Consider the following 132,141-nt stretch of genomic DNA (forward strand, 5'->3'; position numbering starts at 1 on the left):
AGATTCATTTATTGGATCGAATTTAAATGGACTCGCTCAGAGTCATATTTAGATGCAATTGCTAAAGGTCGAATTTAGATGGACTCCGAAAGTCCATTTAAATTCGTCCCTCGAATGTAGATCGACTCGGGAAGTCCATATAAATTCGTTCTTTTGTGAAAATGCTTGATCACGAACGAGGACAGCGAGGGCTTCCCGGACTTGCAGTGCATGATCCGGGAGACGGGCAAAGTGGAGAGCATGCAATTCAACAGGATTCTCTGCGACGTGCCGTGCAGTGGCGACGCCACGCTGCGCAAGAATCCGGACATCTGGACAAAGTGGAATCCCGCGCACGACACGAATCTCAATGGTGTGCAGTTCAGGATAGCCAAGAGAGGCGCTGAGCTGCTGACGATCGGCGGGCGTCTGGTGTACTCCCCGTGCTCCTTCAATCCCGTGGAGAACGAGGCGGTGATTTTGCGTCTGTTGAAGGAGTCCGAGGGCGCGCTGGACTTGATTGACGCCTCCAGTCTCGTGCCGGGACTGAAGTTCTCGCTTGGGATGCAGAAGTGGGAGCTGGCGGCGAAGGACATGAGTTTCTACGCGGATTTCCAGGCAGTTCCCGAGCAGTATCACATAATCTTGCGCCCGCAGATGTTCCCGCCGGAGGATTCTTTGTGGCGGTGCTGGTGAAGACCAGAGCCATGCCGTGGGCGCTGGAGGAGGAGAAGAGAGGCTCTCCGGCGGCGCCGCAGCGCAAGAAGCGCCGCCTGGGCGGCTACAAAGAGGAGCCCTTTGTCTTCTTCCACGGCGACGAGGACATCTTCTCCTCCATCAAGTCCTTCTACACGCTGCGCGAGGACTTCCAGCCCACGTGTCTGCTATGCCACGCGCTATCACACGGGCAAGAAGAAGAATATCTACTTCAGCTCCGAGTCCATTCGTGACATTGTGTAGCTGAGTGGCGATCGCGTGAAGATCATCAACACGGGCGTGAAGGTGTTCGTGCGCTGCGACAACAAGAACATGTCGTGCGCCTTCAGGCTCGCCCAGGAGGGTCTGCCCAGTGTGAATGAGTTCGTGGGCAGCGACCGGAGGGTGCGGCTGGAGAGGAGTGATCTCGTGACGCTACTGCACAACACGGACCCCACGAAGCCGCCCAAGGTGGAGGAATTGACGGCGGCGAGCCAGGAGAGAATCGCCGGCGTGACGCCGGGCAGTTGCGTGCTGGAGTATCGCGAGCCGAAGCTACAGATCACTTCGACGTGTCCGTGAGGCAATTCACGGCGGCCGACGCCTTCCCGGCCTGTGAAAAGAGAGACTCGTGATTCACTTCCTGCGCACTGCGTCTCTGCGGACGAACACTCACCGTGAGTTGCGCACGCCCGGCTTTGTGTCTGATTTTGCCCTCGTGCGACTTCCTGCAGCCTGTCAGCTTGTGCTGCAGCACCTCCTCAATCGCCCCCTGCGCCGGCAATCCGCTCCGCCGCCTTGTCGTGGCGCCGGTAGAAGTTTGGCAGTTTGTCGGCTTCCCGGAAAGTCGTATGCGATGAGATCCATAATTTCAGGATAATGCTGCTCTTCTCGGCGAATAGATCCTTTGCTGAGGAATGTTGTACTCGTAGAAGTAGCTCTAAAAGAGAAATCACAGGCACATGAGACTCCACACAGTCAAGATGCCCCATTTGGGATTAGATTCATTTATTGGATCGAATTTAAATGGACTCGCTCAGAGTCATATTTAGATGCAATTGCTAAAGGTCGAATTTAGATGGACTCCGAAAGTCCATTTAAATTCGTCCCTCGAATGTAGATCGACTCGGGAAGTCCATCTAAATTCGTCCTTTTGTGAAATATGCTGATCACGAACGAGGAGGCAAAGCGAGAGGGCTTCCCGGACTGTGCAGTGCTGATCGGAGACGGGCAAAGTGGCAGAGAGCAGCAATTCAACAGGATTCTCTGCGACGGTGGCCGGCTGGTGCAGTGGCGACGCCACGCATGCGCAAGAAATCGAGCATCTGCGACAAAGATGAATTCCCGGCGCCACGACACGAATACTCAATGGTGATTTGTGCCAGTCAGGATAGCCTAAGAGAGGCGACTGAGCTGCTGAGATCAGGCGCGGCGTCTGGTTAATCCACGTGCTCCTTCAAATCTCCGTGGAGAACGAGGTCGGTGATCTTTTTGGGCTGTTGTGAAGGAGTCCGAGGGCGCGCTGGACTTGATTGACGCCTCCAGTCTCGTGCCGGGACTGAAGTTCTCGCTTGGGATGCAGAAGAGGGAGCTGGCGGCGAAGGACATGAGTTTCTACGCGGATTTCCAGGCAGTTCCCGAGCAGTATCACATAATCTTGCGCCCGCAGATGTTCCAGCGCCGGAGGATCTCTTTGGGCGGTGATGGTGGAAGACAGAGCCATGCCGGTGGGCGCTGGAGGAGGAGATAGAGAGTCTCTACGGCGCCGGCGGCGGCCCGCAGCGCGCAAGGAAGGCGGCCGCTCCTGGGCGGCTACAACGAGAGGAGGCACCTGTTGTCTGTTTCTACCCCCCCCCTCCCCCCACGGCACGACGAGGGGGACATCTTTCTCCCCAATCAAGTCCTTCTACACACGCCTGCGCGAGGACTTCCAGGCGCACGGGTCTGCGATGCCAGCGCTATCACACGGGCAAGAAGACAGAATATCTACTTCAGCTCCGAGTCCATTCTGAACTACATCGTTAGGCTGAGCGGCGGAGTTCGCGTGAAGATCATCAACACGGGCGTGAAGGTGTTCGTGCGCTGCGACAACAAGAACATGTCGTGCGCCTTCAGGCTCGCCCAGGAGGGTCTGCCCAGTGTGAATGAGTTCGTGGGCAGCGACCGGAGGGTGTGGCTGGAGAGGAGTGATCTCGTGACGCTACTGCACAACACGGACCCCACGAAGCCGCCCAAGGTGGAGGAATTGACGGCGGCGAGCCAGGAGAGAATCGCCGGCGTGACGCCGGGCAGTTGCGTGCTGGAGTATCGCGAGCCGAAGCTACAGATCACTTCGACGTGTCCGTGAGGCAATTCACGGCGGCCGACGCCTTCCCGGCCTGTGAAAAGAGAGACTCGTGATTCACTTCCTGCGCACTGCGTCTCTGCGGACGAACACTCACCGTGAGTTGCTGCACGCCCGGCTTTGTGTCTGATTTTGCCCTCGTGCGGACTTCCTGCAGCCTGTTGCAGCTTGTGTGCCAGCACCTCCTTCAATCGGCCCCCTGCGCCGGCGCAACCGCTCCGCCGCCTTGTCTTGGCGCCGGTAGAAGTTTGGCAGGTTGTCGGCTTCCCGGAAAGTCGATGACGATGAGATCCATAATTTCAGGATAATGCTGCTCTTCTCGGCGAATAGATCCTTTGCTGAGGAATGTTGTACTCGTAGAAGTAGCTCTAACAGAGAAATCACAGGCACATGAGACTCCACACAGTCAAGATGCCCCATTTGGGATTAGATTGATTTATTGGATCGAATTTAAATGGACTCGCTCAGAGTCATATTTAGATGCAATTGCTCAAGGTCGAATTTAGATGGACTCCGAAAGTCCATCTAAATTCGTCCCTCGAATGTAGATCGACTCGGGAAGTCCATATAAATTCGTTCTTTTGTGAAAATGCTTGATCACGAACGAGGACAGCGAGGGCTTCCCGGACTTGCAGTGCATGATCCGGGAGACGGGCAAAGTGGAGAGCATGCAATTCAACAGGATTCTCTGCAACGTGCCGTGCAGTGGCGACGCCATCCCGCCTGCCAAGAATTCCGGACATACTGGAGCAAAGTGGAATCCGCGCACCCGACAAGAGATCCTCAATGGTGTGCAGTTCAGTATAGCCAAGAGAGGCGCTATGAGCCGCTGACGATACGGCGGGCGTCTGGGTGTACTCACGGGCTCCTTCAAATCCCGTGGAGAACGAGGGGGTGATTTTGCGTCTGTTGAAGGCTTGTCCGAGGGCGCGCGACTTGATTGACGCTCCAGTCTCGTGCCGGGGACTGAGTTCTCGCTTGGGATGCAGTAGTGGGAGCTGGCGGCCGGAAGGACATGAGTAGTTTACTACGCGGATTTCCAGCAGTTTCCGAAGCAGTATCACATAATGTCTTTGCGCCCGCAGATGGTCCCGCCGGAGGATTCTTTTGTGGGTGATGGGTGAGCAAGACCAGAGCCATGCCGTGGGCGCTGGAGGAGGAGAAGAGAGGCTCTCCGGCGGCGCCGCAGCGCAAGAAGCGCCGCCTGGGCGGCTACAACGAGGAGCCCTTTGTCTTCTTCCACGGCGACGAGGACATCTTCTCCTCCATCAAGTCCTTCTACACGCTGCGCGAGGACTTCCAGCCCACGTGTCTGCTATGCCACGCGCTATCACACGGGCAAGAAGAAGAATATCTACTTCAGCTCCGAGACCATTCGTGACATCGTGTAGCTGAGCGGCGATCGCGTGAAGATCATCAACACGGGCGTGAAGGTGTTCGTGCGCTGCGACAACAAGAACCTGTCGTGCGCCTTCAGGCTCGCCCAGGAGGGTCTGCCCAGTGTGAATGAGTTCGTGGGCAGCGACCGGAGGGTGCGGCTGGAGAGGAGTGATCTCGTTGACCACGCTACGCACAAAACGGACCCACGCGACAGCCGCCCAAGGGTGGGAGGAATGACGGCGGCGAGCAGGAGAGAATCGCCGGCGTGGACGCCGGGGAGTTGCGTGCTGTGAGTATCGCAGAGGCCGAAGCTAAGATCACTTCGCGTGTCCGTGAGGGCCAATTCACGGCGGCCGGACGCCTTCCCGGCCTGTGAAAAGAGAGACTCGTGATTCACTTCCTGCGCACTGCGTCTCTGCGGACGAACACTCACCGTGAGTTGCTGCACGCCCGGCTTTGTGTCTGATTTTGCCCTCGTGCGACTTCCTGCAGCCTGTCAGCTTGTGCTGCAGCACCTCCTCAATCGCCCCCTGCGCCGGCAATCCGCTCCGCCGCCTTGTCGTGGCGCCGGTAGAAGTTTGGCAGTTTGTCGGCTTCCCGGAAAGTCGTATGCGATGAGATCCATAATTTCAGGATAATGCTGCTCTTCTCGGCGAATAGATCCTTTGCTGAGGAATGTTGTACTCGTAGAAGTAGCTCTAAAAGAGAAATCACAGGCACATGAGACTCCACACAGTCAAGATGCCCCATTTGGGATTAGATTCATTTATTGGATCGAATTTAAATGGACTCGCTCAGAGTCATATTTAGATGCATTGCTCAAGGTCGAATTTAGATGGACTCCGAAAGTCCATTTAAATTCGTCCCTCGAATGTAGATCGACTCGGGAAGTCCATATAAATTCGTTCTTTTGTGAAAATGCTTGATCACGAACGAGGACAGCGAGGGCTTCCCGGACTTGCAGTGCATGATCCGGGAGACGGGCAAAGTGGAGAGCATGCAATTCAACAGGATTCTCTGCGACGTGCCGTGCAGTGGCGACGCCACGCTGCGAAAGAATCCGGACATCTGGACAAAGTGGAATCCCGCGCACGACACGAATCTCCATGGTGTGCAGTTCAGGATAGCCAAGAGAGGCGCTGAGCTGCTGACGATCGGCGGGCGTCTGGTGTACTCCACGTGCTCCTTCAATCCCGTGGAGAACGAGGCGGTGATTGTGCGTCTGTTGAAGGAGTCCGAGGGCGCGCTGGACTTGATTGACGCCTCCAGTCTCGTGCCGGGACTGAAGTTCTCGCTTGGGATGCAGAAGTGGGAGCTGGCGGCGAAGGACATGAGTTTCTACGCGGATTTCCAGGCAGTTCCCGAGCAGTATCACATAATCTTGCGCCCGCAGATGTTCCCGCCGGAGGATTCTTTGTGGCGGTGCTGGTGAAGACCAGAGCCATGCCGTGGGCGCTGGAGGAGGAGAAGAGAGGCTCTCCGGCGGCGCCGCAGCGCAAGAAGCGCCGCCTGGGCGGCTACAAAGAGGAGCCCTTTGTCTTCTTCCACGGCGACGAGGACATCTTCTCCTCCATCAAGTCCTTCTACACGCTGCGCGAGGACTTCCAGCCCACGTGTCTGCTATGCCACGCGCTATCACACGGGCAAGAAGAAGAATATCTACTTCAGCTCCGAGTCCATTCGTGACATCGTGTAGCTGAGCGGCGATCGCGTGAAGATCATCAACACGGGCGTGAAGGTGTTCGTGCGCTGCGACAACAAGAACATGTCGTGCGCCTTCAGGCTCGCCCAGGAGGGTCTGCCCAGTGTGAATGAGTTCGTGGGCAGCGACCGGAGGGTGCGGCTGGAGAGGAGTGATCTCGTGACGCTACTGCACAACACGGACCCCACGAAGCCGCCCAAGGTGGAGGAATTGACGGCGGCGAGCCAGGAGAGAATCGCCGGCGTGACGCCGGGCAGTTGCGTGCTGGAGTATCGCGAGCCGAATCTACAGATCACTTCGACGTGTCCGTGAGGCAATTCACGGCGGCCGACGCCTTCCCGGCCTGTGAAAAGAGAGACTTCTGATTCACTTCCTGGCGCACTCGTAACTACTGCGGAAACGAAACACTAACCAAGTGAGTTAAGACTTGCACGCCCGGGCAGAAAAGTATGATGAATGTTGCCCCTCGTGCGACTATCCTGACAAGACTGTCAGAACTTGTGCTGCAAAAGCAACCTCCATCAATCGCCCACTGCGACGGCCAAAGCCAAGCTCCGCCGCCTTGTCGTGGCGCGGTAGAAGTTGGCAAGTTTGGATCGCTTCCCGGAAAAAGATCAAGTATGCCCCCCACGATAGAGAGATCCATAAATTTTTCAGGATAATGCTGCTCTTCTCGGCGAATAGATCCTTTGCTGAGGAATGTTGTACTCGTAGAAGTAGCTCTAAAAGAGAAATCACAGGCACATGAGACTCCACACAGTCAAGATGCCCCATTTGGGATTAGATTCATTTATTGACGGAGAATTCTCGGAAAATCGGTACACTATTGATTTTTCCATCAATCCCACAATCGCAAAACCTTCTCACCTCATTGTACTCCTTGTTAGTGCACATTTTGGAGTGATATTTGAGGTATTTGGCGCTATTTTTTGCAAGGAAATGCGAACAAAATAACACTGAAAGTCCAATGCTTGTGACGTTTGCAGGACGACAATGTCGATAAGTCGGTAATGTAGGAATTGTCACTCGCACTACGGACGCGTTACAAACCGATTGCTTACACACTACTTACAAATCTCTTTCTTTGGCCTACTCGTAAGCGTATAAACTAATTCGACAAAATTAATTTAGAGTTAAGAGTTAATTTTAACAGTCTTGTAATCAGTAGCGTTTTACAGTACACACAAGGAAATATTCAATAAATTTATGCGGGTCTACCTTGTGCTTTGTGTCGCTCTTAGGCCAATACCTAAAAAAAATCGCGGGCCACCTTCGGCGACCCGGTGAAGTCCTCCTCGCCTTGCTTTGCTCTGAGACCAGGACCCAAAAAAATCGCGGGCCGCCTTCGGCGGCCCGGTGAAGTCCTCCTCGCTTTGCCTTGCTCTGACACGAAGACCTAAAAAAAATCGCGGGCCGCCTTCGGCGGCCCGGTGGAGTCCTCCTCGCCTTGCCTTGCTCTGAGACCAACACCCAAAAAATCGCGGGCCGCCTTCGGCGGCCCGGTGAAGTCCTCCTCGCCTTGCGTTGCTCTGAGATCAAGACCCAAAAAAATCGCGGGCCGCCTTCGGCGGCCCGGTGAAGTCCTCCTCGCCTTGCGTTACTCTGAGACCAAAACCTAAAAAAATCGCGGGCCGCCTTCGGCGGCCCGGTGAAGTCCTCCTCGCTCTGCGTTGCTCTGAGCCCAAGACCTGAAAAAATCGCGGGCCGCCTTCGGCGGCCCGGTGGAGTCCTCCTCGCCTTGCCTCTGCTCTGAGGGACAAACACCCAAAAAAAATCGCGGGCCGCCTTCGGCGGCCCGGTGAAGTCCTCCTCGCTCTGCGTTACTCTGAGACCAAAATCTAAAAAAATCGCCCCCCGCCTTCGGCGGCCCGGTGGATTCCTCCTCGCCTTGCCTTGCTCTGAGATCAAGACCCAAAAAAATCGCGGGCCGCCTTCGGCGGCCCGGTGAAGTTCTCCTCGCCTTGCGTTACTCTGAGACCAAAACCTAAAAAAATCGCGGGCCGCCTTCGGCGGCCCGGTGAAGTCCTCCTCGCTCTGCGTTGCTCTGAGCCCAAGACCTGAAAAAATCGCGGGCCGCCTTCGGCGGCCCGGTGGAGTCCTCCTCGCCTTGCCTTGCTCTGAGACCAACACCCAAAAAATCGCGGGCCGCCTTCGGCGGCCCGGTGAAGTCCTCCTCGCCTTGCGTTACTCTGAGACCAAAACCTAAAAAAATCGCGGGCCGCCGAAGGCGGCCCGGTGAAGTCCTCCTCGCTCTGCGTTGCTCTGAGATCAAGACCCAAAAAAAATCGCGGGCCGCCTTCGGCGGCCCGGTGAAGTCCTCCTCGCTCTGCGTTACTCTGAGACCAAAATCTAAAAAAATCGCCCCCCGCCTTCGGCGGCCCGGTGGATTCCTCCTCGCCTTGCCTTGCTCTGAGATCAAGACCCAAAAAAATCGCGGGCCGCCTTCGGCGGCCCGGTGAAGTTCTCCTCGCCTTGCGTTACTCTGAGACCAAAACCTAAAAAAATCGCGGGCCGCCTTCGGCGGCCCGGTGAAGTCCTCCTCGCTCTGCGTTGCTCTGAGCCCAAGACCTAAAAAAATCAAGGGCCGCCAAAGGCGGCCCGTTTCCTCTGTGCCTTGTGTCGCTCTCAGACCAATACCTCAAAAAAATCGGGAAGTACTTTTCCCCGTGTCGCTGTGAGACATGGCACTTGCCTCATACTACTACCGACAATCATTCCAAATAGACATTTTTTTATTTTAGGAAAAGATTACAGAGAGAAATATTATAAGAAAATTATCAATAAATACTCCTTACACTTCTTACGACTATATGGACTTGCATGGGACGTGAAGAAATCAACAGATCAGATATTGATACGTACTTTTAACATGATTTTCACAATTTTCACAATCTTACCGCATAACAGAAATTCAACTATGGAAAAAAGGAGGATGAATTTCAATTTGATCATCTCTACAAAATTTATTTTGTACTCGTGGACTTGTGGAAAAAATACAGTACAAAAATCTGCCCAGAAAGACGTGGTTTAAGCCTGAGAAATGCCGAGAAATCTTCACAACAAAAACAGATTAAATCCTACTCGACAGAAGCATTTGAGTCCACATTGCGTGCCCACTCGAGGATCCCCCTTAGTGGGTCTTGCTGTAGGTGTCCTTGTGCTGGTAGCCCGTCACGTAGCCGGACGCGTCTGACGTGTCCTTCCGCCCGGCGATGCCCTTCCCCTTACCGCTCTCGTCGAAGCGCTCGCGATGAGAACCCGTGTACTTCGACGTGTCAGTGAGGCGATTCACGGTGGCAGACGCCTTCCCGGCCTGTGAAAAGAGAGACTCGTGAGTCACCTCCTGTGCACTGCGTCCCTGCGGACGCTCACCGTAAGTTGCTGCACGCCCGGCTGGCCGCAATTGCTCATCTTGCTCTTGATCTCCTCAAGATTAGCGCCCTTCGTTTTGGCCAGGTCCTCGAGGAACTTGTTGTAGTCCTCGAAGCTCACTTTCAGGCTCTTTAGCTTCTTGAAGTGAATGGCAGTGTCCGTGGTGGTGATCTTCTTGTCTATCACTTTTGCCTGCTTCATCCACTTGTCGCTCTGCGACAGTGTCACATGCTTCCCGTCACTCTTTGTGTCGCCGAACTTTGAGAAGGCCTTGAAAGCCTCCCGGAAGCTCGCCTTGCCGGTGCTTCCGTTCTTCACATTCTCCTCCAGCGCCATCGCGGCCATCTCCACCGTTGGCACCGGTGAGGCTTCCTTCGCGTTCTCTTCCTTGGACATGGTCACGCCTCTGGAAGCAGAGGAATGATTTTGTATCAATTCACAGGACAATCAATTTTGTCTCCGATCAGATCAGATTAGAATGGGCGACGTTACTCTTGCGATCACGCTAACATTTTCCCAAAAACAAAACAGACACAACATGATTCCCTAACGGTTTTAGTCAAAATGATTTGATCTGTAAAATCCTCAAAGCTCTGAAAGATTTTTATAAGAGAGTTATCCCACTACGTTTCCTTGTGATTAACTGAGCATATTGATTTTACAAGTCATATTTGCATTTAATTGTGTGGTTCGGAAGAACTTATTAAGACTTCAGTGCGTACAGTGGGATAAACGCTTAAGACTATCAAAGTCTCTTTTGGCTAAGTAATGTCCTAAAATATTTATATTAATAGAACAGTCCTGTAAAGTGTTTTCTATCGGTTTTATATAGAAATTTGGAACTTTTCTAAAAAAAAATCACTCAAAAGAAAATTTTTGCACTGTTTTTCCTCACAAAACCACTCTTGATGATGGTGAATCCGAATTACAGAACTTGCTGAACTTGCCTATAAATCGCAACGTGAGTGAACATATTTGGACGAAGCTGAGAAGATACTGAGAAAATGCGTGTGATTTCACACAAAGAGCCACCAAAGATCAACAGTGGAGGCAAATATATCGCCACAGATCAATTATCACGGCACTCTCACATGCATTATATCGAGCCCATGAAGCATCACAGGGAATTTTGGACAGTTTTGAGGTCAAGATCACAGGAAAACTGGCACAGCTTGGCGGCTTTTTCCGAGATTCTCCAGATGTTGTGCATGCGGAGCGTCTATTTTGCCCCCAGTCACGGCAAAAACTGCGCCAAGACGGGCTTGGCGATTAGATAGAGAGTGAATTTTGAGAGCTTCATGCCTGACCTTGACTATGGTCGCGATTCGATGTACAAAACTCCGGGTGTTTCGTCGGCAATCGCGAGAAATTAGCTAGAGAAAAATTTACATGAGTAACTCGGAAATCAGTGATGTCATAGTTTTTTCTCTGCGTCTCTGTATTCGTGGAAATGCCAAGCAAGTTCTGGGTCTTTATCAATTATTGAGTAAAATTATTTATTACATTGCGATTGTGTTTCTTTGGGCGGCAATTAGGAATTTTTGTGACTCTCTAATCTCTGCTAATCTTAATGATCGCTTGAGGAGTTGATTATAAATGTCTTGATAAAGATTTAGAAAATCTCACAAGAAGGATTTCAAGCGTATCAATTTAGAACATCGCAGGAGCATTTGTTTCATGTCAACACAACACTTTGGTGCTACTTATTCCATTCCACCTCCAAATCAATATTCAATTACCCTTAACTTCCTCTATCTTGTTCCTCAATAAAAACCTTCGTCACGTTCATTGAGAACTATTGTTGGCTCTGTATCAAAAATAGGACTTCAATGTTTGTTTTTCCGTTTGTCAGTTCTGAATTTTACACGACAGACAAACACTTGTTGATGCGCTTGAGAATCATGCATTTTCCGTTTTTCACTCCCTTTTCAATCATAATTCTTCACCGCATTTCTCCATTTATCCAATTACACAGGAACAAAATTATTCAAATCATTTGTCTCTTTAATCGCGTGTGAACAGGAAAAAAATCGTGTGAAGAATACAAAATTACTCTTTTCCATGTGATTCTCTGTCATTTTGACACACATTTTCTCATGTTCTATAAATAGCCATTTACTCCCTCTTCAGCTGAGGAATAAATGCGAAAACTACTTCTTCACATGATTTTTCACTGATGAAAAATACTGCTGGCAATTCAATTAAGTCACGGGGAAATGTGTATTGATTGCCATGCAAGAAATATAGGACAATTTCCACCCTCGTTGCGTGCAAGAAACGTCTGCAACTTTGTTTTGTTGTTCCTTCTAGTGCAGGATTGAGGTCAATTCTCGGTGTATTTCTTATCAGCTTATCAGTGTCTTTTCCGTTGGATAGACGGACTAATGCGCGTGAGTCTCTGTTGACCTTTCCGCCAGAGCAATTGAATTTCTGGGCGTGGACAATGGATCGCGCTCGCTTTCCCTCTGTCATGTCCGTCAATTTGCAGCGAACCCTTCGTCCTTTACCGCTCAATATTTGAGAGAAAGGCGGAAAATCGACCGGAAAAGTGGAAGTATGTTAACCAGCGAATCAATAAATTGAGGTGGGATAGGTTGAAAGGGGCAGATAAGTGGCCAGAAATTGAACACTGAACTGATTGATTCTTCAAACTTATTGAACACTAGAAAGCACTTTGTGGTCATCGTGGCCAAATTTGAAGCTCAAGCCTCGCTGTGTTTCAGACACGGCTCATTGAAATAAGTTTACATTTGGCGAAAAAGGCAATAAAAAAGCTTAAATAGTTTATTTTTAATTCGCAATCAACCAAAAATTACCCTCCATAGTGCTTTTCAACTGGCCAGAGTGACAGAAACCTACAGATGCCAGAGACATATGTCTGTTGAAAGAATATCAATAGCAATATGAAGAAAGTCATATTTACCAATGTGCCCCAGGAAAACCTAATTTAAGGGGCAAAATGCGCTCTATGGATGTGGAAATAGCGGCTAAAAACTCAATTAAGACGAGAAAACTCATGTGAATTCGCAAAAAATCACTCGTCTATCGAAAGTTTATCGATAAAACCGGTATGAAGTGGCAAACTGACCAGCTTGTTCGAAGGAAATATTGCTCTAGAGCTTTTCAGTGTTGAAGATTGAAAATTTTTCTAATTTTTTACATCCATTTCAGCGAAATACAATTGCAATATTTCTCTTGGCACTCAAATTCTGTCACTTATCCGCCCTTCGGGAGTGTTCTTCACTCACAATTAGCGAATAAACAGTGATTTGAGTATCTTCTGACGGCGTCAATGATGCCAATGAAATATTTAGAGAACATTAGCGCATGCAGAGTTTATCTCACGTTCACAATTATATAATTCTCTCCACTCCGAAGGGGGGCGAAAAATCATCTAAATTGCGATTCATCAACAAACACTGCATTGTCCATTGTGTGCGGGAAGAAGGAAGACGAGGAAATGTGTGTCACCACTTCTGCGTAAATAATGGATTTTCCAGGAAAGTCACCGTGCTGGAAATTGGCAAATGAGGTCACGAATCAATTGGACGCTTAGGGTCAATTTATCAACTTTTCACGCACTTAAAATCATTATTTTTAGCCATGATGTCAGTAATAATTTTCACACGCATCTCGCTCGGTGGACTTTTGCGTGGATTCTCAGGGAAAGTGCATGGAGTCTTCATTTCATCTTTGGCGAGAGGGAAAGCGCATGAATTTATCGATCCATTGAGTCTCTGTATCTTCTCAATGGGATTTCATGGGAGTCCCTGGAGAAATTCCTGCCCAAAATACAACACTATTTGTGCGCTTCGAATTCTCCAGGTAATTTTCAAAATCACCACATAAACACACACCTCAGAAAATCCCGTCAGCAGACTCGACAAGATGCTTTTCTTTAAACACCAAAAAAACACCACTAATGCCAGAGAGAGAATTGGCGGAGACGCAAAAGAGCCAATCCGGAGGATGTTGATGATTAGACTGAGGCGCCGTTGGGAGATTTCTCTCTGTTTTGCCCACCAAAAGTTCGCTCGGAAAGCTCTCGCAATCTCTCGTCGCGCTCTCGGTTTTTCAGCAATGGGAAAAGCTCCCAATGATTTTCCCTCGCAAATTGAATGAGTCATCAGCCGAATGAGTCATTGATCCTGCAGGAAAACCTTCTTTGTTCAAAAGACTGTTGGTTTTTTTGTATATTAATCAGTCTAATTTTATATTATCCTTTATGTTATATGAAAATACATTAATAATTGATTACAATTTACTTACTATTCTCTTACTCTCCCACTTCCCCCTCCCCCCACCCCCAAAATTCTAGCTCGTCTAATTAGATTTCATACCCTCTCAACCCCAGAAATTTTCATCAATTTACTTTTAAAATCCCTACTAAATTAGCTACATTTTCGCGCTCTCTTCATTCTCTCTCTCTCTCTCTCTCTCTCTCTATAATCTTCGCATGCTTAAATATATTATTATTAATGTTGCAACATTTAAAAATGGCATTTTTCTCACTTCTCCTCCACATATTTTGTTACTATTAATCGTTTAAATGTCTCATTTATTAAAATTACTACATCTCTCTATACGTTTTTCGCGCGCTTTGCCACTAAGAATTATATGAAAAGAAATTAAAACTTGTGAGTACTGACCAATTACACAATAAAAAAATGAACAATTAAGAAATGTCTTTGACTTTCTTTCCTCTCCCAATCTTTGTTAAAATCAATTAAATTATATATTTGTGTACTTTTCGTCCCCTCTTTCTTAAATCTCTTTTTACCTAAACGAATCAGTCAATTTATTTTCTTCATTTGTATTCCCCAATTTATACAATTACATTGAATTATACCATTAAAAAACTCAAGAGTTCGGATAATTTTTTTCTTGCATTACATCCCAATTTTACTCTCTAAAATAATATACAAATAAAAAAATGTGTCAATAAAAATAATGATGTAACAAATTTTCAACAAAGTTCCTTCTTTTTGCATAATAAATTTTATACACACAATAATAGGAGGAGATAAAATAAAGTATTTAGAATGAGCTTTTTTTCATCTCTTGGGAAAACTGAGAGGCGGCAATAACAAAAATTTACACTAAAAACTATTTCTTAAAAAGAAAATTTCTCGCACAAAATCTCTTTGTGAAATTCATTCTTCTTTTATTATTATTTCATATTTCTATGCTGAGATTTTTTTCGTCCAATTTCTTCATACTTTCTTTACGTAGTTTTTTTGTTTTCTCTCTAAATTATAAGTAATAAATGCAGTGAAGCGATTTGAAAATTAAGAAATTTGTAATAAAGGGACAATATTAAACTTACTTGCATGGCTTTTTTCCAAGAAATAAATTACAAGGACACCTGGTAAATTGTTAAACGTTTTTTAATCATCTGTTAATCATCTTTCCACCTTTTTTTTGCAATTCCGTTAAGCGATAAACTAAATGATTTATGCCTACTTAACGAAGGGTGTTGACTTTCTTGACTATATATTTCGTTAATATAACTATTTCTCAACCATTTTCTTTCTCTTTCTTTCTATCTCTGTATTTTTTTCCATTAGAAAGCATTTATATATGTTATAGTTTTTTTCCTCTTCAACGTTGGAAATTTTGAAAAAAATGTCTAAAGAACGCGTTTTTCTTTTATAATTATTTCACGCGAAAGTGTTATTTCTCCATTTTAGTAAATAGTTTTTCTGCGCCTATATATTGAGTCCTGAAAAATTTCCACTTCATCTCTTGTCCTTATGAGCATTTTAGACAGGCACCTTCAACATCAAAGTCCAGTACCATCAACTTGGTTTCCTCCGTGCCATTGCGCGAGCCCACGGCACAGATTAACTTCGTATCATTAGCCCTGTTGGGTGGAAAAGAAGACACACCAATTTCAGTCATATTGCACCACATTTTAAGACAAAACCACTAACCTTATTCTCCACACAACACCTCCCGATCCACCCGAATCGAGAGCCACTAAATTCCTAATGAATTCACCAGTCTTAACATCCCACAGCTTCACAGTCCCGTCATCGGAGCTCGTGATAACAAAGCGAGAATTAAATTGCAGGCAAGTAACAGCTGATTGATGCTTATTTGGTCCTGAAACACACATACACACACATATAGATGAAAAGAGTCAGATTGTGATATTCATTGTGTGATCATCTCTCATTTTCAAATTCTACCTGAAAGTGTTTGTAGGCATTGTCCCGTGAGAATATCCCACACTTTGACTGTCGAATCGGCATTCCCGGACACCAAAATGTTCTGCCTCAGCTCCATTCCTGACGTGAGACTCTGATGTCCCATGAGAGTGTGCTTGCAGCTGCCGGTTTCCGCGTCCCACACGCGAATTGACGTATCCAATGACCCAGACACCACATGAATGCCGTCAAACTGCAATGAAGAACGAAGAACACATCAAAGCCACTGCTATCAATCTACACACCACTTGTTGATGCGCCTCACCTGAAGTGAGTACACCCGATTTGTATGGCCCTGAAGCGTGTGGAGACATTCAGCTTTCTCTGGATTCCACACCTTCACCATATAATCGTACGCCCCCGAAACCACCAGCTTGCCGTCATACTGCACACAGCGCACCGCCGCCAAGTGGCCCACAAGGATGTGCAGACAGATGCCACGGGTCACATCCCACACTCGCAACGTGGCATCGCGAGAACCACTCACGACTCTGCAGAGAAGAGAGAGAGAGAATGGAATGAGGAGATAATATGCCTTAAATCTGTACACCATTTCTGACTATGTGATTTCCTCCCTTGGCATTAGATCAATTCAAATCCTTGACAAACTTACTTGTTGCCATGCAAATGCATGCAGCGCACTGTCGACGTGTGTCCGTAGAGCGTGTGGATGCACTGTCCAGTGTCTGCGTTCCACACTTTGAGAGTCCTATCAGTACTGCCGGAAATTATGATGTTCGCCGACATCTGAGACGACCACACACCACCAGTATGACCGACGAGTGTTCGAAGGCACTGCAAGAACAAATCCCAATTAGTCGAGTGAATCATCGCGCGGAACATCATCAATAACAATTCCTTACCTTTCCCGTAATGGCAGACCAAACTTTGAGGGTGTTGTCATCAGACCCAGAAACAATTCTGTTACCGCAGAATTGCAGACACGTAATAACATGATCATCGTGTCCCTTGAGCACCTTTGGCTCTCTCACCGGACGCGAGCGCCAATTCATCTCGATGATGCTCTGCCGAATGTACGCCGCCTTCCACGGTGACGAAATGGGTGGCATATTTCCAGCTCGGCCCCTCTTCGGCCTATCCGTGGCACTCTCAATGATGATACTCGCCCTCTTGCACTTCTCCTTCCATAACAAATTATCATCGCAGAGAAAGCGCCAATTTCGACACGTCTGTGCCGCCCTCAGCAGATCCTTCGGCTCCAGATACGACAATACTTGCAGAGCCAACTCTTTGGGCAGCAGCGAAATGAAGTCACGCTGGAACTGTGGCTCAATCACCTTCATCATGTGACGCACCTGCGTCGGCTCGCACAGATCAATGAGACGATCCAGAGCCAGCAGACGCTCAGGCTGCGTCCAACGCTGAAACTGCATCAACCAATCGCCCAACTCTGGTGGCGGATTATCTTTGGTTGGGATGATCGATCGCGGTGTTCTCTTCTCGCTGGTGCTGGGACTCGTGATCGTGGGTGATGCTGATGGTGACAGCAGACCCACTGTCGCCTTTGCTCTGCCCTCGAGCGTGATACGCTTCCTTCCCGAGCCACTCTCCATAAAACTCCCGTCCAAATAGACAATCTCACTAATCTTCCGCTTCCTACTCACGCGCGGCGTCTCAGCGCCACTCGTTTCGTGCACGTAGTCGTACGTGTAGCCAGACAGATCAACATCACGCGACGGCAAGAGTTCGTCCTCGCTGCTGGCAACCTGCATTTGGAGAGGAAACAGTCATTTGAAAAGGATTCGGTTGGATAACAAAAACACAGCCTACTCACATTCTCCTCATCTGTGTACTCTCTGCAGGTGCAAACTTCCTCCACATCCGATCCCTCATCGCAATCCCCCCACGCGTCGTCTTCACCGAAGTCATGTTCAGACTCTGGTGGAATTGTTATGGGCGCTTCAGGCTCTAGAAGAGCGGCCTCCAGTGGCTTCAAGCGCCCCGAACGCCTTGATGTGGACGCCTCAGACGCATCGCCGAGCAGACTGGAGTAGTGCGCCTTGCCGGAGTGACCCTGACCGTCATCCACATCCAGATAGGCACCCGCCGCCGGCAACTCCAAGTCCCCGTCGCCGGCATATTGACAGGTGGGTGATGTCTGTGACGAGGTGGTCTGCGTGGCAGCTGAAGAGGTTCCAGCGGAGCCTGACGGACCCGGAGCCGTGCTTGTGGACGCACAGGCTTTGCTACAGCCCGCCGTCGACGGCCCACCCGCTACCTCATCCCCTCCTGCCGCCGCCGCCGCAGCCATTGGTGTGATGTATGGTGCTATGATTGAGGATCGATCCGAGGAGAGACTATCGTTGGAATTGTGATTGACAATGGCATCAAATTGCACCTCCTTGGGTGACTCACGATCCTCCACATTGGCATAGAAATTCGTCCGTCGACACGTCGTCTTTCTCTGACTATTTACAATTGACTGAGCACCCTCCTGATCCATCACCCCGTTACCCTCATTCGCCACGAGGCAACTGGACAAATTCACCTTCACCTTCGACGTTCTCACGACGCTCCGACTGCTCGTTGGCGTCGTGGAGGTACAACTCTCACCGATCGCCTGCAAAACGAGAGAGAGAGAGAGAATAAAGACACATTTTGTAGTACAGAACTTTGCTCAGGAATTTCCCGGTGGCCAGCAAAAAATAAGCCTCCCGGGAAGTGATGCGATCTTTCACTTCTCACTCTCGCAAACAGACACACACAAACACATATGCAATCGCTTATAATCTCCGATGGCCTTCTGTCGTGCGCGATCTGGAAAGAAATTCACCGGACATGCACAAGCGCAACAGTGAGAGAGAGAACCGGTATTCTCTTGGAGAGCGACAAATGCCAATTAATTTATTGGTGATCTTGTCTCAACTAGAAGATCACTCTGTCTCCGATAAATCTACAATACGTGAGTCTGATCTTGTATGCAAAACACAGCGCGATTGCAGTCTTCCTTCTCCTCCCCAAGTCGCGCCGCCGCACAGCCGCAAAAAGGCCTTCAGAAGAAAAACTCTAGAAACTCAATTTTTAGTACACCCAAAACCTCACTCACCTTCTTTCCCTCCTCACCGGCACTGCTGGCGTAATGATTGGAAATATTCAGCTTCAACTTATCTTCAGTCGTGGCCACAGCGTCATTGCGTATGATCACACCACCAATCAGTTGTTGCTCACGCTCAAAGTCCCTCCGCTCAATTGCATCCATCGATTGCACATCATTCTCATCGTAGATCGCATCCGCGGCGTGATCTTCAGGAGCGAAGAGAGCCGCCGGCGGGACCGACGATGCAGGAGCAGATGTCAGCTCCTCCGGCTGGCCATTGCCCTCCTCTTGCTGACCATTCGAATCCTCTTCTTCGTCAGCAGCTGCACTCGCGTGCCGCACTTTTGGCCCATTTGCCTTGCTACACGACGCTCCACCACTCGTCTCTCCATCGCACTTCCGCGCTCTCTTGCAAGACACTTTTTTCACGCACATTCCATCCACCTCATCCGCAACCTCTGTCGCCTCTCCCTCCGCCTCGTCCGCCTCCTCCGCCTCATCGCACGCCATCATTCGCGGCGAATCCCCGACACTCTTTCGTCTCACCTCGGACGATGCACCTGGAATGAGAAGACACGGCCCGAAATTTTTATTAACGTGAAATCACCATCTTTTCGCCTTTGCACGCGATCTTCCCCGAGAAATCTTCTCTCCCAGTCGTCTGTGTGCCTCCAATCAATGAATATTCATCTCCTCATTGATCGCATCTGCTCTGCAACATCGATCACACTTTTTGGCAAGCGATATTTTTAATATGAAAGGCTTATTTTGCCGGAATTTTTGGCAATTAAATTTCAATCATTCTCTTCTTGAGGATGTTATCAATAATTAATATTGGCTCTTTTCATCTGCAATTTTTAATATAAAACCATGAAACACTCCCAGCTTACTCTATTATAAACTGCAAAACTCATCGATTGAGCAATATTGTAAGTATTCAATTAAAACGATTTGAGATAAAATGGCTCTTTTCATTAATATGACAGAACTCTAATGCAAAGTCTGAGTTTTTGGAGATGAATAAACTCTTTGGAAACACTTTCAAACTTATACTCCATAATACAAAATTCGATTTCACGTCCCTAAAAAATTCAGCAAAAGATTTCATCGAATTCCCCTTTTGGCAGCTGAAGCCCTAAATAGCAACACAATTCCACACACTCACCTTTCTGTCGGTGTTTCTGCTTTGTGGACTCGGATGGTGGCTGTGCCGGATCACTTTTTTCACCATCATCATCATCATCATCGTCATCATTGTGGTGAACAACAGGTGTTTCGAAAATCATCTCCACTTTCTCATTATTTGACTCTCCCTCCGCCTCGCATTCCATCGCCGGCGGCTCCTCAACGCGGGGCGCATCGGGGAGTGTTGGGGACATGGCCGAGTAGCTGGGTGACGAGGACACCGCCCCATTGAGATCCGACGTGGAGTTGTTGAGACTGACGAGGGGCGTATTGTCGTACGGCAGGGAGTTAATCTCATCACCATCACCACTGATTATCAGCTCATCGCCAGAATCATTTGCCACATCCTGTGACACCTCTGAGAATTTCGAATTATTTATACTGGCAACCACTACGCATTCCTCCGCCATTATCTAAACACTATCAATTCTCGTGTGTGTGCCTGCAAATAGAGAGAGAAAAAATCATGGCAATTACTCAAAAATGTCATTGCGCGACTCTTTTTTTTTCTTCCACACACCCAGACATAGTCTTCAACCTAAGTGACCTCGTATTTAGATAATTTTTTGCAGCCAAAATGATGATCTGTGTATGAATAAATTTCATTGCATGGGATTTTCACTTCTAAAAGTGCGGTGAGAACATTTCCCTCGTCTCTTTTCACCCAGGTAAGCAACATTCAACCAACAACGGCGGCCCATGAGGAAGAGGCGCAATCTTTTGACAATGGCAAGAGAGAAAGGGGGCCCAAGAAAGGGTGCCTCATCCATTTGTTATGTACGTATCTCTCACTCGACTCCTTTTGCCATCAACGCGGCAATGGAAGATAGAAATGATGCGCGTTTATCTTCCCTCTGAAAATTCAGCATAAACCAATGGATGGAAGGAATTCTTTCACCTTCCCATGATCTTTGGGATTTTTCTCAAGGTGTTCGCGTCATGTTCATGGGAATTTTTGCACAGAAAATTACTCTCTCGCTCTTTACTCACATCTCAAAACAAGAAGATGAAGAGTGTGTGCAGTTGTCTTGTTCAAGAGAGATGAGGCGAAAAAGGGTTGGATGATGATGATAAAGTGGGTAAAAATTGTTCGTTCGATGTGCATTTTCCACTAATTTATCTTATCTTTGACACGTACAATTGCGTCTAGAAGGAATGTGCAAAAGTACACACAAACACATCACACATTAGAAATTGGGTGCATTTCAAGCAGAAAAACACTCTTTTTCACACTTCTTCCTCACATTATGCAAAAATTCCTACAAAAACCATGAATTAAGAAATGTGTCAATGATGCTGAAATAAATCCATTTCCCCTCTCCTTTTCAGCACAAAATTGAGGAAGTACAAACAACCATTGATATGGTTTCTCTCCTGAGAAAGTTGATCTGCGCCCCTCGAGTTTTGCATGCTAAAAGAAATATTTGCACCTTTTCTCACATGAACCTCGCAAACCGTCCAAGAGGCCAAGAGAACAATGCATCTGGAATCACATTCACACTGAGGCCATTCATTTGACAATAATTCCCTATAGGGAAAGACGGGACCACTGCAGTGTCTTCATTCAAACACACACACACACACACACACATTACGCAGTCAAAATAGCCCAACATTTCCCTACACCTTCAAATTCTCCTCACCACCGACCCTTTTGTACACAACAAGCATTGCGTCTGGAAAAGTCTTTTGAAAGGCAAAAAAGATGTTGGAGAAAAAAACTGAGTTAACAATAAAATCGAAATCGAATGAGTGAAGCAGGTATAAAAATTCCAACAGGTAGACAATTAATAATTACACGGTGAGAAAAAAAAATAAAGCGCTGAGAGAAAATGACGTTGAGAATCAAGGAGAGCGCGCTATCAAAAATTACAGGCCATCACCAAGCGCCAATTTGACCACTTGTGATCCCTCAAATTTCTCATCCCTCTGAGATATTAAAATTCCTAGCATAGCAAATGTGCCTCACAACAAAACACTGCATTTTTTCGACCCACACACACTCCAATTAATTAAAATACAATTCTTGGGGGATTTCTCTAAAGAATTTTTCTCACACAAAAAATCTTCCTCCACAATGCTGATCAAATTGTGGGAATTTTTCGATCGTCTACAAAAAAGAATCTCTTCCCAGAGACAAGCAATAATTCTCAAAATGACTGAAAATTGCAGACAAGCTGAAGAACAGACAAATAAAAAAAACAGGGCAAAATTACACCCGCAAAATTATTTCTCTTTTACACATCCAAAGTCTGTATTCACCTTTTGCGATCTTCACGAAATTCCCCTTAAATGATCGTATCGATCGTGAGGATTTTTTTCTCTTACTATTCTCTCAAGAGATTCAGTTTGGAATATCTAGAGAAATATTTAAGCCATTCACACAATTGTGGTGGAATTTTTTTCTTTGATAAATCCTACATCTTAGGAACACACAAATATCCCTTCACAAATCCCTGCATAGTTAAAGAATTGAACATTATGTGCAATAAAGCAAAAAAAAACTTTGCAAATAATCAGAGGAATATTTCTTGGTTATATCTTGAAAAGTATAGTGAATTCTTATCAAAGTCACAGAGTTTATTGAAATGTGAATCTCTTTTTGAGAGAGCATATCACGATGAAATGCAAAATTAGTTATTTCCAGGGTTGTCTGGAATTTTAAATCTTTCTCTTCTTCTTAGTAAGAAAAACTCACATTCTCGGGACAAATTCCAACCATGAAAATCCGCACTTAATGATCTTTGAAATCTTGCTGAGCTGCGAGTGGAAGACAATTTCACACTGAAAGGGAAGATACAGAGAGAAAATAGTGGCAGGAGAGACGCAGTTTCTCCTCTGGAAATTTATGGAATACAGACAACACATACACAATAGACAGACCCTAGTGAAACTACGAGTATCCTGCCAGAGATCAATTGATCTTCCATTTGTTGGTGTGCGCACTTTATTGATGCCACATTGTTCCAGCACAGCCACCCTGTTGCATCTCCTTCTTTCTCTCCCTCCGGGGACAAATGCAGGGAGACGACGTGAGTGGAGAAGAAACCACGGGGAGGACACATATTTAAAGGTAAGAGATACCTGGGAAGAAGACATGATTGAGTGAGAAAATACATTCTTGAGACCGCGCCGTAACCAAAAACTGAAAAAGAATTTTTTCCGTATCTTTCATGGGAATTTTCTGATTTCTCTCTCTCGCTTTTCGTTTTGTCCTCTTCTTCACTCGCATTCGATGGTCTGTTAATTCAACTCCATGTATAGCGCGACACGACGATCATCATTTTATTATACACCCAAGTCTCTCCTCTTCTTAGCTCGACAATAATAATAATAATAATATCCAAGCCTCTCTTCTACATCTTCTTCTTTTTTAACGTATTTAAACATACCCAAAGAAGCTCTATGTGAAGGCAGAAAGAGAAGAAAAAAAAAAAACTTGTCAATACTCCACACTCTGTTGAGGGTGTGAGACTGAGAGATCACATTTTTTTTAGCTGGTGGGAAACAAGCGAAAGAGAGTAAGAATGTTAGAGACACGCCACGAAGGATGGCACAAGGAAAAACGTCCAGCAAGACCCAAAGCGATATAATACAAAAGACCGAAGAAGAGACCCCAAATCGAAAAGCCAAGCAAACATACCAGCTCCCAAAGATCGCGAGAGCGAGAGAAAGACAAGAGGAGATCATGATGGTGAAAAAGCAGGCACATTTTATGTGATGTTCATAAACAAGCGCGCGCAAAGAAGAGGCAAGAGAGTGAGAGAGAATGGTGGGAATTTTTCCCACAGCCAGTAAGAAGATTCTCACACAGTGTGTGACACAGAAATCTTTCGATTCAACATCAAAATATTGTACGATCTTTGACCACACAGACAACTCACGATTCCCTCTTCATTTACAAACAACACAACACAACGCAACAAATTCGCCCCCTCGCAAGGCGTCGCTTTTCATATTTTTCGGGCGTGAAGAGATCACAACACTTGAAAATATATACATAGAATAGCCATCATATGATCGATGATTACAAGCCGTGAACAAATTAAATGAATACACTCTGGAATAGTTAATGCCTTAAGACAATTTGTCTTAATGAAGACATTTCCTCCTGTAACCGCTGCGGAAGCCACTTTAAATGTCGTTTTCTCTCCACATATTTTCTATGCGCGCAAACCCATTTGGCGGCGGGACGTTAAATATGTATATTCTCTCACGTGTGTGTTTGATGGGAGAAGAATTTTGTAAACTTCACCATTTGACCTTGCTTGAGAAATGGTACACTTTTCTTTCAACCACCAAACAAGAGATAGAACAAGAAAATCACCTAATTTCATATACAATTTCCTAAGTGGACACCTTATAAAAATACCTTAAAGCCGCACCTCAAAATAGACAGATTTTACACACAGTGAATTAAATGCACCACTGGCGTCATTATAATTTCAAATCAATATCTTCCACCTCAATCTCTTTCCTTCTCATGCTTTAGCCATTCCGACATGGCGTGTGAATTGAGAACTAGAATACAGATTAGCGCAGCTTCCTCGCATATTCGATCAATCTCCAAACGCCTATCATCTCACCATCGTCGCGCGATCGTACGAAAGGTTTTTCATATTATATTCACTTGTGTGTTGAGTAAGAAAACCTCCTCTTCCTGTTTCAACCATCGACGATCCTTTTTTATATAGTTTATGTATATTCCACACACTATCGACAATTCCCTCACTTTTGGGCCTCGCTTTCAATTAAAATAAGCACCTGTTTCTTCCCTGTTCTTTTTCCACCGTTTCTCTCTCCGCTTTTTTCTTTCTTTTCAACACACACGGCATTCCCACCATCCACGCGGAGAGGAGAGAAGTCGTTATATTGAAATATAAAATGTATAATGTGGGTATAAAAATTGTGAGATGCAGTATGGTGGACGGCAAAGAAAAACCACATGGAAATACAGTAGCGAAAATTTGTTTAGGAAATTTGCGAAAAGAATCAGAACTTTATGAGAAATGCGTAAAAGGAATGCGAAAATCAAATTAAGACACTTCATATTTGGCTCTTAATCCACATTATAACCATAATACTGACTGGGATAACTACATTAAATAATGAGTTTAAAATGTCTGGAAGATATTTTATTCACATCATTTTAATGCACAGTAGGAAAGGGGTTCTAATTGCGTTTACATATTTTCTAGCATTCAAACATTCTCTAATGCCCAGAAAACACAACATTGTAGCGATTATAGCACACAAAAAATACTCTGAAAAACCGAAAAACCCAAGAAGAAACTTTACCCAAAATTTCTGAGATACCCTAAACTAATTTTCGCTACTGTATTCGTAACGAAACATGGTTGAATTTCATACATATAAAACCGCGCGCACTGAAAGAAGCCGCATTTATAGCAATTTCAACAATCCTATTTCAATTTTCCATATATTCTTTTTTCCTCTTCTCTCGCTCTCTCTCTCTTTTTCCTCATCATCTTAGGCCACTTTTCACGCGTGCAACACTATTTTTGCACTTGCATTTGCATTCTTTTTTTCTCTCTTCTCCATTCCTCTACACTTTTGTCCATACATTACATATATATGTATGTTTCAACCTCAACCAGCAGCCCAGCAATCTGCGAGTATTTCCATATAGCCAATCTCAATGTTGCTATGCTGTGTGTCTCATTAAATTTCTGTAACAGTGGGATTTTTCGTGACGTCTCTCGAAGGCGAAGCTCTGAGATCCAACTTGGCGCAAATATTCAGTGTAAAATGATTGTTAACAGCCTTGAAAGTTGATGATGGCCAAAACGAAACAGCGTACAGGCAAATTGTGCATAATCAACGTGTTTGTTGTTTGGTGGCAGCAGCTTTTTTATTAACAACACAGCAGCCCAACAGAGAGAAAAGACATTGGGAAATTCTTTCAACGCCCCTCAAAAAGAAAGAGACACATTCCTTAATTTCACCTCCAAGCCAAAAATTTCTTCCCATCTTCTTCTTTTTATATCCGCGAGAGTCTCTTTTTTCCCACCATTAACCTTTCTTAACCATAACTCATAATCATTTCCAACCATTGCATTCTCAAACCGTGAAAATTGATCATTTTTTCCTGTGTTGCTGCGCTGCGCCTCGCATTGGCCAAATGAAAGTCTCTCTCGCACACACGATAAACTTCATTTAGCAATGAACAATCGTTGCTCATCATTTTTTCTTCTTCTTCTTCATTTGTACAATCAAATAAGACTTTCAAATTAAAAAAGTGAAGCTTCTTAATATCGATTTTAAATTCTGACGAGGAAATTCCTCAAATCTCATTAAATTACGTCCCTATGTCAGCACATTCTGAAATCCTCTCATCTTAAGGTATATTTTTATCTTCTGCCAATCATATTCCCACCCAACAAGGGGGAGAAAATCACACAGAATAGTGTAGAGTAAAACATTTGGCACTTACGCCCTTCTCAAGTCTCTTTGATTAATACAGCTTTAACTCTTTTTAAAATTAAAAGAAATACTGAATAAATCCTGAAGGGACATTAAGGCAAAATTGAACTCATTCCACAGACAACTTCGGCTGCAAATTCTGATAATTTCCCATCAATCTATCATCGTTGTACACTTTGCATTCCTATCAACAGACACACACACACACACCGATTATAATATTTATGCAACGACTCAGAAAATCACCCATAATTTCGTCAAAACTGCGGCATATTTTATGCAAATGCTCAAAACGAAATGACATTTATTGAAGAAGCGACTACATAAAAATCTCGTTATTTGTGCCAACTGCTTTTTTTGACTTCAATCTTCCGCTGCAAAAATTTATCTGTAGCAGTTGTCTTGGGCGAAACAAATAAATCAACCCCCCATTTAAACAAAAAAAAAAACATTCATACAAACTTTCTCTGCGCCAAAAAAAGAGAGTAATATTGCTCTAGTTTCTTTTTTATCGTGCTGTATGTCCTCTCCCATGGGAGAACGTTTATTCCAGGAGTGGACAAAATAATACCAATTATTGCTGTCTCTTTAACTATTCATCAGATAATTCCCCATAATATTACACGTGGAAGTGGATAAATCAATAATTCATTCACTGAAACGGAAATTATTTTCTTGCATTTTTTAAAGCCAAACAGGAAAAGTCTGTAGACAGAAAAGATATATATATATATATATATGTATATATCGAGGAATATACATTTGGAGGAGTCCCAAATCAACGCTGATTTATCAGACAATTGGCCAACAAAAGAGAAAAGAAGAAAAAAAACTCTCCCTGCTCTTGAATTAAAAATCGATTTTGCTGGATTTGCAATTCAGCACAAGGCGACACAGACAAGATGAAAAGTGCTCTCCTTCGATGCCTTTTCTCATGATATGCCATTGGAATTCAAGGATCACATCAATAAAGTTATTTTCATAAGGGACACTTTTCACCTGGAGAATTGCTTAAAGAATATTGGAAGATAATATAATATTTCTTTATTGCCCACCAGACAGCCTCTCGGCGACCTCTTCGTTTCGACAAAACTCCCAAACCTTTATTGCAGCTCCGCCAAGGTCTACAACAACACAGTCTCCCTTATAAAAGAATAAAATCCCAAAAATTAGGGAGTTTAGGCGGCTTTTTGGGTGCGGATTCGCTGTCTTTCTCTCCCTCCTTGTCTCTTCTTCTGTTTGTCATGAAACATTTTTAGTGATGAAAATTTCCACACGAGCAGACAACAAACGCAAGAAGAACAGCCATGAGCAGGATTCCAATGAATTAATCGATCTCTCTAATCATTTCCCGCAGCATCTCATCGCTTTTTTCCAACTCTTCCTCCTCACTTCTTGGACTCTCTTGTGGCTCCTCGAGTCACACAGAGAAACACACACACACACACACACTTTTCCAACCACCAGTGAAACGCGCATGAAGAGGACAGATGGAGTGAAAAGTAAGAAGTCACCAGACAACATCCCAATTGAAATAAGCCCCCGAAGAGATGTATGGAACACAGACGATGGTGAGAGTGTCTGTCGTTCTTTCTTGCCTCCACTGCTTCTCCATCGTCATCATCAACGGCACGGCCTTTATCCCAATTGATTGTAACATCTCTCGAAGCTCTACCAAAAACACGTTGACTTTGTCCACCACTTCTTCGGCTAGAGATGGACAACAAACAGGAGGAAAGACTCTATCTTTCAGAGAAAAAAACTCCACACAATTAACTTTTCTAATAACCCTTTCTTTAATTGCGAATGCAAAGAATTCAGAGACATTTTCTAGTTGTAAAATTGTCGAAAGCGTACGAAATTACCATTTTTATCAACATCTGTCGTATTAAGAAAGTTAAATTTATGCACTTTAAGGTTATAATTGCTAGTAAAATGAGTGAATAAATGCTTAAAAATATTTTTAATATCCTTTGGGGGGCGAAAAATATGCACAAACAAGAAAATACATCGCAATAAGCCTAATAGGTCAGTATTATCCTTTATTCCAATTAATTTGACAAGTCACATACTAAAGTATCCTTTTGGTGGTTGAATTTCCCATTAAAATTTAATAAAACTCTCAAATTTTCTCCAGGAAAAGTAATGAAAGTGTACAGAAGAGCTTCATTTATGAATTAATAACCTTCCTAATAAACACTTTAGGTCAGACAAATAGGAAGAATCTCTCAAATTGAGTGACAAACAACAAAGATATCTCACCAAAATTCCTTCCAATCACTGGAAATTCTCACTATCACAGTCTCAAAGAAACTCTTTCTCACTTCAACTTGTCCTGAGCGCCAGAAAGGATCCCCCGAAAGGGCGCAGGGCTCAATAGGGATGGAATACTGACACAATGGCGAGAAGTGTTCCCAGGCAGAGCAAAAGCCACCTCTCAGGGCGGCTCCACGCACTGTTCTGCCGACTGTGGCTGCTGAAGATGGTCCAACGAATAAGGCGTGGAGGAGATGAGAGGAAAAAGAACAGCGAGACGGCTGAGAAACAGGATGTAAGGGAGAGAAGAGAAGACTTGAGAGAGCAATTGAGGACAGAAAAAATGGGCCGCAAAGGCAGGTAATCGTCGGGGTTGGGAAAAATTACTTCCGGTAGGAGGAAAAGGCGATTTTCCAGGGCTTTTCTTGAGGCTCTGCTCTGATGGTTGGGCAACTCCCGGACTCGTGGCACAGCGTGGGAAAATGCCCCCGAGTGGGCACAAAGAGCACTTTGAGTGCACGAGTGGCGGGCATTGGTTTCAGGGCGTGTCCTTAGCCACCTCGTGGTGTGGATGTGGGCGATCTGTGAGCCCCGGAAGTCCCAGAAAAGTGCGTGAGATGCAGATGGGGTGAGAAAAAGTCACACTAATTGCGCACAACTTGTCACTGATATTCTCACTTACCTCCCTCGCCCGTGCACTTTCCACCCAATGTCCTGCAATTACGGCACTACACACGAACTTTTCCACACATTTTCAACTATTTACAGACCACAGATAGGGCACAGAAAGTCACTTTTTCAACCTCCGCAAGCACTTCACGCGACCATGGCAGCCATTTTTCACCTTTTGAGAGCTTCTGGCAACCAGTGCCGCCAACCGTCAACACTGAGCAACTCTCGCCATCGCGGCCAACTTCAGTTTATTTTCTGAGCTCAATTCGCGGCGGAGAGAAAAAAATGCAAGGCTTTTCTCAGGTGATAAAACTTAAGATTAAGCACTTGATTGGAGGTGTCGGAAGCAGATGTTTCAGCAAGATGACTGCGCAAATGAATCAAAAGGTGGCGGTTTGTCAGATGCGAGCGACAAACGACAAGGACAGTAATCTGGGACAAGTGAAGAATCTGGTGGAGAAGGCAAAAAATCAGGGAGCAACGGTGAGGATGGTTTCCTTAAAATTTCTATTGGTATTCTCTACCCTTGCGGGTCTTTTCAGTTTGTCTTCCTTCCGGAATGCTGTGACTTCGTGGGAGAGAATCGTCAGGAGACCTTAAGATTATCAGAAACCCTTTTCGGAAATCTCGTGGAAGCGTATAAAAGTCTGGCCAGGAGTCAGAATGTTTGGCTCTCTCTGGGAGGATTGCATGAAATCTCCCCAGACGCCCCAAATCCACCCACGAAGATCCACAATTGTCACGTTATCATAGATAATTGCGGTCAATTAGTCGCTTCGTATAGGAAATTGCACATGTTTGATGTCGATACGTCAGAATTTCGCTTCCGGGAGTCAGAAGTCGTGGCTCAGGGACCAGGAATTGTCATGCCGATAGACACCCCGATAGGTTTGCTCGGCCTGCAAATTGTATGTCATGAGAATCCTTGAATATTCTAGACAGAAAGTGATTTTTTGTGGTACTTCGCAGTGCTATGATGTGAGATTTCCGGAAGTAAGTGGGATTCTTCGCTCCCAGGGTGCTCAGATACTGACTTACCCGTCAGCTTTCGCCTATGCCACGGGATTAGCTCATTGGGAGACGTTGCTGAAGAGCAGAGCCATAGAGAATCAGTGCTATGTGATTGCAGCTGCCCAGATGGGCTTCCACAACAAAAAGCGGAGGAGTTATGGGCATGCAATGGTGAGGAAGACTTCTCTAGTACTCAGACGTATGTCATAATGGATATATTTCTTGCAGATTGTTGATCCCTGGGGCCAAGTTTTGGTCGATTGTGAGGAGAAGGAACTGGAAGTGGCTGTGATTGATGTGGATTTGGACAAAGTGGCCTCCGTGAGGCGAAATATGCCATGTGAAGAGCACAGGAAGATGTGTGAAAACATCTACTCAAGGCTTCCGCTAAGAATTCACCCTGAGATTGCGAGAGATTTCGATTTTGGCGGATTTGCCATCCCTAAAGCGACTGTTTTCTATGAATCTGCACACAGTTTCGCCTTCACTAACATCCGATGTGTCGTTCCGGGACGTGAGTACTCATGAATCATATGAATTGGGTGATGATTTACAATGTTTGACTGATAAGACTACTTAAATGTTGTCCAGATTGCTTGATAGCGACGAAGAGGCCCGCCAAGAGACTCTCAGATCTCACACCGGAAGAAATTGGGGACTTCTTCAATGCTGCTGTGGTTGTGCAGAAGGTGCTGGAGTCTTTCTACAGCGTCTCCGCGTCCAATGTGACAGTCCAGGATGGCAAGGAAGCTGGTCAGACTGTCGCTCACGTGCACTGTCACATTTTGCCGCGTCGCGAGGGTGATTTTTCCTACACAGACAAGATCTACTCGGAGTTGAGGCGCCACGACAGCGCCCCCGTGGACACCAACAGACGTCCTCTCGAGGAAATGGTGGCGGAGGCTGAAAAGTACCGACAACTCCTCAAAGGCACGAGATAGAGAATTACCAAGTGCCAATAATTGGCTCTTTATTCCACGGTTTTTAGTGCTTATACAACAAAAAATATCGATAAACAAAGATGTTAAAAATTTTGGGTTTTATCCGGATTAATATATGTTGCATATTTTATAACATTTTTTTCCAATTCCACGAGTACTTTTCTCTCAATCACTTAAATTCTAAGCTATATTGCAGTCTTATTAACTGTCTCTTGTTTTACCGTGCCAGTTCTTTTCCAAAAGAATAAATTGAACTTAACTTTATACAAATATATTATATTAATTCCTTATTGCCAAAAAGTCTCATGAGAAATTTCACCCTTTTTTCATTTTTACTTTCAATGCCAAACAAAACAATTTACTTTTTAGCTATTAACAAATACTATAAATTCCATAAAATTCACAATTTCTCTCTTCCGCCTTTGGGTTAAATGTTATTCATTTATTTTTCATATCAATAGAGTAACAATTTCTTTGTATCAAAAACACTGGCGTGTGATTATTTTTTTTTGTCACATGAGTTACCATTTATTTAAAGGGAAGGAAAGAGGCAATGTTTTGTGGAAAATGTCTCAATAGAAAAGGACTCGATTAAGTTATCGTTATCGTTTATATTGGTTTGTATTTCTTATGTTGAAGAGGGAATATTTTAGAGTTAAAAGCAGAATAATACCGCCACTATAGTTGATTATTCATGAGATACATCCTTCTGCCCATCGAGGAAAACCGCATAAGAACACTTTTCTTCCTTAGAAATATCCCTTTTTTTATAATAGACTATCTAATCAGAGTATCAAGAAAAATGCCTGTGGAAAACATTTTTGGCATTGGAAAATCTCCCTCCGCATCGGTTGAATCTAAACTGGGAGCGTTCACAAAAAAGGACTTTAAGAGGTAACACAGTGATAAAAAATACATAAATTACAATATTACAAAATATATACTGACTATTTTTTAGCTAAAATGGCCATCCTTCCAGCGGACAATTTAGAGTAGACAGAGAACAAAATAAGAATATGTACTGTACAAAAGACAAGATAATAATGTGGCTAAAATGTTCTGAACATTTCAGACTTTTGGGGAGAAGGAAAAAAGGAAACTTAAAGTGCGAGGATATCGAGAATGATTTGTTAGAAAATTAACAAATATACTTCGAAGCCTTCCTCTCTCTCTCTCTCTCTCTCTCTCTGTCTCTTAACTATTAAGATTGTCGTCCACCGATTGGCAGCACAGCGACGTCACGAGGGAGTCAAAGTCGCCCAGCGACGTCTCAAACTGCTCCAGTTGCTTCGTCAAGTCATCCACTTCAATGTCTTCGTCCAGCGGAGAGTCTGAGAAGCCCTGTAACGGAGGTGCATTGAAGCAATCCCTGTAGAACTTCGCCAGATCACTGATGGGCGTATTTGTGGTGGCAAAGGGGAAATGCTGCAATAAAAAAACATCAAGAGATCGTTAAAAATAGGGCAAGATATATATGAACAAAGACTTCTATTAGCATCCAAAGGTCTCTCTCTTCCAATCTATCACACACCATGATTAGATAACAATTAGACCTCAACTCACCAACTCTTTCAGCAGGTTCTCATCCTCCGCCGGCACAACTCTCGACGTTGACCATCGTGATGACGGCCTCCTCGTCAACTCCTGTGCGCTGGGCGACGATCCATTGACATCCTTGCTCTCATCACCACCCTCCAAATTCCTCGTGGCGTTGTTGTTGTTATTGCAGGCACTCTCCTCAGCCACTGCTGGCCTCACGGCGGTCTGGCAGCTCTTCTCCTCACTCTCCGCCGCCTCCTCCTTGGTCTTTCGCAGCAACCAACTGAATGGTGGCGTCTCGGGCAGAATGTAGTCCTCCTCCGTGTACTGCTTCGTTCTACTGGGATCGACAAATGCTCCAATCCGCATCGGCTTGTCCAAGTCCACCACTTTTTTCTCGCATCTGCACAGAGATAAAGCAACGGAAAATAAATATATTGTATCCGGATTAATCATGTGAAATAATTATACGCCACAATGAGAAAACAGTTCACTAAATTGCCCGAGGAATGCGATCAACGCAAGAAATGCAGATGCAGAAAACCACAATGTGTTACGCAATTTTGGTGAAATTACCAAAAAAAAAAACATTATGTATTCACCACAAAATCGTTGCTCTCTTTGCTCTGATTGCATCGTCAAAGTGTAATTTAACCGAAAAACCGCGAAAATCTACGCTTTTAATGTATGAAATATGATAAAGAGAAGGAAAAGTGGCAAAAAGCATCGGTTCTGCTAGATTTACATAGAAATTTGCCAAACTATTCACAGAATTTGTTGCATTTTTCCAGAGTTTATTCCACTAAATTGAAATGGATAATTTAGTCCTTAGACTGTCGTTTTAACCTATTTTTGAATCTAAAATTTTATTAAAATGGAGAAATTGCACGCATTTTTTAATCAATAAGTGTCGAAAACTTCAATAACTAAGATCAGAGATCTTCTAAATCGACTTATTAGTATCTATTATCGTTTTATCACTCAAATTCGTCACAATACTTAATAAAAATTGCGCACATCATTTTGTACTTCTCTTCACTTTTAAATTACACGACAGTGTCTTTTTCTATCGACCACAGAACTTGAATAATGTGAAATCCCGCAGTCTCTAATTCTCATTTTACGTGACTTCCCAAGATTCTCTCGATGGTGTGAAAGAAGAGAGAATTTTCATTAGAAAGAACTCGTCTTGAGATTTACATTAATTTCCAATTAATATGTCGGTCTAAAATACTGTAAAAGACGAAACTCAGCATGTTTAGAGACAATAAATACGAGTTTGAGTGGACATACAGTGGCTAACAATATGCTGTTCATCACATCTTTCATCTAATTGAACTCTATATATACACTTTGCCTCGCGTCTGTATCTTTTTTCTATTTATTCTCCCCACTTTTGCAAACTACGCATTTTATAGAGAATTTCTCGTGCTGATAATCCCCAACCTATCACTGACTGACACACCACAACTATATTCCGTTTGGCCAACGATCTCACGTCCGAGCGTCGTTCATAAACACTCTTGAAGATCTCAATTCACAATATCAATTAGCCATTCTGTCAGCGCCCTCTTCAGAGGCGCCACTGCAAATTTTTTTTCCCACACTCCTTTGCATACAAATACAGAAAACAATTTTTCATTTCTCACTCCATTTCCCCGCCTAATCTCTACTTAACAATTAACCACGGCGCTTTTTCTCCCCTTCGCGAAAAAAAACCACACATAAATTGGCGCCATTTACTTGCCACCCAGTCATTATATTATATAAGAACCATATTTCTAACTTGACCACAAGTAAAATTGGTTGAGCGTGCTTTTTTCTACCGACACCTCTCTATCTGTTGAACACCTTTTGCTTTTCCTGGTATGGATTTATCTAAACAGAGAACCAAAAATAGCATTTGGCGACGCACACAAAATAGAGAAAATAAAGATTACACACCACAGCGTGTCTCTGAGGAATTTGACGAACAAACCGCCATGGCGTGATTAGATAGCAAAAATCCGGAATATACTTGCACACCACCCACAATATTTCTCTCACTCACTTTGCGGCGCTTTAGCGCAATTTTATTTGCCAGTCACCGGCTTTCAAGGGGCTAAAAACTCTTCAGTTTCCGCGCACAATGTTGTTATCAACGAGAATATGATTGCGAAAGCGCCCACTTGAAACGTCTTAATTTTGCTATTATTACCCAGCCGGTTTCGGCGGCAACTTTCCCTCCTGCACATTTCACAAAATCACTCCCAAGAGTGACTTTTTCTCACTCTCTCTGTCAATCTATCTTTCTCTCTCAAAATCCTAGCACTGATAAATCCATTGGTATAAACTCACGTTTTTCTATTGCTGTGATGATATCTGATGTGCTTCGGGCTGATATCCTTGAGAAAGTGATCACTCTTGAGCATAATCGTGTTGTCCCTGCCCGTCTGCGTCGGTGAGATGGTCATTTTTGTGCGATAGGCCACTTCCATGCTCAGCATGCCGACTGTTGTGCACAATTGTCCCACCCGTAGTTGCTTATGACCGTCTCCTGCGAAGAAGAAAACACACGGTGCGCGATGTTGAACGTTCAATCAAATTCAACCGACTGAGTATATGAACACCGTCAACTCTCAAGACTCGCAATCAACTCTTTTTTCCTCCCCATTCTTTCTCTCTCGCACACACATTTACTAAAAATAAGTGTATGTTTCTTATCTTCAAACACTCTCATATATTTTCTTTGCCTTGTGTTAACTTTGTATGCGTCAGACGCAATCATCTTATGTATATACATATTTATGGTGGCCGAGGGCTTTGCCGATACAGCAAATATTTCTACAAGAGACACAGATGTGGGAAAAATGTACCAGACACTTTACATTTACTCATTTTTCCAAAAAATTACTTGTTATTTGCCTAATTTCTGGTTACGAAAAGTCATTAAACTGAATTTATTCACAATTCAATCTTGTATTTAGAAGCTAAAGAAAGGGAAAACTTTGAATTTCTTAAAAGATTAATTGTCAGTGACATTAAAAACAGATCCACAAAATAGTTTTTCTGCAAAAAAATCAGTCAAATTAAATGTAATACACGTAAATCAATGCGTAAAGTTCCAACTTCATCTCTTATTTGTAGTTTGAAAATGAAAACGAGTGATTCATCCTTTCAAATTGTATGCATTTAACATTTCATCTGCATGACTAAGTCGAGATGAGGATGGATTTTGACCTGGAAAGGCGAAAATCACATAATTAAATCTCACAATTCAATGAGAGGCGCTCGCATAAACGTGCCACAGAGTGTAGAATTTCAGTGTCTCCTTCAACCACATTGAGAGCAGTGCTGATTTATTTATATCGAATACTGGCGCTATTTTGATATTTATCCCACTTGTAAATAGAATTATTTAATAATTCTTTCCTCTCTCTTTCTCTGGAGACAACCAGCATACAATTGAATTCCTTTCTCCCACTTTTCATGTGAAATCCCATCTATATTTCCTCATCATGATTAAGGGACAAACAATTCAATAATTAAATGCCTTCAGCACACATTCTCGACAACATCATCATTGATTTCTAGAAGCACAAAATCCGACTTTTCGACCATCAAACTGCACATGATTACAAACAGAAATCCATCCTTGAATCTCGTTGGAAACTTTCCGCTCGAGATGATGTGTTTTTCTTCCCATCCATTTCACTTTCAAATGAGTCTTCAATTGAGGAGCAATGAGTGGAAGATTCGGCACTATAATATTTGATTTGCTTTCATTGAACATCGCAACCACGGCATGTGATGTCTTGCTGCTGATCTCGAAACTCTTTTGTAGTTTGGGGAATTGCGGAAGTGCCACATTGAGTAAATTGAGCACTATCTCTGAAACATCTTCATTTCCTCATTTGCAGTGACCAAAAATAACTACATATCATCTTGGATATCAGGAAGTTTGGATGGATTGTGAAGACTTGAAGGTGAATTGTTGTGCGAGAGAAGAACAAAAAATTTATTGGCAATTTTATTGACATGATAATACGGAAACTTTTACCCAACTTAATATTTTAAGGCGTCGTTGCAACTACATATACTTTCATAACATTTTAAATATGAATTCGTTAAAAAGTATTACAAGATTATGAATCGTTGCGTAAAGTCAAGAAATTCCAGAAAATTCTACTGAGAACCAAGGAAATAGACAATAATGATGTTTACATGTAGATAAACATATATTTATTGGATTTTCTGGTCATTATATTAATATTATAATATAATATACATAACATTATATTATAATATAATTATAATATTGCAACGACCCATAAGTTTCCAATAATTATTACGTTCATCTTGTTATTGGGTTTCTGTTGATTAGTTTTTGCATATTGAATTGAAAATCTTATTTATTGATAAGGCAACAAAGGTCTTATCTAGTTTCAAATTACCAACTTGATTGTAGAAAACTCATCAATGCTCAATTTCAAAGACTCATTCACTCGTTTATTTTTACCCGTCACAATTAATTTCAAGCATTTTCATCTCATTCTCTCTCTCTCCGTCTTTCAATTAACAATCATTGCCTTGACTCAGTAAATGAGCGCTAAAAATCCATCTTCAATGCAATTCAATCCACAACAGTATGTATATTGAAGACTCGCAAACAACACGAGGCAATCATGGAGATCTATTGGCCATCAAATCCCTGGTGCATCGCGCACAAGACAAGCTGTGAAAAATGCTTGAATGGGAGAATGTAAATAAGGAGAATGATTGTAGAAAATCTTGTCAGTTGCGCGCTGTGTTTGTCGCCGTCGCGGGCATGGAGATTAGATTGATTGAGTCACTCTCTGTGTTGGCAGAGTTGTGCTGAAGGGAAACCATATGAATTTATAGTAAACAACAGTGAGCTGCAAAATATTGCACAACAATTACATGATCACACTTGCGACTCTGTCCTCAATGCCTAAGAGACATTCTTGCCATGTCATTTTACAGAAATTCCTCAGAAGCCGAAGCAAAGCTTAGGATTAGTCACTGCATCCGGAATTCCCTCAATTTTTAACCACGAAAATCACACACGAGAAGAAAAACCTACGTGATTCCAATCACGTTCATACACTCAAGAGATGGCAAATATAGTTGATCGATTTATTGCTTGGGAACACGTTTTTAGTTCCTCTCTTAAAGTTGTTTACATTTTTTCCCGTTCTCGCGCCTTCGAAAGCAAATCACATGACTTTGAGAGAAGCACGGCAGAAAAAAACGACCCCAAAATGTTTATCCATCGCAAATTCTTGTACTTTCCTTCAAAGTCAATTATTTCCAGTTTGAGTCAGTTAACTAAAATGATAAATTGTATCTGTGCTTATTTGAATATCAACACAACACGGGACTTAAGCAAATCTTTAGTGCTTCGCAAATCAACATTGAATGGCATTTTGCATGATGAATATTGAAATGATTTATAAATGTTGGAAAATAAGGTGTTAAACAGTCACGATGGCACGTGGATTTCTGAGAATCACATAAAACAATATATATTGATGACCAACAGTTATTTTTTTCCCGCACACACGATTAAAACTTAATAATAACTTCACCTGAGAGCGAAATCATATAAGAGAAACGTTTAGGATGTTTATTTTTAGATAGGGAAGAAGGAAGTTGAGTTTGATTATTTCCTTATAAGTCACAGCAATGTGGAAAAAAAGTCATGTTTTTTTCTCTCTTCTATTCACTCTCCCTCAACCAAGTCACTGACATTTACACAAATTCTCATTGAACAGCTCAACTGGGAGTCCTTGAGGAAAGTTTTCTGGCTTTTTTACCCCCCCCCCTCGTCACAGAAAGATAAAGAGTAAGAATGTCTCAAGTTTCCTCAAATAACTGCCAGTTGAGAATTTTGAGCTCACTGAATTGCGGGCTCAATTTTTTTTTGCAGACAAGCCCAGAAAGTGAAGGCAAGACAGAAAAAAATCCACTGATAATTTTAATTAATCATCCTGGCAATGCGGAGCGTTTTAGAGAGAGATTAAGGCAATATTTTTTTGCTCTCTCTCTCTCTCTTCATTTCAACATCCCGCCAATTTTGCCCATCTTTTCTCGCATATTTTTTTCTCTCTATCCATTTTTACTGCTCTCTTTCTCTTTAGTGTCTAATAATCTAATAAATTGTTGGAGCAAAATAATTATCTGGTGGATTTTTTTTCTTCTACATATTGTACTTTCTGGCCACACAACTCTGCATTGAAGTGGAACACAGTGTTTGTGTGTACATAAAAGCCACACTTTTTCGGGGCATTCTCTCTCGTGCGATTAATGAGAGAGAATAAAGAAGCACGAATATGGAGAGATAATGCAGGAAAAGATACTTTTTTTTAATGGGAAATTTAAATTAATAATTCACGTGGAATAATCAGAAAATTACTCATCAAAGAGTTATAAGCTTTTACCAAAAAGTGTGGATTATTCGGTTCTTGAAGTTTTTGCCTGCTCTGACAAATGAATGTTCCTTTGAATACATTCTGGAGAATATTTTTATCAAAATAGTTTAATCTAAGCCTTTCTCCGAATTAAATTGATAGAGATTCCGACACATTAGGTATATATGAAAACAAATGTTAAATGAATAGGCCACAATTCCCGGAAAATTCACTCCATTCCTTGATAAATTATTTTCTATTCCATTTACTAAGACTATAAGAAACACCAAAATTGTACTGTGCAACATTTTGAATGCGTTGTTTGACTAAAAACTTCTAATTTGTTAAGAAGATGAGTTTAATTTCTGCGCCAGAATTCATAACAAATTTTATGAGTTGTAACAACTTTGTATTTTCCATAAAATAGGGTAATTTTTTTTAACATAATTTCGCCCCAGAAGAGTAACAGAAGAGCTGTAATTGAATTTTTTTTGTTCAAATTCCACACAATTTTTTCAGTCACAGTCAACAGTTGCAGCACAAAGTGGTCACAAATATTGCCACGATTCTACAAGTTTCACACCTGAGCATTCACAGTCAGATTAAGGAGAAATAGAGCAAAATTCACATAGAGAAATACCAGATATATTGCAAAATGCCAGGTGTTTTGTTCTTGTAAAAGCCCCACAATCATGTTTTTCTCCTCCTCTACACATCCACACTTTCTGCCACCCTAATTAAACATTTATTCGTTTTTAAAATTTGCATAATCAGCAATTTGTAGCTTTATATTCTCAGTGACAGTGCACAAAAAAACAGTAACAACAACCACTGGTAATTTTGTCAGTTTGTACACAAAAGTGGGATGAAAAAAAAGAGCGGGAGAAGCAAACAGAATGGACAACAATTGCTGCCTTGCCAAATATTGCACAAACACAGAGAGAAAAATTCATTTGCAAAAGCGATTTTTGAAGAATGTAAACAAAAATTGAGCTCTTCTGCAATTGCGGAAAAATTCACATGGCATAATTGAGTGTGACAACGAAACAGTGACAAAGTGATTGGGCATAATGGTAATTTTTATCCATTCAATATGATTAGCATTTTTCGAAAAAGGGCAATTGTCCTCTCTTCATTTGTTATTTTTATTTCCCACTTTAAACACACACACACACACACACACGCACACACACAACATTAACCACAAATTCATTGCAAAGCGTAAGAAATTGGTAAAGTAAATCAATTAACTCATCCATATTTTCTGTGTTGGATCGTTGAACTTCACTGTGTAAATAACATACACTTTTCAAATCATCAAAGCCTCCTCTTACAAATATTTAATCACTGACTTTGATAATTGCGTTCCATTGCACTTTGTCAAATTGATACGCTCCACACAGTGTGCAATGTTAGTTGTGAAAAACAGGAAAATTTCCCATTATTTAATTCTATTTTTACTATATAGAAAAGAAATTGCCAGCAAAGCATTAGAGGCGAATTTATGATGGCAAAAGTCACATTTTAGGGTCAACATCTTGCAGATATAGTGGAATAAACAAAATTCAGTGATTAACGAGAAAAATAGCCCTAATCTCGCATTCACCTCTAACATTTCCACAATTAGAAAACCACTGGAAAGTCACAATGAAGGGTATCTTGTGCCTGGAACGTCTCCTAATCACTCATTTGCATAGTCTTTTTTGCCAACAAAAAACCACACAAAACTGTAGAGATTGCAAATGACTTGAATTGACGTCATGTTTTTGCAGCACTTCTATTGATTCTCAAGAAGATACAAAACGCGTTCTGCCTTTTCGCATCGCACAAATGTTTATGAATGTTTTGAGGGGCATTTTTGTTCATTGATTGAATTTTCCAGGCATTGATGCCGCCTTGGCGATTCTCTCTCTATTGACTCCGTCGTGGAAATTTTACAACCAAATGATAATGTGTAATTGATATTGGCTGTGGAGAGTGAACGAAACATTTCCATTGCAAGAGTCTTAAGTTTTGTGATGCAAATAATGTGGTCTTGACTTCACAATGAAGAGTGTAAAGTTCATTTTTCCACACACCATCGAGAAATTGTGAGCATCTTGATTAACACATCGTGTTTCTTTTTCACCTGATATTTTCAGGCGAAAACAACCGAAAGAGGATGATTTTATTGAGACTTATTGCGGCAAATCCTCATCAGCTTCTTTTGGGATTAGCGCCAAAAGTAAAATGTAGGAGAGGGAAAAGATTTGGTTAACTGAATACTTCGTAGGCGGATGAATGTAATTTCTTCTGAGGTTTTTCCCTCTCTCTCTCACGCCAACATCACTGATGGTATTTGGCTGTCTTTTATGCGGAGGAGGCCACAATGAATGGGTGTTTTGGAGGAGATACAAGCCACAGACAAATAGAGTGGTAAAAAGAATGAATGGCTTTTTGGCCTCTAAACATCACGTCTCTACCGTTGGTAGTAAATTCCACACTCGCACACACCCAGAGAAAAAAAGTCCATTAGTTTACTATGGAGAAACGTCAGCGATTTGGAATTCAGAGTATTTCAATCTCCTCAGAATTGCAGCACCATAAATTTTTCACCGCATATAAAATGAAAACCATGCAATGGAACAATGAATGTCTAGACAGTGCAAGGTTCATCTCGTGGACGTGGTATTAAATTATATCAATCAGTCCCTTTATCCGCTTCTCTTTCTCTCTCGTTCACTGTAACTTTATCTTGTCCACACTCGGTTTGTTCATTAGACCAATTCATCCCAAAGAATTCCTCAACACTGCAACTTAACTTTCTTGTTTGTTTTTGCCACTCGCGAAATGTTTCTGCGAGAAGCACATCAAATTGCGAGAATTGAAGAAAGTCTCTCTCTCTCTCTCTCTCTCTTGGTAGTGAAAATTCATTTCAACTTTGTGATGTATTGTTTCCTTTTCGGATTAGTTGGTGATGAACTTTATGCCTCGCACGAAAACTCAATTAAAAGTCATAAGAAGCATTGCTGAATTCAATAAGATTTAACTTATTTTCTTAGGGATTTGCATTGTGTGTTCGAAATTTTACTCCTTAATTCGACAATTCAGTAGTTCGAAAAGATTCTGTCATCTTTCAACCATCCTATAAAGTTTTACCATTTCCTAGAGATTCAATTAATAATGTCACTAGGACAGTGATTCCATAAAAGTTTCTCTAAATTTAGTTCTAAAATCTTTCGGCTATGACTTTTGAATCTATTCTTCAATTGACGTAATCTTTTTTACTCACTCAAATGCGAGACATTTCCGAGATTTTCATTTTTTATCATAACAATCAACTGAACGATGAAAACCATTCAAAGAGTCAAAAAGACTTGATTGCGAGCTTAATATGGAACATCGGCTGCAAAAGACTTACCCAATGAGTGCGTATCGGGATCTCCCACGTAAACTCTATACAGAATCTGATAGGAATCAGTGCTTTGACGCCTGGAGAGCTTGTAAGCTGGCGTCGAGCGTGTGATGGAGATTAGGGATTTCAGGAGAATGGCCATTCGGTTGTACACAGTGTAGGAGGCACGCTGAGTGGGATCACATCGGTCAGAAGCAAGTCCCAGATACCAAACCTCCAGCACCATTGAATCCCCCTCAATTGTCCTCAAGCTGATCTCCACACACAGTGGCAATCGACTGAGAATGGACTCGCCAGAGACCAGATTGAGAGCCCTCTTCGTCTCCTCCGCCACATCCTGATAGTCCTCAATTGATATGTTAAACTGCAAGCAACAAACAAACGATTTATGTAAATCAATGTTTATATTTTTCTACGAAAAGTCTTGGATTTTTCCTAAAGTGAAGGGCATTTAGTGGTGGAATAACTGAAAGCATTAGTGGAAACAACCAGCGCTTTGGAGAAACACACTTGAGTGATTTACAGCATCGTGACGGGGATTTTCCTGAAGAGAAAACCACTCTTAACCAGTTTCCTCAATATTGACTTGTTTATTTGCACTTTGCCAATAAAAACGCTGTGCACTTTTCAACATTGTAATGCTCTCGTCTCACCCCTTCTCTCTCCGCCCCAACTCATCTCCTTCTCCTCCTCTTCAAGTGATGATTTTCGATTTTCCACCTCCTCTCCTGGCTTCCCCATCCTCTATGCCACTTCGAGGACAGTCGAGAGCGCGATGCACAATAAGCTACAGTCTCACGTTTTTCCAAACAAACTCATTCACTCCTGGGCACGTTGACAGTACAATAGCGCCACTTTTCTTATCAATTTTCATCTGGAATTTCCCCTTCCTGTTTGACAACGCCTCATCGGGTCTATTTTCACCCATTCAAACGCACTACGAGGCACAAATTAAGGGTATTTTTAGCCATAGACACTCTCTCTCCTTCTCTAACCTCCACCTAGATTGCTTAAACACTCGAGAGGCGCCAATCACAAACACGACACAATTTGAGACAATATTCCCCAGTTATTCACATGCCAATATGCAAAATTAAGGGTAATTGATAATCGTTCTTCGAAGGAATATATTAAAATTACAGAGAATTACTCACTAAAGTGCTATTTCAACTGACATTACTATAAATCATCATGATGGAAATTTAGTTCCATCTCTTATCATTTAATTGTTTTGGAAATCCCAAGAAATATTCAATATGGATCCATAATTTCAATGCTTTCTTTGAATTTATTCATGACTCACAGAATATATGAATTGGAGCTGAAGAATGGGTGAATATACTTGTGTAAAGTGATGTAAATGCACTAAATCAATTAATTGTGCTCCTGAAACAATCTGCAGACTTTTCAAGTGTCTCCCTATGTAAAAGTGTAATTGAGAAATACTTGAGAAAAGTGTTTTTTCTCTCTCTCTCTCTCGCTTTTATCGTAAAACCACCACTTATTCCACCGTATAAGGAAACGTGAAAACTTTTACTTTTCCCACAAATTCCACTTTAAAAGTTGCTCACTTGAGAAATAAATCCCCGAAAAAAACACAACGCTTGAAGAGGAGTTTGAGATGGGGAAATATCATTGAAAATTAGTGGGTAGTAAAAGAAAATTTTTTTTTCTATAGCGCTCACAAGTTTCAGACGCAAAAAATGGTAATAGGTGAAAATGAGAAAATTTACGCGAAATGTATGATTCCTTGAAAAGTTGCTCTTCAACTTTGGACTTTCATTTGCGATTCTGGAAATAACGTATAGAGGAAGTCATAATATAAATGAATTATATTGTTGAGAGTGGAACAAAGAAAATTTCAAGAGAAAGAAATGCACACACAGGCTGTGACATTGAGATGGAAGATTTTTCATCTGAATCACATTTATTACATTTTTCTTCATCGCGGAAATTTTCATGCAAATTATTCAACTGAGCAAAGTCAGAGAATTCTAATATGAATCAATAGATTGTGATCAAAGTTCTGCGCTTTTTGATGTCTGGTAATTGTTTCAAATATTAAATTAGCTATTCTTGTCAAGTGTTGAATTGACATAAAATTAATTTGAGTGCTGATTAATCGATATCCTCCTCGTCACACACACAATTCAATCAATTGTCCTGATACCAAGGCCCAATTTTTTCTTCTCATTCTCTCTCTGTCTCTCCCTCACATGTCTTGCCCAGGTGAAGCCCCAATGGCAAAAAACATGCTCCCGTGTGGAAAATCAATAAAATTACCCTTACTAGGCAGAAAAGAAAGGCATTCCTCGGAGGAATCCTCCCTTTCCTCATTGAATTATTGGCAATTTTCGTGGCACTTGGGAGTGATCTTGAGATTTCATTTTGAGGGACGACTAGCGAAGATATACACACACACTCCATGGGTGGAAAATGTCGAATGACTCCCGAGTAAACACGCAAAGTATCCTTATACGTGCCATAGACGCACACTCACTGCAATTTAATTACACCCACACGGCGCTTTGTTATTGGATTGTAAACCAATTTACTGCCATCTCATTGCAATTCTTCCTGTCACATATGAAACACAGTATCACTCCCGCTTCAACTTTAAATTCATATCTTTAAGATAAAATGACAATTTCGTATTTACAGATTATGATAGCTTTATAATGTAAATGATTAGTTTATTTGAATTTCTGAATAATTCAATAATTTCTTGATTTTTCATGGCTTTTATTTAAATTTTGATTTTTTTCCACATATTACCGCTAGAGGGCAGCAATTTAAAGGCATGTAGAAGTTACGATTGTATTTTCTAAACCAATCTATACCACAATTTTAACTGGAGTTTAAACGCCTCTAAATAATATATTAATCACTATAAATCCGGAAACTAAAATTTGTAAAGTAAATAAAGAAGAAAGAAGCTTTTATTCTTCTTTAAAGTCATTCTTTTGGATGATTCTGGATTAGAAAATGGACGCCGCTATTCCTATTGCATGTACTGTAACTGGAGGTGTTTTTATTGTCAGGCAAAAGAAGCTACCAAATATAACGTAATAAAAGTGGAATGAAGGTGAGAGTGGAAAAGTGTCGAATGTTGTTTGGCATCTCCTCTACATATGTATGGCGTTTGCATTTGAGGAAAAAAGTGCGTCATATTTGAAAGATGTTGAGTGACTTTACTTGAAGAAAATTGAAAGAGAAAGTCGCGCGAAGGTGGATTGAGAGTGAAAATATATGCAAAGATAAATTTTTATCCTATCATATATTTATTTACCCGCACGATTGAGAAGAAACTGTGTCTCGAGGGTGAAATTGGCCCATTCCGAGTAGATTTTCTCTCTTTCCTTGACCTCCAATTCAATGGAAAGTCATTTGCGTGAAAAATGTGTTGGGGGTGAAATTCCATCAGACAACAGATAAGGAGAGATAATAACACTATCGCGAGAGGCTTTCAAGGGAGGTGTGTCCATGTTAGATATCTTATCTGACTTTTGAATAAATTAGCGAAAGTATGAATTTAAAATTAGATGTCAAAACTTTTCTCTATCAACGCTTTTTCCTCAAATCTCTGTGTGCAATGGAAAAATTTTTCGATGTAATTTTAGCGTGAAACAAAACGGAGAAGTCATTAAAAATGAGATAATTTTTTCCCATTGACTATTTCTCATCTCTTTCTCCCCAACAATTTCCAAATAATTACAGCACCATATTGCAAAACTAATTAGTTCAATGTCTCGAAGTCAAGCTTCTCTTCTCACTTGGCTGGCAAGAAACTTTTCATTTATTTACTCGAAACTTCCTGTTGCCATTTTTTCATGTTATGTGGTGCACATATGCTGCTGAAGAGATTTCTTAATTGACTACTTTTCCACTATTTGACTCGCTCGTTCTTCGCAATTTTCTCCTTCACATCTTGGCAAAATCTCGCAGAGTTCTTTCACTCCTTCTTTTGCCACATTACATTTTACTTTATTATTCCACTGTTTTACATACAAAAATCCGCCCAAAGGCAGAAAATCACCAGTGATGAAACAAACCCACATAAAATGAACTGACAGATGAAAATAAAATGTGGAGATTTTCAATGAATAATCTCCACATAATTTCCCCACAGCGCAATTTTTAGGATTCTTTTTGACAGAAGAGAAAAGAAAAAGTTCACGTCTTTAATCCTTCGCCCATTTCAACTGAAGCACACACTGTGGCATAAATATACTTTAGCAACTCTCCTCCAAAGTACAACTTGGATACCGTGTAACAAATTTTCAGCAATTGAAAGAAAAAAAGGAGAAAAAATATCCTAAGAAAGATACATTCTTCCCCATTCATTTTATTTCATGCTGACGAGAGTGAAGAAGACTTTGGGCGAAGCTGAAAAATAATAAAAGTTTCTAAAATACAATATTTCTTTCCATAAGAGCAGAAACTTCTCGACAATCTTTCCTCTCTTTTTCTCTTCATTCTCAGTTCACACGAGATGTTTTTTTTTATTACATTTGTCTTCCATACAATTTCTCATCATCATAAATATCAATATCAAAAATATATTCCTTCACACAACACCAATTTTGACATATTTCCCAATTATATTTTCGCTCAAACAAATCTCATTAAATGCTCGTTTCTCATTATAGTTTTCAATACAACTGCGACTTTGCGTCCTTGTCCGCGCCGGACAAGTTTTATATGTATGAGATCATTAATGAATTTGTCGCTATTGAGCACATTTCGTCAGTCATGCATTCAAATCTAGACCACTTTTGAATAAAGTTTTATGTCTCAAGGAGATGCGCAAACTTCAACTCAACATTGCTCTCTTAATATTTGTGCCTCAGCCTACAAAACTACCCCTGAATTATTATAATACGACACTGCAAAATGCCATAAAACCCACTGAGCCTCCACAAACTCTCGCTTTACATTCGCAAAAAGTACCTTCAAGGCAATTAATCCGCGTGAGCACTTCTGCAGTGTGGCTTTCAATCCCACCGCGATTGCGAAACGTCTTCAGCCAGCATCTGTGGTGTTTCTCACCTGCATTTCGGTGTCAAAATAAATTCGAATGCAGCACGGAAAATGCGTGATGGCTTTCCCACTGCGACAATCATAGCTAAAAGTCATTAGCATTAATTAATTCGTTGTGCTGTTTGTTTTATAAGCCACGTGAAAAGAAAGCCACTTAGGTTGTTGTTTTTTTGGGAGAAAAGCCCACAATTGTAGCTCTCAAGGAAGTCTTTGGCAATAACCATTGCCCTTCATCTAAACATGCTGGCGCAGTTTTTCTCTCTCTCTCTCTCTCTCTTTCTACTCTGCATTTTTTCCACATTGTGCAATGAGGCCTCTTTTTGTGCGTGATTTTGCGTGAAGTAATGCTTTTATCTGAGTGCTTTGGTGCCCCCTTTTTATATATGAATCAATATTACTGCAATAAAATGTGGGCTGAGAGCCTTGTCAATAAAGCTATTCACGAGAATAATCCCACAGATATTTCACTTGCAATTTACTCTCATTTCCTCCAGCATGTTGATTTTGATAGTCTTATCTTGCACTGACACTCGAGGTTCAATTGAATTTCATTGGATGATCGAGAGTTTTTAAAAATATCGCGATATTCGCTGCGATTCTCAGAAATTGAACTTACAAAACTGTCTTTGAATTTTAGGGAGAATGCAAAACTTAAAAGAAAATGGATTTTTAGATCTATGTTAATGAAACAGAGTCATGAGTTTAAATCTCGTATTTTCCTGTTTTTTCTCTCTCTTATTGCAGTGTCGCTAATCACAGGTTTTCTTAGGTCAGTTCTCTGCACAACGTGAGCTTCAATAAAACCCACTCGCGGGAATCCATTACTGCAAAATTGATTTGATAACCCAGTAAAAGTGTCTAAATAATGCATTCTTCTATATATTCCGGCCCATTAACACCGTGAGAGGCGCACATCATGCAAAAGAGTCGTTGACACGAATTGTCTGGACCCTTTTTCGTGCCAACGAAGAAAGGGTTGTATAAGGTGATTTACAATTCTATTAGCATTCTCCCGAATAAACATTGAGACACTCAACGTCGTCATCAAACTCCTCCAAGGCTTTCACTCCAAAGCATTTAAGACCAACGCCAATATACCATCTCTTTATGACAAGCATAAAACATCAATGCAAAATTTATTTAAAAGTTAGCAAACATTTGCACAGTCCATCGAGTTATTCTTGTTCGTCTCTTCTCAGGCATGATTGCGCGCTAAAAGGCAACAAAAGGCCTCCCATATTGGCTAATTTGTGGGTTTCCCTCAAATATATCCCGTCATTTTAGGTAATAAGCCACCTAAAAATATGAATCCCGCGTGGTTTTGTTGTGAAACCCACTCGAAAGCTCTATACGAATGAAAGAATTGGCGTTTTGAGACAGTGAAATTCATTGTGATTGAGACAACAGATTCGAGACCGTGATTGCTACTATTGTAATAGTTGAGAGTTCGTGGCGAGAGAGAAAGAAGTTTGGGAAGAGCTGCGATTTCCGTTCTCTAGCAACAGAGCATAAACATAATGGTAAATGAACGACTGAGGCGAAGGCGGGTGGAAGTGTATCAATGAAAAAAAAGACACGTAATATTTGTTGGAATGAAAAGGGAGTACAAAATACTCCGCGATGAACTTGAGTTACAGTTAAAATACATTCTAAGGCACACGCCTTGCGGCCATCCAACCCAAGAGCGCAAGAGAGGTGCGATTATCCACTTGGAATTGCACAGAGAACATCAATTCCAAGTGTGTGAGTTTGTGCGGGGATATTTTAACGATGAATATCTCGCCGTCTCTGGCGGGATTTGCCCCAATAAATTATCAATATCCCGTGGGGAAAAGGTGTAACTGAGCATCTGCACAATATAATGTTGAATGAATTTCTTCCCCTGAGGAATTTCAAAATATCCTTCCCATCACTTTTCACCTCCCATTTCTAACTGTGTATTGGGCGCCACATGATATAGAGGCCGCCACTGTTCCCGGAATGTTCCACGCGTCGGGCGTTTTCATGGTGACCCCATAGCGGCCACCCCGACGCCCCCGTGTCGCAATTCAGCTATAAATATCACTCACCCAATCACTGTTTGACGACTGTAATTTCCCGTGAGTTTGGATTTTCTCGCCAAGGCGCGACTGAACAATAATTTGGGGGCACTTCATTGCCATGCCCTTTATGAACTTCTCCAGCTCCTTTTTGTCCTGCATCACTGCACACTGGGCCCCCTTGGAGGCACTTTTCACAAGTTTTTGGGGTGAGAAACACAGATATTTTGGGGAAAAACAACCAAAATCTGCACGGAAAAACACTTCTTTTCTTCCTTCGCCAGCAAGACTGTGACAGTCGATGTCGATTCGATGGGTGTGAGATGGGAAATTTCCCCAGTCGATGGCTTTTGAAGGGCGAACAGTCGTTGAATTAGCCTACATTCCGGCACTTGCAAATGGAATGGATTTTTCTCTATCTAAAAAAACTCATTACCAAGCAATTGATTATAATTGAAATAAATTGCATTTCTTTCAATTATATGTATTCAAATAATTTTTGATATTTATTACTTTTATTGCGTGAAAGCTTTAGTGCTTGATCTTCTGGATTGTGTCTTGGAGACGTGCTTCTGGCCAAGAAAGCCAAAGAAATTCGACGAGATGAGCGAAAGATGATCGTTTTTCTCAGCCAAAGAATCAGTTTGTGATCAACACTCGAGGCGTTCGGAAGGAAACTCAAGATTTTCCGTGAATTTTCTAGATCAAAGAGTGGAAAGAGAGAAATGTGGTGAAGAGAAGGATTTTTCAGAGAGTGCTTAAGAAAGTGGAGAAAAATAGAGAGTGACAAAATGTGGATTAATCGTGCTAAGGACTTTCTATGGATTATTTTGCTTATTTCAACCACACGTAAGTTAACTTTATTATTATTAAATTTACCGCAGATCCATTATAATAATATTCCAGCAAAATCAATCACAGAGAAACTTAACATGAGCTAAGCAAAGCGGAGTCTTATAAATATCCTTTTGTGTCCCGATTTTTCTCAATTGTAAATGTTTCCGGGAATTTGTATTTTCGCGACTCTTAGGGCGGAATTGTGAAAGCAATTTGCAAAAAAGCAGGGTAAATATCTTTTGCGTCTCCTGACAGAATTCTCAGGCTCTTTCCTAGTCTCAGAAGCACTCATCCTTTTGCCCTCCCTTTCTTCTTCCTGTTTCTCCCGAGGCGTGCTGCGAAAAAGAGCAATAAACATCGGAAATATCAGTGAATTCGTGCAATTGTTTTCATAGGGGAGATGAGAGCTGAAATGGCTTTTGTAGCGACACTCATGCGGCTTTTGTACGTGTTGGCAAAGGCTTGTGAACAAAGGCTGTATTTTGTTGCCGCTCTGGCCATTGTCCGGCGCGCTTTTCGCGATCGCGAAACTCCATCTGCAACTTTTCCGCCGGCAGTGCCGATAAAGTGGCGATGAAGCACGCAAAAAGCCTATTGGGAGGGTTTTTGTGGCACCCAGATTGCCGGGAAATAATAAACAATTAACGCAGCATTGCTTTGGACGGTGGAGCTTTAATGTGAATAACACCGCGATTTAAGAGGTACGATATGTAAGTTTAGTCTTTTTAAATGAAGCTTTCATTTGTCAGATATTAAACCGGGAAAATTTCGCAATTTTCCGTGCAATGGCTAGAGTAATAAAATGAATTTTCTCTCTGAACTATTTCATTTAGAAAATGGAATGAGCACCGCAAATTAAATGAGGCGAAGCTTTCGCTCCTAAACTTTTTCCGTGCCACTCGAATTGCGTGCAAATGCAGCTGCTCTAAAATTTAATAATGTGCAAATTGATAGACATTGCAGCGGGGAAATTATCAACAAATGGCGAGAGTGCATAAAAATGTGCTGCAACAGTTGCCAGTGCGACATTTCGGTCGAGCTTTTAATTACTCTCCTGCGTCGGTGGTAAATTTTTCGGCATGGTGAAAATGGAGTGTTGGATACCTTTTTGCCGTTTGGAATTAATATATTTAGCATCAACTGTTGGTGCGACAAGTTATGGGAGTTGTGAACAAGATATAACATGCAATTTGCATCATAATGCACACAGCAACATGTGATTAATCTAGGGAGAGTTTATGTTCCAACTGCTGGCTGTGTGCTATTTCCACAAGTGTTCGCTAAAGACACTATCGTAGAAGAACAAGTGCAGTCATTGTTGGCCACTGAGACAATTGCAAATCGCCCGAGGAAATTGAGAATTGTCGCGAGCACTTGCAAATTTTCGTGAAAATTCTGTGATTTGTTTGTCGTGTGTGTATTTTATGGGAGGCAAAATGACACATAATGCATGGGCAATTTGGATTAGTTGAACACAGTTGAACCACCCCTGATTATCCGGATTCCTGACTTGATGAGATGAGGCGTGAATGGCAGAGCATGACAATCAGCATAATTTTGCATAATTAACACATGATCAGACACAAGAAACAGCATTGTTTTATTGTCATATCAAATTCATGTCACTGACACATGGCAAATCAATTTACTATTGCACAACATGCAATATTATGCTTTTTGCCCCTCATCCTCGGGGAAAGGAGAATGTCAACGTAAAATTCCCTCTGAGACATGACTGATGGCTCTGCTTTCGGAGCTGCATGATTAGGATATGCATCAGAATCCCTCGTGGTCAGTGCGCACTTGTGGTCGCTTTGAATTTGCGCAATTCACAAAATTCCATGAATTCATATGAAAACTTTCACACACATTTCTCTTCAGAAACGTGCAATTACAATCAGTGAAAAAGTAAGTGAATTGAAAAATTTTCCAGAAAGAGATAACGACTATTTCATAGTTATTCTTATACTAAGTATCGTATGAAAACGTGTTTTTGTAAAATATAATGAATTATACCCAGTAAAAACATGTCTAAGAATTCTAGTGGAACCTTCTTTGTCTTGAGGGTTCCTGAATAAATCTGAGTTTCTGATGTATTGTCATAGGACATTCAGTATTGAAGTGATTTGAAGAATTAAATTTTTTTTCTTTTGATTCACAGGCTTCACAAGTGCACAGCATTACGACTGCGAACATCCGCCTGCCGTTGAATTCGCCACGGCCTCGCTGTCCGTGGACGAGAATGAGGACAATGTGTCTGCCAGGTACGTCTGCGAGCCTGGCTTCAAGATGATCGGCGAACAGGACATGTTCTGCGACCTGGACACAGATGAATGGCAGGGCCAACCGCCCTCCTGTCGACCAGGTGCGTTGCCCATCAGCGTCAGCATGTGGTTATTGATTACAAGTCCAGCATTTCCCCATTCCGCCCTCCTGGCATTTAATTAAATTCTACTGTGCCGCGAATCCCGCGACAATGACCACCCAAATGATGCCACTTCCGCGGACACGAGCACTTTACCCAATAAATTGGTCAGGTTAGAAAGATATACGCACACAACTCTGTTTCTCTGTCCTGAGAAAGTTTCACCCTCGTCACAGTCGATAATCCTCAATGGATTCCCATCATATTTTCCACCGTCACAAGCGAAATCGAATGACCGTAAAAGATGTTAAGAGATCAATAAAGAGGAGTCCCAAACATTAATACATCTCACACTTTTTATGTTCGGCTCTCTTCTTTGGGTGCTCAATAAAATTTTATACCTATTTTCCTGGGCGCCCAACAATTCTCTCATGGCGTGAGTTTGGAGATGAAAATGTCAAGATGATTTTCCAACGCCAGCCAAAAGGTGTGTTTTGCCCATTCATATTTATTTTTATTGTCAAGACACCATTTTCGCAAATCTTCCCACTTGAAGTCTCACGCTGGTGTGTGAAAAGTTGAAAGAAATGTTATAATCAGAATGACAGTGAAAAACACATAATAATCTCTCGCAACAAGCAATCCTTAAGTTGATGAATGGATGTGATGTTGGAGGCAGTGAGACCAGGAGGAAATTAAGAAACTAACTCTGCACTTCTCACTCAATTTCCTGTGGAGAAACCACAGAAGTTCGCCAAAAGGCCCATAAATGGTCGGATGATGAGCTGGAGTGTGTTTAAAATTGTGCCATTTGAGACATAAAACATGAAATTATTGTCATTTAACTCACCATCAGCCATAAATTCACTCCCTGCTTGATCGTCTTATGCAAATGACTTGAGGGTGGGCGGTTAAAATGCAAAAACCACGAGACGAGAGGGTGAGGAATTAGTGATATTGAGGGTGCGGCAAATGCCTGTCCACACACAGGGTTGCGGCGCCTGATATTAACTCCACAACTTGTAATTGTTTGCACACACTCGCTTCGGGTGTCTCAGGATTTTCCCGCCGAAGTGCTTTGATGTCTTATGTGTGACTTTTGGTGGCTGTGAGCGGGAAATTTTCCATGGCAATGTGGCAATTAATTTTGCATGCCCTCTTAAACACTCTTATCGTCGTCAAGCAGAAACTTGCGCTTGGAGAATTAATGTGCACTGGATGGCATTTGCGAATCATTGGGCACAAATTGTCGTTCCAGAGAAACTCTCGCTCTGTTGGTCAGTTTTTACGATTTTTGGGTGGCTTTTTCGGTGGGCGTTTTGTTCTGCATTTTTTTTCTCTCGGTGGCTTTAATTAAATCCCCAGAGATGATCAATCTCGAGTGAATTGACAGAATAAAAACACGAAAAATTTTAGTGGGTGATAAAATTTAATGCATCGCCCAGAAGATTCCCCAGAAGAGGAAAAAGTGAAGACGCATTTTCCACTGCGTGTGATTTGAGATTTATCTATTGGATTTTTTTGACTTGTGTGATTCGCCTGTTAATTCTGTTGCTCTTCTTTTTTTGCCCTCCTCACACCACTTCTATTGATTTATTGTGCCATTTTGGCGTTAAAACAAATTCTGGGTGGACACACCAACGCACATGAATCGATAAATCACCGACCAAATGACGGACTCATCCATAAATTAGTAGATGTGCCCTCAGGAGTTAAGTTTGTTGGCCAGAGCGAGAGTGCAAAGTGTGGTGTAATTCCCAAATCAATCAAATTCACTCTCCGTAATGCCCATAATAAATTAATTAATATATACCAAAATCAATAGAGTTGACCTGCGGAGAGTTGAATTGGGATCAATGTTTTTTTTCTCCGTATAAAATTTTCTCGGATGACAACGCACGAAACATGCTCTTAACGCTCTCAACAAACACCTCAATTGCCTCATATTTCACCTGACAATGTTCCCTTTACGGTTTCACCTTTTATGACACTTTTCCCGTCATCTCCGCGCGCACAAATCATGGGCGAGAAGAATTGGCTCTGAGATATGAAAAATCATAACATTGATGGAATTATTGAGTGAATTCCCGCGCGATCTTTCCAGAAGAGCCATTGTTGTGGGGCCCCTTGGCGTGGGTGGGCGATGCGAGGCGCTATAAATTAGCCACGGTGAAATTATCATTTAAATGAGGAGAGACATTTGTGGCACATGACAGTTTTTTGTTCCCTTCCAGAGAGAGCTTCACAATTTGTGGCTCAATTAGCCAACGAGATTGCACCATGAGACTATATGTTTGGAGGGTTTGCGCTCTTGAGATGAAGAGGCCCTCCTGATATGGCAGACATTTGGAAATGACTGGCAGTAATTACTTAGCAGTTCCCCCTCCCTCCCCCTTACCCAGAAACCGAAAAGCCCTTCAGGAATGGCATTTCTCAACTCTGCACTTTGCCAAATGAGCTCACCTGAGAGTGGCTCTCAGAGTTGATATTGCCGAAAAAAAGAGACGGAAAAGGGACACTTTAAATAGTGGGTGGACGTGCGCGCGATGCAATCTAGATTCTAGAATTTCATCTCTCCGTCACTCAATCGCCAATAAATAACCGAAAATGGGAGTGGGAGTCTTTTATTGATCTTCACACTCCCCTTAGATTAATTCTCTTCTTGTGGCTCCGTTGCAGCTGACGATGCCAGGGCGTCTGAGGAGTCCGGCGACCACCAGCAGCAGAGGAAGAAGCTCCGTGGCAACATCCAAGAGGAGACGGCGATCGGTGATGATTTAGCGAGTACGCTCGACCTCTCGTGCATGGGAGGTCAGGGCGCCGTGAAGCCGCCGAACATTGAGAATGCCTACGTTGTCAAGTTCAACAGGTAAGCGAGAGAGTCTCTCAATGGGTCTGATCGCGATATTTATGGGATCTTTGTCACGCTGATCAGTTGAAATTCAAAGAGAAAAGACAGGTTTGAGCATTTTCGTGTGCAGATACGTCCGGACTTAACTCAAGGGGAAGTTAATATGCCTTGAATCTGTACACCACTTTCTAATACTTTCTTAGCTTTAATTAATTTAAACAAATAACCTTGAAAATGACATAGAAAAGCAATAAAATCGATTTTTCTAGTCCAGAAATCCAGAATATGCTTTAATTTGTTGAAACTGGAGTTTTTGCAATGTAAATATTCAAACTTCCATATCCTAACACTTTTGTGAAATTGTACTCCATTCCCGATCATAATAACTGCCCCTTGACTCAATTTTACATTCGTGCCTTATTATTAGGTAATATATTTAGTTTTGTGTTGCAAGAATAAAAACAATTCAAAGAGCAAAAAATGCAGTGATTTGATCTACATATCGATGTATTTATGCAGTCTAAATTTTTATACATAGTCAGTAATACCAAGATTTCAATTTTAAACCATTTTTTTGCCTATGGGCATTTTGAGAAGATTAAATTTACTCTTATTTGTCTTCGCTTGATTAGTCTTTCTTCTTGATTTTAAAGTCATGGTATTTTTGGATATAACTGGAAAAGAGAATAAAGGATAAATTATTTCCCAAGCTGCATTGGAAATAAATGTCAGGATTCTATTCTTAAGTCTTTGCTAGTCACATTTTTCATTTACTATTTTCTGACATTTGCTAACAAAACTTCTTATTTAATTTATTTAGTAAATTTTTTATGTGATTTTCAACCACATTCCAACTGCTAATTACATTTTGTGTGGTGAAAGTGGTGCAGACGAGCACATCACACTTTGATCTCCCATGAATTCCCCCTCGAGATATTCATCTTGTCTTCTCCCACATTTCCCGAAAATCCTTTTAGTGCAGCAAAATTCCTCAATTGCTCAATGGCAGAATAGCTGCTGTGCGATGAATTGTGTCGATTGCGGAATGACCATTACACGGTCTGACGGGTTTCTTGTCTCTCCATCTGCTTGCAGACGAAGGAAGGGCGACCACGTCTTCCTGGTGGCCTTTTACGAGTGCGAAGACTACCATGAGCTGAAGAATCCTCACGTGGACAGACTGTACTGCAGTCAGCAAGCGTGGGTAGGCGACCGGCCGGAGTGTCAATACGTGGAGGACGGTGAAGAGGAAGGTAATAATTGGACATAAAAAATTGTCAATGGCAAATCAGAACAGATTTCGGCATGGCTTAAGGATGTCTCATTCATCTCTGCAATTTATTGTTCACTATCTGCGGTGAAGAGTGTGTCTCAAATGAAGCTAAATTGATGTCAACTTCTCTATGGAAGATGGTTTTTCCTGCCACTGGAATGCCGGCGGAACGAAAATAGACTCATTGAGACATTCTTAGGCAAGCAATTAACCATCCCGAGAATACGCAACAACTCTTCAGAGAGTTGGGGACAAAGTTACTCTTTTTTTCTTGCTTCTCTCTATCTCTGCAGAAGACTACGATGATGCGAGGTATGATGATGAAATTAGCCAGGAAATTGATGCTCACGAAGCCACTCATGCTGAGGGAAATGGAGCAGAAGAGGAAGAAGAGGAGTATGAGTATGAGAACGGGAGTCAGGAACTTCCTGAGTCAACTCCGGCAGTCACTGAAGAACCCACTCAAGCCCCAACTTCGGCTACTCCAACCACAGTTCATCCCACTGTGGAACCCACGACTCCTTTCGATCCCAACTGTGGCCCGGGTCATGGCGGATGCGATCACGAGTGCCGACGCGTGCAACTGGACGATCAGGAGAGTCACGTGGAGTGCTCCTGCTTCCCTGGCTATGAGCTCAACGTCCGCGACGGGCGCAGCTGTAACGGTGAGTCTTCCGCGGTGATCAATTTGTCACGTCGCGGGTGAACGCTTAAATCACGCGGCGCCCGAGATTATTTTTAGGACAACTCTGACACCCACGAAATGAGCCATCGACAGAGATGCTGGGAAACACGTCAAGCAATTAGTTCACAATATGAGATTAAATGGTGATCTCTCTCAGGATGTCGAGCACGTGTTTCACGTCTCAGGGACTCCCGATGGAGGGTTCAATTTGATCGGCCCAACACAAATATTTTGCAATCTATTGGTGGCTCCTGCATTAGGTTTTTGTTTTCCCAGAAATGTTCTGAAGTGTGGGAATTTGGGATAGAAAATTTCTTTGGAATCTATATCACACTTTCTATACGTTCAAGTGGTCTATAAATATCGTAAGTTTCATCAGCAACTATTAGAATTGGGAAAAATTGGAATATAAAGTTCAAACCGCAATAACTTTTGCCAGTTGCTGATTAAGCTGACGATGTGAAAACTTTCCATTCGGTCTATTTTTCTTAAATTTATTTCCGTTTTCCACGGGCGACAACATGAGCATCACAGCCTGCATTCTTGCCATTGAATTGAGAAAATGCCCTCAGAAGGATTATTTATTGGAAAAACACGTTTATGCTCGAGGGAGCAATTTAGTTTCCTCTGGTCGTGAGAGGAAGAAAGAGTGAAGTATTTGACGGGGAGAGAAGAATAATTGGGGATACAGAGCAATTACCCTTCGTCTTGAGGAGTCAGAGTTTACCGTAGATTAGCCACAACTGTCGGTTTCAATTACAAATCCGTCACAAGAGTTTATCGCCGCCCACGACAGTCTTGTTGAGTTGTGTCTTCACACGGAGGATGTTTTGGATGTGGGCCAGAGAGTGAGGCTGGTGAGAAAATCATGAGCGCGCGCTCTTCCCAGAATTTTTTCCGCCTATTCCTTCCGTGAAGAAAATTAGGCACGCGGCGAAAGGGGTTTATTTTCTCATGTGTTGTCATCACCCACAGCAATTCAAACATACCTTAAGAGATGTTAAGTAAACAATTCACGAGCGTATCAAGTTGAAATTGGCGTGATTCAGACCGTAAATGTCCGTGTTGACATATTTTTGGGACACATACAAACTCTCGCCTCTGGGGAAAAGAACAATTTTATTAACCCATCGCGTGGTTAGGCAATAAATTTTTCAAGTTAGAACTTTGTGTATTCCTTGGTGGAAATTTAATCATTTCCAACCGCCATCCCCTCAGCAACCACCCACCTACAATAGGCGGTGCGATGAAAAGTTGCCAAAGAGAAGTTCAGGAAGGATGTCTTCGAGTGCTGAATAGACAACAATTTATCCATCTCCAACACCCAGAAACTTTTCTCACATCATCCCGTGAGCTATATAGTTTTCCATGTGGCAAACATTAGACATGAGCTAATTTGTATATATTCGGAGAAGAGATGAGAAACATGGCAAAGCTTCTGGCAATACAAGCATTTTAGCCTGTTGACTTTTCTTCGCTCACTTTCAATTAGCAAACATGCGCCTCCCGAATCTTCGGGGGGAAAATGATTATATGCGAAACATGGAAAATTTCCATAGCTTCAGCTGCGTGTAGAGGTTTTTCCTGGATTTCGTCGCTCCCCCCCCACACCACTCCCCCCTCCTCAAAGTCGCCAAAGAAGTTTTTACCCAGGAAAAAGCCTGATGGCTGTCTTCAAGTGAGCAATATTTATTTTTCTAACATGTCACAGTCTTATTTTATTTGCGGCGACTAGACTAAAATCCTCACTGACAGTGTTTGGAAACGTGCGAAAAAGTCAATTTATAGCTCTCTGAACGCTTCTAGAAGTAATTGTCACAATATATTCGCACAAATAAATTGATAAATATGATTCTCAGAGAGACAGAGAGGCAAATTTATAATAGAAGGAATGCACAATCTCAAGAATTTAGATCAACATAAAACAACTCTCTGAGGAAAGCATTTATGAGATGAAGTGTCTTTCGTGGAGAAGAATTTCCATGGGGAATAATGAATTATATGATAAATAGGCAAACATTTTAATACCATCATAATTATACTTATGACATATGATAATAATTTTGTGCAGAAACTTTTGTACACATTTCCCTCAGTGACTCCTGAATAAGGAATGACGAAAGATTCGTTAACTCCCAAAAAACCGCCTCATTTAATCTCCCAATAAAATGCATCGCAAATTACCTTCCGCTTGTTTCCCAGGACATTAACTTTATGCCATTCTGTGCGGCAAGTAAATTACATCTGTTTATGAAATTTCCCTCAATTTGACTAGTGATTTTGGAGTAAATCACAGCTATTGTGATTGGAAAAGGAGCTTTTCACCTTCCACACTTCTCTTAATACTCCACAACATTCTCCACACATTTTTTTTTATTTTCTCATCCGCGATTTATGGCCCCAATTCCTTCCAAAATGTGTTCTCGTTCAGATCTCGAGGGTCCCCTCGGTGTATTTTAATAGACAATCTCGCAAGAAATGCGGCATTTCGTCATATTTCACGAAGAGGAAGGTGGGAAATATCGTAAATTTCGTACGATGTATCATAGGAGAAGTGTTTTAATGAGGAGTGAAATATTTTTGTGTGTATTTTCTTGCAGATATCAACGAGTGTGCCATCAGGAATGGCGGCTGTGAGCAACAGTGCCGAAATCTGGACGGATCTTATGAGTGCTTCTGCGAAGAAGGCCTCCAGATTGATCCCTCTAATGGACGATCTTGCATTGGTGAGTAAATCCTTCGCCCCTTTCGCTTCTCCCCGGCTAATTTTAGCGGCTTTTCCACACTGATGTTTACTGTGTGTGGAATGGGGAAGAGAGAGAGAGAGTCCTCTAAAAATACTCATGGAATGAACAACAGCTGCATTAGCCATTTAATTTAATTTAATTCTTCGCCTTGTGAGACTTTCTCCAGAAATATGGCACCTCAGTCCATTTTCATCACATATATTTCATCTCAGTCAATTGCCACTAAAAATGTTTTGGGAAAGGAGCGAGCAAAGGCTCTCTAGCTTGACGATCAGCCCAGCCTTCGTTGGACGCCAGCAATCATGCAGAAATTCCTATTACAATTCCACTCGCTCATTGAGTTTATTTGCGTGAATTTCAGCGCAAATGAGATGGGGATTTAATTAAATTATTCCCCATGTGATCCCTTCTATATCGCCCCTCATTTTGCCACCAACTTTGCCACCCTAATTAAGGGCATGACAAAAACAGCAAAGAAATTCCCCAGACTTGCCTCGCGGGCAAAAAAATTACAAAGTCGCCAGGAAGATGATTAGATCAGGGTTCAAGAATGTCATTTATTCTGCCAAGCATATCGCAAGTACACTCATCAATTTTTTTCTTAAATTGATGAGTCTTTAATGAAAATATTGTGTGAAGAGTTTCTGAATGGCGCTGCACAGCAAGAAATCACATAAAAGTAGAAGTTTTTTTTTCATTTTGATAGGAAATTTCTCTCTCAAACAGTGAATTAAAAGGTCACATCTTCACTCTATCATTTTCTCGTTGAATTTCCGCCTTTTTCACTCATTTTCCCACCATGCGGTGGAATGGGAAGTGAACCCCAGCCGCCCATCGACAAATCAATGACAGAGTCCTCAAAGCACGAACACCTGCATGTTATCAACTTCACCTCCGACTCAATTCCTCTTTTCAATGCTTCTGCTCTTCGTGATGAGAATTTTCCATGAAGTTTTGATGTGGCATCGGAAAATTCTCAACTGATAAAATCACCCATTTTTTCCATCCTTCCACATCTTCAAGGCACATTTCTTCAGCGTCTTTGATGGCGCGCACTGGATGTTTGCCGAAGGAGTTCCTCTTTTTTTTCCTAATCATCTTTTTAAAGGCAACCCAAATAAATTCCCCCGTTCATGGGCAAAACTCATGAGCACGGGGACAGAGGAGGAGAGATGAAAAATTCTACGTCCTAAATTAGTCCTGCTCACAAGAGTGGCCGATGGAAATTGGCAAGAATGTTCGATGTATTGATATTTCAAGCGGCTCTTCTGCGGAAATTCAATAAAAATCCACCTGAAGTATCAATTTCATATTGTTGAAGTGCCGAAACGGGGAGAATCTGTGCTGAATGATGGCGCTGAGGGGCTCTCGAGAATCTCTCGTCAGAGTCAAAAGTGAGGCGATGAGTGTTGGACAGATACAAGATTAGAGGCATCAATCATCTCATGAGGGGATTAATGAGAGGCAAAACACCCAAATGAGTTGTAATGATGACGATTTATTAATATATTTATTGACTTTTCATCTTTCTCTCGCGCCGGAAGGCTTTTTTTTACCATCGTCACAAACACTGAAGCGAAAAATTAGGATGATTTATTGTTCCTAAGTGCCAACGTTGATCAATTGGGAGAGTCTGGAAGGCTTCCAAGGCAATAAAGTGGTCAAATAATTCATCGTGGGTCAGTTTTTAGCACAAAAATTCATATTTTACCATGCGAACATGGTTTAGAAGATTAATAATTCTCTCTCTAAAGTCTGTATTTATGAAACTTTGAACACCCAAAATTCTTTTCTATAGACATTAACGAATGTTTGGATATCGAGATTGCCGGTCAGTGTCTTCATGGATGTGAAAATCTACATGGATCCTTTAAATGTCTGGAACCACCGACAACAACGACAACCGAAGGTCCTGTTGCCGTCGTTCCATCAACTGATGACCATCAGGAAGAGGCCGAAGAAGAAGAGGATCATCTGAGAGGAGATCACAGAAGGGAGGAAGATGAATACGAACCGCCAGAAGGCGAAGACGTGTATGGCGAATATGAAGAGGAGAGCAATGAAGTGGAGGAAAATCCCTGTCCAGAAGGATTCTACAGAGACTCAAATGGTGAGTGCAGGGATATCAACGAATGTGATGATCCAAACCAAGGCGGTCGGTGTCTTTACGGTTGTGTAAACATCGAAGGAAGTTATTACTGTGCAGAAATACCATTAAGCACAACTGAATCTGCTTCGGTTCCGGAAGTTTCTGAAGTGACACTTGAAGAAACCATTCCTGAGGCCTCTTCGCCCAGCCTAGATCCTTGTGGTGATGGATTCAGAAGGAATTCAGATGGATATTGCGAGGATATCGATGAGTGCCAGGAAATTACAACAGGATGTGATTATTGCAGAAATGTCCATGGCGGATTTGAGTGCTACTGTCCGCCTGGATATGCAATTCGTGAGGACGAGAAGACTTGTGAGGATATCAATGAATGTGAAATTTACGGACCTTGCGCACATTCTTGCGAAAACACTCCTGGATCCTATGTTTGCCAATGCCCAGAAGATCACCACTTAGACTACGACAGGAGAACTTGTGTTCGGGATTCTTGCGCTGATCTCGCAGAATCCTCCAAGACTCCTTGCTCTCACAGTTGTCTCGACAATGGAGATGGACATTTTGCATGCCAGTGTCCAGCAGGATTTTCGCTCGGCAGCGATCAAAAGACATGCGTTGAACGTGTCGATCCCTGCTTTGGACTCTCAGTTTGCCATCCTGGAACTTGCTTCCCAGTTGAGGATTACTCAGGAAGTCACTCCTATCGCTGTGACTGTCCGGCTGGTTACACTGAAAAGCATCAGCAATGTTTGGATATTGATGAGTGCGCCACCGGAAGTCATTCCTGCTCACACGAATGCAGAAACAAAGAGGGAGGATTTGAGTGTATCTGTCCTGCAGGCTATGAGCTAGCCGAGGATCAGGCGACGTGCTTGGATGAGGACGAATGCTCATCTGGCGCTCATCCATGCGGATACTTAAATTGTGTCAATACTCTTGGAAGCTACAAATGCACCTGTCCGGAAGGTCAAGAGCTGCACTCTGATGGCATTACCTGCACATCTGTAGATAGGTGTGCTTTAGATAACGGTGGATGTTCTCATCAATGCAACTCTCACTCCGGAGTCGTGTTCTGCTCATGTCCTGGCGGTTATGAACTGGGAAGTGATGGGAAATCTTGTCAGGATGTGGATGAGTGCGCGCAAGAGACTAGGGGAGGATGTGACATCACAAATGGAGCCTGTGTGAATATGCCAGGATCTTACAGCTGCCTTTGCCAGCCAGGTTTTCAACTTGACGCTGACAATCACACCTGCAAATCACTGAATCCCTGCGAAATCGCTGGATGCACGCAATTCTGTGATGTCAGCAAAGACGGAGAGGTTTACTGTTCCTGCCGGATGGGCTTCAAGTTGGATAAAGATAGAAAATCTTGCCTGGAGATCAGAGATTTGTGTCCGCCCATTAGAGCTCCCCAGTTCGGTGAAATGCGCTGTTCCAGATCTCGTCATCCGACGCAACTTTTCTACAAAACCCGATGCTCTATGTGGTGTCAGAAGGGATACAAACTCGATGGAGCTTCCATTCGTTCCTGTAACGGATCAGGATCGTGGGACTTTGAGGAACCTACCTGTATTCCGCACTCCTGTCCGAGACTCGCTAGACCACAATTTGGAACCATCTTCCCAACGTCTTGCATGCTTAATGGATCCGCAGCTGGCACCAGATGTCTTCTGCACTGCTTCCCTGGCTTTAAGCCAGCCGGAAAGCGATCAGCGCTTTGCGATGCCCAGCAGAATTGGGCACCAAGTCATGAACTTACCTGCGTTTCCGCTTTGGAGGCCGAAAATAGAGTGGAGATTGTCAGACCGTTTATCCGATGTCCGGAAGACATCACTGTAATCGCTCCCAGAGGACAAACTGCCTTCAATATCCGTCTGCAGAGGCCTCAAACAAATGTCGACTGGTGGAAATACGTTGATACTCATCCCGAATGGGCGAAACATCTCGAGGGAACAGTTCCGCTTGGAGTGACTGAGATTACATTCAGGTATGGACTTTGAATTGACATTTATTCCAGAGATCTAATTAGGTTTGGCTTTGCAGAGCGCGCAGTCCCAATGCAAATCTCAATGAAATCTGCCGAATGAAGGTGACTGTGAAGGAACAAGAGCCTCCAGAAGTGACTTTCTGTCCGGAAAGCTTCGTGGTGCAGCTGGATGATGGTGAGACCTCGAAGGCGGTGTTCTGGAAAGAGCCAGTCTTCACTTCCCATAGTCATTTGAAGCAAATTTACAAGTCTCGACAGCCCGGAGAGAGATTTGCCCCAGGAGTTCACTTTGTTAGTTACGTTGCGACCGACTTTGAGGGTCTTAGTTCGAAATGCAGCTTCAGGATCATGATTAAAGGTAAGATCTGTTCGATTAACAGACTTCATGTTATCTAATACTCGTGGTTTTTGTGCAAACAGAGCCAGTTTCAGAGGCCCCAAAAGCCGTTCAGTTTATTCCAGCGCAGAAACCGTCGAAGCTCTTGGACAATCATGAGTCTTTCCTGGTGTGTCCGGGAAAGGCCGCGGTGAGAATTGATACGAACTACCCTGTAAGTAGAATTCGCCTCTTTTACCACCATCTTCGACATCATTCCAAAAGTGCTCAAGATCCACCGAAACATTTCATTGACATTTATCACTGGCTTTTGCGATAATGCGTGAGCTTTGTGAGCTTCAGCCGCCGAAGACTTCTCATCATCTCTCACAAATTAATAATAATCTTTGCATTTTCTCACCGCGCATATAAAACAAAGTGTTTTTGGTAAGTTTTTCTCTCTGTGTTATTTGTGTATACCATGATAAATTGTTTCAAGAATTCCTCAAAGTATTCTGCAGTTTTACATCCTTCACTTTTTCGACCATCTTCTGTGCATGGCTGGGTTGTCTGGAAAGTTTTGTGGAGTTTTCATGAATTTTCCATCACACAATTGACTGTTTAATACGCTTTCTCTCTGATTTACACAATTGTATCTGCCAGAGATTTCATTCTGGACAACATACGCATTCGGATCATTCATGATTTTCCACTTGTGTTGCTTTTAAGCTCCGGACTATTCATGGCGAATTATTTAGTTTCGCGTGACTGTATTGAAATTTTCCGCTTGAAAACTTTTCATGCTGCGTTGTTTGCTGGAAAAATTCACACTGTGAGGCATTTATCACGTAGTTTTGCCTCTGCTGGAAATCTCTTTGTTTAATTTGGAGCACATATTTTTTCGAATGTGTGCAAAAAAATCATGCACGCTTTGTGGTAAGCTTTGCAGAATGGATGATAAAAAACATACTTGGAATTGTCGCAAGAGGTTCACAGGCAGCGTTACAATGATGTCTTAACGCCCAGCTTTCCTCAGCTTCATAGTACATTGGTTCGTCACGGATCATCATCAGCTTTGTGTGCTCATTTCACGTCACTCCGTCACAATCGCGTGATCGTGATCGCCAAATCTGCGGCCCCGATCACGTGCATAACGATCGATTACCACTTTCCCGTCCATCAGCTGCACTTGCCGCCCGGCTGCTATGTGAAGAACATCCTCATCCACTACAATGTAATCCGGAGGCCTCAGGAGCAGCAGCAGCATCAGCAGCAGGCGACCCATCAGAGGCCCTTCGCCCAGGGCCAGTTCCCGCTGTGGCCCCATCAAAACGCAAGTGAGTAGATTTTGTCCAAAAAGGTATGACTTTTATTACTTCTCTCGTGACAATTCTTACAATCAAGGGAACGTCTTCTTTCACATCCTTTAAACTTGAGCAATATGCAGCCAGTAATTTCCACAAAATCCTTCAGCTACTCGTGCGAAATCTCCTCACGGAGGTAGAAGGATTAATCCTTAATTAAGTTAAACCGCGCGCGCGATGCAAGAGTTGCGAAAACAGGGCTCTTCAATATTTTATTGTCCTTTCAAGAGCGCCCCGAAAAGTTTTCGCGGGCGTGGCGCAGCGAGAAGCACATCCACTGGCAAAAGCTCTCGTAGTTGGTCCGAAGTGAAAAATCTGCATTTTACACAATTACCGAAGATCTTAAATTTTAATTACTTAATCGGTTGGCAAGTTTTCGCGCGAAAGTTTCTGGGCGCGCGCGAGTGTGAGAAAAAGTTCTCCGGCACAGGAAGCTTTTTGGGCAGGGGGAGAAAAAGAGGGTGGAAAAGAAAGTCAGGGAGATTCAACAATGCAGCGACACTCGCTGAATAACAATTGTCGGGCAACTTGTAACGCTGAGTGGGTGGTACAAGTGTTTGGCCGAAACTTTCCTCCAGCTCTTGCATCTCTTGGGGGATTAGTGAGAAATTAGGGGTTGGGGTGAGGCTACTCAGCCTGAGATAGTGACCCATTGCCTCTCGGGAGCTTAGATGGCAAATGCGCGCAAGTTTCCTTTCTGCATCTTTCAACTTTTCAGCTGTACATTCTTTCCAAACCTTCCCTTTCAGGTCCTCTGCGGCACTACCATCGCTGGGGCTTCCCGCGCTTCGAGCGGGGCAGATGGGTGTGAAGGGCGTGAGGAATTAAGGAGACTTCTTGCAACACTTCTACCTCCAAGGGTTCTTCTTCCCAAATCGATAATTGCATTTTAACAGACTAATTTAACTTGTTGAAGTACTCGCACACACACTATAGCCTCTGCTAATCCTAAAATTGATATATCATATTTTTACGACTATCTTACTCGCGAGTTCTTAGCCGGTGACATCGTATCTAATCGCCTATACTTATGGATTTTCTTTTTTTTTCTTTTTGAGAAATGGGGGAAAAGGATAAACACACTCAACTCCCTCCCAATCTCTCCGCCCCTCAACCATGTGAAAGAAGGGATGATTGTGAATAAAGTTACTAATGAATGACAGAGATTTTTTTGTACATGTTCGGAATTTTGGGGGAAATCTTGATCTATCACACTTTGGCGCAACTCTCAATACAGCTCGTGGTATTTTGGCAGCTGCTGCCTAACAAATTGCTCCTGCAAGCGCCTCATGGAGCTCACAATGAGGATCTTGAAGCTGCACTTTGTGCTCCAGCCCGCCTCATCTCTGGCCGTGTAAGTCACCAGATGACTGCCGACGCCAAATAAATTACCAGGAGCCTGCAAAGATAACCCGTAAACCATGCAATTTTCATGAAAAAGGACATCTAATTCTAATTATTCTGTAACTTTGGAAAATTTATCGATTGCTTTTGCAAACATTTAAGCCCCAAGAGTTGGGCTTTCGGGGTGAATTAGTCACACTGGACTGTGCAATTAATTACGGACGGAGAGGGTGCGAGGTTGGCCCCTGGGGGTTCACTTACATTTGTCCTCGTGACATCTGACACGTTGATGTTGTCCGTGAAGGAGGGCTCAGGCCATGTGACTGCGATGCTGCTCGAGTTGTCGTCCAACGTGTGCCTCTGGGCGGCCGGACAGAATGTCACGGAGGGCGGTTGGCCGTCTGCAAGGATTTGGCGAGTCAAAGGATGGCGCTCTCATTTCCGCTTAGCGGCAGCCGGAAGTGAACGCTCTATGCATCACTTAATTCAATTTGTGGCGAAACTCACCCAGAACTATGATGGAAAAAGCGCAGGACACGGAGATGCGGGAGATGGGATGCCTGGCGATGTATGTGACATTGAGGTCACCTGGCTGCAAATGTAGCTGACCGCTCTGGGCCAGAACCCAGCTCGGTAGGCTCTCCACAATAGCAGAATCCGTCCGCGGACTCACCTCGACGGTTACAGAGTCTTCGCCGGGCGGAATCTCCAATCTGATGTCCGGCGGACACGTGAGATGAGGTGTTGGATACTCTGCAAAGACAGCACTCTGTCTTACTCCGTATCACTCGTGGGCCGTCTTTACTTTAGACAATTAAAGCTGCTGGATGAGGCTTGTCTTGCAAAATTCTTATTTTCATATTTTAAATTTCTTTCAATGCGTTGCGAACGTTGCAAATTCATTCAATGATTTAAATATGGATTGATTCAACAGTCCAAACTCTGTTATTCATACTGAATTTTCAATCATTCAACAAACTATAATTGCCTAATATTGTAGTGAATTCGCGAATATCAGTTGCTGGAATTTCGTGTTAAAAAAATTTATCAATCCAGTTGAAATAGTTTCATTTATGGTCTGCATTCATGGCTGACGGTTCATTGATTAACTATTCAATTATTTATCAAATCCATGATTTTTCGCGATAAAATTAACCCAATGAATTTGGTATGTTAATGTAAGGCATGAGTGAACTTACTGATGCAAACGCCATCCTGCTGTCCTCGCCACTGTCCTTGCGTGTCGCATTGCACGGAAAAGCTCCCAGAGAGGCGGAATCCTCCTGGGCAGCGCAGCTCGCAGAGGCTTCCTGGTGAGTTTGACACCCTGGCCGCCTCCCGGACGTGTTGTTGCTCCCGATCGCTGCCCTCGCGGCTACACTCGAGATACCCGTGACGGGGTGGGAACAGTGGCGGACAAATGACATTCAGAGATGCATTTCCACTCACATCGAGAGCTGCAGGGCATTCATGCAAAATTCATGTGAGTGACCATTCTGAATAAGCACAAACTCGCTGTATTAATTGCCCAACTGCCCTGGACAACGACAAAATGGAAATTCGCGTGGAAATGAGCACATTTTTCCGGTTTTTTTGCTCGTGTATTCCGAAATTTGCAGTTAAAATGCTTCAGGGGAATTTCTGTAGATGCTTTTTCGTCTATACTGTTTGGAGTTGGTGAAAATAGTGGGTTTTTATTGCATCACGCCTTCATAGTCCATCGAAGAAGCCAAACAATGGTTGGAAATGTGACCTCAGAAATTCCAATTAATTCTTAGCCTTCCACACTATATGAGTCCAATAAATTCCCTTTTGGGAAAATGTGGCTTCCAAGACGATTGATCAAGTGAAATTGAAATTTAAGGAATGTCAATAATTCTCCTTCTCAGGATGAATTGCAACACTGTGTTGGCAAACTTTCTCGCCCCGGCAAAACTGAAGGAGCGGGAAAAAATGCCGGGAAGGGAAGATCCTCAACGCACTCTTTGGAAAGTTTTAATGAAATAAATTTTCGGGGTGTGTGGAATTAAACTAATTTTGCAATTATGAGGAAAAGGTGGGAACCGAAACACGTGAGAAAGTTTCTTCACCACAGAGAATTAGTGCAGAAAATTCCCTGGGCTTTTATTACATCCGAAGGAATGTGGCAGAGTTAATTGAAAATGATACAAGAGAGGCTCCCAAATGGATTGTTGGGTAAGTGAGAATGTTAATTATCAAATTGCAATTACTTAATAAATTTGTGTATTTCAATTCACTGGACGTACACAAATCAATTACGGTTTGATTGAAAAAACCCTCTCAAATTAATTATTATTAAATTAATAAAATTCAATTACATTAACACTTGCGAGCCATGCTTTTTCAGTGCTGGCAATATGAGTGGACAACTTGTTTAAATGGCACTTTTTGCACACAATTCCTCACCTCTGCATGTGATTTTGTCGTCGGTGAAAATAAAGTTGGAGTGACAAGAGCAGTGGAAGCTTCCCATTGTGTTGCTGCATTTTTGATGGCAACCCCCATTGTCGTCCTGGCATTCGTCAACGTCTGCAAAAAGGGAGAAAAAGCTCGTTATAAAAGCTTGAACATTTTTCTCGATGGAGGATTTATGCTGAGAATTGCAGACACTTTCCTAAAAATCTATAAAACTCAGTTATATTGTTATACACTTCACTTTCACACTTGGCATAAATCATTTTTTATTCATTGGGACATTTGACAAATAAATCGTGCACTAAAACACAATAAATCAACTGTTGAATTTGGCCAAGTGTCGTTGAGTGAGTGTTTTACAGCTTGGCGGAGTTTATATTAAATAATTCCCTCCTATAAATCCCTTTCCTCTTTACATATATATTGGATAGCCACGGCCTGTAATGTTTTACTTCAATTTTCCAAATTGACAATTTTTGGTTGGACGAGGAAATCCATTCGGATTATGCGGATTAAACGAAAACATCACAAATGCTTGTTGATATTTCATTATCCGGAAAACACCTCTAAATATTGATATTTGCCCATTTTCGTTTTTCCCGTGCGATTGAAGTTTCACAAGTGAGAGAGAGAGAGATAGAGAGAGATGGATAATCTTTGTGCTTTCCGGTGTATTTCCACAATGAGAGATATTTGAAATGCACACAATTCACCCGAAAGACAGAAAGGATTTTGTGTTGTATTTTGGATGTACGAAGTTTTCCATTGTAAACGCCTGAAGATGCCTCAAAACACGCTAAAATACAATATCCTGGCAAATCTGTAGTCTGAGATAATTTGGCAGATGCTGAAAATAAAGTTAAGGTTCTATGCATACGCGCGCTGTTAGTTAATTTTGCACATTTAATCGAGGAGCGCTAAATGGATTCCTAAAGCGCAGTTTTATTCTATCCTCCCAGCACAGGCTGGGATTACTTCGCATCTGCCATAATCCTGGGATTTTAGCATGTTTGGCAGGAATTTTCTGACATATTGCCGAGCTCACTGCTGAAATGCACCAACAATTGAGTGCAGAATATTCATCTCGCTTGATATTTTAACGAGAACTTCAGCAGTTTGAGTAGTTTTTATTCCAGCATTCAATCGGGAAAATATTCTCGTGAAAATTGAGTGAACTCTCTTTATAATATAACAACAAAAAAAGTGTGTAACTAAAGTCATTAAAAAGTTCAAAGTGGAAACTAATGGTAAACAACACTCTGGAAATTATTCCGTGGGTGATTTTTCAGGGGTTCATCATTGCGAGAAATTCACTCACCTTCGCATTCTCGCGTGGCTGAATTGAAGGTGAAGCCAATTGGGCAGGTTGTTAGTAAGATTTGAGTTTCTTCTGGAGGTTCATCATCGATGCATTTGTATCCACCGGGCGTGTTGACGCACTCGAAAGCGCACAATCTTCCATCTTCAGCTGCTTCTTCGCACTCATTCACATCCTGACATGTTCGCCCATCTTGTCCAAGTCGCCATCCATCCGGACAGTCACAAAATGCCGTTCCTGTTCATCCCCGCGAGAAGATACACAAGTCAATCATGGGATGACAGAGTGAGCCACGGGAATTATATTACCCATCAAAGAGTGACAAACATGAGAGCAGTTTCCATTACTGACTGTGCACTGATCCACGAACTCACAACTCTGGCCATCTTCGGCCAATTTGGCATCTGGACGACAGGAGCAGAACCACGAACCGTGAGTGTTGTGGCAAAAATCTTGACATGGCCCATGTCCGTTCCTCAGCAAGCATTCATTGACGTCTGGAAGAGAAATTGAAGGTTACGGGATGTTGAAGTCATTATCCAGAGTTTAATTAAACTCACCCACGCAGGAGTTTCCCTCCAAGCGAAGACCTTTGGGACATTTGCATCTAAATGAGCCCGGAGTGTTGTGACATTCAAACTCACACGGAGATTCACTCTCCGTGCACTCATTGACGTCTGTCAGGGGTAAAAAAGAGCAGAAAATCAATGGGAAAAATCGGAAAGGCGAGTCATTGAGAATTTAAGAAGACATTGGCGTCATTTGGAACTTCGAGTATCACTGCAAACTGAAAGGATCTCCCGTGCAATTCGGTGTGAAGTTTTTTTTTCGCTAAATGGTAATCTTACTCTGTATTGATTGGCCCCTTGGAAAATCCGCTTAAATTGCAAATTCATGCTCACCCATGCAAATGCCATCGACCATCCTAAAACCGCGAAAGCACGAGCAAGTCTCGTTGCCATTATCGTCCACAAAGCAGAGTTGATCACACTCCTTCTGGTCGCAAGTCTTCTCCAGTTTCTTCACCAGAACCGTCGTCTCGATTCTGATGCATTTTGGCGTTTGTCCGATCCACGAGCGATGCCTGCAGAAAGTCCTGGTGCTGGAATTGCCGTCGAGGTGCATCTGAAAGCCTTCTCGACAGCGATATTGCGCCTCGAGGAAGGCATTTTCAGCTCCAAGAGCATCATTTCTGTGGAAAATTAACATGATATCATTGCACTCATTGATTATTCATAAGCCTTATTATAAATTTTGAGTTTTTCATGACTGGAAATTTACTGGAAATAAAGCCACTTGATGGATATTTCAAGTCAAGCAAATCTGATTAAGTGCTATTATGAAATTTGAGTTGGAATTTATCTTTTTGCCTCACGGAATTTCCGTGAATTTATCAAATTATGGTTGAGAATATAATTAGATTTCGAGCTGAGAAGGTGGCAAATGTTTTTTGGAAAAACAGACTTTAGGACATAGAGACTAATGCGATCATTTTTCTGCAATTGCATTGCAAAGAGTGTCTAAAGCATAAATCTTGGAGAATCCTAGAGAAATTTCCACAATGAACTTCTCAGAAATACGCTGAAGTTGCTGAAAATAATGATTTTCCTGCCAATGTGAGTGGAAATATCTGCAACATTCCTCACAAAACACACACACACACACACACACACACACACACACACATAATATCGTCGCCCCAAAATTTACAGGATTAAGTATAAGATATAGTTATTGTGTGTACTTTCTGCAAAATATTTTCACAACTACACAATTCCATCCCGGAAAAATTGCAGAGAGAAAGGAATGTTTAAAAGCATTTAAACTGTTTCATACTGAAGTGTTTTTATGGCATAGAAGCTTCGCACTGGATTTATTTCTTCTCCAAATGCAACATTAACCCAAAGATGGATTTATGAAGCGCACAGGAATTATAATAGTCTTGCTTGGTAGTAAATTGATTTCATGCCTTATGATGATTCCTATTAATTGCTCACGGATCTACAATGATGGATTAAGATTCTCCATGAAGTGATTATATTAAACCAGAGCAAATCCCGCTATTGTTTGCCGTCGTGCAGTTTCAATAGGATTCCCTTTCTCAATAGCGCAAATCGCATAGAAATCCGTATTATTCTGCATCCATCGCTAGGGGCGAGACTTGAAAATGCCCAGGTGAGGGATTTTCCACTGCACACACGATATATATATATATATATATATATATATATATATATATGGTATTTTCATTTCAATTCAAGATAATCTGCACTGTAGTTGCATAAAATCTTCTATGAAATCCATGTATTATCATCCCTTTGTGTGGGATTCTCAATTTCGCCAGAATAAGAAATCAAAGCTCATAACAATGTTCTCTCTTTCCAATCAAGTTTTGCCTTTCATATCAATTCCCCTTGTGTCAGTGGGAAATAAATTATACCACCCTGAGATATGATATTACAATCTCCGGATGATTTTATTCTTCTGGGATTGCTGAGGCGGTAGAAAAAATGGAACAAAACGATCAACGTCACCCCTGAGGACAATAACTGTGGAATTGCAGAGGATGAAAAAATAGGAGGGTTTTAGGAAATTTCCCTAAGAATGTGGATCGGGAAAATTCATTGTCGACTTTATGTTGTATCGTGAAAATTTTATAAGTGAAATAAGACTTGGCGTAGAAGTTATGAGTGTTATAACAATAGTAAAAACAACAACTGAAATGACTGGAATCTAACCAAAAACTAACCGAGATCTACGTGCTGAAATTTTTACTTCTAAATGCTATTAGCCTTAAATTAGTCACATAACCTAGAAAAATGTGTTAAAATTAGAACTTGGATAAAAATTATTTTTGAGAGTAAAATAATGAACAGAAAATTAAAGTTGTGAATCAAATATTGCATAAATTGCAACACTTCCACTTCTTTAAACTGCTACTGATCTGACCACCATTTCTGACCGTAATATCTCCCCCTTGGAGTGTGAAGGAAGATTTTAATCCATTAATAGTGTAGATAGAATTATATCAGTTGCGCGTTGAAGCATCTTGGTGAATATTGTGTCTTAGGAATCTGTTACTCACTTTATGTACTTCACATCGGCGTTATCCACTCTGGGCGCTGGCACAAAAGTCCGCCGCATGCACGATAAATCCCCACGAAGCCATTCCTCAGTGCCAGTCTCTGGGAGAGAGGAAGAGAGGGCAGAAATCCGGCCATGGGGTGAAAATGCCATGGAAATGGTAAAAGTCCTCTCACCTGTTGCTCGCAGTATTTTCTGCCGAATCTTTTCCGCTCGCAGTGCTTTCTTCTCCTCGCGAAGGCGCATCTTCTCCTCTCGGCGCCTCTGTCTGTCCTCCTGAAGTCTCTCGTGCTCCGCTACCTCTACCAGGTGGGCCTCCTCTCGCAGCCTCTCCATCTCCCGCTGCCTCTCCGTGGGCGCCAGCTTGCGGCGCTTCTTCACTCTGTGACGCCTCTTCTGGCCAAAGGACTTTCCAACTGCATTTACTGTGTCATCTCTGAAATTACAGCCCAACATTCCTGCAATATCTGCCCCAAATTCCCACCAGGCTGAGGATAAATTGAATTCTAGCTGAGGCAAGAGGGAAAAATGCAACATCACAAATTGCCTGCAAATTGACTCCGGCGAGGAAGTGCATTTTCGTCTATATACAATTCTGAGGGTGGGAAAATGGAGAAAATTCCACACAGAGGCAATAAAACAGGCGGAATTTAATAAACATCTTAGCGTGTAAGATACTAGAGGCTTTTCCACCTCCTCCATATCAATTTTCTTCAATTTTACAGCCTTCCGCGAATTCTGTGCTTACTTTGATGTACATGATCAATGTGGTGATTTCTGCCACTGAATCTAATCTACAGACGGAATTTCTGAATGAAATTCCAAACTACGGAGATTGCTGTCGAACCACAGAAATGCATCGCACACATTTGATGATTTATCGCACTACTGATTAATTAATATCCGTGCAAACCTCATCAAATTCCTCGATAAGTTATGCGTATTACTATCCATACATAGTTAAGAGGATGATGATGAAGGATGTTCTGGGGAAAATCTATATGAGTTTCTGAAAATCAATCGATAATCATTAAGCGGCGCATGAAGTGCTTTGTGCACAAAATGACGAAATTTATAAAGAATTTAATGTCCCTATCAGAGAACGTCTGCGCGTGTCTATCTATATGTAGTTGTAGCAAATTGCGTAAAGCATGAAATCTCAATGGAATAATTTCCACCGGACTGGCATACGGTAGTATAGTGCATACTTAATTGATTTACCATGAATACTGCAAATCTACTGTGTAGAGATAATTAGCATAATTATACAATTTCCCATTGTGCATTCTGTGCATATTTGACAGACGAATTGATCTATTTGTCATGCCAAATTCTCCGCAGAAACGCATAAAAGCATACCTCAAACTCGCCGGCATATCGCGCAAATCCTCCGATTCGTGTCTGGAAATGACGCTGAGGAAGTCGCCGCTATTCTCCAGTGTCTGAAGCTCATCCAACTGCCTCTCGCCGACGTCCACAAACTCTGCAATGACAAAAAGCGCCTTTTTTGTACTCAATTCCACTCGAGAAAACTTTCACGCGATTAACCGAGACAATTGAGGGATTAGTGTTGGCAGATACGTTAACACTACCACTTTTGTCTATTTTCCCGCTTGTCTCACGGGAAATCGATCGCAGAGAAGCTGGAGCATATACAGTGGTGGATTTTGAAATTATGCACTCAATATTTAACCCCTCTTTAATTTATGCCTCCTGATTGGCATTCCAATAAATTCGCTAATTCAATTCACTCGCCGTCAAAACGAACGAAGTGCCGGCGGAAATGAAATTACGGGAAAATTAGTGTTGACCTAATGGAAATATTCAAATTTATTTACACTGCACAGCATAAATGGATTAAACTCATTCCCATGTGCAATTATTAATAAACTTGCAAGTGATTTTTCCCCTGAACTTTACTTCGCAATATCAGTGCCAGATGGTGTCCAAAGAAGATCTTCCAATGACTTTCTTCCAGGCTCCTGGAAAAGGAATATTAGCTGCAAAATTGGCTGAGTTGTCTCAATATTTGCTGGGCAATTTCTGGGCTATGGAGAAAATCATGAAACAAAATGGGAGTTTGAGAGCTTTTCTTCTATCTCAGAGAGTTGGGGCGGATGAAACTTTTGCAAAAGTCACCCAACTTTTGATTCCTATGGCCGAAACTGCAGAAAATTTATCTCTTTTGCCCGAGAAATTCTCACCCATCGGCAAAAGACGACTTTCTCGGTAAATCACAGCGATGAGGCCACAATTGGAAAATTAATTTCAGCTCCATTGATCGATTTTCCTCGTGAATTGGCGCCTTCAGGCTCGTGTGAATCGGCAATGGTGAAAATTCACATATGAAAGTTCCTCTCAAATGCACTTTGGCGAATTAGATGTCAAATGATGCATACCTTTGACTGAGGCAAAGTTTTCTCATGGTTGAAAAAGAGAAGCTTTCAAAGTTTCTCGTATTGCCTTCTCCATAAGGATTTATTCACTTTCAATGGAGACCTTCCGCGAGATCCTTCGTAAGTAAATTCATTTCTCGGATGAAGGAATTTTCCTTACTGCACGGAAAGCTTTGATCTTTGGGCAAAAAGCTCAAAATTTCACCCTGCACACAACTCCTTGTTTGTGGGTAAATTCCGTTGAATATTTCACTGCAATAAATTTCAATACAACTCACTATTCTTAATAAATTTATAGCCTCTTCCTCGATCTCTATTTCGCAACTTTTCCCTCGAACTTTGTTAGAAATGCACTTGCAATGCGCTCCCAAAGTTTGTCAGAGGAGTTTTTGGGCATTTTTTTGCTTGCTAATGAAATTATGCGTTCACATTGCATAGTTGTAAATTTTAATGTCCCCCCAAAAGTGATTTTTTGCCACTGTGTCTGTCAATCAACGCGGAAAATGCATTTAACAAAACTGTATCTACATTATATTACCATGTTTTATATATACTGGCAACCAAAATACTAGCGATGCGCATTATAGAAAAAAATTGAAAAATTTACTTCCTCGTGTTGCATTTGCTATTAAACTTGAATGTAACTGTGCGCCACTATTTGTGATTCACTTTTTTCTCACGTAATAAAATATTTATGTTTCCCCTATGCAATACCGCTTCTCAGCATGCGATAAAATGCCCAGACCGGAGTTGATGATGTTTTGGCTGACGGCCATGTCCATTTTCCACCTCGTTTTCCCTCAAAAGCCCGCTGAGCTTTTGCCGCCGAGCTCCTGATTTCGCATAACAAATTAATATATATTGTTAAGAGGGGTTGGAAAGGGTGACAAGATAAAATATACAGCGCCCAGGCAACAGGAATGCCGGTTATATTCGACGTTTACACTAAAACCATTTAAATGGAGGCCCTTTTGAATCGTGATAAATCACCCACGGAGGATGTTGTGGCTTTTTTTTTTGCTGTTTGCAAAAAAGCGCGCGCCTCATTGGAAGCCTCCCCAGAATTTGTGGGGAATTTATGCCTTTTTTTCCTTTCCTCCCCCGGTATCTTCACCCTGAATGGAGCGCCCTTTCACCCTGGCGTCGCCCATTTTTCACACGAAAAATGGGAAAATGATAAAATGGGTCGTTTTTATCGCATATGGCGCTCCATTGGAGCATAAAATATCACTCAATTGAATAATATTCCACCGTGGAAGGCCTCCAGTGTACACATCCTGGTCGAGAATCATATCTTGGCGTGCGATTTCATCAGTGATTTACCGTGGCCTTCATGCTGACTTCCTCAATTCTCATCGCGAGTGGGCAAATTTCAATTTGCCCACGTATATCATCCAACAATAGAGCTTTCGCGCCACGGCATCTAATGAGAGAATCATGATTCCAGGGAATACTTTGGATTTTTACAGCATTGACTGATAATCTCTTCTCTGGCACGCTTAGAAAACCAGCGTGGGAAGGCGTGGATTCTGCAGCACTGTCACACCCGTCAATTAGTCAATGCTCCTCACATCCTGAAGACATTCATCATGGGCTGTTTTGAGAATGACACGAAGGGGTGGCCAAGGAAGCTGTGATATTTCATTTACAGCTCTGGAAAATGTGTCAGAGATTGAATGATTGTCTCAATAATGCAGCAGATGCGGAGTTCTTGCGCGAGACTCCACATATTTTTCCGATAAATATTAATTAGCCCATTTCCCACACACATTTTACTGGCTGGGCATGAGCTTAATTATTAAACTGATAATGGGACTCTCAATCTCACTTCAATTAATATTTCAAGTGACTCTATAGCGTGGGTGATTAATGAGTGGCAACCGAAAGCTCTCTCTCACAGTTTACAGTCGCGCTTTCTTTTTATGGCTCGCTGGGCCATAAAATAAAGCGAAATAGCATTTTGGTGGCAGACTTTTGAGTGGTATATTTCAATGGGAAAATTGCCAGCACGAATACCGGAAAAACCACGCGGAAAATTGTGATGGCAATATATTCATTAGGCAAAAGAATGGATATTAATGAGTGTCTCAATTTGCAGTGTTTCTAATCACAAACAAACACCATTCCAGAGACCGTCGGACAAAAAGGCAATTAGTATCTGATGGCCTCTCGTTATAGCTTTTCCCGTTCTGACATTGGAAAGTCAGTGGAAAATTCTCTCAGCATCAACGTCAACTTTCCCCACTTTCTCTCCGTCGTTCCTGAACACAGAGGGTGAAAATGCTACACAGAACCGACATGCAATTCACCAGCAAATGCAATTAACTGGCATTTTTTCTCACTCCCCAAAGAATCTTCTCACCCTCTTTGTCTCTGCGGGAAAACTCATTTTTCCCCGAGACTGTCGTGTCCCATCCGTCTCCTCCGGAGTGCGAGTGACAGACAATATGAGCATAGCGTGCCTGGATCTATGCGAGAAAATCCCATGGAAGACGGTTGAGGAATCTCCCAGGGAGACAAGACTCTCTCTATTTGAATCCCGAGCGGAAGTTTGTCCCGGAGTCCTTCACGAAATTGCATTTTAGCTACACACGCGACAATTGGCACAAGAGTTGCCAGAGCTTTTTCGGGTACCTCTCTGTAGTTTCCGGCGCATTTGGCAGGATATTTGAGGAAAAGCTCCTGAAGCGACATTTGTCATATATTGCAGATACTTTTCACTAGCGTTACATTGGAAATTTCCCACCAAAAATTATCAATTCACAGAGAAATTCATTTGCATTCCATGACCTACGGTTAATAACTAATATGGACAGAATATTCAATATTCACCCAACAATATGCGTGATTTTTCCGGTTATTTTTACGATATGAATTCATGCTGTTTTTCCGCTGCAATTTTCCGTTGCATAGGGAAATTTATACAGAATACCCAATGAGATCCGTGAAGTACTCCCGGACATTTTCAATTAGAATGCAAACTCTACAAGATTTAGAACGATACATTATACATACATTGCTTGGGCAGTATATTATCCATCAGACGGAAGGATTTATAAATGATTCCACTCACGTGATTAATCTGTTGCCAATGGAATGACCGCAGGAGGAATGTGAATGAATTTGCACGGAATATATGGTTGGATTTTCCAATGGGAAGAGCTCTTAAATTCCATCAGTAAAATTTATTTGTACAGCGCGTATGCGAAATACCTTTAAATTTGTTGATATTCAACCGAAATATTCCTTCCAGCACCTCCTTTCCAGGCCATTTTTCACCCCGCGCGCACACCAACAATAACATTGCTTCCCCTGGAGCTTTCTCGGGGGTAATTTAAATGATGCTCTATTTCATTTCGGAAGAACGATAAAAAATTGCACATGTTCTCACGAAAGGGGGTGTTTTTTTTGTAAAATTTTTGTCGGGAAATAAAGAGAAAGTCCAACACTTTGTATGGGAAATGGAATTTCCGAGGAATTTGTGAGCTTTCAGAGGAAGGAGAGATATTTATGGTGAGAAATTCAAAAGTTTAGAATGGAGGTGAAATTGGTATTTATTTAATCTTTGGATATTTTTCAGAGCTTTCGAGTTGATTCTTTGCTGCTTTTCTTGAGTTTTATGAGCAGGATTCATTCGAGGAAAAAAATATAAAAGAGCAATTAAAGGAAAGTTTATTCAACTAACAAGTAATTTGCTGACTCTCTCGCAGCTTCGGGCTCTTCTTCTTCAGGGCAGCCAGAAATGTTTTTGGGTAAAAATGGAAACACATGTTGTGAGAGGAAATTCTCTTGGTGATTTTTGCAAATTATCCCAAAGGACCATGACGAAAAAGGAGGAAAAAAATGAGGCACGAGGAGGAAAAGTTTTCATGTCACTTCCTCTCTTCGGGCCAAATGTGGACACAGAAGAAGGCGGAATGGTGGCAGAATAAATAAAATATGTGCTGGAAAATTTGTACGCTGGACAAGAAAAAAGGGAAAAGATGTTGTCATTGAGATAGAATCAATTAACAAAGGGGAGGAAATTTTTTTACACAACACTGATCAACTCTTTTGTATAGTGTGGAACTTCAGCAATGCTTTTTAGTAGTCACTTTCCATATAGAGAGACTCTTTCATGATGCCTCACCGGAAGACAAGAGCCGCCTGTATTGCATTTCTCCCCATTCGGAGCGATACTCCTTTCTAATATGATTCCCTATAGAGAGACACAGACAATTGGATTGATTTTCCATGGGGAGAAAAGGAGGAGCAAAAAGTGCCTGAGAGATTAATTAAATTTTCCACGAGCCAAGAGATGCGACGACAGATTTGAAAAGAAGCTCAACAGTCGCTTTGTCCGCCCCACGCAATGGGGAAGGAATTTTTATGAAATTATGCCATTCATGAGGGCGCCTTTTTGTGCCCTCCGAGGCCATAAATAAGAACGATTAAATTGGCTGAAGAGAAGAGCGAAAGACGGGTATTCAATGGGGAAGACTCTCAAGTGCTTCAAAATAAAATTTCGCCGCCGCTCCTGGAGTTCTTTCCGGGGCGAGAGCAGTTCATCCATTCATTGGGGGACGGACTGACGAATTGATAGTGAATGTTAGAAAAAGGAGTGTCTTTGGACAATAGCGTTCGACATGATTTTCACACATTTTTTTCTGGATTAAGCCATTTGTAGAGAATTCTCATTCAACACTATTCGCCCAAGGGAAGCAAACCATCACCAAATCATTGTATGTTCTTAATTTTCTAGTTACTATGAAACCACAAGAGTTATCAAGCTGTTATTAAGATGTTCTTTAGCTCAACTCTTTGCTTCATTTATAATTTTATTACACCTGTAAAGTAAGTTACTCACTTGACACAATTTTAATAATAAAAATGGCATGTACACCACTTCTATTAAATTTTCCCGCTCTTGCTTTGCCAACTCTTAACAACACTCTCAGCAAAATATCATCGCTTGAAACAGTAGTTTTTTTCACACCATAGAAGAGTGTTTTTGTCCATTTCATTCCTTGCAAAAAGGCGAGTGCATCATGGCAGAAGTACTGAACTTTTAATTATGTAGCATCGCGCTGTGTAAAGCATGCATATTTCTGAAGATGTGCCATGGCTAAAAGCGCATCAGTTTTTGAGGTGAGTGCAAGAATAGACATCCGGAATGGAATGGGGGCCACTTTCTCACGCTGGGGGTGTGTGACATTTGAGAATAGATAGCGCAGCCACCCAGTTGTGTATATATTTCCGCTCTTCCGGCTCTGAGTTCGGTATTAAATGGCAGTGACACTGGCGGAGGGCTGCTCATATTGCCATAATGGAGTCGTGAGAGCGGAAGGGCGCGAGATAGTTTGCATGAATTGAAAAGTCCTTCTACAAACTGTCCTCGGCAACAATACAGGCGGTGGGCGGACGAAGAAAAAGCTCGCCTAAGTGAAAAGCTCACCCCATTTGCATGCTCAGCACTATCTCATATGCAGATTATGAGGGAATTGCTTGTTATTCCCTCTCTCCAGACGCCCGAAATATCAAATTGTAGCCTCAATCGGAATTCTGGGATGCATTGTGGGACTCTTTCAACCCATTTCGCTCCGCAATTCATACCAAATGCCTCTCGGATGGCAGCTTTCTCTGGCGATGGTAGACAATAAAGGTGGATGATGCTTTCGTGAGAGTGAAATTGAGATGAAACAGGAAAGTCGAGGGGTGGAATATTGCAGACAAATACTTCCACATCTCATCTCAACCATTTTCCCAATCTCCATTGTGTTCATCTCCTCAGTTTTACTGATGGAGTGTGTAAAAGTGGTGAAATATGTAGAAGTTTTTAGGAGTTTACATCATATGCACTTTTGAGATAATGATTTAATTTGAAAATGTTTATGAGTCTCTGGCTTGGTGTGGAAAATCCGCCGAAATGCAAAAGTTTCTGCAGATGCTCAGGTGGAATGTTTATGCGAGTGGCTTCTGGGTTGTGGCGGTAGAAAGAGAGATGCCTTTTTCCATTGCAGTAGAAAAGTGGAGAGATTTCCTGCAAGATGCTCAAGATAAACTTTCAGAGCACACACGATATTCATTAGATTGTGTGCCAAAGTTTCCCTGGCCAGGGTGTGCAAGAACACTCCAAAATGCATATAAGATTTTATGATTTCCTCTGGGGTGGCTTTTCGCCCTCATCTGGAAATCTTCCTCCACTCCAGGAGCTGACAAGGGAAAATTCGGAAGGCAAACACAAATTGATTTTCCATGGTGTGTCTCTCTTTTTTGCCATCTCACCTCCCTTTTGCCTTTTACCTCGTCTTCTGAACTTGTGTCGAGACAAGACAAATATTGTCTTAAGCTTCATGATATGAATAATTTTGCCACATTTACCATCGCCCTCAATTTTGACACTCTCTGTCGATGATTTTTGCTTGGGAAAATCACTGTGTTTGCCACATGAAGGCAACTTAATTGATTTTGAAAGATAGACAGGCCATTCAGAGATTTTGGAGTACATTTCCCAATTGATGTGTGCCACACTTCAATTGCAGAGAGACTTGTGTGGGAGAAGCGACAAGCATAGCTTTGGTGTCGGAATAATTAAAAATTAATTTGACGCCCACGTACATATTTCACTGCGAAAAATGCCACATAATGGACATTGATTTTTTTCCATTGTGCACCATGAAGTAGAAGAGTTCTGATAAATTTGCACAAACATGCATCAATTGATAAACGGTTTCAGATTTTTACCATGAGCGCCATCATCAAAGATGCAGTAAATACTTGAAAATTAATATCCCGAAAGATATTTTCAGTTATTTCCCGTCGAGATATTTGATGTAACACGTGTGTTTGTTTTGGTCTCATATTTGGCAACTCTCAAAAAACTTCCTCCTCTTATAACCCAAAAAGTATCCCCGGAACTGAACAAGCTTGCTGTTTACCAGGACGAGGAAAACTTTCTGCCAACATAATTAAATTCCCCCCTTGACGAGGCCCGGAAAAACGCGACCATCCCTGAGGTAGTGACTTGCAAAATTCATTGAGATAACCATACACCTTCCGCCAATTGAGGAAGTGGCTCTGGAAAATCCCTGAGAGACTGACACTCAGGAGCGAAATGTAAATTCTCAGTCCCTTTCTGGCCCCTTCTGATTAAATAGAATCTCTTTTCTCATGACGAAAAGAGTCCTTCTCTCTTTCAATATCACTTTGCCGCCTCAATTCACCGATAGTCAGCTAAAATCGTCCATGATGGGATTTCTGTGCCGTGAATTTTATATATCTAAAGCGCCTTCGCACGACAATATTCAACCCTTCGTCGTTGAGAATGGGATGAACGCGCGCGAGAGTGTTTCGATATAAATAATTTACGTCATTCGACTAAGTGTGGAGGCGGAGATGGGAAAAGTGCAGAATTTCCATGAAATTTTCAACTGCCAAAAAGTCCTCAAAGACACTCATTTCCCATGACTTGGAAGAGATGCTCATGACAGTCGCAAGTTTCAGATTGCGAGAGCTTTGCAGCACTTCTCTTTATCTCTCATCTCGAGGAGGTGTCCTTTCTCTGCTGAATTCATCATCATTTCATGGCATAAGTTTGGGAAATTTTTGATGAGGAAATGTCTAAGACAAGATACCTCTGAATATTCAATGTAGCGTAATTTCACTGCAGTTTTCTCCGCCATTATGCCATATATAATAATAATTGGGAAATATCCAATCTACTGGTGACTCAGTTAAACTGGCGCATCGGAATAAAACTCTAGAAGATAATTTCGAGAAGAAGAATATATGATAAGTGTAGTTTTGGATAAAGAAAGGTATTCAAAAAATTCTCTTTCTTAGACAAACTTTTAATAGAACTTCACTGCATATTATGAGCTCGTCTTATCTTACGATAAAAGTAAACTTTAATTTGAGGAGATTAGAAAAAAAAATCTTACGATTCTTTCCGTAATCATAAATCTCAATTTACCTATTTTTATTCTTTCAAACGTGGTATGTTTTGAAGAATGTTTATCAATAAGCACATCCATAAATATTGATGAATAATCTCTCAAAGAGGTAGATAGAAATTGAAGAAGATTAATCAGATTGCTAATTGAGTTGAATTTTCTTAAAAAGTTTTCCTCTCAGAAGATACATACATATTTTAACAAGATTTCGAAAATAATCTCCACATTAGGAAAAACTTCAATGGTGCTCAAATACCAAGATTCATCCGGTAATTTGCCAGAGCTTCAGCCAGAGTTTTCCGAGTTTCCGCAGCAGGGTGATGAGTATGTTTCTCATTCCTTTGCCAAAAATTCCTCCACATCTCAATCCTAACTGCACTTCGACGCGCAGGTGAAGTTTAGTTGGCAAGAGTGGGTAAAGACGTGGAGTCGAAAATTCATGAGGACAACCCTCAAGTCCCGGAATGTGTAGTAATTAAATGAGAGACCGAATGTGGGATTGCAGGAGCTGCGGAGACGCCAATGTGCGGATGCAATGCTGGGGAAGTTTAAATGGGATTAGATGGGAAGCGAGACAAAAGATGTCTTTAGCCGCAATTAAAATCGCAACACTCAATCTTTCGTGACGATGAGTCACAGTGACAAGCTCACGTGTTAATTGGATATTTCACTCAATGGTGCCTCCGGGAGAGAGGTTGTTCCGTGAGATGTCGCCTTGACGTGGTGAGGAAGATTGACTGCACAAATAAGGATGAAGTGACATGTGGAGAGGATTTCCTGAGAATGTGGCGAGCTCGAGTCGTTAAATTCTATCCAATTTCGCTAGCAACATTCTTACATGGAAGTTGATAAATCCCTATAAATTCAATTTAAGCTCTCCGGGTGAGAATCTTGCACCGCCTAATGGATTTACCTCAGTAGGTAATTAGAGATTCTCTCTCTCTCTCTCCCTCTCTCTCTTTCTCCATTGACACACATAGCATCTCTTTTTGGTCAGTCGATCTCACTTCGTGGAGGCGTAAAAATATTCTATCCACTTCACAAAATTTAATATCTCAACCCAGAGACGCACAGAGTAAATGTTCGGGAAACTTTCGGATGGATAATTTTCATGGAGGGATGAGAAAATAGTAAAATAAACACGCTAAATGTTGAGAGGAAAAAAATCCCTAAGGAGTGACTGAGAGAAGGAGCTTTCTAAATCATTTAACAATGATGAGGAGGAGGCGGAAAAAAACGAGAGGATAAACTCAATTCTTCCGTGAGTTATTAGGGTACCCATTTTCCTTCAGATTTCTCTGCCAAGGAAATCACTGAGAAAGAATATTTGTATATTTCCGCCCAGTATTTGTACATCAGCAAAGGGATGAGGATGGGTTTCTGCCATAGAAATGCCGCCTAAGCACTTTTAATGATATATCAATATATGATTTCTTTCAATTTCTTCTCCTTCAATTCACAGCGCATATGTTAACATTTTTCCCATCTCGCACAAAAGACGGCAGAAGGTCATTTGGAAGGTTCTCGAGGCCAACAAATATACATCCAACTTTTGCCCTTTTCGCATTGCTGCGGCCACCCCTCAAATGTCAATTTGAATGACGAAACTGACCATTTGGAAAAGACTTTTCAATCCACATGCAATTTTCATTTCACCCTCACGTCACTTTGTAGTAACCGTAAAATAGAAAATATCATCTCTTTGAGGATTATTTTACCATGTATTCCAGTTGGCAATCCTCGGGAAAACTTTTATCCATATTTCCCCTCTAAACAGACGAAATATGTAGAAAGCCAGTGTTTGCCCCGAAAGTCAAAAAGGAAAGACAAACTTTTCTCTGATCAGTCAATTTATGTGATTTTTTCGGAGGGACTTTCATTGAATTTTCCAACCCTTTGACTCTTTTTCTCTCCATTTCGGCAACGAGGTATAAAAGTTAATCTGTATAACTCTTGCTCAAACTCCTGGCATTACATATGAAAATGGTGGTGGGAAAGTCATCAATATCTATCAACATTCTTTGCTTGTGGATTGATTGATAATCCAGCTGGGATTTTTCCTGCTCAAGCCACAAAACATCGGCGGCTTTCGGGAAGGGCCTTGATTATTTGACGGCGCGGAAACGAGAAGCTCAGCCAAAGCGCGCGACCATAAATTTATAGTAACAATCAAATTGCAGGATGGACAAGCTAATAAATAACCCTCCTGACCGTCGTTGTGATTGATTTGAGAGCTTTGAGAGCTTTCAAGCTGCGCAGTGGAAAAAATTGGAAAATTGGCACAAATCCATTATAGATTTCCTCCTAACGCAGACAAGAGGCCAAATTGCTCCAAATTCTCACCATTGAGGCCATTTATCATCGATTGGGCGGTTTGTACATCGAATTTGCCCATACTATGTATACACAGGGTGATGTGGAAATAAATAATTTGCCAACAACGGCAACGGAAGCAGATCAAATGGCGCGAACAATTGGCAAATTAATTTATTTGACTCTGGAAAACCACACGCGAAGGCAATAAAATCCCGCACAATGAATATTATACTTTGTCTCAAATGGGCGAAAAGCCATTCATAAAAGCTACGCTGCCACCCTTCGACAGCTCTGCAATTTATGTCTGCCAACATATTGAACGAATCATAATTTCATGCAGTGCTGCAAAAAGGCACTTTTATAAGATGAGGTGGCGTAAGAAGATTATACCGTAATGCTTATTTATATGCACAGCGCAAGATTCACAGCAAAGGTATTAGAGAACCCCAAGAGAGAATAAATGATCAATTTTATACATAAAATGTTGCATTTGAAAGAGTGTTTTTCTTATAAAGTTAAAAGCACAAACACTCAATTATTTCCAACTTCAGGAAAGAACGTCTCTGTGATGCATCTTTTGATGAAAATTCCCCATTAAGGAATAGAGTGGAAAACATAGCGTGGAGAACCCCTTTGAGCGAGAGAGAGCATCCTTTTCACAAACTAAATATTTCAGTTGCGATAGAACATCACCTCGCAGTGAGATATTTGCTCATGTGTGGAAAATGTTCATAATTCATTCAGTGGTTGTAAAGCTCTTTCTGCTTTGTCCTCTCCTCTGCTCTTTTAAAATTCCGCACTTTCGCCAAGATAAAAGCAGCAGGAGGGTATTGAGGAGAAGCAGGAGAGTGAGAGAGATAGCATCCCATTCCATGGAATGTTGGTTTTGCATTTCCCACACCCACTAAGTATTCCAGAGTCAAAGTCAATTTAATTTAGCTGCGTGATTCCACTGAGCTTTTCCACAGGACAATAAAAGCCCCGAAAAATAATTCCATGAGAATTTTCAGTGCTTCTGCGAAGCTTTTGGCGAAACTTTCGCCTCCACTAAATTCCTCTGGCTGTGTTTTTCGGTCATATTTCCTCGCCCTATTGCTCCCTATCGTGTTGGCAATTCCACAGAGCGAGTCCAGGGAAAATTAACTTGTCGCAAGAGCAGAGCGCGTACAAATTGAAGTATAAATTTGAAAATGCTACAAAATAGCCAAGTGTGGATGGCTGACTTTCCATATCCAAACAATTTCCTGTTGTGTCGACCTTCTGGTATTTATCTCTCGATGAGAAATTCAATTTTCTGATAAAAATTCACACTGCAATGCCCTCTGACCTCCTTCGCCTTTGCATGCGCCCAAAAGCCATTCGGAAAAGGCACCATGATGACCTTTCCCGGAGTGCTGAATACTCCCAGAATTCAATAATTCCCATTCCACTGTTCAAACCACAAACTCCTATGCAAAAGCACTTCTCATAGGAAAAATCAGTGTGAGCAGCAAAAAAGCTCACACGAGACCGTGAAGGAAAGCTTAATGAGTTTTCCACCACGTCCACCCCAATTTGATAGTGAAAATGAATTTTAAATGACCCTCGGAGCACTTTTTATCGCAACAATATGTGTCCAAGTGCTGAGAAGGAAATTACTCACTCCGTGCAACTTTCCCACCCTTTTGCTCCCAATCATTTTTTGCCGTGTGCATTTTCTATCGCATGCGAGCAATTCTCACTGAATTCCCTGTGCAATTGAGGACACGGACGAGTCTTTGCCTTTCTGATGACTCTATTTTGCTGTTCTTATGTCAGAAAGACACATTAGACAGCGATTATTCCTCCCCTTTAGTTGTATATTCGCGTTATATTGTTACCTATAAATTAAATTCACGCTGCCTGAGCTTCCCTTCCATATGTCATAACTCCTCCAGCAAATACTCGTGAGTTTAGCTCCATATCCTGTCGAGAGGAGACAGGAAGGGTTGCTCTGGAGGACGTGGCGGAATTTTGATCATTATCTAAAGTGTAAAAGTGAGGTAATTTGGCGAAAGAGGGTGACTCTCTCCCCCTTCGGATAATCCCTCGTGAGATTCTGCACAGTGACTTTCCGGAGCATACAGAGGCATTAGTGGCGGGGAAATTTATAGAAATTACCAGCGAAAGTCTCTGAGGCGAAATGAAGGCTCGGGTGGTGAAATATTATTCACCTGGGATGAGGTTGGAAAGGCATCAAGATAAAAAATGTAGCAAACTTCCAGTTAAGTCACTTGCACTAAATTTATGTTAACAATATTTCACGGTGTGAATTCATTCCCGCCACAAAACTCTTTCCACTTCGGGAAGTGTTGGTGAAAGGCTCACATCAATGGGTTGAGGGACACTGTGGAGCGGGGCGGGAGGGTGGCTCGGCTTTCTCCGACCTCATCTCATGCAAGGGAGATAGAGACTTTCCCATGCGGGCACGTCTTGTTGAGAAAAACACCCCGAAAAGAGAGAGAGAGAGAGAGAGAGAGTTCGGCAGCGCCAAACAGACTGAAAGCATCCCTAGATTTAATATCGCATGGCTTCGCTGCCTCGCATTATCCTCCTCTGGACCACTCTCAGCTCTACTAGAGGACGATGCCATGAGATTGGGTGGAATACTGGAGAGAAAAACAATCCACCCACATTTCTGAGGCGATAAAACATCCGTTCACGAAACAATAAATTCATCCTGGGCGACTCCAAAATGCTCTCCATCAGGCGATCGGGAGAGCCTCTTTTTTTCACCATCGCCCACATCATAAACTCAGAGAGTTGGTCTCTGCATTTTCATGAGGGCACCGTGCCCCCTGTGCCTCCGCCGTGCATCTCAGAAGCCTCTATTTTATCGGCGCTTCGTTGAGAATTCACGGCACTTTTCATTCACCCCAGGAGGCTGTCCATTTACCACTTCACTAGGGAAATTCAATAGCCAGAGACTAAAGTTTTGCCCCTTCAGCGATGGGATTTGGGTGAATTGATGGGTGGTTGATTGGTGGGGCGTCGCCTCATCCTCCATACCAAATTTATATATAATATTGGACAAATAGAACATCTGCATTCATCTCTTGAATCAATTACAGCGGTGGGAATAATCGAAATACACTTCAATGAGGGCGGATAATTTCCATGAAAATACATTGGGAATTAGTGCGCTTGCTGGGCGCAGTTATTACACAAACATCATCGTTTGGAGATTTTAATTAAAATGCTTGTGTGCAATGTGAGTTGGAGAACAGTTGCGGTGCAATTTCATTCATTTATTGTGTGTGTGTGAAAAAAATATCATGAGAGGTTTGGCAATCCTTTAAGCGGAAATTTAATTTCCACATTTCTAAATTCGCAAAGAGAATCATGCGTTGTAATTATGATTCTTGTGGTCGTTGAGCAATGCCATATAATATATTTTATTCAACCCAGCAGAACAAATAAAGAGAGTATCTTTACTCAAGCTTTGGTCAATTTTCTCCATGTATATTTGAGAATTCTCTAGAGAAAAGTACTATGTTCAAATAATCCCCAGAAGAACACTATAGTCAAAATATAGAACCGAAAGCTCTCTATCATGTTCTATTTCGCAAAGAAAAGTGCATCAGCCAATATCATCCGCACGATTTTCCTCGATATCTCCTGAGTGGAATTTTGGCTAAGTTTTATTTGAATTTCTATCGGTTTCCACCAGCAACACTTTAGGTGAGACGTTGCGGGGGGAAAGAAATCACCCTCGGGATTATCGTGCTGATTAAATTTTAATTAAACACTGTGCATTAATTGGAAAAGACGAAGGTAAGAGAACAGAGGGAAATTGAGTTGAAATTTGCTCAAATTTCCTGGCTGAGGATGTGTGTGGATGTGTGTGTGTGTGTGTGTGTGAGAGCTTTGGGGGTGATTTATGGCGTATTTTGCGGGTATTATTTTGCAAATTGGATGGAAAAACAGGAAATCTAATTATTTCGGGGTGCCTTTTTTGTTCACGATCCGGATTAATTTAGGTTGAGAGTAAAATAGAGGGCGTATTGGAAAAATCAATGCGTCATTTTCACGCCGAAGAAAGGTTGTTTCTATGCAAAGCATCGCCTCTGTCGCAATTTAGCTTCAAATGAGCCAATTGCTGTTCCAATTCAACTGCCATGATTGCTGTGAAGTGTCTGTTTGTCCCCAAATGACAGTCCACTGGAGACATTATATGCTGGAAATGCATGCAATTGCGCTTGAAGAGCTTTCAATAGAGTTGAAGAAATTTGCTTGTTAAAATTTCTGGAGGTGACACAATTGTCCTCAAACGTGCGCATCTCACCTCAGGATTACCTTGACATTCCTGTACAGAAAGCTCATCGAATGGCATAAAAATTCACCCCTTTGACCAAAGCTCAATGATATTCGCAGACAAAAATTCGCAGAAGGTTTTCCATGACGAGAAAAGAAAAAGAGCTTATACTTTTTCATTACTTTTCTATACAATGGCGGAAAATTTTCTTGCCATTCGAAAGAGAGAGAGAAAAAAAATTGCAATCGTCATGAAAAATTCATCACAGAACGATTCTCAATTATTCAGTGTCGAGAAAGATTGCAAAAGTTGTCCTTTTTCGCTTGGATTGATTTTTTTCTTTTTTATTTTTCATCTTCTCAACACTTGGAAAATTCGGCTCTCTCTCTCGGCGTAGAGCTTTCTCTGCGTGTAACTACATTAATTTCCCATCTACGGAAGGAGTTCAGTCTTGAGTGGAATGCCGAAGAGGTGTGGGCCCAGTTGAAGTGATGAAAAACTAATAAAGTTGCCTGTTTTGTAAATTATTCTGCGCGCGCGAGAATTCTGTCACGTGTTTTCTGTTTTTTTTTATGAGGCCCCTCCGAATTCTGAGTCCCACCGAACGTGGTGAGCTTTCGAGGGTGAAATTTACACGATAAGAAAAATCACCAAGCAAGAGAAACTTTAAGTTTTCATACAATTCACGAGTTGATTGATGATTCCATCCTGAATTCCAATATTTCATTCTTCCTTCGAGGCGCTCTCCGCTCTCTTACTTCATTTCTGGGGCGAGAGATAAAGTTGACAAGTGCTCAGTATAATGGAATACTTCTGTTGCCTGTGCTGGTGTGAGTATGAGAGCAAATGGGTAAAGAATGGAGGGACGGAAAGAACATACACATTTTATGAGAAACAGGAAGCGCCCGAATAATAATGAAAAGCTCATGAAACAACAAGATGATTGCAAGTTTCCTCGTTTTGTGAAGACACATCAAAAATGCCATGTAGTTGAGGGAAGAAAGTGGGATGATGGCACAATGATAATGGGAGGACAATTTGATAAACTATTTTCCTCCGAGCTCTCCTCATTGTCTCATTTGTTTCGCATTCACCCAGCGATGATGGTGTTCTCTAAAGCGCGCCGACATGATGGAGAAGTGCCACTCCACCCCTTTTTTTCCGGGAAGGGTGCGCTCCGCCACCACCCTCTCTTGCTGGAGCAGGGAAATTGTGCGAGAAGAATTGCAAATATTACACACAAATTTCACAATTTAGCATTTTCCGCTCTCGGCAGGCCGCCAAGCCCCACTTTTCCACCCCTTTTTTCTTCCCCGGCTGCATAAATGCGAGCCAGAGGCCACTTTCAAATTCCAATTGAGTTGCTATCGAAACAATTTCCAGGCTTATTGCAGGAATGAGAGAAAAACGGCCAATTTGCGATGGGGAAGAGCAAAATCTTCCATATTGGCCCGGATATTTGGTCGAATAAATCGATTTGCCGGCCTGAGGTGCCTTCGGACAGTCGAGAAAGGGATGCCTTTACAGCCGGAGAAGCTCAAAATTGAAGAAATTGAGAGTTAACACTTCAATGCAATTTGGCACAGACACTCACTCTCTTTGAAGACGGAATTTCGTTTACAGAAGGAAAAGGAACAGTGATAAGTTCAACTTTTCAGCTCTCATCCACACATTTTTGATCGCATTCAGGATTGGCTGCAGGATTTTCACCTAAAAATCATCAATGAATTTTAGATGCGGATTTTATAATTGAAAATATTTCAATATTCAATTTGAAGTCATCTATATAAAATAAGTACCTTTTAAATAAATTGACATATTTTCACTATTATTAATTTAACTCCCAATTGCGATGTCAAAGTGGATTAATTGATTTTAATCAATTCATGAATAGCTGATGCTTTTGAAACTGAAAATCTTTCACAAAAAAAGCGTTAATGCACAAATAGATTTTAACTCTCCATAATAGAGTGTTTCAGGCAATCGCGAAAGCTCCGCATAAGCTGGCAAAATTGCAATCAATAAATTCATCGGGATCAATTACACCTTTCCTCCGGCGGAATGGCGAAATAAATCACCCAAGTTTAAAATATGATAATCAAATGACGCAAGTTATGGCACAAATTGCACATAAAAGCTTATTCTGCGCTAGATTTCGCCCCGTGTGATTTATTTACGCGATTTGCCAGACTCTGTTCACCCAATGCTTTGGGATTTTATTTCCTCAGCAAAATCCGCACGTTAGGAGTCAATTAGGGGGTGTTTTGCTGTGAGCGAGTGGTGAAAAATCACCCAAGAATTCGAGAGACTTCACAATCTCAATTAACTTACATTCCAGCCTTTGTATCACGTTACATTACATTAAAATATTTCTCTCTCGACAACTTTATGCAGTTCTCGAGTTGCAGAACGTGTATCAGAAATTTTGGCTTTTCATATGAGCACCGAGAGTGAGTTTTGGGATGAAGGCAAAATTGTGAATGGGCAAAAGTTCCACCTTGTGGTTTTGCCTCACCGACACTCCATACCTTTGTCCGCTTAGCGAGCTTTCAGAAATACCATAAATTTCCAGGAAGAGTGCCAAAACATTTATAGCACTCAATGAGAGAATATTTCCGTGTAATGCGTTTTTGTCCAACTCCCGGAAAGCTCTACTCCATGTCGGTGAATTCTCTACAAATTATGACCATAAGTTGAATGCTTTTTTCTGTCCATTCATATCCATTCTTTGTATCCATTTTAGGAATTGAATGTTTCACACGAGGCGCGTGAAAGTTTTGAAAACCGGCAAATCTAAGCAGAGAATTAAAAATAAAAAGTCTATCTGTATTCAAACAATTTTACTTCCTTTAAAACGATCCATTAGCCGATGAAATCGGCGTGCAGAGAAAGCGAAAGCTCACTTAGGGCTGTAAAAATAGACATAAAGCACTCCTTATCTCCGGAAGATAATCTTAATTTCGGCCTCAATAGATCTCTCTCGCACTCTCCCGATGTGCCAAAGCTCAGCCGTAAAAAGTTGCCTACGTGAAAAAGTCCTCAATCTCCCTGGCCAAACACCGAATTACAAGAAATAGTAATAGTGTGCAATGGGTGAGGAATATAATGGGGAGATATTGCCAAAACTCCAGTCCATCCATCATGGTAAATTACTCGTGTGGCCCACAATGCGATACTTCCGGTTCGTTACGTTGAAAGCCCGCACTTCTTCGGCCGCAAAATCATGGGGATTTGGTCGTCAGGGGACGTCTCAGTCCCTGGGTCCTTGTTTATGATTGGGGGTGAGAGTCATTCGGCAAAAACAAGGTGAAATACGCCAGCGGAGAGAGATGGGAAGATGGAATGCCAGAGAGGATTCCACTGGTGGATGCGTATGTAAATGCGGGGTCAGCAAGGTTCTCCGGATTATTCGTTTATGGGGTGAAGGCTTTCACACAAAAACTTGCTAAAAGGGACAAAATCGTTTATCAGGATTCTGTGGTTTCTTCGGGACCAGCAGGAGGGCACATGTTATGGAGAAAAAGCGTAGAAAAGTCAAGTGGAGAGGAAAAATGCTGAATATTTTTCCTCTCTATCGCCTTTGTCGGTAGACCAAAACCACTATATATAAAATCGAGAAACTTTTCTTTCCATACACAGACCATCATTTCCCTTTCTCACGCGCGCATCTTTTTATTCTCGTGAAGCAGTCAGCCGAGACACTTCCCTTCGCCACCGTCTGATGTTGTTGTGGGTGAAGGAAAAAGGGCAGAAATAAAAGACAGAGCAAAACGAGGCCATATAACAAAGATATTCAAACAGTTTTGGGCGAAATGTTGATTCTTCGAGCCTCCATCGCTGACTCATCCACACTTTGTATGACCCTCTCAGGGGGAAATAATCATAAATCACATTAACTTCCCCGCCCTCGGAATCGCAGGTGTCTTGAGAGCCTCGGAAGCCAACGTCGTCTCACCCATTAACGACCACAAGCTGGGGATTGACAGTGAAACTATCTCTCGGAGGTTGAATTAGTCTCTGGGGGCGAATTTCGTGGAGCCCAGATTAAGCTAATTTCCAGCACACCCACTTTCGCCATCCCCCAAAGCCTGAAGTGCGAAGGAAAAATTATTCCCGGGGATTAATTACAATTTTTTCTCCGTCCGCATTTTCCCAAAGTATGCAAAATTATTCAAATTTCGTCATATCATTGTGCGCGTCATATTCAATCTCATTAAGACTTGTGAGTTGAGATGAAAATTCCTGGACGTTTGCCAGACAGTTAGAAGTATTATTGTAGAATTATCTGCTTAAAGCACATTATATTTTCTTGTTATTATTTTCCAGTGAGGGGTTTAACTAATCAATGTTCAATGTAGAGAAAATTGCTGGGCAAATTCAAAATGTTTTCTTATACAGATCACTTTCAATTGATGGAAAACCGTTGAAGCTGCATGGAAATTCTGTGTCCATTAAATCGATTTTATCGGATTAGAGTTTGTTGGGAATTATTGTGTCGATAATCCGCTTTAGTGACAAAGCTGAGGAGCTTCTTTGGAAACAAGGAATTATGTTAGAATAAAGATTTTGCAAAGCACACACTGAGAATAACAACGTTCTATTTGAATTCAATTCCACGCCAGTCCCATGAACTGGCTCAAGCCAGGTTTTATCGGGTGGCCTTCTGACTTTGTCACTACACCTCATCATTGATGCATTTCCTGTGGTTTTTGTACAGCAAACCACAGAAAGTTTGCCGGATGATGTGTGTTTTTCCACCGAAAGCTTTCATGTAAATTTTCAGAAAACTTTCTGCTAACTTGTCAGTCAAAATCAGTTTTGTGCATATAATGTAGTCTGTTCACTCATTGAAATTCATCGATGCACTTTCCAAATTAATTCAGTTTCTTTCGTTTTTTTTTATCATGTCTCGTCCACCAGAACAGCATAATCGTGAAAGTTTATGCCCCAAACTTTATGTATGGGTGGCGAAAGTATGAAAAATGATAATTTCTTGTTGCATATTTCGTCCCTGGATGGTGTAAACTTTTAATTGGAAGCAATGGTTTTGTCTCGAAATACGGTGCGGACGGTGTACATGTCACATTTTTCATCACTAATCCCTCTCATTGGGGAAACAATTGAAAAATTTACTCACCGGAAGGCGGGAGGAGGAGCAAATTGATGGCAACAATCAGCGTAATCCCATTCATATTGGCTTCGCGAGGGCAGCCACAGGGTGCGGCGCAAATCACGCACGGAATTTCCCTCGAGAGGCAATTAGAGTAATTTTCTTATTTTCCTCTCGGTTGTACGGCCTCTCGGCAAACTTGTTGCTCTGGCTGTCTATCAGCCTCTCCGGCTCGTCTGCGGAGCCCTGGCGGTGGGGTTTTAAAAGGGTTCTCAAAAGGAAACCGCACTTTTCAATTTTCCCATCTCACAGCTGCCACACCGTCAACGGCACGGATTTCCGGGTCGGAAAAGCGCGAGATTGACTCCTTCGCGCGCCAGAAGCACTCAAACAGTGGCGGAAGTACGTCTTCACGGCGAGAAAGTCAGTGGAAAACTGTGAAGAGTTTGATTTTCCACAACATCAATTCACACAGGGGAAAACTCATCGATTTTCCCAAAACTCCCACCCATCAGACCAAAACAGAGACATCTTAGAGGAAAATCCAATCCATGAAGCTTATGCTGCATGCCCATTTCAAAGGCAACAGAAAGAAAGTGGGGAACAAAAACAAGTTGAGAATATCCGGAAAATCAAAGGTAAACATTTTCTTAGAATCACATTTTACAATCTATTAAATCCAGAATGAGTTTTCGCACAGAAAAATAAGTACTACGCAAGTTATCTTCCTTGAGATGATTTTGCAAATCTCAAAAATATGTTTTGATTCTCCAGAGAGTGTTTTCGCTATTGTGACCATCAGTAAAAAAAAGCCTTTCACCCCAGCAGAGGCAAGGTCAATTGGTGTCGGAGCAAGCCCACTTTTTGAAGATAAGCTCAAGTCCCTTAAAAAGGCTTTTCACGAGAGAGATTCGTGGGAAAATGACCCCCAAAAAGTGGCCTTCCTGCCATAGAAATGAGGCGCATAGTTGGGCGCAAAAAAGGGTGCAAAGCAGCATCACTTGAATGGAATTAACAGTTTAAGTATGACAGCAAAAAAGACACACTCTGCCCAGTGATAATTGCTTCGCTATCAATTCCAACGTCGATGTGAGCGTCAATTGCGACAAGTAACGTGATTTGGGAGGAGTGTTTGATGTTAAAAACTTGCTTTCCAACCCAGAACAGCTTCAGTCGACAACTTGCTCTCAAACTGCATTGCAAAGTCCGTCAGTGTGATCACGAAGTGTTGCCCCGAAAAGGAGAGATTTGTAGAGTGACTTTGAGTAAATTGAGTAAAATGTATCGTCAGAATTCCGTGGATACTGTGAGTGATTTTTGGATTTGTATGATGAGTTGAGGGCCAACAAATAGGCTTCTTTGTGTGCTTTTCTTATACACTTGGACTTTGAAAACATCAATCACCATTCAATAAAGTGCATAATTGACCCGACTTGGCCTCCAATCCACGAGCCCTCGAGTTGTTGGGATGAAACTGGATTCTGATGAAACTTCCGAGTTGTATTTCTCATGGACTTTTCTCTCTCTCTCTCTTCTCTCTTTGTCTGCAGCCCCAGCGAAAGGAGGGTGGCTCATACGTGATTGAGGAAAATGAGTCTCGCGAGGCCAAGAACACCTGCCTCATCTTCTCGCCCAGCATCGACGGAGCGGGTATTCTGGCCAAGACACTCAAGATCTTCAATGACAATGATGTGAATCTTGTGCACATCGAGTCTCGCTCATCAACGCGTGGCCCAGGATATGAGTTCTTTGTGGAGTGCGACAGCCGATCGGGATCCCTCGGCACTGCTATTGAGCAGTTGCGTGGACAGTGCTCGTATCTCAGCATCATTTCACGTGACTACAAGGATAACACGGCCGCTGTGCCGTGGTTCCCGCGGCGCATCAGAGATCTCGATCGATTTGCCAACCAGATTCTCTCCTACGGTGAGCTAGAGAAGGTCTAAATGTGCCCAATTCGTTAGTTTCACCGTTGATTTTCAGGGTCCGAACTTGATTCTGATCATCCCGGATTCACTGATCCCGTCTATCGCGATCGGCGCAAGTATTTCGCCGACCTGGCGTACAATTATCGACATGGACAACCTTTGCCAAGGGTTGATTACACTAAGGAAGAGACCGAGACGTGGCGAGTTATCTTCAACAATCTCACGACACTCTATCCAACGCACGCTTGCAAGCAATTCAATCACATCTTCCCACTCTTGATCGACAATTGTGGTGAGTTTTTGTCCTTAGACAAATGCCCAGAGACCCAAGATTGTGTCTTTTTCCAGGTTATCGCGAAGATAATATCCCTCAGCTTGAGGATGTGTCCAATTTCCTGAAGGATTGCACCGGATTCACACTCCGTCCTGTCGCTGGACTACTCTCTTCGCGAGACTTCTTGGCCGGATTGGCTTTCCGTGTTTTCCATTCGACACAGTACATCAGACATCCCAGCAAGCCTCTGTACACCCCTGAGCCTGATGTCTGCCACGAGCTTCTCGGCCACGCGCCGCTCTTCTCCGACCCGGAGTTTGCTCAGTTCTCCCAAGAGATCGGGCTCGCATCTCTTGGAGCTCCTGATGACTACATTGAGAAACTCGCCACGGTGCGCTAAAGTCGGACAATCCCTCTAGACCTAAAATCACACTCTCAATTCTTGCAGTGCTTCTGGTTCACCGTTGAGTTTGGCTTGTGTCGACAAGGTGGCGAACTTAAGGCCTTTGGGGCTGGATTGCTCTCGTCCTTCGGTGAACTTCAGTACTGTCTCAGTGACAAGCCTGAGGTGCGTGAATTTGATCCAGAGAAGACTGGCCTGCAGAAGTACCCAATCACAGAATATCAGCCTGTGTACTACGTCGCCGACAGCTTCGAGGATGCCAAAGAGAAAATGATTAAGTACGCTAACACCATTCCCAGGCCCTTCGGCGTGCGCTACAACGCATATACTCAGAGTGTGGATATTCTGGACTCTAAGCCTCAGATCACCAACCTGATGAACAATATCAACCTGGAGTTTAGCGTCTTGCAGAATGCTTTTAGGAAGTTACAGGCATAAGTCTGGGATGTGAACATTATTTCATATGCGTTTTATAGCTGTCTTATGTGTTGCTAGAGTCCAAAACTCACTGCTTTTGTGTGCTCCAGAAATGGTGCGTATTTTTTTAAAATATCAAATGATGCGCAATATCGCGGTTTAAAGTCTCATGTGACCTTTTAATTGATTTGTCCCCAACCCCAATGAGATTTCGCGGGAAATAAAAGACATATTGTCACACTTAAAATGTATTTCTCACAGCGTTGTATACCCTGTTCGTCAAAAGAGAGTTGTATGTATTGTAGAAAACATCGCGCGTCACTGTAAATATGATGTGGAGTGTAGTATTTGGGAAGAGATACACAGAATCTATTAATTTAGAGTGTTTGTCGCACACTTGCCGCACTCCAATGCGATAACCTTTTGGCGTATTTTCCTCTGCCATGTCACAGCAATTCAATTTTTCCATCTTTTTTCTGCATCCTCTCCTCACTGACTGTGCGGCTCAGATGACGGAGATCGTAGGTTTGTAGGATCGAACATCATCTGGCCCTGATCTTGATGTCCCAATTGATAGGGCAGAACATCCATCTCGGCCGCTCTTTGATTCGGGTTCTGATGTTGCAAATTGGATGTGGGAACTGGATTTAGTTGCATGTAGGAAACCATCTCGCCTGACGTCTGAACTCCCATTCCAGATCCTTCCGGATCTCCCTCTATCATGAGGGGATTCTGTGACAAATGAGTTACTGTGCTGTTGATGGATTGGCGAGTTGTGGTGGTGGCCTGACTGGTGGGCGGGAGAGACACGTTCACCGGCAAAAGACCGTATCGAGCCATCAGAAGCTGCTCAGAAACCCTCCGCAGCTCCTCTTGCTGCTGCACTATGAGATGCTGCAACTCCTCGTGTTTCCTCTGCAATTGATCCTGGATCTGACTCTGTGCCGGAGTCATTACGACACCACTGTGAATGAGTTCAGTGGGCTGGAAATTAAGTGATTGTAGAGTATCTTAGGTGTGAAGCAAAACGGTAAAGTTTACCTGCAGTGGTGAAATAACTGTCGCTGCAGCTGTAAAAGGCGCCGGTGCCAAGACAGGCTGAACAGGAATCGCCGTGAGATACTGAGGAGGCTCTAGAAAAGTGGGTCCCATAATTTGAGGCGCTTGACATTGTCTCTGACTCGTTGCTGCCGGAACTTGATGCATCTGTTGCGGTGGGTTTTGATGATTCACTTTCTGTCTCATCCTGGAGCGCTATAAAGTGGACAACAGAGACACAATTGAACTATCACAACATCTCTCTGAATGCTGGTGATCTTACAGAACTGTACTGAGTGATCAGGGACTGCCTGCTCGTGTGAGATTCGGCTGAGACGGATGAGTCAGAGCCTGTTCCATGGTAAGTGTGATATCTCTGTCTGCTCTTCACACTCGGCGATCCCGGCGTCACAGCAAATCGAGACATTCGAGAACTCTTGGAGCTCCACGGGGAGTTTGCCGTTGTTGGCATTTGCCTATCAGTCGCTGCATCCGTTTCGTCCAGTTCCTTCTCCACGGTGTCAGTCATCCCACCGTTCCTGGACTGCTTCATCACGTCGGCATAGCTCACAACCCGGTGCGTGCAAACCACAAATTCAGGCTTCGAATTCCACTGATGGTAAGTAATGTAGAATCGCGTCTGTAGCCAAATCCACTGCTGGCCTTTCGTGAGGAAGCGATAGTAGCAGGATGTTCCTTCGCCTTTCTGCATCACTGCATTGGGAGAAAATACCGCAAATCTTACATCATCCACAGCCATAATCACTCTTATGTAACATCTTTATAAATAGGACGAGTGACTCACGAGCTTCGTGGCAAGTAATGACTTTCTCGAGGTCGTCAAAGTGATAGTAATCATAGCCGGAAGTGCCCAGGACCTCGAAGGGCAGATACCCAATGATCGGTGGCGCTCTGTGGTCCAGGAAGAGGAACTTCCACTCGAGACTGTGGCGGGATGTGAATTCACTTTTTGTGGAGTCGACTATCGACATTTCTCGGATGAGCTGTGGCGTCTGAAGTCGACCTGTGCCCACAAAGATCAGCCTTGTGTCCGCATCGGATGGATAAATACAGTTCCGCGTGTTTGGGAGCATATTCTCAATGTCCACATCAGTTCCTAGAAGTACACAATTATAAGCCTCTCTCGCCTTTCTCTGTGTGTTTGGGAAAATATACTGGTGAGATTGTGGGTGAATTACGTAAAGTGCTTGCATTTCAACCGATTCATGCGCGCTTATGTAATAATTGCTTTGAACTGATTCTAAAATAAAAGCCAATATCCACAATTCATACTTACTGAAGTATCCAACAAATTGCACTAGTTCGTAGGTCATCCCATCGCGGAAATCATTTCCGCCTGCGCCTCTCTTTAAATGGCACGAGAAGAGGATTTGATTCTCTGCAGAGGAAACGAGAGAGAGAGAGAGAGAGAGCTTAGAAATAAACACAGTTGCAAAGGTGATTTTATTCCCCACCTCTTGTTAGGTTGTTCTGCAGAGGATCCGTGATTGCCGCTGGATTCAGAAGGACATTGTAGAGTTCTGAGTGATCTTCTTCATAGGCCAAGTCGTAGATCGTCATGTTAAGAAGATCGCTCTGAAAGTATGACAAGTGTTAGCAATGGGAGCTTCTCTGTCAGAGACTTTCTACTCACCGGCAAGTGTCCAAGAAGTGAGGTAATACTTTCGGAAGCATAGAAAATTCTCCCGGTGGAGGAGAAGACCATGATGAAACCATCCAACGCCTCAAGTATCAGGTGTGTGAACTCTTCGTTTGAGAGAAATGACGGCTTCCAATCCTCCTGAATCTCATGTGTGCGGGATCTCAGGGCAATCTCGTTGTGATTCTTTAGGAAGGCGATGGTGGACTTGAGCACCGTGGACTTGTCCATCTTCCTGTTGTTCGCCGACACCATTGAACTCAGTTCATTGACCAGCAAATTGAACTGATCGCGTCGCTTTTTCTCACTCAAATTCCTCGATTTCCTCTTGGAGTCATCCTTGTCCTCTGTGTCGTCATCCATGGTGTCGTCAAAGTCCTTCGCCGGAATGATTGAAGCTGATAAACCCTCCTTAGGCACAATGAAGCCGCTCAACGGCACTCAACATGCTAGAATGGAAAAGTTTACGCGCGCTATACAAGAGAAGTGCAGGAAACCCTTGTGAGCGAAAGCCATCTGGGGATGAGGCGCGAAAGCCGGGAACTCTCTACAGGTGAATGTGGGCGGAAGCAGGGTGACTGCGCGTGGCAGGTGAAACATTCGAGAGCGACGGGGTGTTTCGGAGGGGTGCTTTTTGTGTTTGCAGAAAACGGAGGCAATTACTGTTTGAATTGAAATCACTGATTGTCTGTGGGTGAACATCTTCCACCCTCTGCGCTGCAGTGAGATAAAAATACCTTCACAGAGAGGGAGTGGGTGGAGGCTTTCACTATAGATACACTTGTTTTGATGACTGGGCTTTGTCTCCAAAGCACGAGCGAGAGAGAGTCTTCAATAACTCATTTTGTGATATTTATTCCTCCACAAATACCCACAAATCGCAAAAGTGCATCTAAAAAGCTCTGCCAACTGACACACACGCATCCAACAGAATCTGCAGTCGCGGGGCAAGGGGAGTTTGTAACGCGAGAATGACTCTTCAGTGTGTCGTCTATTTGTTCTCACATTCAAGCGCCGAGATAAAACCAACACACAGCCCAGATCGCATCAATCAATAATTGCTGCTTAATAATTCCACGATTGCACAATATATTGTTATGATGATGACGCTGAAAGGGCGGCCCGGAGGAGTGGGAAGTGAAAGCTCAGGATGAGGGGAAGTAGCGGCAAACCTGTGGATTTTTCCATGACTTTTCCATGAAAACTTCTCTGGATATTTTAAGCTTTTGCCTTGACACCCAAAGCCTCTCTATTTCCTCATTCACATCTAATTTGCAACGTCACACAAACTACACTTCCCGCACTATCACTCACTTTATGCCTTCAATAGTGGCACTTGGAGTACATTTTAGCGCACTTTATGTCCCGAAAAGACTGAGAATTTGGCGCAACTTGTGGTGAAATCTCTGTGGGAAAAGTGCCCTCGACACACCAGACAATCGATTGCGAGTGCGATTATTTGCAATATGCGGGAGAGACTGCCGAGATATTTTCTGTTCCCAGAGAAAATTCGCAATTTTCCAGCCAACTCTCCGGTTCTGATCATGCGCACACCAACGTCACTCATTGCAACTTCTCCTTCACTCATTCGCACACACACACACACACACACAAATACAAGAGCCAATTTGAGTTGCATTGGAGGCAAATTTATTCGCTCTGTTTGCAGTTGCAGAGGAATTTCCAAGTCTAATTGCCCGATGAGGTGCTTTTTGGTCAACGAAGAGGAAGTTTGAGAGTCTTCAAATTAAATTGAGGTCATTTTGGTGACAATTTCAATGGTTTGAGAATTAGACACTTCAGCGAAAGTTGGGAAAACTGAGGCAGAGATAAAGAGATTAGAGTGAAACTGTATGAAGCATATGCTTCACACCCTTTATCAGATTGTTTTTGTACACTTTTCCTGAGCTTTATTTCACTTTTGCCATGTTGGAGAAAAGCAATTCCACAGGAAAGTAAATAAACTGAGTTTTTAGTTATTTTTTGTCGTGAAAAGAAATGCATTTTGCCTCAATTTATTCACATTTTAATTGGCTTCTTTAACTTTTAAATTTTGAGAACATATCTTTCATACTTTTTTATCAAGTATTTTCTCCATCCTCAAGCAAGCACCCCACATTTGAAGTTCCCCACGAGAACCCGTGAAGGGGGATAATCTGATAGAGTAAAATTATGTAAATTGTGGTTTCGGAATTCCACCGAAATGATGAAGTGCACTTGAGCTTATTTCAATATCATTACTCTTCCAGAAGTCTTCTCATCCTCATCGCCATTCCAGGTCAATGAATTGTAGCTCAAACCCACACGTGTGGTCGGACGCCTTTGGCTTTATTGGAATGTAATGGATTTCCAATGCAGGCCGATTTATCATGATCTCTGGGAAGGTAATTAATTGAAGATTATACCTGAGAGTGCTTTCTTGGCTAGATTTATGGACAGTTTGATGGCACATTGAGACTCTCTGGTGGTTTACATTGATGGAGGAATTTATTAAAAAAAATTGTTATATTACATCATTTCTTATCTGCAAGGAGCTAAACTGTGTTGTGATTTCTCACGACTTCATTTTTTAATCCTTTTATAAATAATATAATTTATTATATGTATAAGTTCAATTTAAATAGTAGAACTAACTAGTTGTGGTCGTATAAAAAATCGAGAAATATAATTTTTCCATATATTTTTTTCTTCACGCTCTAGACATACTTTCTAATATATCACATTTAAACACTTATTTCCTTTGAATCTAAACACTTTTCTTAAAGATTTTTTTTTCTTATTACTCTGCAGATGATCATATCTTGTTCTGGTTCTTCTACTATTTCTGCCTCTAGAAATATAGAAAGTTATAATTTAGTCAAGTTTTTTACGGTTAAGAATTGGTAGAAAAAAATGAAATGTCTAAATACTCTTCATTCTCAGATCTTGGACTAAAATCTATGTAAATTTTCTCTTCTGTTTTTTTTTCCCTTCTCATTATATATATATTATATATATATATATTATATATATATATATATAATATATATATATATATATATATATATATATATATATTGTAGCTTTAATCCTAGCGCCTCAAAAAGTACATTAAACATCTATCTAAACTCTATTTTTTTTTATATTTATCTGTATATATAGGTTTCTTTCTTTATTAAATATTAAATGGCTCATGTTTCTAATGTACTTAAAACCTCTCTTGTCGATTTACTTTCGAGTTGAAAAAAAAATTGAGTTTTGTGCTTCTCTCTCTCTCTCTCGCTCTCTTTCTTTCTCGAAATATGATGCAAAAAACCATAACTCTATATAAATTCATCTGTGTCAAATAAATAATTAAATAATCCTTAATGCAACTGTTTTAATCCCTATGCAGGTGAATAACACAGATTTCTTTCAACATGCACTTTTTCACTACCCTAAGGCCTAATGATGCAACGCCCATGAGAACTTTTGCCTTGAAATGAAAGAACAAATCTAAACACTGAAGAATAGGATGAGAAAGCCAAGGAGAAAGACCCAGGAAAAGATCTCCGAAAGAATGTGAAGTAAAAAATGAGAATGGTTCCGTTTTGAAGATTGTCAATTCACAGCGCCCGTCCCGCATTGCATTTCCGCTTCTTTGATCCTCTTAAATACATTCTTGGAGTGGCACACATGTTTTTTTCTCTCGCCCCAGGGATTGTGGGAGGAGAGGAGATGGAATCTTAAAGCCCTCGGTCGCACCGCGTGGGCGATTAAAGCTACATGAGAAAGTGGGTGGCGTGACTTGGGGCGGAGCGCTCGTCCAGATGTGTCGACGACGTGCCGCGCTGGCAGCAATCCACCGTGGGACAGTCGGGCAGTCCGTCGCTACCACAAGGGGAGCAGGGCTCGGCTGACTGGCGCTTCTGGGCGGCCGACTTGTCCTGCCACGCCAGGGTCTTATCTATGGCCAGGAGACGTTTCTCCAAATTGGTCTCCATCAAAATTGTGCCCTGGAAGAGGAAGAGAAGAAGTTAGTGCATTATTAGTTGGTTGTTCGCTTTTCAAATCACAGCCATAAAATCATATGTTTTAGTATGCTGCAGTCGTTGCAGTCTCAATCCAGTCAACAACATGAAAAAGAGCTCGAAAAGAACAATGAACAAAGTTTGATATCATAATCAATATCAAACTATTGTGCACTTTAAATTTCACGCAACACTCTCTGCATTATAATGGATTTTTTTCTACGCGAAATATAGTGAATAATTGGACAAATATGTTACATCTATCTTGAATTTGATCATAATGGTGAAAACACAGCATTTGTAATTTGTAATTTGTCCACGATCATCTCTTTCTTCCCCTCGCGTTTCGTGTATTTTCCTTCCTACTCGCACAGTGGCTGTCTCGACATGTCAGAGTCAGACGCTGACAAAGTAGGAAGGAAAATACACGAAACGCGAGGGGAAGAAAGAGATGATCGCGGACAAATTACAAATTACAAATGCTGTGTTTTCACCATAAGAATCATAACAGCTCTGACGCTTTCGTGTCTCACCTTCAGTTGTTGGTTGAGCGGCAGAATGGCGATGATCCACCATGCCCAGGCAGGTCCATCGCGCTCTGTCACCCACTCCTCCTCCACCTGCGGCATGTGGCCGAAGCTTCTCAAGATCTCCGTCTTATAGGTCTCGGGAAGCCGGTCGAACCACTCCATCGCCTTGCCTAGCACGCGTTCGTGCAGCTTCGCCACGTAACCTGTCCTCTCGCGGCTGATGGGACTGTCGCAGATGTACTCCACCTTGGCCGTGTCGTAGCCATCCTTCTCGCCGCGCACCAGCACGCGGAATCGCCTGCTGCCGACGGTGCTGAGGATCGAACAGCCGTTTCCCAGCAGCACACAGTCCCGTATGTCGAGCATGGTCCCGTACTCAAAGTACTGCTGTCGCCCATTCTGAGGCGGCTTTCCGCTCGGCTGAGCGATGCCAAAGTGTCTATCGCCGCTCTCGATGGCCTGTCTCACCATCAGGCGATAGCGTGGCTCTGACACGAGCAGCGGACAGGGAACGCTGGGAAAGGCCGTGGTGCAGATAAATATCGGCACAGAGGGCTCCAGTTCTTGGCGCTTCCGCTTCGTGTACGCCACTGGGATGAACCTCTGCATGGCGACTTCCAGAAAGTACGTCGCTCCATGCCTCGCCAGGCTCATTGTGTCCTCAATGTGGAACATACAGAGCGGACACTGCTGCTTGTAGTCCATGCATCGGTCGAGGCAGATCTGCAGAAAGAGAGTGGATAATGAAGGCAATTTCAATTCCTCACCATGTTCCTTCTGACAATGGATTAATTAGGGCGTATTTCCTCGAGTAATTTGTCACCGGATGAAGGCTCCAAATTGCGAATTAATTAAATAAACTCTTCGCCCCACATTTTTCCCCCGCTCTCACACACACACCAAATATTGAAGGAAAAGATCCTGCAAATTTATTCCACTTCAATAAATCTCCCTAGAGTTAGTCAATTCAATATCCTGCCCCTCGTGGGTGGTGCAATTTATAGCCTCCCATTGGATTAATACCGCAACACAATTCCATTTTCCATTTATATACTTTTGTGGATTTATGGTTGACTTTTTAGTCGCTTTTCTTCAATTTGCCGGTCAATTCTTAGTCTTTTCAAGTACTACTATCGTGCCGGCGGTATTCACCCCTTGATTTCCCTATTTCCTGCTGTTGCACAGGGTAATTTATACATCCGGATAACATAACTAACCGAGCAGTACGTGTGTCCACAGGGTGTCACCACGGGCTTCCACAGAGTGCGACAGCACAGCACGCAATCAAAATCCGACGCCTCAATCAGGGACGGGTTCACCTGAGGTGGGCTCAAGCGGGAATCTGCACCTGTTGAGGAAGTGAGAGAGTGAGTTCTGTGTGCCATATGCGCGACATTGTGGCCAACTTACGTCTGATCTTGTGCACCTCCTGATGAATGCGCTCAAGCAGACTTCTCAGCCGCGCATTGGGCGGCGGAATGACATCACTTCCATGCCCATGACGTCCACCGCATCGTCTCCTTTTGGGCACGTGCAGGAAGTTCTCCTCCTCGCCACAACTCGAGCTCTCGTCCTCGCAGTCGCTCATGGAGCGCACGGTGAAAACTTTCCGGCGCTTCCTGAACGGTGTGGTCATCGTGGTGGTCTGATGTACACGATATTGTGGCACAAAGAGTCGATGGAGAAGCTGCAGAGGAGACAGACAACAGATTGAAGCATGAAATTCAATTGGAGTCTATTTGACAAATTATCTCCTGTCGCGAAACTTTCTTCTAGCGCTCTTTTTCCCCACCATCAAGAAACTTTTCTATACACACACACACACGCCGACAAAGTTTATGTTTTTCAAACACTTTCTGTGGCAAAATATAGCATTTCATCTCGTGAGCTTTTCTGCAGATTCACCTCAAAATAGTTTCATCTTTAAACTTTATGTACATGTACTATGACAAGTATACATTGCAGGAAAAAGCTCTCAAACTGAGAGATTCATTAGAAAATCATTGAATACATGTACTCTGTTTCTCTCTCGCTCAATTTGCTATTCATCCCAATGAATTATTTCGCTCAAAGTCACTCCCAGACGCTCTAGTTGGACGACTTTTCCATTAATCCCAGTGACTCCTCGGGGAGGGAAACTTACTCGAGTGATGTCATGCTTGAGGGCGGTGGGAGCACTAAGAGCTGACTTGTCCAGGCTGACGGCCACGCAGTGAGCCACCAAGGCCTCCTCGGTGCGTCCTAGGCTGACCAGGGCGGCGGCTTTCCGGAAGTGTGCCTGCAAGAGACGAGCTTATTAATTCTCAAGAGCCTCTCACACAGGACATGGCACAAAATGCTACATTGTAAGAGACTTTTCCGCATTACTTGCACGTCATGGCCAAAGTCATAAAGAGGAGTTTGCGGAAATGTAAATCTCACCGTAAATATTGGCGTTGGAGGCACATTTTCAAGAGATTGACCCACTTCTCTACACTGTGTGTGTGTCTCTCTCGTTTTAATAATGTTTCTCAAGCAAGAGGCGTTGTAATATGCGATAAAAGCTTGAATACTTTTTGAAGTCACGGGTGAAAAGGAGGTTCCAAGATATTCAGGGATTATGCAGAAGGTAAGGAAAGAACATGACAATTGTAGGATTCTCGCACGAAATTCCCCGGCGTCAGGCGCACAAATATAATAAAAAAAGCTCAACAATTTAATTAACAGTGCCAACCTTCTGCAGGTGTAATTAACCTGAGAGCTTCTTGGCCGTCGAGTTGGCATTATTAAATTCTGGCCATTTCAATTGCTCTCCAATTTTCACAGCAACAAGCTGACGTTTGTCGCTCAATTATTAAAATTGCACTCATGACCCCAATCTCGATGCCATTTCCTATTTGCTTAAATTGCCCAAAGGCACATACAATGTTGAGGATGAGTCGCCGGAGAGCCTCAATAAAAGTGTGTTGATTTGGTGAAAATTGACTCTCTCTCTCTCTCTTCCTCGCCCCAAAATGGCAATTTTCCAAGCGACCAGGGGCGCAATTATAAAAATATGACAACTTTCTGGGCAATCAATAGAGGTCATCTCTATTGTGTTGCTCTCATGTCGTGAATCACGCACATGGATAGTTGTGGAGCTGTTTCAAAGCTTATCCAAACAGTAGAAAACATAGAAATTCGTCCCGTGGGGGTGGCAAAAAGTGGTTATTAGGGAAAAATCATGCTAATTCCTCAACTCTCACAGTCACGCAATTAATCCATTGAGTAGCAATTTTCCCTTTGTCGCCACACTGATTAAATTTTCCAGGCATTTCGCCCAAATAAGTCGCGCATTTTCTTTTGCATATCTCATCGCACAGCATTAAGAGCAGACGCGCGGGAATGAGAGTGTGTCATTGAGCAATTTTTAGTGTGATGAATGGTTGCGGTTCGTTCGGTGAAAAAATATATGGTGAGTTGGGGAATTATTTCTGGTCATTTGTTTTGACAAATATCGTCTGGTCGATCTTGAGACATCGCGCAAAATTCTCACACAGAGAGATTTTCCATTGATGAAAACCCTTGACTCTAGGCTAGAGTGCGTCGCTCTAGCACTAGAGGGTCTTCTCAATTTGTGAAATGTCTCGTTAGCACGTCTCAGTGTCAATTCGCTGGCAGTCTTTCTCCGCACACTGACCTTGTATGATGTTGGTCGGCTTCTCAGCGCATTGTCTGCATCGGCCAAGGAACTTTGGAATTGATTGAGACAGTACAGCACTTCGGATCGAATCAGCAGTCCCTTGAAGTTGTTGGGAGCTGAAAGAGAGAGAGAGAGAGAAGGAAAGAGAATTGGAGATTAGTATTGGTCTCACGGCCTTGACTTGAGTCAATCAACTGCAGACGGGCGCACACAAAAATAAACCGCCCAGATAAGATACGTTTGCGCTAATCATTCTGTTTATGCAACAAACTTTTCTTTGTTGTTGCAAGTTCAAATTCCACAAATTGCCAAACGTCTGCCTCTCTCGAGCACTTTTTGCGCTGACAACGCTTCACCCCAAGCAATTGTTGCACGGCTCTTGCTCTAGGTCAAGCCATTTCCACTTAATCTACCATCATCCCATCAATTATGCCACCTTGCTGGAAGGAAATGCTCCTCCGCTTTCGAACAACCGATCGGGCGGTGCACAGAGAAAAATCACAGGCTTTGCAAGTGATAAGAAAGAGCTAATTTCTAGAATACCAAAACTTGATCATGCAATTATATTGACTTTCTCCAAGGGAGAGATAATATGCCTTAAATATGTATACCACCCTTTTTGACACTTTGACATTTTCTGTGCAGAATCTTCAACACTTCAGCAAACACTTCTAAATGCCTTGGAATTTACCTTTGCTTTTTCACCGAATTTGATGATTTTGAAGTTTTTTTTGATCGCCAAAATTTGTCTTAAACCAATCACTTGAAAAAGAAAAGAAATAAAATTGATTTTTCTAAGCAAAATAACTTAGAAAATGCATAAGTTTTTTGCAAAAGATTCTGAAAAGAAAGCTATACATCACTTCAGACCATAATATCTGCCCTTTGACTTTCCCAAAATTCACTTCTGTACCAAAATTCTCCACAGAAAAGTACACGGTTCACTACATTTGAATCATAACCCATAAATAAAACTTCATCATACTATAAATTGCGGGAATTCAATGTAATTGCAACTATTTATTATTTCCACCTGAAAAGTTCGTCCGCAGATCAGAGCTTTCGAAGCAATTTCGAATCCTGTAATTAACTTTCATGCTTATTATTTTCAATATGCGAAACCAAATTGAAAATTTCCAATATTCGGATAAAAACCCAAATTGCTTTACATACACAACTTGATGTACAATTAATTTCGCTGCAGTGAACACATATGAGAAGTCATTGAACATATCAATGCAGAGCTCATAAAATCAAGAGCCAAATGCTGTGCGGCGTTTATACACTGCTTGGGGATTGTATAAGGCGAAATGTGGGGTGAAAATCTAGTGGAAGAAATGCGATAATTGTCCCCATAATCTCTCGCCATTAGCCGTGCAATCGCGTGTGACTGCAAAGCTCGGGCTGAGAGTTCGAATCTGGCGTGGGTGACCGGAATAATATGAGAGTGAAAACAGCTGCAGACTTCTTTCAATTCACTCGCGAGCGCATTTCTCGGTTGAAGAATGATTTTATAACACGATTATTCATCTCTCGTGTGCCAATATTTAGCCCATAAGATATTTTCCACCACAATTATTTAAGAGAGATAAAATTGTGCAAGATTGACTGCTTTTTTGCTCTCCCACCGCAATCACGAATTCATGCAATACGCGAATCGCGCTTCTTTGTTCTCCTTCACTTGACTATTTATGCCCAATTCTTTTCATCCCGTCCAAATATAGTGTTTGAGAACATTCGGGATAATCTTATCACAATATTTGCTGTACAGAAGTTCCTCTCATCGCAACTATAAGTTTCATTCATTTCCATTGTGACGATCACAGAATTGTTACGCAACAATGGATTGTTTAGTATTCAAAGTGAAGCTTTTGATGTCTCTCTCTCTCTCCCCCTCCGCCAGTCACTTCAGCGTTGTGATAAGGCAAGCAGCGTTTCTCAAAAGGCGATAATATGCAATAATGTTGCGAACTGTGAAATTGGCAAGTGAGCAGGAAAAGCGAGACACGCGAAAAGTGGGTCAACATGTTGTCGTAGCGGAATTGGACTCGGATTTATCACTGTCGGGCTTAATTAAAAAATCAAAGACCTCCTCCAGGTGGTTCTATTGCACGTGACACGTGCCCTCTTCAGCCACGCATCACTTTATCTCCACCCACTCACACTCGCCATTCAGGCGCGCGCCTAATCCTCAATTGCGAGGCTTCGCGTGAAGACTTTTCCACACGGTTGTTGTTTGTCAGAAACACAAAATTCCCACTTGACTTTGAAGCCATGTTGGAAAAAATTGACGCGCAATAAGCCCCAGAAAGTTCATTTACCTTATCGTGTGACTGTGTGGCTCTCATTCTCGGGGAAAATTATCAGAGTGCGAAGACCATTGAAAACACATTCTTCCATTTGTTGTTCCGCGCGAAGCTTTCCGGTCTTATCTGTTAAGCTATAGCGCGCGCGTCTTGCAGAAAAACAGTATAATTTGTGTTGACTTTTGCCAATGAGAAATGAAAAACCAACATTACATTCATTGGCTCTTTATCGCGCCTCGCTAAACCCCCACCGATACTTTCGCCAACCTTGAACGGTGAAAGAGTTGAAGTGCAGCCGTGAGGCAAATGCTGCACACCGCAAAAAGATCTCCGGAAGTGAGTGGGGAATAGTGGGACAGAGTTGAGATTTTGCGACATTATAGATAATCACAGAGAAATTCATTGCACACACAGAGCACAAAAGCTCTCAATAGAGCCACCATTTGCTGGTGAATTTGCATTGGATAAGCTCATAAGAACAATCTATGAGCAGCATAATGGCGCTCTTCCGGCAACTCTGTCGTCTCTTCTGGCCAAATGAACTTGGCTCAACACACTCAACGGCCAATCTCGCGCGCGTTTTGCTGGTGGGAGAGGGTGTTGACCTTTATGTAAGCGCGACTGGCCAGCAGAGTCTTGTGTGTGACGCAAAGGCGAGTGAAATATATAAATAGAGGTACATCACAATTGATTTACATAAGAGAGAGCGACAGCGCAAAGTTGATAAAGTCCACTGGAGGCACCGGAGCTTTTTCCCTCCTTCCCGCCGTGAACACCGTGCGGAAAAACTCCGTCCGGGCGAGGATTTTCCTCCGCTCCTTTTTGCCCCAGCCAAAATGTAAATTTGCCGAGGCTGCAGTGCGTCGAAATGATGATTTATCTGAGTTATTGTTTCCAGACTGTCTCAATGCCTGGAATGGAGTATTTTGGCCGATATTTACGGATCTCGCGCCCAATATTGTGCCCGCAGAACTAATTACGAAATTGGCAGATTGTGTTGCCGAACCAATTTATCCGACAGGCTACGGATGCGCCGTTTCTGCAAATTGTGGCCCAATTTGTATGCGAACCGTGGGACCAATTCATACTTTCGACAAAGTACGAGGGGAAAAGCCCAAGATTCTAATTTGTGCAATGATTATTCCAAAACATTCACTGGACCATGCATAAATCAACTGCCATTGCATGGAACATACATTATATCCAAACTATGACCTCCTAAATAGATTATGACACTCTACATCGTGATAATCTGCTTAATTGATTCTCAAGCTCTGGCTAACATCAAAGTTCTCACCAGCAAAGTTTATGTGAATTTGCCATATAAAGAGCGAAATTTCGGGAGTTATTATTAAAGGATGCAATGAACTCTTACGTGAGTAATGTCGAAAGTCAAGTGTTTCTCGACTACAGAACTCATTCACGCGTAGGTGAGAATTATAATGAAGCAAAAGCTTCGACTATAAAGCGCTTTCGTCAGTAGTTTTTACTGCCGTCGTAATTTTGCATATACATTAGAGTGGGCAAAGTAGATCCTAATGAGGTCTTTTGCTCAACTTCTTGACATTCAGTCGCCCCTCATGTGAGAAGGGGTGTTGTGAAATCCGCGTCGCGCAATTTTCTGAGAGAGCTTCGAATCTCCCATGGCATAAACACACCGTGCAGTGTTCACCAGTGTTCAGGTAGGCAAAAAAGTGGCTTTATGAAAATTGAGCACGCCGGAGTTTGATTTTGAAATTGTACAAATACACAAACAGAAGGCAAAGGCATAGCATAATCATTACTCTCCTTTACAATTGCAATTATAATGTAAGAAGTCTTGTGACGCGACAAGGCTTGGCTTCTCTTTTCGGGGCGCGCGCGGAGTGGAGAAAATATTTCATAAAATATTTTTCGAGCTATTGCAGAGGCACTGGATTATGTCACACCTAAAATGCTATATCGGGGAGTTTCTCAGTCATGCTGAAGTAAAGGAGGGAAACAGGTATAAAAATCAACATCGCGGAGATTTGTGCAATATTGAAAAACAACCTTTTTTGCTCGCTCTCCATCGGTAACACTCTCGTCGGCAAAGTTCTACTTTTGAATACAATATTGCTCCATTGCCTCTTTAATTTCTCTCCGCAATAGTCAATAGGGAAATGCAAATTCCAACTATAAGCATGATGATTCTCGACAAAAGGAGTTTAACGCACTGCGAATACGTGAAAAATCGTCGCATTTTCGCACGTTTTCTTGTGAGTCATGGAAAACACTGTCTAGCAGAATGAGGAAAGCTATAACAATTTCCATGTTGATGTATTTTCACTATTGCGGAACTTGGAGTGAAAAGAAGCTATTGAGGGATTTCCTAATATTCGCGCCGCATGGAAAAAAAGCTCTCTTTCTCTCACTCTTGCGCGCACACACGAGCTTTTAGATGACAGAACAACTCTGTGACGAAATCCGCATGATCGCAATGCCGGTTACCTCAACTCCTGACCAACTTCTTTTGCCTTCTGCACTGTCCCCACATCATTTGGCTCTCCAGAGAGACCAAGAGTGTGTTAATTTGCCTTGCATGTGTGGTGAGATTTCATTATTTCACTACATAAATAACCCAAGTAAAGTGAAATAACACTGAGCTAATATTTCTCTCACTCTGACCTCATTTTACAATTTATTCGACAAAATTAATGAAGAAGAAAATATACTTAATGCCTTACATCAATGAATGACTCAGACAATTGGTGGGAGATGGGCGCGTTAATGGAAAAAGTGCTCGCATTTGCACCAATTCGTGAGCATGAGTAAAAATTCGCACGCAATGTCGAAGGAAGAGAAAAAGCTTTGCCGACATTAAAAATATATTTGCAAATGTCATGAATATTTGAGTGGCAACAATCTGGCAAAACTCCTATGCAGATAATCCTCCAAGACTTGTAATGAATTCATGAGCAGCAAAATATATTTAAGCATTCGGCATAAGACTGAGTTGAAAAACATCCCTTTGAAAGTGCCTAAAATTGAGCAGAATTCCCAAGCAGATGAGAATTGAAAAGAGTGCAAAGAGTGGCAATTCGACCCAATTTACCTTATTACATGTGAATAATGTATGAAATGAAACATTCAGTGTCAATTTAGTGTCATGAAAATTTCGCAGTGAAAAACGACCGTCTGGAAAATTCACCCTCCCTCAGGGTGACAGCGCGTGAAAGCTCTTCTCTTTGCCCCTCCTCCCGTGTCTACACAAAGTCCGATGACACGAGTAGCTTTTGCAGACTCATCTTTTCTCTTTTCTTCTGTTATAGCAGAAAAGCTCACACGATCGAAACAATATGTCAATGTGTGACAGAGCAATTGCAATCGAGTCGCGGCAATCGCACTTATATAATTTCCACCCAGATTACATCACCACTCAGGCCATTATTCATTTCGGTTGTAACGCCAAAGTACGAATGAGTTCATCAAAATATTGATTTTCTGGGGGGCGAGAGAAAGAGAGAAACACGCTGTGCGGGATTTGCTTATCAGTTTGAAAAAAAGTAAATACACGATGCTTGTGAATCTTCGACAGCGCGGCTCTTCTATCACACAAACCTCATTACGAGCGCTCCTCTTCAGCTCAATCCAACATAATTGTGTCATTTATGTAATGACACCGCCAACAGACCGGCGTTGGGCACGTCGACAATACATTTTCTACATCGCCTGGCAAGAAGGTGAGCATGAACTTGTGTCTATATTGCGTGAATATTTATCTGTCTAGACTCGCTCTATCGCATGCAATTTCATTTCGAGGAGAGAGAGAAAGAAAGGGAGAGACACCGCGGCTGTTGCGAAATGAGTAATATTTGATAATGATGAGCAGTGTTTGTTTTACTAGCTGTTTTCTGCCAGAAATTCTTAAAGATGTCAATATAGCAATTTCATTTTCATTGCTGAGAATATGAGGGGAAAAAAACACCGCCCAATTTCGCAAAATATGCAACGACTCTTCTTTCAGATTCACCCTGTGTTGAGACACTTGAGGAGAGAACTCAAGAGGAAATTACCAATTCCTTTGCATCATTCCTAATGTCGTGAGTTTTATTAATATTTTCTGAACCTTTATGCTTCCACCCATATTTTTGCCATGCATAACAATAAAGAAAGGGATTGCGACTTGCCATTACGCTGAGCTTCTCTCCATCCACAACATTTTTCCTCTCTCTCTCTGTCTTTCCCTTTTCTCGCACTCAAATAAAAATACAGCACACACGAGGAAAAATTGTCAAGAGAAAATGAGAAAAATGTTGATGAAATTCCCCCCTGTCTACCGTTGAGCATCCGAAGAGGTGCTCTTGAGGGCCCAAAATTCAAGTGTATGCCGTGATTTAGCTGCTGGGCAAAGACACAGGATCGAATTTGGCCATTGAGGCGCGCAGAACAAGAGTCCTGGGAGCTGTTGTATTTTTCAACAGACACGAGATTTTGTCATTTACTCTCTTCATCCTTTAAGCACTTTTCTTGTGCTTTCCCACATAGCTAACAACCCATAAAATGTGACAAGGCTTTCCACTCTGTCTCTTGTCAACTCCCTCCTGGTAGCTTGGAGGAAAAAAATGCTTGCTTTTTCTCGCGGGAGCAGCGCAGCAAAATATCCTCTACCCAGGAATAACATGCAATTTTCGCAAAACCAAATTGCCACGGCATCCCCTCTCGTGTTTAGGTGCCGAACAGCCACACGGTGAAAATCTCAAGGAAGACAAGAATGGTTTAAATTTAACACCGTCGAGGGACATAAATTGCACTTCATAAAATTTTCAACATCTCCCCAACAGGGAAAAGAGGACAAGCGGAAGATCAGCAAAATGGGAAACTCGACAGTGTGCTTTAAGCTCCACTGATGCGTCATGTGCGAATCAACCCTTGGCATGGCGTTTATGCCATGGCCTCCCAGTGGGATGCACGTATAAAATTCCATCGTTCTGGCCATTCCCCCATTACACTTTTCCGGGACTCCTCTTTGCCACGCCGTTCATGGTGAATTAATAAACCGCGCTCATGATTTATGGCTACGCAGTGGGACGCCACGAGGGGATGGTATTCTCTGCAGAATTTCCTCCGCCCGGGGATTTTCTTGCACACGACTTTAATGCACTCCATTCTCAAAACGTCTGGCATAAGCAGTTACATGACTTTGAAAGCGGGTTTTTTTTATTATGTGAGTTAATAGAAAATTTAACCCTCACCGGCGATGTATCACATGCATTTCCACCCAGGGAAAATTGCCTCTCTCTTGCAGGAGTGTCGACGTGAAAAATTACCATTGTTTAGCGATTGCCGCCCATTTCCCCTCACTCTGTGTGTGTGATTCTATCTCACCCTGCCGACAATGCACCTCAATTTCCCGGCCAAGTGGAAATTGCCGGTGAGGAAAATGAATGGAAAAGAGACCTTCTCTCGACATCGTGCGGCTGTTGCAATGCGCGCCGCGCATAGCTCGCAACAAATTGGCAAATATGCAGCACGGGAAAAATGCAACATAAGCCCACCATAAATATCACGACGCGATCATATTGTTCACAATTGCTCAATGGTCAAAGATTTTAATTTAATCCCCAACACCATCGAGTGGAAAAAGTGCCGTAATGGCTCTGCACTCGAAGCAATTTCTTGCAGTCTCTCTCGCAAGTTTTGTGTGTTTATGCGACTGAAGCCCGGGAGACGAAGTGCGAGATACCATTGCATAACACGCTATTTCAGACACCAACTCCCAACAGAGAGGGTGCAATTGGATCACTATCAGTCTCTCTATCTTTGTGCTGTAAAGTTCTGACGACACTTGAATTAGTCTGGTAAAATCCATCAAAATACTTGTGTGATTTTCACCCCAAAATTTCATGGATACACTATTATATGGACTAAATGTCAGCGCAAATGTCTCTCGTATGCAGGTCATGGACAATTCATGGGAAAAGCTGATGGTGTATAATGGTGCCAAAGATGGACAAAAAAGCCAGCCTCTCTTGTGTCACTGCAGAGCTGCTCTTATGCAACTTGAAGATCGGCACAGCGCGAGAAGAATATTGTCAATTTGCATTTCGGTGGCACACATTTCGGTATGCCATCATGACCGTCAAATCGATTCATTCTCCCTTTAGTTTGATCGAAACTCCTCCGGAGGAAGTGACGGAGGGTTTGGCTCTTATGAATATTTTCCCCAACACTCATTTGCATGATAATTTATGCATAAGAGTTCGATAACTATCTCATATTTCAGATGGACTCCGCCTGTCTGAGAGCGTTGCTCTCTTTTTTGCGCCCCTGCGCCACCCCCAAAACCCCGAGGGCTCCACAACGTCTTCCACACAGAATCTACCCTCAATTCCATACTCATTTGTATCCAAATGAGAGATCCTCTGAGCGATATGACAATCTCCGAGGGCTCGACAATGTCTCAAGCAAGGCCACTGTGCAGACCAAATTATCCTTGCAGCACAATTTCCATTGGAATTATTTTATCTCGCCACCCCCCTCGGGCGGAACTCCCACCACACTCTCAACTCAATTAATTTCGCTTTTCCAGCCACCCTTGTAAGGGGCGGAGAAATTAATTTTTCCATTGACTCTCGGTCAAGTTTTTCCTACACTATTTTATGGAAGTGCTGACGTGTTGGCATGAACTTTTCATTCCAATTTCACACTCAGCATACACCATTGCAATGTGTGCGCAAATCGCAAGGAGACTTTCTTACCTTGCTCCAGACTCTGATTGCAGCATCGCAGCGCCTCGTCATAGAGGCACTGATCCAGAAATCTCTGCGCCTCCTGGTTAACGGCTTCCGCCTTGATGTCCTGGCCCCACCACCGCTCCACCAGTCTGCTGACCAGAACGTCTTTCTCCTGGTCGCCCGAGTCGATCTTCAGGCCACACACGCGGCAGGCGAGACGGTCGCGTGTGCACGAGCGGCAATGCGTGTGGCCGCAGGCGAGTGTGACCGGCGTCCTGAGGACCTCCTCGCACGCAGGGCACAGCAGTGCGTCCGCGAGGGGTTCAAGGGTGGGCTGCGGGATGGCATTGGCGATGGGGAGCGTGCATGTCTGGATTAGAGCGAGGGTGGCGTGCCTCAGACGCTCCAGCGGCACGATGCAGGGCGTCAAGTGGGCGCCCACATGCGCGTAGGCGTCGAAGGCTTCAGGCAAACGGCCCAGATGGGCCAGGCAGTCCGCATAGCCGAAGTAGAGGTCAGGCGGGGGCGTGTCGCCGCTCGTGTCACGCATGCATCGCACGTAGAGCTCAAAGGCGATGCCGAAGTTGGACTTGGCGAATTCACTCTTGGCCACATCGATCAGTGTCGCCATGTCGGACGGCCGCGATCATATCACGCGTGAGCAACGTGAGGCAGGTGGGGTCACGTGTAGGGCCGCGTAGGTGTAGGGTGGTCAATTGATCGCGATACGACACTGCTCGATTATATAAATTCCAATTGCCACGGTGAATCACGTTTTATTTCTGATGTCGGACTTGTTGTCTCACGCGCGCGCCACTTTTTTCCGCGTAATCTTCAACAACAACACACTGCGCGCGCGATCTTGGGCGCTTTATGGTGATCACTCACGATTGTCACTCTGTGGCGGAGTCACCCTTAAATATCTCTGTATCCTTTGCCGATCGCGCACAGTCACACAACAGCAATTCTCTTTGTTTGCTTCCCCAGAACCTCTGATACGGACTTGGTCATGTACTTATGTAATCGACACTCGCTCAGATAAAAGTGTGACGTTGTGTGTTTGTGTTTTCAAAAGCTGCCTCACCGAGGTTAACGTGTTTGCAATTTAAACTCCGCTTTTTTTGTGTGCCTTCTCGCCTCTCCTTCTTCCTCTTCCAATTCCGATGCAGATGGTCGATGGGTTTTTGCCTCGCCGAGGCGGTTGCCACTTGCTTTTTGCCGTCTCACTCGCGAGAGACAAAGAACTTGAGAATGAACCCACACTGTGAGTCACTGAATCACTGGACACACACTCGAGATGTTGTTACACAATACCCAGACGCACTCTTTTCCGCAGTCCTTGGCGGCCGCGATGTCCTTCCCGTCGGACCCTGGGCGGCCCTCCTTGACACTCCCCCGGCAGCCCCCAGAGAGTCCAACGAAATGCCTCACAATGAGCAGTTGAATAATTCGCTCATTGTATTACATAATATTGCTGCCTCGCAAACACACGATTGAATCACACACTCGGCCTTAGAGCCTCGCACGGGCAGTGCTGGCCACGCAGAATCCCGCAGGAGTCCGCTCAGCAACTCCTGCGACACATCTCACTACCACACAACTTGGCCGCGGTCCTCCTCCGCAACAGCTATGCACCGTGAACTGAACTTGTGAAGAGCCACGAGTTGGCACGTCCGACGCGCAGTGAGTGCTCGACGCGAGTGAAGCCGCTGCTGCCAGACGACTGACGGAGCGGCGAGAGCCGAGAACGAGGGCCCCCACGAGAGAGAGCTCGCGTCTAACGGGGGCCTAGTGTGCTGGCGAGCGTAGACGAGCTTCAGCTGCAGCGCCACGAGGCTTCATTGAGCACCGCCGGACGCCTGGAGACGCTGGGATGTCGCCACGAGACGGGCAGGATCTGCAAAGGAGGAAGGAGATGGTCAGAGACACAAATCACATGCTAATTTCCACTGTTCATCTATTTCCCATTTTCTTCTCGATTTGCCTTCTCAGGAGTTTGTCTTTCATTTGGTATTGTAATGGAGTTTATCCAAGTTTACCATTAATTAAGGAAGGGGCAAATCACACAAATCTGAGGAGAAACGCTCCTTGACTTTGCTGATCGCCCCAGAATTAACTAGACATGATGAATTCGGTCCATAAATTATTGCTAACATTGTTAAGATGCTGGACAAATTGAATAAATAAAATTGCATAACATTTGTGTGTCACTGACAAACACTGTGATGGGTTAAGTGAGCAGACTAGGGCCTTTAAGCAAAAATAATTAAATTGGCTTTCATGTCTTTAGCACTGAAAGCTAGTTTAATTCACTATTATTGAAAAACTAAAAATACCACAGCAACTTTGTAATGTTGCTGAATAGAAAATGCATTTATTTTTTCATCAATTTCACTAACAGTCTTCTGAGCACATCCTTTTGCCATCTCTTCACATCACAAAGAGACACACAAAGTGCTATCAATGCTACTATTTTCACAATGTTGCGCAATTGTAAATTTGTATTAATATTCTATTATTCCCAATGATTCCATCTATGTGATTTTAATTGTTCCCATCAAATATTCTATTTGCTATTCGGTTTTATTCCGTATTCAGAAGTATTTGGGAATTGGGTTTTAATCTGAAATGCAGCTCATACAGTGTAACATTATATGGTATTAACATATCAGATTTATTAATATAATATTAATTTTTTGGAATTCTGCACAAACATATCATATGATTAGAGTTTATACCTATTCTAGTGAAGGAATTCAAATGCCACAGAGTAAAGGATGGCGAGAGAAAAAAGGCTTCTAATTAGCAAAAAGCTCCAAATCTTCCTTTGACAAAGTCCACCACGATTGGGCAGCGCATGAAATAACTGAGGCCCGATCATTGTGTCATCGGACGCTAGCAGACAGGGTGGTATTTTTAGCCTTGGGCGGAATGACAATAATGAGGAGCGCTCTGGGAGTCGCACATATCGATTATTTGTCCATTCAATTGCGTACATGCCTCGCCTTTTCAGGACTTTCCAGAGCATCAGGGCATATGACGCGCTACCTCCCACCTTCACGGCAAAATCCATCACGGTGAAGAGCGCCTAGGGAAAGCTCGTGGGCGGGGGAGAGCTTTTGTCGAGCTTTCGACACAGACTCTCACATGAAAAATTCCCTGCACAAATGTTTGAACATGAAATCTGAATACGCGGATCTATTTTCGCCACACTCACACGCCCAGCCATTGTTTGGCAATCTGGAATATATGGAGAGGATGCATCTATTGATAGAACAAGAGTGCTTACAGCGGAAACTCATAAAACTTCCACATGACAAAGTTTTCGCTACAAGAAGTCGACAGCAATTGCATGGAATAATTTCTCCGCGCGCGTCTCGGGACGCTCATGACGATTGTGGCTTTGAATGCGAGGAAAGACGCAGTTTTCTGATAAAAAAACCTCTCGCGACTGTGTTTATCAACAAATAGCGACCTTATTATAGTCAAGAAGTCGCTGATTTTGCCTCTCCCCGCATCTGCTATATCGCCTCATTTCGAATTTGTGCAAACAAGCGTGGGTGAAATATCATTGCGTAATTTCAAAGATGAGATATGCGCGTGTACTCCTGAATATTTTCCTCATTTTTCATTCATTCACATCTCTCTCTCTGTATCTTGACATTCTCAAAAAGCTTGATTTGCGTTTGCTGGTGGCAACACAGCTTTATATTATGGAGAATCTGTCGATATGTTTTGTCAGGGCAAAAAGCCCATAAACAAAAAGAACACCGCGCGTGAAATCCTATCTAAAGTGCGAGGAATTTGTGGAATTTTTTCATTTCTCAATCAATAGAATTCATCGATTGGAAATTCTTAAGTAGAGAATTTGGCATGGAAATCCTGACTTTCGCGGTAAAATGACGTGAAATTGCGCTTAAGCTATATTGCGACAGAGAAGGGCATTTGCTGAGGGATTTCGCCAAATGCGACAGAATAATAAGCAAAAAGCTCGTATGGGTGGGAAAAAGCGTCACTCGATGCACTTTGGCTCCCCATTTTCGACAGAAGCGTGAAATTTATAGTCTGTGGTTGACTTAGCATGGTTGGCGGAGTAATAAAAATGCCACGAAAACACTGTAGAGAGCTTTTGCCACTGAGCTTTTTGCCAGATCAAAGTCACGAGTGTGAAATGGTTGAAAACTTACATACAATTTCCACGCTCCGTGAGCACAACTTGATTAATGATTCACCCATAAGTTTGCATTCTGCGAGACTAAATATTCCCGATGGAGGGCGATTTTCACGTACGAAACTCCATTGCAGCCTTTTTTCTGCACCTACACACACACACAGGGCTTTTTTCGCCTGGGTGTTATAGGGTAGTTTGGATAGCTTATGGCACCTCGGCGGTGAGGAGAGTATAAAAAAGCCAGGGATCCTCCAATGAAGATTGTATCATATCCCTTTCCCCATAAATTCACCCCCAAAACGCTTGAGAGCGCACAAAAGGGCGTTCTTGTTGTGAGATTTGCCTTTGTTGCTCACTTGTTCACCCCCCATTTTTCACCCCTTTCGCCCCCCGAGGCCACCTTCTGGCACGCCACCCCTGGAGAAGTTTCCATAAACAACCGACTGGGAGGGTGGAAAAAGACCCGTGAGGACGTGAATGGGCGCACGTGGAGAAAATTCTAATTTGCTCACGAACATCCTCAGAAATCACTCCATCAAACCACCATCATAATTCTTCGGCAATTTTTCTCACAGTCAGATAGCATTTCGACATTTCCCAACTTTGTCTGCTGCTTTTCCATATACAAATTGTGGGGGCTGAATTGCTGTGTTGTTTTGATTCAAAGTTCTTAGACGCCCGCAATATGAAAGTGCAGGTATAAATAAATAGTAGTAATTGAATTGTGAACGTAGGGAAATTGTTGTGCAATAAATGAACTAAAATATCTCTACAGAAACGCCCCCACGACACCCTCAGACTCCCACAATGTCTCTCTCTTCTCGGGAAAAGTGAGAGCTTTTTTCTGCTGTGAAACAACGCAACTCACCATGTTTACCATAACAATCTATTTTTAAATTAATCTATATACAGTGTATGTAGATTTGTGATACAAGTGAGCTCATGTAGCCATATTTCATACATATTTTCGCTATTAACACGCTTTTTTTTCTTTCTCTCTCTTTCTCCTTCTGACAGGGAAGAAATTTTATAAAACTTTCGCATTAATTCATCCCCAAGCCAAGGAGGGGGGAGGGAATGTTTAAAGTTTTCTCTGCGATGCTTTTTGCCTTGCAACTCCACTTGGAAATTCAATGAAAAATGCAAGAATTTCCCGCTTGTCGCATGAGTGTGGGAAAACAACAAGAAAAGCTCACTCCTTTCTTAAATATATTCCATAATTTTAAAAGGTATATAGTAAAAATTCTGCAGCTCTTTTTTTCTGACGGTCATACCGAAGAAGACACGTTCAGCAAAGAACGAAAGTTTTTTGTTTCCTTATAACCACCACAGAAATATCAGAATGAGAGTGAATGGTGACAAAAAAGCACAGAGCTTTTTATCTCACCCTCCGAATATTTTTTCTGGCTGTCATTTATTGTGCTACAGTGTATTTAAAATTAATAGAGAGTGAAATTTTACATGGAGAAAAATCGCCTAGCGAGAACTGAGAGCATGTTTCGGCAAATTGGGCGAAAATTTCATGTTTTAATTCCATTCTTTGTCATATTTTTTCACACACCATTTACTCTTTCGCACATTTCCCATCCCCAGCAATGATAATGCGACAATTTATTTTACAAAGGCATCACGCAGTTTTTTCCACTGCCTCATGTGATTTGAAATGTGGCGTTTAAAGTTATGGGACAAGAAATATTAGGAACAGTTCGATCGCGGAAAGAGCTTTCGTGATGCTAAATTGTGAAAATTGACTTAAAAACATTGAGGATGATGGCAAATGAGCTCCGTGGATTTTGGTGTTGGTCGTTTTGATTACGAAATCGCACAGACGAAAGCGCTAAAACGACCTTCAGACAGCAAATGAGATCATTAACTCTTGTTTGGCTGATTTTTTCCAACAGCTCCAAATGACAATGTGGATGATACAGTGGGAAATATCGCGGAATTTATGCCCATTTTTAGTCATGGCTGCCAATTAATTAGCAAAAACACTACCAGACAAAAAAAAGTTACATCGTTATGCTTCCAAGAAATTCTTCAGCCATGCGAGGATTTCTAAATGAAGTCACAGTGAAAAATTCATCGTCTGGGTCCTGTACAAATACGGCTCTGTCACAGCAAAAAGCTCATAAAGTTCTCCGACTGGAAGGGTGTGTGCTTGTGAAAATATTTACTGTGCCAAAGTTCACAGCCTTTTAATGACGACACAATTAAATATTCCGGCTTTTGCTTTGAAATATTCAGTATGCAGACGACAGTGATGCTTTTTAATTAAAAGCCATGTGTTTTCACACCCAGAAACTTTTACGAAAAAATTGTGATAAGATAACGAGACATATTTGCTCATCGACGCCTTCAATGGGATTTGCAAATAATCAGGGACACACTGTGACAAATAGTGTAATTATACACAATCTCTGTCTTTGAGAACTTTTATGTATACATATTCCAGACTGAGGCACGCACAGGCGTGGTGAAATATGTATTTATTGGCTATTGATGGAATATTGTTGGGTGGCTGGCTTCCTTTTATTCTCAATGAAAATGAATTATTGCGACAGGGCAAATCAGGAGGGCGGGAAAATGGCAAACAATCGAGTATTTATTGGCATCACCAAATTTATGAACTTTCTTCTCCCTTCAGATAAGCTCTCCAGGCAAGAGCGTCAAATTGAAAACTGAAGGCTAAGAAGAGTTTCCCGCCCACGCAAAAGCTCCAATTGATCTCCACTGGGGGTCCGCCAATTGCCGCCTCTTCGCGGCTAAAAATAGATAAATTGACTCAACTGGTCGTCCAAATGTTGGAGCCCGAGCAGTTCAGTGACCCGCAGAGTGACGAGCAGAGCGCACAGCATTAAAATTGAGTTCACATACTGAACAGCAATTATCCAATTGAGCACATTTGATAACCACACTGGAAGGGACCTGGCCGCGGAGAAATGAGCCCGTCATCGCGATTCCGCCAGAGTTGAGCCGAAAAAGCAGAGCGAGAGAGTGAGAAGAAGTGTTTGGTGTTGAGGCCGCGCATATTATGTGATCACGACGAGAGATTTACGCTAACAAAATAATAAAGTGCGCGCGGAGGGAAAAGAGTGAAAAAAGAGTATTGAGGGGCTTTATCTGCACAAGAGCAGCAGCAGCCGACACAAAGTTATAAAACACTTTTGAGTAACATATTATAATTATGGTGTATTTGAGTATATTCAACGGCTAAAAGTTAAATACGAACGTTACATGAGTAACAATGAGTCGCTTATGTGAGGCAAAAGATCATAAGAAGCATATTACGACAAGGTATTATATGGCCAATTGCCGACAAATTTCTGCAAAATTGAGTAATTTCCAATATCTTGGCTTCTGCTCTGGAAAAAAAAACCAGCGCACTGACGAGCAGGCAAAAGCTCTCCTGCGGATCGTCACCTAATAAAGCTCTCTATTCTCTCTCTCTCTCTCTCTCTCTCTCTCTCTCTCTCTGTTGGTCTAGAAATATTTAGTATTTCTCGTACTAGACGCTTTTATGTAAGTCATAACTCAACCCACAAATGCGATGCTAAGAGCGCAAAACATGCATAAAAGGCGATGTATTTATTTTAATACACAATACCATCGCCGTGAGAGAAAAAAACCCACGAAGAAAGGCAATTTCAGTGCAGAAGAATGGGATTTCTACTGGGAGCATTCACTCACAAATTGAACATTTAGCAAGACATTTAGTCATGTTTTAAGTAACATTTGAGGGAGCGCTTGTAAATATGCGCCTGAAATACTACCAAATAAACACCCAAATTATGCTCACTAAATTATTATTGAAGTAAATGAACGACCATTTACCATTATTAAAATTTTATGAAATTAAAAAGCCACCAAGGGAAAATCGATATTTGTCTTGTACATGACCAAAATTGCCATGACGTCAAAAACAATCATGTATAGAAGAGCATAATGAAATAAATCTTTTCGCGAGTCTGTTTGAAAAAAAAGCACTTTAATTTAAATTCCTTCCCTTTTGTTTGCAAATACATGAACAACAACTAAAGGTTCCACTTAATTAATGGCCAAAAAGTTCTCTTTGCGAAATCTTGCACAGAACTTTTTTCTATGCAGAACAGACAATAATTGAAATTCCACGGAAGCTCTCAATGGAAAAAACTCACATGCAATTATCCTGGTTTTCTCCCTTAAATCAACAGCAAGAATTCGTTGGGATTCTTTCTCGTTCGCCGTATATCGATTGGATGATGCAAAAAAGTATGGAAATTTCACGAGTGTCCCTCTCGAGAATTCAATTCTCGCGCTTGCATAACCAATTATGCAATGTGCAAAGCTTAGAATGTTATGAGATTTCTTCATTGAGCAGCATTCGAAGTGCAGGGATAAAAGTTTTCAATCGTAAAATCACCAAGCAGAGAAAGAGGGAGCTTTGAGAAGAACCAAGAAAATGTCCGAGCGACAATTTGTGCTTTTTTTACTGTCGCACGAGATGTAAGTGGAAATTTTCCAATTTCCCCGCCAAATGACGGGGTCAGAGATGATGTCACGTGTGACGGTAAATCACAATTTATGACCATTCATCACCTCATCGGGGAATAAGCAGTAAAGACACATATTTCACGGCCTCAAGGGACATCATCGCCACATTGTTTTCCTACTCTGTCCAGGAAAATGTGGCTCGCTTTTTCCACCCCGGCCGTGGTTTATGCACGAGTCGTTCCACTGCAAATTACCATGCAATTTTTTTCCCTCCCTGACAAAACCCCATTCATTCACTCTTGTGCTCTTGGGGCGTTTAATTAATTTTCAGTGTAGTTTTTGGTACAATTTGCTTTTTGCCAGAGCATCTCGAGAGCCGAGATTGATTTTCCCCGCCAGATGAGAAGGTCACAAGCAATTCAGCCTACGCATTTCTTCGGAAAATTGCTGGGAAATTGTGTGGGGTGGGACCTTTTTGGCGCCATAGAGTTCGTTCTCCGATGTGGGTGTGATATCTTGCTGCTTTCCACCTGATAGCTTCTCATACCTTGCCAGGGAGGATCGAAAGAATTTGTCAAAGAATCCAGGAAACGTGATCAATTGTCACGTGCTTCAAATATTACTCGTGTCACAAAATATTCTTCATTACAGAAATCAATTTATTGATTTTTCTATAGCCCAATGCGAGCGGCAAAAAAGGCACACAAAGAGAGAGAGAGAGAGTGAGAGAGAAAGAGAAAGCACAGACCCTCGGGGTTTGGGTAAAAGCTCTTGAGGGAGAGTCCATAATGTCCTGATGCTCGATGGAAGCACGTTTTCCAGCGCGTCTCGACAGCAAGGATCGCTTATAACTCCGAAATTATTTCTAGCCTTCGTCATATATTGCTAAAGCCTAATTGAAAAGTCCTCGAAAGCTTTTTATGTAGCATTCGGCGCCAATTTCTTCCTCAAGCGGACGCGCATATGAATATGAAAAAGTTTTCGGCAATGCGGGCCGACACACAGGGTGGCAAAATAGAACAATATCTTATCGCAAAAATCAAATTATGAATACTTTCATGGGCACAAATATTGCGTTGTCGTTAAATGAATTACTCACAGTCTTATATGGCTACAATTTTCCCTCTCGGGGGTGGATGAGAAAATTGCGTAACAACTTCTATCGTCAAATTTAGAGAGAGAGAAAGAAAGAGAGAGAGAGAGAGAGGGACAATTGTCGGGAAAACACTTTAACGATGAAATTCATCATTTGAACAAAATTTTTTCATGAGAAATTTAGGGGTAGTTTTTGGCCTTGCAGGGGCTCTTAAAGTTTTGCTGTATCTGTTTTTCGGGGTGAAATTTTGGGAAAATGTTTCTCTTCAATGAACTCGCTGTTCAACGGAGTGAGAGCTAAGATAAGGAGAATGTTGCAAAGTAAATGTTTATTACTCAGGATGAGTACTTTCTGCAGCACTCTAGAAATAAACACGTGATTTTCCGAAAAGCTCAAAAGTTTATACTCGCAGTGGTCGCTATATAACATAATGTACTTCACTTGACTTATTGTCTCTCTCTAAATTAGGCGAAAACTTATGCTTTTAGCTGAGAGATAACTTCACAAATCCACGAAATTTGAGGTTCTAATTAATCAGACATTCCCATATTTGGCACGTACTTAAACTTTCCTTTTGGCCAGCATGTGTGTTAGAAATCGTGTGAGAATTAAGTCATTTGGGGGGAAAAGTTTTCTCCCCAGTCTCGAAGATGAGCCAAATGAGCCTCTTGATCAGTTATATTAATTGCTGTCAACATGAGATTTCATCACGGGCGTGACGGGAAAAATTAATTCGCAATTAATTCATAAAGGAGGTGCACGTAAAAATATATGCACGAGTGTGTGCGTCTGTCTGCTAAATGCGAGCATTTTCCGCATCACAGCCAGATAGAACCTTGGGACAATAGTCGACGAGAAGCAATATTTCAGGAAATATTATTTTGCCGCCACAGCACACGAAAGTTGTTGGCATTCACACGGCGTCTCATGTCGTGTGTATTTAGTGATTTAACTTGATAGTTTATTGTGTTATTTGTAACCACCAGGCGAACCTCAGACTCGAGCACACTAATCATGATGATTATGTAAGGCAATGGACAGGTGACATTTTTTCTGCACCAAACCAACCACCCAAAACCAATTGGCGAGGAGCTGTGCGCCCTTGGCGAGAGAATTTTAACAGGACTTTTGTGCAAATAGCATTCAACAAGTCCACCCACAAATTTTCCTTTCTCATGTGAGAGAGAGCCAACTTTTTTATATCGTACCACCCTCGCCGAGTTATATAAGCAGAGACGACAATTTCGCTTGGAAATGTCCCTCACTTAATCATCCCAGCCTTTCTCCCTCGGAAATTCTCTGTGACTGGCGCTGGGATGATGGCACGATTGCCATCCAGAGGCACTTCCTCGGGAGCCTTTGTGTCACACTTGGAGTCATGGCATCGCCTCAGAGCCCTTTATCGTCATTTTTAGCCATGTACGTATAACTTAGAATAGGACTCGATTATGTAATGGGTTACACAACATTCTGTCCATCCTTTTCACACAATTTCCACCAGCTTTTCCCGGCACTCCAGCTGCATAGGAAGCCTCTCTGCTCGGGCTGGATTTTTTTCAGGGCAGGACACTCACCGGCTTTCCCAGAATCACCAAGTCCTCCAGATGGGCTCTCGCTCGAGGAGCTCTGCACAATTGCCACAGCAACGGTGGCACAGATGCAGCTCTAAGGGTGACACTGGACCTCACAAAGGAGATCCTGGATAAAAATTTTCTGCCAAATACTAACTTGATTACACGAGAAATCGAGTGCAGTGCTTAAAGTGGCCAGCAAAGTGCTCTGCAGGCCAGAAGTTGACTGAGACGGAGTGTTTACATAACATGACGATGACGCGGTCGTGTGATAACCACTCCAATCCTCGTGTTGACTTCGGCAGAGGAGAGGAACCACCACACCATTCCTCTCAGGGGCATTTTCCAGGAATTTCCCTGCTAAAATCCCCCAGGGACGGAAATTTTTCCCAGCCAAAAGGCCTCTGATAGCTCAACATTGTTGTTCTTCATACACCATCGAGTGCTGTATTTTATATTTTATTAATAATGATGAAAAATCCAAAGAGGAGGATATTTGGGGGGACTTTTCAACCCTGGCCGGGATTTCACACTCATGCGCACACGAGGGGCAGAAAAGTTGCGCTCCGCGGCGGGGAATGAACTCCACCACTCATGTAATGAGACACAGTCTCTGCTGAGACTCGCTTTACACACACATTACATCGCCGAGAGTGCCCTGGGGCTCCGCAGAGCCCTCGGAAATCGATATGGATGGGCACAGATGGGAAATTACGCGCGCGGACCGTGCGGAAGAGTCCACCAATTTATGGTGTTTCATCATAATAAAACATCACATGTCGGCGTAGACAAATTGATGGACAGCGTGGAGGTGAATTACAACGACAAAGCCCATTATTTTCGGGGGAATTTCGAGTTTCAACTTTACTCCTAGATTAGGTGTACCTTCTGCCCAGCGCAGATATGCTCACCTTGACAAGAACACTCTTCACTCATAAGCTTTTTACTACCGGTGCTAATCATAGGGGATATTCCAACGGAATAAATTAAATTGCACAGCGTTTTACATATTCACCTTCGCAATTAAATCCTTATGTAAATGTGAATTGTCCACGAAATGCGGGGATACATGAAATAGAGGTGAAAATCACGGAAAAACAGCTCCCTTGCAGGAGAGTAAAATATTCAAATTACCCGCCCATTAACTACCTAATTAGACGCCTTTTTCTTCTTCGAGCATTCCAAAAGCCACCCCCACAACTCAGCGGAGGGATGAAAGCTCTCTGTGTGCTGTGAAAAATTCAGTCAATCGCCTTCAGTTGAGATTCGGTGGTCTGTTGTGTGAATTATTGACTGGCAATTGTGTCACGTAATTTCAAGTCAACTGCAAGAAGTGATGCAATGGCATGGTCATGTAACAATTGAGATTATTGCTTAAATGATCTTCTGAAATCTCAACGGAATTGCCCAAGTCTTATTGCGTGTCTGGTTCATCCCAAATTTTCAGCATACCTTCGAGGGACATCAAATTTTCTCTCCCTACTCTTGAGGTCACGTTATCATTCTTTATTCAATTCT

The 132,141-nt window shown here is 42.5% G+C and overlaps 10 protein-coding genes across 14 annotated transcripts; 3 read left to right on the forward strand and 7 right to left on the reverse strand.

The window, feature by feature from the left end:
• Positions 1-4,823: 4,823 nt before the first annotated feature.
• LOC132256690 (uncharacterized) lies at positions 4,824-5,468 on the reverse strand. The gene is made up of 2 exons (XM_059753185.1): positions 5,334-5,468; positions 4,824-5,097 (listed from the first exon to the last, which is right to left on the reverse strand). Exons 1-2 carry the CDS (start codon positions 5,465-5,467, stop codon positions 4,896-4,898), a joined length of 336 nt encoding a protein of 111 aa, XP_059609168.1. The 5' UTR covers position 5,468; the 3' UTR covers positions 4,824-4,895.
• A 3,342-nt stretch (positions 5,469-8,810) lies between these two features.
• On the reverse strand, positions 8,811-13,453 carry LOC132256672 (tubulin polymerization-promoting protein homolog). Of its 2 annotated transcripts, none has more exons than XM_059753167.1 (3): positions 13,331-13,453; positions 9,474-9,879; positions 8,811-9,414 (listed from the first exon to the last, which is right to left on the reverse strand). In XM_059753167.1, the coding sequence occupies exons 2-3, from the start codon at positions 9,867-9,869 to the stop codon at positions 9,232-9,234; spliced, it is 579 nt and encodes a 192-aa protein (XP_059609150.1). In that variant the 5' UTR covers positions 9,870-9,879; positions 13,331-13,453; the 3' UTR covers positions 8,811-9,231. The 2 variants fall into 2 exon arrangements, with proteins under 2 accessions (XP_059609150.1, XP_059609148.1); XM_059753165.1 differs by lacking the exon at positions 13,331-13,453 and adding an exon at positions 10,421-10,545.
• Positions 13,454-13,680: 227 nt separating this feature from the next.
• LOC132256696 (F-box/WD repeat-containing protein 7) lies at positions 13,681-29,471 on the reverse strand. The gene is made up of 10 exons (XM_059753193.1): positions 29,308-29,471; positions 19,906-20,367; positions 18,750-19,300; positions 17,478-18,263; positions 16,546-17,409; positions 16,296-16,477; positions 15,948-16,173; positions 15,665-15,875; positions 15,407-15,578; positions 13,681-15,336 (listed from the first exon to the last, which is right to left on the reverse strand). The coding sequence occupies exons 2-10, from the start codon at positions 20,333-20,335 to the stop codon at positions 15,225-15,227; spliced, it is 3,534 nt and encodes a 1,177-aa protein (XP_059609176.1). The 5' UTR covers positions 20,336-20,367; positions 29,308-29,471; the 3' UTR covers positions 13,681-15,224.
• Positions 29,472-29,560: 89 nt separating this feature from the next.
• Positions 29,561-31,253, forward strand: LOC132256657 (nitrilase and fragile histidine triad fusion protein NitFhit). Its single transcript, XM_059753145.1, has 5 exons — positions 29,561-29,780; positions 29,840-30,205; positions 30,267-30,479; positions 30,537-30,822; positions 30,900-31,253. Exons 1-5 carry the CDS (start codon positions 29,583-29,585, stop codon positions 31,247-31,249), a joined length of 1,413 nt encoding a protein of 470 aa, XP_059609128.1. The 5' UTR covers positions 29,561-29,582; the 3' UTR covers positions 31,250-31,253.
• On the reverse strand, positions 31,247-49,986 carry LOC132256658 (autophagy-related protein 13 homolog). The gene is made up of 5 exons (XM_059753146.1): positions 49,702-49,986; positions 42,599-42,956; positions 35,126-35,324; positions 32,813-33,191; positions 31,247-32,674 (listed from the first exon to the last, which is right to left on the reverse strand). The coding sequence occupies exons 1-5, from the start codon at positions 49,831-49,833 to the stop codon at positions 32,444-32,446; spliced, it is 1,299 nt and encodes a 432-aa protein (XP_059609129.1). The 5' UTR covers positions 49,834-49,986; the 3' UTR covers positions 31,247-32,443.
• Positions 49,987-52,794: 2,808 nt separating this feature from the next.
• LOC132256765 (fibrillin-1) lies at positions 52,795-67,017 on the forward strand. The gene is made up of 10 exons (XM_059753312.1): positions 52,795-52,873; positions 55,553-55,742; positions 56,820-56,977; positions 57,291-57,662; positions 60,283-60,408; positions 62,228-64,526; positions 64,583-64,884; positions 64,947-65,077; positions 66,026-66,179; positions 66,956-67,017. Exons 1-10 carry the CDS (start codon positions 52,798-52,800, stop codon positions 67,015-67,017), a joined length of 3,870 nt encoding a protein of 1,289 aa, XP_059609295.1. The 5' UTR covers positions 52,795-52,797.
• LOC132256742 (sushi, von Willebrand factor type A, EGF and pentraxin domain-containing protein 1) lies at positions 66,925-96,834 on the reverse strand. The gene is made up of 13 exons (XM_059753266.1): positions 96,442-96,834; positions 75,748-75,871; positions 74,565-74,824; positions 74,390-74,489; positions 72,207-72,496; positions 71,865-71,981; positions 71,613-71,801; positions 71,305-71,541; positions 69,978-70,100; positions 68,750-69,007; positions 68,058-68,303; positions 67,812-67,951; positions 66,925-67,605 (listed from the first exon to the last, which is right to left on the reverse strand). Exons 1-13 carry the CDS (start codon positions 96,494-96,496, stop codon positions 67,435-67,437), a joined length of 2,310 nt encoding a protein of 769 aa, XP_059609249.1. The 5' UTR covers positions 96,497-96,834; the 3' UTR covers positions 66,925-67,434.
• Positions 96,835-97,570: 736 nt separating this feature from the next.
• On the forward strand, positions 97,571-99,683 carry LOC132256814 (protein henna). Of its 2 annotated transcripts, XM_059753376.1 has the most exons (5): positions 97,571-97,720; positions 97,965-98,340; positions 98,398-98,634; positions 98,691-99,007; positions 99,065-99,683. In XM_059753376.1, the coding sequence occupies exons 1-5, from the start codon at positions 97,694-97,696 to the stop codon at positions 99,455-99,457; spliced, it is 1,350 nt and encodes a 449-aa protein (XP_059609359.1). In that variant the 5' UTR covers positions 97,571-97,693; the 3' UTR covers positions 99,458-99,683. The 2 variants fall into 2 exon arrangements, with proteins under 2 accessions (XP_059609359.1, XP_059609361.1); XM_059753378.1 differs by lacking the exon at positions 97,571-97,720 and having other exon boundaries at positions 97,749-98,340.
• On the reverse strand, positions 99,669-103,684 carry LOC132256813 (circadian locomoter output cycles protein kaput). Of its 2 annotated transcripts, none has more exons than XM_059753374.1 (8): positions 103,307-103,684; positions 102,129-102,583; positions 101,950-102,070; positions 101,772-101,873; positions 101,280-101,591; positions 100,758-101,188; positions 100,478-100,690; positions 99,669-100,420 (listed from the first exon to the last, which is right to left on the reverse strand). In XM_059753374.1, exons 2-8 carry the CDS (start codon positions 102,495-102,497, stop codon positions 99,926-99,928), a joined length of 2,043 nt encoding a protein of 680 aa, XP_059609357.1. In that variant the 5' UTR covers positions 102,498-102,583; positions 103,307-103,684; the 3' UTR covers positions 99,669-99,925. The 2 variants fall into 2 exon arrangements, with proteins under 2 accessions (XP_059609357.1, XP_059609358.1); XM_059753375.1 differs by lacking the exon at positions 103,307-103,684 and adding an exon at positions 102,872-102,894.
• A 1,474-nt stretch (positions 103,685-105,158) lies between these two features.
• LOC132256739 (LON peptidase N-terminal domain and RING finger protein 3) lies at positions 105,159-121,148 on the reverse strand. Of its 2 annotated transcripts, XM_059753261.1 has the most exons (7): positions 119,340-121,148; positions 110,312-110,430; positions 108,797-108,931; positions 108,064-108,340; positions 107,871-108,001; positions 106,657-107,376; positions 105,159-106,108 (listed from the first exon to the last, which is right to left on the reverse strand). In XM_059753261.1, the coding sequence occupies exons 1-7, from the start codon at positions 119,944-119,946 to the stop codon at positions 105,875-105,877; spliced, it is 2,223 nt and encodes a 740-aa protein (XP_059609244.1). In that variant the 5' UTR covers positions 119,947-121,148; the 3' UTR covers positions 105,159-105,874. The 2 variants fall into 2 exon arrangements, with proteins under 2 accessions (XP_059609244.1, XP_059609245.1); XM_059753262.1 differs by lacking the exons at positions 110,312-110,430; positions 119,340-121,148 and adding an exon at positions 109,075-109,595.
• Positions 121,149-132,141: the final 10,993 nt, after the last annotated feature.

The sequence above is a fragment of the Phlebotomus argentipes genome, unplaced genomic scaffold, assembly GCF_947086385.1.
Source record: "Phlebotomus argentipes unplaced genomic scaffold, Phlebotomus argentipes genome assembly contig_17, whole genome shotgun sequence".
NCBI lineage: Eukaryota > Metazoa > Arthropoda > Insecta > Diptera > Psychodidae > Phlebotomus > Phlebotomus argentipes.

What these genes read in the sequence shown, in the direction of transcription:
- LOC132256690 (XM_059753185.1), bottom strand. Translation starts at nt 5,467, where the DNA reads ATGTCCGGATTCTTTCGCAGCGTGGCGTCGCCACTGCACGGCACGTCG. An exon ending in GGGAAGCCCTCGCTGTCCTC is followed by an intron (nt 5,098 to 5,333) that starts GTTCGTGATCAA and finishes TTTCTCTTTTAG; the next exon opens with AGCTACTTCTACGAGTACAA.
- LOC132256696 (XM_059753193.1), bottom strand. Translation starts at nt 20,335, where the DNA reads ATGGCGGAGGAATGCGTAGTGGTTGCCAGTATAAATAATTCGAAATTC. An exon ending in GGTCTGCCATTACGGGAAAG is followed by an intron (nt 16,478 to 16,545) that starts GTAAGGAATTGT and finishes TTGTTCTTGCAG; the next exon opens with TGCCTTCGAACACTCGTCGG. An exon ending in ATGCATTTGCATGGCAACAA is followed by an intron (nt 16,174 to 16,295) that starts GTAAGTTTGTCA and finishes TCTTCTCTGCAG; the next exon opens with AGTCGTGAGTGGTTCTCGCG.
- LOC132256657 (XM_059753145.1), top strand. Translation starts at nt 29,583, where the DNA reads ATGCAAGGCTTTTCTCAGGTGATAAAACTTAAGATTAAGCACTTGATT. An exon ending in GTTTGCTCGGCCTGCAAATT is followed by an intron (nt 30,206 to 30,266) that starts GTATGTCATGAG and finishes GGTACTTCGCAG; the next exon opens with TGCTATGATGTGAGATTTCC. An exon ending in GGAGTTATGGGCATGCAATG is followed by an intron (nt 30,480 to 30,536) that starts GTGAGGAAGACT and finishes TATTTCTTGCAG; the next exon opens with ATTGTTGATCCCTGGGGCCA.
- LOC132256658 (XM_059753146.1), bottom strand. Translation starts at nt 49,833, where the DNA reads ATGCAGGACAAAAAGGAGCTGGAGAAGTTCATAAAGGGCATGGCAATG. An exon ending in TCCCGATACGCACTCATTGG is followed by an intron (nt 35,325 to 42,598) that starts GTAAGTCTTTTG and finishes TCTTCTTCGCAG; the next exon opens with GAGACGGTCATAAGCAACTA. An exon ending in CATCACAGCAATAGAAAAAC is followed by an intron (nt 33,192 to 35,125) that starts GTGAGTTTATAC and finishes ATCTCTGTGCAG; the next exon opens with ATGCGAGAAAAAAGTGGTGG.
- LOC132256739 (XM_059753261.1), bottom strand. Translation starts at nt 119,946, where the DNA reads ATGGCGACACTGATCGATGTGGCCAAGAGTGAATTCGCCAAGTCCAAC. An exon ending in GGAGGTGCACAAGATCAGAC is followed by an intron (nt 108,002 to 108,063) that starts GTAAGTTGGCCA and finishes CTTCCTCAACAG; the next exon opens with GTGCAGATTCCCGCTTGAGC. An exon ending in CGCTCAACCAACAACTGAAG is followed by an intron (nt 106,109 to 106,656) that starts GTGAGACACGAA and finishes TTCCTCTTCCAG; the next exon opens with GGCACAATTTTGATGGAGAC.
- LOC132256814 (XM_059753378.1), top strand. Translation starts at nt 97,899, where the DNA reads ATGAAACTTCCGAGTTGTATTTCTCATGGACTTTTCTCTCTCTCTCTC. An exon ending in ACTCTTGATCGACAATTGTG is followed by an intron (nt 98,635 to 98,690) that starts GTGAGTTTTTGT and finishes GTCTTTTTCCAG; the next exon opens with GTTATCGCGAAGATAATATC. An exon ending in ACATTGAGAAACTCGCCACG is followed by an intron (nt 99,008 to 99,064) that starts GTGCGCTAAAGT and finishes CAATTCTTGCAG; the next exon opens with TGCTTCTGGTTCACCGTTGA.
- LOC132256742 (XM_059753266.1), bottom strand. Translation starts at nt 96,496, where the DNA reads ATGAATGGGATTACGCTGATTGTTGCCATCAATTTGCTCCTCCTCCCG. An exon ending in CGACAAAATCACATGCAGAG is followed by an intron (nt 69,008 to 69,977) that starts GTGAGGAATTGT and finishes AATGCCCTGCAG; the next exon opens with CTCTCGATGTGAGTGGAAAT. An exon ending in GCAGGATGGCGTTTGCATCA is followed by an intron (nt 68,304 to 68,749) that starts GTAAGTTCACTC and finishes CTGTCTTTGCAG; the next exon opens with AGTATCCAACACCTCATCTC.
- LOC132256672 (XM_059753165.1), bottom strand. Translation starts at nt 10,446, where the DNA reads ATGTTCACTCACGTTGCGATTTATAG. An exon ending in ACTCACGTTGCGATTTATAG is followed by an intron (nt 9,880 to 10,420) that starts GCAAGTTCAGCA and finishes CTCTGCTTCCAG; the next exon opens with AGGCGTGACCATGTCCAAGG. An exon ending in CGGGCGTGCAGCAACTTACG is followed by an intron (nt 9,415 to 9,473) that starts GTGAGCGTCCGC and finishes CTCTTTTCACAG; the next exon opens with GCCGGGAAGGCGTCTGCCAC.
- LOC132256765 (XM_059753312.1), top strand. Translation starts at nt 52,798, where the DNA reads ATGATCGGCGAACAGGACATGTTCTGCGACCTGGACACAGATGAATGG. An exon ending in ACCGCCCTCCTGTCGACCAG is followed by an intron (nt 52,874 to 55,552) that starts GTGCGTTGCCCA and finishes GCTCCGTTGCAG; the next exon opens with CTGACGATGCCAGGGCGTCT. An exon ending in GTGGCCCCATCAAAACGCAA is followed by an intron (nt 66,180 to 66,955) that starts GTGAGTAGATTT and finishes CTTCCCTTTCAG; the next exon opens with GTCCTCTGCGGCACTACCAT.
- LOC132256813 (XM_059753374.1), bottom strand. Translation starts at nt 102,497, where the DNA reads ATGGATGACGACACAGAGGACAAGGATGACTCCAAGAGGAAATCGAGG. An exon ending in CATTACTTGCCACGAAGCTC is followed by an intron (nt 101,189 to 101,279) that starts GTGAGTCACTCG and finishes CTCCCAATGCAG; the next exon opens with TGATGCAGAAAGGCGAAGGA. An exon ending in TGATCACTCAGTACAGTTCT is followed by an intron (nt 100,691 to 100,757) that starts GTAAGATCACCA and finishes TCCACTTTATAG; the next exon opens with CGCTCCAGGATGAGACAGAA.